Here is a 144,179-nt window from a genome sequence, read left to right as displayed (position 1 = left end):
TGCCTCTGGTCAGTAGTGTAGCATGTCTGTACCCTGCCAGTGGCTTAGCCTTTCTCTCTGGTGGTGCTGGGCAGCGTGTCTCCCTCTCTGGTGGTGCTTAGTAGCATGGCACTCTCTCTGGTGGTGCTGGGCACGTGGCTCACTCTCTGGTGGAGCTGGGCAGCATTGCTCTCTCTCTGGTGGAGCTGGGCGGTGTGGCTCTCTCTCTGATGGCACTGAACAGTCTGTCTCTCTGGTGGCACTGGGCAGTGTGACCCTCACTCTCTGGCTTCCGCCAAGCACACTCCTCATTCTTTGTCCTGTGGCACTCTCTCCCTCAGCTTTTTTCCAGACAATCTCTCAGTCGCTCTCTTGATCAAGCGGTAGCCTCCTCCCTGTGATAAATGGGGCCACAAATCTTGGGATTACATGTCCCATGATGCTGTCTTCTCCTCGTCTCCTTTGATTGGCTCTCAGTTATGGCAAATGGGGAAGGAACGGAGGGGGCAGGAAGCTGGGCGGGGAACCTAGTGAGAGCCACTGTCTCTTCTGCTTAACTGGAGAAAGGGGGGTGAGCAGGGGAAACCTCTGATAGCCTGCAGCTCGCCTTTCTCCAGTCACAGCACCACTGAGTTCTCTGCTGGACTGAGCAGGGAAAAGAACCTGCAGTCACACTACACTGATCGGGGGCTTGACAGCACCTTGATGGTGTCACCTGACTGGCAGGTGGCACCCGGGTGCGGGCTGCCCAGACCCATATAGAGACACCACTGTGCTGAATTTAGCAGTGCTGATCCGACCCCTGATTCCAGGGGGCAGAGTTGCCAACCCTGCAAGGCAAAATTTACTGGCAGGATGCCAAAAATTTACAAACGGCACCAATTTTTTACTGGCACTGCAAAAGGTACCTAAAATTACAGTTTTCAGTGCTAAACAGTGCAAATATCAATATTTAAACTATAAACATATATCTAGTTCTTTTAGCAATGTGTTTAAGTTTAAAGAGGAAGTAAACCCTGATGTTAGTAGAGCAGTGGACGGTGTCAGTAGAGCAGTAAATGGTGTTAGTAGAGCAGTGGACAGTGTCTGTAGAGCAGAAAATGGTGTCAGTAGGGCAGTGGACGGTGTCAGTAGAGCAGTAAATGGTGTCAGTAGAGCAGTGAATGGTGTCAGTAGAGCAGTAAATGGTGTCAGTAGAGCAGTAAATGGTGTCAGTAGAGCAGTGAATGGTGTCAGTAGAGCAGTGTACAGTGTCTGTAGAGCAGTAAATGGTGTCAGTAGGGCAGTGGACGGTGTCAGTAGAGCAGTGAATGGTGTCAGTAGAGCAGTGAATGGTGTCAGTAGAGCAGTGAATGGTGTCAGTAGAGCAGTAAATGGTGTCAGTAGGGCAGTAAATGATGTCAGTAGAGCAGTAAATGGTGTCAGTAGAGCAGTGTACAGTGTCAGTAGAGCAGTGTACAGTGTCAGTAGGGCAGTAAATGGTGTCAGTAGAGCAGTGGGCAGTGTCAGTAGAGCAGTAAATGGTGTCAGTAGAGCAGTGGACGTTGTCAGTAGAGCAGTAAATAGTGTCAGTAGAGCAGTGGACAGTGTCAGTAGGGCAGTGGACAGTGTCAGTAGGGCAGTGGACAGTGTCAGTAGGGCAGTGGACAGTGTCAGTAGGGCAGTAAATGGTGTCAGTAGAGCAGTGGACGGTGTCAGTAGGGCAGTGGACGGTGTCAGTAGGGCAGTGGACGGTGTCCGTAGGGCAGTGGACAGTGTCCGTAGGGCAGTGGACAGTGTCCGTAGGGCACTAAATGGTGTCAGTAGAGCAGTGGACGGTGTCAGTAGAGCAGTGGACACTGTCAGTAGAGCAGTAAATGGTGTCAGTAGAGCAGTGGGCAGTGTCAGTAGAGCAGTAAATGGTGTCAGTAGAGCAGTGGACGGTGTCAGTAGAGCAGTAAATGGTGTCAGTAGAGCAGTGGACGGTGTCAGTAGGACAGTAAATGGTGTCAGTAGAGCAGTAAATGGTGTTAGTAGGGCAGTGGATGGTGTCAGTAGAGCAGTGGACGGTGTCAGTAGAGCAGTGGACGGTGTCAGTAGAGCAGTAAATGGTGTCAGTAGGGCAGTGGACAGTGTCAGTAGGGCAGTGGACGGTGTCAGTAGGACAGTAAATGGTGTCAGTAGAGCAGTAAATGGTGTCAGTAGGGCAGTGGACGGTGGCAGTAGAGCAGTAAATGGTGTCAGTAGGGCAGCGGACGGTGTCAGTAGAGCAGCGGACGTTGTCAGTAGAGCAGTGGACAGTGTCCGTAGGGCAGTGGACAGTGTCCGTAGGGCACTAAATGGTGTCAGTAGAGCAGTAAATGGTGTCAGTAGACCAGAGGATGGTCAGTAGACCAGAGGACGGTGTCAGTAGAGCAGCGGACGGTGTCAGTAGAGCAGCGGACGGTGTCAGTAGGGCAGTAAATGGTGTCAGTAGACCAGAGGATGGTGTCAGTAGAGCAGTGGACGGTGTCAGTAGAGCAGTGGACGGTGTCAGTAGGGTAGTAAATGGTTTCAGTAGACCAGAGGACGGTGTCAGTAGAGCAGTGGACGGTGTCAGTAGGGCAGTAAATGGTGTCAATAGAGCAGTAATTGGTATCAGTAGAGCAGTGTACACTGTCAGTAGAGCAGTGGACAGTGTCAGTAGGGCAGTGGACAGTGTCAGTAGGGCAGTGGGCAGTGTCAGTAGAGCAGTAAATGGTGTCAGTAGAGCAGTAAATGGTGTCAGTAGGGCAGTGGACAGTGTCAGTAGGGCAGTGGACAGTGTCAGAAAGGGCAGTAAATGGTGTCAGTAGAGCAGAGGACGGTGGCAGTAGAGCAGTGTACAGTGTCAGTAGAGCAGTGTACAGTGTCAGTAGACCAGAGGATGGTCAGTAGACTAGAGGACGGTGTCAGTAGAGCAGCGGACGGTGTCAGTAGAGCAGTAAATGGTGTCAGTAGACCAGAGGATGGTGTCAGTAGAGCAGTGGACGGTGTCAGTAGAGCAGTGGACGGTGTCAGTAGGGCAGTAAATGGTGTCAGTAGACCAGAGGACGGTGTCAGTAGAGCAGTGGACGGTGTCAGTAGGGCAGTAAATGGTGTCAATAGAGCAGTAAATGGTATCAGTAGAGCAGTGTACACTGTCAGTAGGGCAGTGGACAGTGTCAGTAGGGCAGTGGACAGTGTCAGTAGGGCAGTGGACAGTGTCAGTAGGGCAGTGTCAGTAGAGCAGTAAATGGTGTCAGTAGAGCAGTAAATGGTGTCAGTAGGGCAGTGGACAGTGTCAGTAGGGCAGTGGACAGTGTCAGAAAGGGCAGTAAATGGTGTCAGTAGAGCAGAGGACGGTGGCAGTAGAGCAGTGTACAGTGTCAGTAGAGCAGTGTACAGTGTCAGTAGAGCAGTAAATGGTGTCAGTAGGGCAGTGGACAGTTTCAGTAAGGCAGTAAATGGTGTCAGTAGAGAAGTAAATGGTGTTAGTAGAGAAGTAAATGGTGTCAGTAGGGTAGTAAATGGTGTCAGTAGAGCAGTGGACGGTGTCAGGTGTCAGTAGAGCAGTAAATGGTGTCAGTAGAGCAGCGGACGGTGGGCAGTGGACGGTGTCAGTAAGGCAGTAAATGGTGTCGGTAAACCAGTGGACGGTGTCAGTAGGGCAGTAAATGGTGTCAGTAGGGCAGTGGACAGTGTCAGTAGAGCAGTGGACAGTGTCAGTAGGGCAGTAAATGGTGTCAGTAGGGCAGTGGACAGTGTCAGTAAGGCAGTGGACAGTGTCAGTAGGTTAGTAAATGGTGTCAGTAGGGCAGTAAATGGTGTCAGTAAAGCAGTAAATGGTGTCAGTAAAGCGTACAGTGTCAGTAGAGCAGTGTACTGTGTCAGTAGGACAGTAAATGGTGTCAGTAGGCCAGTGGACAGTGTCAGTAGAGAAGTAATTGGTGTCAGTAGAGCAGTGTACAGTGTCAGTAGGGCAGCGGACGGTGTCAGTAGGGCAGCGGATGGTGTCAGTAGAGCAGTGGACAGTGTCAGTAGAGCAGCGGACAGTGTCAGTAGAGCAGTAATTGGTGTCAGTAGAGCAGTGTACAGTGTCAGTAGGGCAGTGGACGGTGTCAGTAGGGCAGCGGATGGTGTCAGTAGAGCAGTGGACGGTGTCAGTAGAGCAGCGGACGGTGTCAGTAGGGCAGCGGATGGTGTCAGTAGAGCAGTGGACGGTGTCAGTAGAGCAGCGGACGGTGTCAGTAGAGCAGAGGACGGTGTCAGTAGAGCAGTGTACAGTGTCAGTAGGGCAGTAATTGGTGTCAGTAGAGCAGTAAATGGTGTCAGTAGAGTAGTAAATGGTGTCAGTAGGGCTGTAGACAGTGTCAGTAGGGCAGTAAATGGTGTCAGTAGAGCAGTGGACGGTGTCAGTAGAGCAGCAGACAGTGTCAGTAGAGCAGTAAATGGTGTCAGTAGAGCAGTGTACAGTGTCAGTAGAGCCGTGGACGGTGTCAGTAGAGCAGTGGATGGTGTCAGTAGAGCAGTGGACGGTGTCAGTAGAGCAGTAAATGGTGTCAGTAGAGCAGAGGACAGTGTCAGTAGAGCAGTAAATGGTGTCAGTAGAGCAGTGGATGGTGTCAGTAGAGCAGCGGACGGTGTCAGTAGAGCAGCGGACGGTGTCAGTAGGGCAGTATATGGTGTCAGTAGGGCAGTATATGGTGTCAGTAGACCAGAGGACGGTGTCAGTAGACCAGAGGACGGTGTCAGTAGACCAGAGGACGGTGTCATTAGGGCAGTAAATGGTGTCAGTAGAGCAGTAAATAGTGTCAGTAGAGCAGTAAATAGTGTCAGTTGGGCAGTAAATGGTGTCAGTATAGCAGTAAATAATGTCAGTAGAGAAGTAAATGGTGCCAGTAGGGCAGTAAATGGTGTCAGTAGACCAGAGGACAGTGTCAGTAGAGCAGTGGACGACGGTGTCAGTAGGGCAGTAAATGGTGTCAGTAGGGTAGTAAATGGTGTCAGTAGACCAGAGGACGGTGTCAGTAGACCAGAGGATGGTGTCAGTAGAGCAGTGGATGGTGTCAGTAGAGCAACGGACGGTGTCAGTAGGGCAGTAAATGGTGTCAGTAGGGTAGTAAATGGTGTCAGTAAGGCAGTGGACGGTGTCACCCAGTGAGAACTGTATATATGGATGGTGTCTGGGGGAGTGAAGAACTGTATTTATGGCGGGACTCTATATATGGATGGTGTATGGAGGGGGGTGTATGTGTAGTGTATGGGGGGGAGGGGGGTGTCTATAGTGTATGGTGGGGGGAGGGGGGTGTATGTATAGTGTATGGTGGGTGAGGGTGTGTATATAGTGTATGGTGGGGGAGGGGGGTGTATATAGTGTATGGGGGGTGTATGGTGGGGGAGGGGGTGCATATAGTGTATGGTGGGGGAGGGGGTGTATATAGTTTATGGTGGGGGAGGGGAGTATGTATAGTGTATGGTGGGGGGTGTATATAGCGTATGGTGGGGGAGGGGTGTGTATATAGTTTATGGTGGGGGAGGGGGGTGTATATAGTGTATGGTGGGGAGGGGGGTGTATGTATAGTGTATGAAGGGGGGTGTATATAGTGTATGTTGGAGGAGGGGGGTGTATATAGTGTATGGTGGGGAGGGGGTGTATGTATAGTGTATGGAGGGGGGTGTATATAGTGTGTGGTGGGGGAGGGGTGTGTATATAGTGTGTGGTGGGGGAGGGGTGTGTATATAGTCTATGGTGAGGGAGGGGTGTGTATATAGTGTATGGTGGGGGAGGGGGATGTATATAGTGTATGGTGGGGGAGGGGGATGTATATAGTGTATGGTGAGGGAGGGGTGTGTATATAGTGTATGGTGGGGGAGGGGTGTGTATATAGTGTATGGTGGGGGAGGGGTGTGTATATAGTGTATGGTGGGGGAGGGGGTTGTATATAGTGTATGGTGGGGGAGGGGTGTGTATATAGTGTATGGTGGGGGAGGGGGTTGTATATAGTGTATGGTGGGGGGAGGGGTGTGTATATAGTGTATGGTGAGGGAGGGGTGTGTATATAGTGTATGGTGGGGGAGGGGGGTCTATATAGTGTATGGTGGGGGGAGGGGTGTGTATATAGTGTGTGGTGGGGGAGGGGTGTGTATATAGTGTATGGTGGGGGAGGGGGTTGTATATAGTGTGTGGTGGGGGGAGGGGTGTGTATATAGTGTATGGTGGGGGAGGGGTGTGTATATAGTGTATGGTGGGGGAGGGGTGTGTATATAGTGTATGGTGGGGGAGGGGTGTGTATATAGTGTATGGTGGGGGAGGGGGTTGTATATAGTGTATGGTGGGGGAGGGGTGTGTATATAGTGTATGGTGGGGGAGGGGTGTGTATATAGTGTGTGGTGGGGGGAGGGGTGTGTATATAGTGTATGGTGGGGGAGGGGTGTGTATATAGTGTATGGTGGGGGAGGGGGTTGTATATAGTGTATGGTGGGGGAGGGGTGTGTATATAGTGTATGGTGGGGGAGGGGGATGTATATAGTGTATGGTGGGGGAGGGGGATGTATATAGTGTATGGTGGGGGAGGGGGTTGTATATAGTGTATGGTGGGGGAGGGGTGTGTATATAGTGTATGGTGGGGGAGGGGGATGTATATAGTGTATGGTGGGGGAGGGGTGTGTATATAGTGTATGGTGGGGGAGGGGTGTGTATATAGTGTATGGTGGGGGAGGGGTGTGTATATAGTGTATGGTGGGGGGAGGGGTGTGTATATAGTGTATGGTGGGGGAGGGGTGTGTATATAGTGTATGGTGGGGGAGGGGTGTGTATATAGTGTATGGTGGGGGAGGGGGATGTATATAGTGTATGGTGGGGGAGGGGTGTGTATATAGTGTATGGTGGGGGAGGGGGATGTATATAGTGTATGGTGGGGGAGGGGTGTGTATATAGTGTATGGTGGGGGAGGGGTGTGTATATAGTGTATGGTGGGGGAGGGGTGTGTATATAGTGTATGGTGGGGGAGGGGTGTGTATATAGTGTATGGTGGGGGAGGGGTGTGTATATAGTGTATGGTGGGGGAGGGGTGTGTATATAGTGTGTGGTGGGGGGAGGGGGGTGTATATAGTGTATGGTGGGGGAGGGGGGTGTATATAGTGTATGGTGGGGGGAGGGGGATGTATATAGTGTATGGTGGGGGAGGGGTGTGTATATAGTGTATGGTGGGGGGAGGGGTGTGTATATAGTGTATGGTGGGGGAGGGGTGTGTATATAGTGTATGGTGGGGGAGGGGTGTGTATATAGTGTATGGTGGGGGAGGGGTGTGTATATAGTGTATGGTGGGGAGGGGTGTGTATATAGTGTATGGTGGGGGAGGGGTGTGTATATAGTGTATGGTGGGGGAGGGGTGTGTATATAGTGTATGGTGGGGAGGGGTGTGTATATAGTGTATGGTGGGGGAGGGGTGTGTATATAGTGTATGGTGGGGGAGGGGTGTGTATATAGTGTATGGTGGGGAGGGGTGTGTATATAGTGTATGGTGGGGGAGGGGGATGTATATAGTGTATGGTGGGGGGAGGGGTGTGTATATAGTGTATGGTGGGGGGAGGGGAGGTGAGAGTACTATGAAATCCTGACATGGAAATAACTTACCTTACAAGCTTGGCTGCAGTCCCAGTGATCTCTGCACACATTCCAGAGCAGCAGGGAATGGGGAGGCTCCGCCCACCTCCTTGTCCCTTCTGTAGCCAGCCAGGGGATTGGAGAAGAGCACCTTGGAGGCTCCGCCTCTGCCTCTATGTCCGACTCCCGTCCTGCACTCAGACAGCTGAACAGGAGCTGAAATCAAGCAGTGCTACGCCACTGCGGATTCGAAATTGAGGAGACACGGCCGCGCAGGGAGCCACTGACGGGTCTGAAATGAATAATGTGCCCGGGTCTCAGGTGGTCAGAGACCCGGGCACATGTTTCAAAACCCGTACTGTCCGGTTGAATCCCAGACAGGTGGCAACCCTACTTACAGTGCAAGGGGGAGCTCAATCTGTGGACCCTGATGCAGTTGGGATCTCTGATGTAAAGGGAACACAGTGGACTCTGATATAAGGTGGTCTCTGGTCACCAGAGCCCCCCTCTACATCAGAGTTCCCCGTTAGATCATGATTTGCAGCGTTCCCCTTTACACAGGTTTCATGCAGACTCTGATATAGGGGGGAACTCTGTGCTAGCTGGGCTATAGTAACCCGACCTTCATGTCATTGCAGAAATATACATTTTTTTACTTTTGTTAAACTTAAACACATTGTAGTTTAAATATTGATATTTGCACTGTTTAGCACTGAAAACTGTCATTTTAGGTACCTTTTTGCAGTGCCAGTAAAAAATTGGTGCTGTTTGTAAATTTTTGGCATCCTGCCAGTAAATTTTGCCTCGCAGGGTTGGCAACTCTGCCCCCTGGAATCAGGGGTCGGATCAGCACTGCTAAATTCAGCACAGTGGTGTCTCTATATGGGTCTGGGCAGCCCGCACCCGGGTGCCACCTGCCAGTCAGGTGACACCATCAAGGTGCTGTCAAGCCCCCGATCAGTGTAGTGTGACTGCAGGTTCTTTTCCCTGCTCAGTCCAGCAGAGAACTCAGCGGTGCTGTGACTGGAGAAAGGCGAGCTGCAGGCTATCAGAGGTTTCCCCTGCTCACCCCCCTTTCTCCAGTTAAGGAGAAGAGACAGTGGCTCTCACTAGGTTCCCCGCCCAGCTTCCTGCCCCCTCCATTCCTTCCCCATTGGCCATAACTGAGGGCCAAAGGAGACGAGGAGAGGACAGCATCATGGGACATGTAATCCCAATTTTTATGGCCCCATTTATCACAGGGAGGAGGCTACCGCTTGATAAAGAGAGCGACTGAGAGATTGTCTGGAAAAAAGCTGAGGGAGAGAGTGCTACAGGACAAAGAATGAGGAGTGTGCTTGGCGGAAGCCATCAGAGAGAGAGCCACACCGCCCAGCTCCACCAGAGAGTGAGCCACGCTGCCCAGCACCACCAGAGAGAGTGCCATGCTACCAAGCACCACCAGAGAGAGTGCCATGCTACCAAACACCACCAGAGAGAGTGCCATGCTACCAAGCACCACCAGAGAGGGAGACACGCTGCCCAGCTACACCAGAGAGAAAGGCTAAGCCACTGGCAGGGTGCAGACATGCTACACTACTGACCAGAGGCACCCCAGGGAAACCCAGAGTGAGCGATCATCCAGCCAGAGGGATCACTGCTGTAGTCTCGCTGGGTCTGGTAAGAGAGCCTGTCGGCCATTATCCATTACTTATCCAGGGACTGTACTATGTCTGTAGACTCTGACCATGATAATGACACTGTCAAAAAGGGGCGGCTCATGGGTAACCCTAAGATGATGCCCCCCCTGAAAAACGTTCTGTGGACGCCCATGCTGGGGCGGAGGTTTACTTTCCAGTGTTCGCTTTGGAGACCTAACCATCAAACCTACACATAATGGCCAAAAGTATGTAAAGATCTGACACCTACACCCAGGGCTGGACTTACCATTGGGCTTGACTGGGCTCAAGCCCATGGGCCCCGCTCAATAGGGGGCCCCACCGAGATACATTGTTGAGTGTACTTGGCTCTGCTCCGCTCACAGTCACGCCCAGTCCCGCCCTATGACGGACATAACACAGGGACTGGGCGTGACTGTGAGCCAAGCTGAGTGCACTCGGCTACTCTCGGCTCCGCTTAGGACTGCGAGAGGACTGCAGAGCCGCCGAGAGGACCTGAGAGCCACCGAGAGCTGCCAAGAGGACCCGAGAGCTGCCGAGAGACATTTTTAAACTTAAAGACTGCAATAACAAGGCTACAAATGACACTGATAAGGCTGCAATGACACTGGACAAGGCTGCAGATGGACACTCATAAGGCTGCATTGATGGGCATTTAAATGTAAGTTTTTTCCTTAAACTTCCCTCCTAAAAGTTTTTTTCCTTAAAATTGCTTCCTAAACTTGGGGTGCGTGTTATATGCCAGCGTTTGTTATTTGCCAATAAATAGGGTAATGTATAGACGGTAGGGCTCAAAAGTGACTCAAGCCCAGGGGCCCCCACCACCCTAAGTCCTGCCCTGCCTACACCTTATGGCTATTGGCATGTGAAGAGCGGACCATCACCCCTACAGTATATGGCCCAAAGTATGTAAAACCTAACTTTCATATCTACACTCAACAGCCAAAAGTATGGAAAGTTCTGACCATTACATCTACACTATACGGCCAGAAGTATGTAAAAACCTTACTTTCATATTTATACTATACAGCCAAAAGTATGTAAAGATCTGACCAGCACACCTACACTATACTGCTATAAGCATTTGAAGACCGGACCATCCCCCCTACACTATATGGCCAAAAGTATGTAAAGATCTGCCCATAACACCTTCACTATATTGCTATAGGAATTTGAAGACTGGAGCATCACATCTCTATCTCTATCTGTGGTGCTGATCTATATACCTGATCTGTGGTGCTGATCTATATACTGTATCTGTGGTGCTGATCTATATACCGTATCTGTGGTGCTGATCTATATACCTGATCTATATACCGTATCTGTGGTGCTGATCTATATACTATATATATATTTGGGATGCTTGCAGGAATCAGCTTTTATTTATTAATGTAAAACCTTTATCCCAAAAGAAAAAAAAACTGCTGTAATGGCTTATAAAATATTAAAAATATAAGAATATATTATGAAATATTATCAAATACTAGCTAGAGTTTGGCTTCACAGACTGACAATGCTACTGCCTGCTGTGCCCCCTATGGTATATATATATATATATATATATATATATATATATATTTATTGATTTATTTTTTAAAGAGACCCTAGAGAATAATTTGGTGGCTGTTGTAATTGTTTTTCAAATTATTTTTTTTTAAATAATATATATTATATATATATATTATATATATTTTTTTTTAAAGAGACCCTAGAAAATAATTTGGTGGCTGTTGTAATTTTTCTATTAATGCAATTTTTTCCTGTTTTAAATTTTTTTAATATGTTTTCATAAGTTTAAACAACAGATATACAGTAATATCTTATGTGAAAATACAATATTTGAGGGGAATAGAAAGTAATAGAAATTAAGTTTCATTAGTAATAAACGAATAAGTAATAAATGAATAAGTAATACAATTTATATTAATAATTAATAATAATAAGTAATAATAATAAGCAATAAATGAATAAGTAATACAATTTATATTAATAATAAGCAATACATGAATAAGTAATACAATTTATGTTAATAATTAATAATAATTAATAAATTAAAATAAGTCTTTTGGAAAAAAATAAATAAATGGTCAACCGATCGACTAGTTTGGTCTGGTGTCATGGTGTCAGTTAGCTTGATCTGAGATCGACTAGTTTGGTCTGGCGTCAGTTAGCTTGGTCTGAAGCTATGACATCACAGTGAGGTGGCTGTTATAAAAGAACCATCCAGCTGGGAGATCAGTGTCAGTACAGCTTTTGAGGCGAGCAGTACAGTACTTGTGTGATTTGCTCTGCGATCACACTTCTCCAGATTATTATCTTTGCCACATTTTGCTTTTTTGTGAGCAAAGCGACTACAGGGATCTTTATTTAATATCTTTATCACATTTCATTAATATCTTTGTGATAAAATTGAAAATGAGCTTTTTCAAAGGATTGCTCATCTTTCTGTGCTGTCTGCACCTGGCAGCAGGTAAGTTTATATATTCATTTCTAATCTCAGCTCTTTTTTTGGGGAGGAAATGTCGAAATTGTTGGGTTGGTTCTGTTTTGATGTCTGTGGGGGAAGAATTCTATTTTTAGAAATACAACTTTATTTATTTTTTTAATCTTACTGGGCTAACTGTCAACTGTCGGTTGGTTTTAAAACAGCCACTCATGTCCTGGTGTGTTTGTTCTGTGAATTCACCTTACAGCACATAGTGACACAAAACCACATTTAAAAAAAACTTTCTCCTGGGTAGCAAGGTATATATGTGTGTATATATATATATATATATATATATATATATATATATATATATATATATATATATATATATATATATTATATATTTTTTTTTTAAAGAGACCCTAGAAAATAATTTGGTGGCTGTTGTAATTTTTCTATTAATGCAATTTTTTTCTGTTTTAAATGTTTTTAATATGTTTTCATAAGTTTAAACAACAGATGTACAGTAATATCTTATGTGGAAATACAATATTTGATGGGAATAGAAAATAGAAATTAAGTTTCATTAGTAATAAAAGAATAAGTAATAATAAGTAATAAATTAATAAGTAATACAATTTATATTATTAATTATTAATAAGTAATACATGAATAAGTAATACAATTTATATTAATAATTAATAAGTAATAATAAGTAATGAATGAATAAGAAATACAATTTATATTAATAATAAGTAATACATTTATATTAATAATTAATAATAAGCAATAAATTAAAATAAGCTATAAGGTAAAAATTAGTAGATAATACAAAGCTGACTAAAATGAAGATACTTCTTATTTCAGGAATGAGTATGGAGAATAGAAATAATTCAATAGAATATTGTACCTATGTTTTTGTAAATGCAATTTTTTTTTTAGTTATAATGCAAAAACAAAAAAAAACACAATACATAACCCACATTTTCTGCGTTGCGCCAAGTAAATAAATATCAAACATGCAACACTTTAAAATTGTGTACACCAGTGCAACAGTGACAAACGACATATGTTACTATCCATTGCCGCCTATTAACCCTTTTACTGCCAACCCATGTATGAGTGACCCCCCGCCCCAATGCTTCCTGGGCTCCGCTGTCTAACTAGAGATCCCAGGACCTGTATGGGGATAGTCGCTGAGTAGAGGGGGGGAGACCAGCAAATGTTCGCTCACCGATCCTCCCTCGCTGCAAAGAACCCGGAAACAACATGTATAACATAACTTCTCGTTATTGTCCCTTTCAGTGCAATCTGCCCTCCATTAGCTTCAATGGAGTGCAGTTGAGACATCGGGGGGGGGGGGTCTATTAAAATTACCAACAATTTATACTACAGGGGGTCTGCTTCCTGAAAATATATATATATATATATATATTTTTTTTTTATAGACCCTAGAAATTAATTTGGTGGCTGTGGTCATTTTTTTTTTAATGCAATTTTTTTCTGTTTTAAATGTTTTCATAAGTTTAAACAACAGATGTACAGTAATATCTTATGTGGAAATACAATATTTGATGGGAATAGAAATGAAGTTTCATTAGTAATAAATGAATAAGTAATACAATTTATATTATTAATAATAATAATAATAATAATAATAATAATAATTAATAATAAGTAATAAATGAATAAGTCATACAATTTATATTAATAATAAGTAATACATGAATAAGTAATACAATTTATATTAATAATTAATAATAAGTAATAAATTAAAATAAGCCTTTTGGAAAAAAATGAATAAATGGTCAACCGATCGGCTAGTTTGGTCTGGCGTCAGTTAGCTTGATCTGAGATCGACTAGTTTGGTCTGGCGTCAGTTAGCTTGGTCTGAAGCTATGACATCACAGTGAGATGGCTGTTATAAAAGAACCATCCAGCTGGGAGATCAGTGTCAGTACAGCTTTTTAGTCGAGCAGTACAGTACTCGTGTGATTTGCTCTGCGATTACACTTCTCTAGATTATTATCTTTGCCACATTTGGCTTTTTTGTGAGCAAAGCGACTTTTATCGTTATTTAATATCTTATTTATCACATTTCATTAATATCTTTGTGATAAAATTGAAAATGAGCTTTTTCAAAGGATTGCTCATCTTTCTGTGCTGTCTGCACCTGGCAGCAGGTAAGTTTATATATTCATTTCTAATCTCAGCTCTTTTTTGGGGAAATATCTAAATTGTTGGGTCGGTTCTGTTTTGATGTCTGGGGGGGGGGGAAATTCTATTTTTAGAAATACAACTATTTTTTTTTTTAAAATCTCGCTGGACTCACTGTCAAAATGGCAGTTGGTTTGAAAACAGCCACTGATGTCCTGGTGTGTTCATTCTGTGAATTCACCTTACAGCACATAGTGACACAAAAACACATAAAAAAAATATATATATATATATATATATTAATTTTCTTCACTTTCTCTTGGGTAGCAAGGTAAGTGTATATAACGATTGGCAATGGTTGTGCTGTGTATTGGTAGTAGTGGGGAGCCCAAGGTAGAGATCCTATTCCTGCAATGTTATCTGGAATTCTTGTTTACATGTAAAGACAGTTTGTGGGGGGGGGGTTGCTAGTAAATTAGTTAGAATACAATTGATATTAATAATTAATAATAAGTAATAAATTAAAATAAGCTATAAGGTGAAAATTAGTAGATGATACAAAGCTGACTAAAATAAAGATACTTATTTCAGGAATGAGTATGGAGAATAGAAATAATTCAATAGAATATTGTACCTATGTTTTTGTAAATGCAATTTTGGAAAAAAATACATTTAATTATTTTTTTTTAGTTATAATGCAAAAAAAAAAAAAAAAAACACAATACATAACCCATATTTTATGTGTTGCGCCGAGTAAATAAATACCAAACATGCCACGCTTTAAAATTGCGCACACCAGTGCAACAGTGACAAACCACATATGTTACTATCCATCGGCGACTATTAACCCTTTTACCGCCAACCCATGTATGAGTGACCCTCCTGGGCTCCGCTGTCCAACTAGAGATCCCAGGACCTGTATGGGGATAGTAGCTGAGTAGAGGGGGGGAGACCAGCAAATGTTCGCTTGCCAATCCCCCCTCGCTGCAAAGAACCCGGAAGCAACATGTATAACATAACTTCTCGTTATTGTCAATCTGCCCTCCATTAGCTTCAATGGAGTGCAGATGAGACATCGGGGGGGGGGGTCTATTAAAATTACCACCAATTCATACTACAGGGGGTCTGCTTCCAGAAAATATATTTTTGGAAGTTTTAAGTAATCTTCAGGCCTAAAATTATTTTTAAATGTGTGCAAAATCACAAAAATTGTTAAAGGATATCTAAACCCAAGAAGAATGTCATGCCCCCCCTGTGACCTCCAAAACCTTTTTGTTCATTGTATTTTGATGTAATAATATGTTTCCTTATTAAACACATTTTTCCTTCTTTCTGCAGCAATGCCTATTGCAAATCTGCCATATAGAATTGTAGAGGCTAAAGCCGGCTCCAAAATGGTCATTCCATGTGACCTCACCACGGAAGGAGTGACTGGCGATGAAAACGTCAACTTTAAATGGGGATTCACACCGGACGGAACCGATAGTTATAGGACTATCGTGCAGCGCAATGACATCAAGCTGCATCCTGGGATGCCCCACGACCCGAGAGTGCACCTACATCCCACCCATACCACTCAAGAGGACTGCTCTCTGGTGATCAGCCCTCTCCTTGTGGAGGACAGTGGGATATATGAGATCCACGTAACTGTGAACGGTGCACAAAGAGGACCAATTCCAAAAACCAAAGTTCTCGTGACAGGTAAGTGTTAGATCCAGTAGATCTATTGGTTATTTATATTGTTTTCTTCTATAGCCCAGGACTAGAGTAACATTGGGCAGGTACCCACTGGTTACATTCATTTGCTAATTCCATCTAGCTTTCTCTAGAATTTTTAACTTAATTTTATCTGTTACAAAGACATATAACGATCATGCTTATCATATGCATCTAGTGGCCATAATGCAGTATTTTACTATTACCCATAATAAAAGAATGTTTGTTCAGTAGCGGAAATAACTTTAAGACCCCTTTCACAACGGAGGTGTTTTTCAGGCGCTTTAGCGCTAAAAATAGCACCTGAAAAACTGCCTCATCTGCAATCCCAGTGTGAAAGCCCGAGTACTTTCACACTGGAGCGGTGCGCTGGCCGGGTGTGGAAAAAGGTACTGAAAGCCGCATCTTTGGGGCGCCGCAGCAGCTTTCATCCCTTTATTCGTCCGCTAGCGAGGGTTAAAAGCGCCCCACTAGCAGCTGAAAAGCGCCTCTAAAACAAGGTTAAACCGGCGATAAATCTATCGGCGCTTTACCAACGACAACCCCCCCCCCCGTGCTGTCTGTGAAAGGGCTCTAATACCCCGTACACGCGATCGGAAATTCGGCCAGCAAAAGACCGATGAGAGCTTTTGGTTGGAAAATGCGACCGTGCGTATGCTCCATCGGACATTTGCTGGCGGAATACCAGCCAGCAAAAGATTGAGAGCAGGTTCTCAATTTTTTGGTCTGAAAAAGTTCCGATCATAAATTCCGATCGTCTGTACCAATTCTGACGCGCAAAATTCCTACGCATGCTCGGAAACAATTCCACACATGCTCGGAAGTATTGAACTTAATTTTCTCGGCTCGTCGTAGTGTTGTACGTCACCGCGTTCTTGACTGTCGAAAGTTCAGAGAACTTTTGTGTGACCGTGTATATGCCAAAACCGGAGTGGAATTCCATCGGAAAAAGCATCCAAGATTTTTCAGACGGAAATTCCGCTTGTGTGTACGGGGCATAAGAATGTTAGTTTTTCCTGCGCAGAAGGAATGTACATGCATATAGCTAAACAACTGCCTATGAAATTTTTTAAGCCCTTATGTTTGATTGAAATGAGATGCAAACCAGGGCTGGACAAATCCCAGGGACCAAGTAGCCAGATGATACCCATTCTGACTTCCGAATTTCATATTAACCTCTTCAGCCCCGGAAGATTTTACCCCCCTCCTGACCAGAGCACTTTATGCGATTTGGCACTGCGTCGCTTTAACTGACAATTGTGCGGCCATGCAACGTGGCACCCAAACAAAATTAACGTCCTTTTTTTCACCACAAATAGAGCTTTCTTTTGGTGGTATTTGGTCACCTCTGTAGTTTTTATTTTTTGCGCTATAAACAAAACTGGGACTGTTCTATTTTTTTAAAAAAATGGGGATTTTTCCTTCTTCATTTATTTATATATATATTTTTTCACTGAGTGGATAGAGGTTTAAAAATGAATTTTTACACTTGTCACAAGGGTGATTTATTAGGCATAGCGCATGTTAGGTTTATGAATCAGTTCTTTGATATATGCTGACACATTGTATATAGAGAGGGCGTTTATGTTCTTGATTATTTTAATTTAGCGCCGCAATTTTTTTCACTATTTTATGGTTTAAATAGAGATTTAAATACTATTCACAGATTTATTATAAGTGGCAGCTGTGCACATCAGGGTTAGTTTGTCCTACAGCGCAGTAGTGGGAGTTCAATTGTGGGTACAGTTTATCTTGAAAACCAGAAGTTTATAAAAATGCACTGGTTACTGTGTAAATGACACTGGCAGGGAAGGGGTTAACCACTAGGGGGCGATGGAGAGGTTAAGTGTGTCCTAGGGAGAGATTCTAACTGTGGGGGGGTGGGCTTCAAGTCACATGACAGTGATCACCGCTCTCGATGACTGGGAGCGGTGATCTCTGTAATGACACAAGCCAGAACGGTGCCTCGTTTACATAGGCAGTTCCCCGTTCTGAGGCTCCGTGACACGATCGCTGGGAGACCGGTGGACATCGAGTCCTCTGGTCCCGTGGGCACAATATCTTAAAGGAGATGTACAGGTACGCCTATTTGCCCACCGCTGCCATTGTACCGACGTATAGGGGCGTGCAGCGGTCGGAATGTGGTTAATTTATCCACCCCGTTCTAAACTAAATAACCCCAATGCGTGTCTGAGCCATATTTCTTTTTACCCCTGAACATTGCCCATAAAAATGTGTTAAAATGCTTGCATAGGCACATTGACTAACATGCAGATGCATTCAGAGGTGTAATAAATGCAAAATGCCACGGAAAACTGATTTATTTTTCACATCTGTGTGCATGAGGCCTAAGAAAAGACACCGAGCGCAATACAAATCTGAAAGCGTTTTTGATCCTCCCACACTGAATGCACGCCCAAGCTAGAAAATGTTTGATCTGCTGCTTCACTGTACATTTGTATGACCTCTCCTTTCATTTGTTTTATGCAGATTCTCCACTAATGAGCTCTGGAAAGAAATTCAGTGCAAGGCGTGAGGCCATGTTCAAGCTTCCAGAGTCAATACCGAATGCGAGGTCTGGGGACGAAGGACAGACCACTGGAGAGGAATACAACTCAATGCATATAGCCACGGATCATAAAGAACAAACCGCGGTTGTGGAGGAAGGACAAGCAAGGCCTGTGAAGGAAGGACAAGCAAGGCCTGGGAAGGAAGGACAAGCAAGGCCTGGGAAGGAAGGACAAGCAAGGCCTGGGAAGGAAGGACAAGCAAGGCCTGGGAAGGAAGGACAAGCAAGGCCTGGGAAGGAAGGACAAGCAAGGCCTGGGAAGGAAAGACAAGCAAGGCCTGTGGACAAAGGACAGACCAGTGGCAAGAGATTAAAACCAAAGCGTAAGCCCGCGGTTCACCGTCCAGTCACTATCCAGACAGAAACCGAGGACGAGGACGAGTACGAGGAGGAGGACGAGGTCGAGTACGAGGACGAGTACGAGGACGAGTACGAGGACGAGGACGAGGAAGAAAAAACAACGGTTCACAAAAAACCAAGGAACCAAGGAAAGATCACTGGCAAGAAATTAAAAGCAAAGCATAAGCCCACGGTTACCCCTCCAGTCACTACCCCGGCCACCAAACAAACAGCAACTGTTGGCAAAGAATGGGTTCTGCTAAAATACGTTGTCATTCTCTGTTTTTTCATCATTGCCATAATCTCATTCATATTCATATTCCGCTTGGGAAGAGGAATCTACAAATAGTAAGTTGATTTTATATTTTCTATAGTATTTTATCAAAATACAAACCAAAAGTCAATTTTCTCTATTACCAGCAGTTTGCCCTCAATGTTCAGTCCCCAAATTTTAGCAGCAAAAGCTCCTCTTTGAGCATAGAGTTATCTTTCACACACCAACGATAGATCTATTTTGCTAGTAATAAGGGCATTTTATAGCTTTAGCATGTGTGACAGGTGGATGGCTATGAGGCTGCAGGTAATAATAGCAAATGAGTTCCTGATGTATACCTGTAATTACCTTTTTTTTCCAAATGCCACATACACACGATCGGAAATTTGGCCAGCAAAAGGCCGATGAGAACATTTGGTCGGAAAATGCGATCATGTGTATGCCCCATCGGACTTTTGATGGCTGAATTTCGGCCAGCAAAAGATTGAGAGCATGTTTTCAATTTTTCGGACATGCTCAGATTCAACTACGAGACGAAAGCTATTGGCTACTGGCTATTGAACTTCCTTTTTCTAGTCCCGTCAAACGTGTTGTACGTCACCGCGTTCTTGATGGTCGGAATTTGGTGTGACCGTGTGTATGCAAGACAGCATGAGCGAAATCCCGTCGGAATTCCGTTGGGAAAACCATCAGAGATTTTTCCGACCAAAATTCCAAGTGTATGCGGCATTACAGTTTAATTTGCTGCACAATGTCTGCATATAAAATGTAACAAGGTCTATGCCAGGACACATTGACAATGGCAGCAGTATACCGTTAAAGAGGAACTCTCCTAAAATTGGTATCTCAGGCTTATATAGTGGAAAGTCAAACCTACATTTAAATATGTCTAAACCAGTGGTGAGACATCCAATTCAGTGTTCCCAGTTCTTGCAGATGTCATAGCCAGCACAACATCAAATGATAATGGCAGAGCAAAGTAACTTAGAAATTTAACGGAAGGGGCACACTGGTTACGCCCCTGTAGAGGGCAGATTTTAGGTGGAGTCAGTCTTTATTTCTGCTTAGTTCTGTTACTTTGTAAAGATTGCTTATATCGTTCTTACACTCTTTTTTTTTTTTACATTTACAGTCGAAAGAGAAAATTAAGGAAACAGGAGGCGTCAAGAATGGAAGAAGGAGAATCGGAAGAGGATTATTACAGTGAAGATGAATTTTAGGATGTTTTAGGGGGGCATTGTGGTTCAAGGGAGACAGGAGGGGCTGCTGCCCCAGGCGTTGTGGTATAATATAAGGTGGGGGGCTGGAGGGACGCCCCAAGTGTTGTGGTTTAAGGGGGACAGGAGGGACGGCTGCCCCAGGCGTTGTGGTTTCATGTGAGGTGGGGGGCTGGATGTGCGGTTGCCCCGGGCGTTGTGGTATAATGTGAGCGGGGCTGAAGGGGCGAAAGCCCCAGGCGTTGTGGTTTAAGGGGGACAGGAGTAGCTGCTGCCTCAGGCATTGTGGTATAATGTGAGGTGAGGGAGACAGAAGGGGCTCCTGCCCCAGGTGTTGTGGTATAATGTGAAGTGGGGGGCTGCAGGGGCTATGAGGTGGGGGCTGGAGGGAAGCCCCAGGCTTTGTGGTGTGATGTGAGGTGAGGGAGCTGGAGGGGCGGATGCTCCAGGTGTTGTGGTTTAAGGGGGACAGGAGTAGCTGCTCCCTCAGGCATAGTGGTATAATGTGAGGTGAGGGAGACAGAAGGGGCTGCTGCCCCAGGTGTTGTGGTATAATGTGAGGTGGGGGGCTGAAGGGGGCTTCCCTAGGTGTTGTGGTATAATGTGAGGTGGGGGGCTGGAGGGGGGACTGCCCCAGGCATTGTGGTTTAAGGGGGACAGGAGGGGCGGCTGCCCCATGTGTTGTGGTATAATGTGAGGGGGCTGGAGGGGCGGCTGCCCCAGGCGTTGTGGTATAATGTGAGGGGGCTGGAGGGGCGGCTGCCCCAGGCAATGTGGTATGATGTGAGGGGGACAGGAGGGGCTACAGCCCCAGGCGTTGTGGTATAATGTGAGGGCGGGGACTGGAGGGGCGACTGCCCCAGACGTTGTGGTTTAAAGGGGATAGGAGGGGCGGCTGCCCAAGGCGTTGTGGCATCATGTGAGGTGGAGGGCTGGAGGTGCGGTTGCCCTAGGCATTGTGGTATATTGTGAGGTGGGAATACAATGTTCCAGCAGGGAAGGGGGAGGGGGGATTCCTTCATCCACCTTATTTGTCTGGATGGATGGAGGAATCTGTATGGTTTTTATTACATCTACAGTATGCCTAGCTTTAGTTAGCTGCCTAGTGCACACTTTTAACCACTTCAAAACCAGGCCAATTTTGACATCTCTCTCATACATGTAAAAAGCTGAATTATAAGAGGTGATTTCACCACCACAGTTAAAAAAAGAGCATATATGTGGAAGCATGGGGGCAACAGGGGTGGAGGAGCGATTTGCTCCTAACTTTTGCGGGAGGATGCCCCCATGCTTTGGCATATATAAATGGTGCACGTATGCCCATGATTAGAAGTGGGTGGATGAAGGGAGGTATTCTAATGGTGGGCATACCCACCGCTCAATCTCTTTTTTTCGTTCAGCCCACAGGCTGCATGAAAAAATAGGATTTTTTTGTACTTACCCTAAAATCCTTTTCTCTGCAATTCACCGACTGACACAGCTTCTCTCTTTAGACCATTGGGTTGTTATGCCACCTTCAGAAGTGGACTAGGCATTACATGTTAACATGTGATAATAAAACTACTGCAGGCTCAGTACATCAACAAGCAAAAAAAAAAAAAGAGCATATAAGCATGGGGGCAGCAGGGGTGGAGGAGTAACTTGCTCCTACTTTTTGGGGTGGATGCCCTCATGCTTCAGCATATATATATTTTAGGCACAGGATGCAAATGTTTTATTTTTTACTATTTTTTTTTTGTATTTGCTTTGCAGATATGGTAAGCCTTACTGTTATACTGTAATGTTACTTGTATTGTAATGCTATTGTTAACCATCATTTGATTAGCAGGTACGCCATTCGGCTGCAGCACGGATTTATTTATCTTGACAGCAACAGCGTTTGCTTCCACCATACATAAAGCCGTGACTCCAGCGCTGTTGGAGGTGATTTCACAACCACAGTTAAAAAAAAGCATATATGTGGAAGCATGGGGGCATGGGGTGGAGGAGCGATTTGCTCCTAACTTTAGCGGGAGGATGCCCCCATGCTTCCGCATATATAAATGGTGCACGTATGCCCATGATTAGAAGTGGGTGGATGAAGGGAGGTTTTCTAATGGTGGGCATACCCACCGATCAGTCTCTTTTTTTTCGTTCAGCCCATAGGCTGCATTAAAAATAGGATTTTTTGTACTCACCATAAAATCCTTTTCTCTGCAATTCGACTGACACAACTTCTCTCTTTAGACTATTGGGTTGTTATGCCACCTTCAGGCAAGGACTAGGTATTACATGTTAACATGTGATACTAAAACTAGAACTTTCTAGCTCCGCCCAAGGGGCGGTCCCTTAGGTAACAACCCCTCATCATGCTGCTGCAGCCTCAGTACGTCAACAAGCAGTATAACGTAAAGAAAAATATGAGGGGAAGGTGATACCTACTGTGATAGGTAGTGAGGAGTGAAATCAAAAATTTACGCCCTTAGAAATCCTGAAGGCGGTTCTTGGTTTTCGGTGCCCCGTACGCGGCTAAGCTCCAAAAAAGTCCCACATGTGGTATCCCCGTACTCAGGAGAAGCAGCAAAATGTATTTTGGGGTGCAATTCCACATATAACCATGGCACGTGTGAGCAATATATCATTTAGTGACAACTTTTTGTAAAAAAAAAAAAAATTTTTGTCATTATTCAATCACTTGGGACAAAAAAATTAAATATTCAATGGGCTCAACATGCCTCTTAGCAATTTGCTTAGGGTGTCTACTTTCCAAAATGGGATCATTTTGGGGGGGGGGGGGGGGGGGTTGTACTGCCCTGCCAATTTAGCACCTCAAGAAATAAGTCATAAACTAAAAGCTGCGTAAATTCCAGAAAATGTACCCTAGTTTGTAGACACTATAACTTTTGTGCAAACCAATAATTATACGCTTATTGACTTAAATGTATGACTAAAATTTCGTTTATTGGATTTTTCTTATAACAAAAAGTAGAAAATATCTTTTTTTTCAACATTTTTGGTATTTTTCTGTTTATATCGCAAAAAATAAAAATCGCAGAGGCAATCAAATACCTTTAAAAGAAAGCTCTATTTGTGGGAAAAAAAGGAAGAAAATTTTGTTTGGGTACAACATTGCATGACAGCACAATTACCAGTTAAAGCAGCGCAGTGCCAAATTGTAAAAAGTTCTTTGGTCTTTGACCAGCCAAATGGTGCGGGGCTTAAGCGGTTAACCAGTTGCCGCCCACCCTATAACACATTTACTGCTACAGGGCATCATATACACGCGATACGTGCTCACTGCACAATGCCAAGCCTGGGGCGCGAGCACCTGCTGGCCTGGCGGTGCCGTGATTCACTTCAGAACCAATCAATTTACGGGTCCATGCCAATGATTTTTGGCCTGGACTTGCTGATCGGTTCTGACGAATCAGCAGACAGCATGTGCCTCTGTTTACAAAACATAGGCACAGGAAGCGATGCAATCTTCGTTCCTGGAGCCCTCTTTGGTTCAAGCATGAGAAGAGATAGCATTAGACTGCGAATAAAAGGAGTACACTGACACCAGATCACATAGTTGGGCACATTTAACCCCCTGATCGCGCCCCCCCAGTTAACTCATTCACTTCCCTGTCACAATGTCAGGTACAGTGAACAGATTTTTTGCTGATCACTGTATTAGTGTCACTAGCGATGCTAGATAGCATTAGCAGAAGTTAGCATCTATCCTAGATAGCGCCAGTTTGACCGCCACATATTTCCTAATGAAGTTTATCCCCCTGATTGCCCCCCAATTAACCCTTTCACTGCCCTGTCATTAGTACAGTGTACAGATTTTTTTTTCTGATCACTGTATTCATTTCACAAGTGACGCTAGATAGCGCTAGGGTAAGCGCCAAACCCAGATAGCATCAATTTGCCAGCCACAAATTCACTAAGACCCCTTTCACACTAAGCCGCCCGTGACCTTGTCTGGGCGGTCGGCCCTTAGACTGATCACGATGCGCTTGCGCAGCAACGCAGGATCGCGTACCTGCGCAGTGTTTGGAAACTGACCCAGTGACGTCAGACGCCGCCCGCCGGCGGCGTGTCTCGATGTGCACGGGTTGGGGAGCATACTTAACGGGGCTTCCAGACCCATTTGGTGTGTGGTACAGTCCGGACCCAGGGGTGGTATACTGGTCGGTGTGGAGTTTGAGGTAAGATTTAGCCCCCCCCCTCTTTTTTTGCAACCTGCTGCTGTCTCAGACTACACTGTCTTATCTGACAGTATGGTTGGCTGTGTCTACTCCTTTCACCTTGACCTACTACCACCCCTGGTAACGTGTTGTTAATTTTACAACACTTATTGGTGAGTTTTTATACTATGCAATCCGTCTGTATATTCCAATCACTGTTACCCCCCCCAACCCTCCCCTCCCCTTTGCCCCCCTTTCCCTTTTTCTCACCCCCCCTTATTTTCCTTCCTTGTTCTTCTTTCTTACCCCTCCCTTTCCTACCCCCCACTTCCTTCCCCTCATCTTCCCCCCTCTCCCCATTCTTCTTTTCCTTTTCACCTTCCTCTCCCCTTTGTCTCTTTCACTCTTCCCCCCCCCCCCCCCTTACACGGTTCACCCCCCATTGCCTCAATTGTCCCCACTATCTTGTACAGCAACTGGTGTCTCTTCACTCCTTATGGGCCCTATTAATTGGATTGCAATTGGCTTGTCCATTTACCATTATCATATCTATCCTTAATTAGACGTGGCCTTGTACAATCCCCCACCTTTTGGCGGCCTGGTTACGTATCGATGTATGATCCTCTGGGTGAGCGGATCTTTTTATTACAATATTTGCTGTAATTATTGTATGTATTTTCTGACTTATAGATAGTCCCTCCTGAAGAAGCTGTTTCAATCCCCGAAACTGGTAGAGGACCAGATTGTCTATAACCACATCAACAGTCTCCACTGGGGTGATCCCGTTAGCAGTTGTCTGTGGTTGAATTGTATTAATTTGTTCTTTGTACATGTCTTTTTTATATTTAATAAAATTATATTTGTTATATAAAAAAAAAAAATGGTCATTTGTGTATCAGTACCAACATAGTCCAGTATAACCCGCTTGATGGGAATATATCCATGGTCAGCTACAGCAACTGTCCTGATAGATCCCTCTGGCCCTATTTTCTTAACCCTTTGATTGCCAGCAGGGCAGCCATATGAAATATTGGCGCTCCTGGCACAGCTTAATGCTTAGGCTCCCCTGGGCGTGATCATCAACATACATACTAGCTGTCCCATCTAATCTGCCCACTGGCCATCCCACTAGGTTCCACCCCATGTCCCCCTCCTCCAGTCCAATTTTCCCCATCCCATGTCCTCCTTTCCCAGTCTCATCTCCTCCTATCCCATGTCCTCATGCTACTCCATCTCATGCCCTCTTCCTACTCCAGTCCCATCTCCTTCATCCCATGTCCTCTTCCTCATTACAATATATACCCAATAAGGACCAACACCGTACTGGTACGTCACTGGATTCTGAGTGGTTATACCGGGATGATGCCTGCAGGTGTAGGCATCATGTTGGTATCGTTTTTTAGCCGGCAGTCAGCTTTCATGTAAAAGCAATCCTAGTGACTAATTAGCAGCTAGGTTGCTTTTACAAGCAGTGGGAGGGGATGAACCACCCCCCCTTCTCCCGCTGCCTTCCACGGTTTTCTCTGGCTCTCCAGTCCCGAGAACGCAGCCTGTGGTTCCGCAAGCTGACCATAGAGCTGATCCGAGACCAGAACAGCTCCAATCATCACTATGGCCTAAGAAACTGGAATCTGTGGCCATTTCATCACTTTCGGTGTCGCCAGATATTAACAGCACCATTTTTAAATTAGGAAAGCATCTGATCACACTGATCTTGGTGTGGTCAGATGCTTTAAGGAGGAAGAGGAGAGATCTAGAGTCTAATAAACCCCAAAGCTTTCTGAAAAGAGTACCTGTCACTGCCTTATTGCTATCACAGGGGATATTTACATTCCCTGTGAATACAATGAAAGCGATAAAAAAAAAATAAAAAAAAAAATATGAAAGGGACAGTATAAAAATAAAATGAAAAAAGCAAAATAAATAATAAAAAGAAAAATGAAAGCACCCCTGCGCTCTCATGCAAAGGTGTCTCGTGTCATATCTAAAAAGCAATTGCATGTGAGGTATCACAAACAGATTGAGGTCAGTAATTCTAGCACTGGACCTCCTGTGTAAATTTAAAGTGGTAACCTGTAAAGACTTTTAAAAATGTATGTAGTTTGTCTCCGTTGCACGGGCATGCGCAATTTTAGTGCATTTGTATCTTCTATCGTCAGGGAGGGCAGTCCACTATTCTGTAGGAAGTCACGTATAGTGTCCTGTTTTGTGCTCGTCAGGTGAGATGGTTTGTGTTGGGCCGGAATTTTATATAGTTTAGAATAGTAGGCATGGAACAATTCCGCTATTTCTTCTGAATTGTGTTTTAAAGTACCCCTTTTGTCTTTTAAGGCATAAATATGGTTCGACAACGTGGCCTCTTTTAGGGCTTTGGCCAGTTGCTTGCCACTCTTGTCTCCGTATTCGTAGAAAATGCTTTTCTTAAAGAAAAGAGAACGTTTAATCTTCATGTCTAGCAGAAGCCTCAGGGAGGTTCTGTGTTGTGTTAATTGGTTTTCTAGTCTGAGTGACTGGGATTGTTTATGTTGTAGTTCAAGGTTTGCTATTTGCTGGGAGAGTTTATTAATTTCATCTTCCCTTTCTTTTTTTTTCCGGGCACCCCATTTGATAAGTTCGCCTCTTATCACTGATTTGTGTGCCTCCCAATTGTTTAATGGGTTCGTGTCAGTGTCGCTGTTGTGGGAAAAATATGTGTTGATGGCGTTCAGGATGTCGTCTTTTATAATTGGGTCGGTGAGGAGGGTGGAATTCAATCTCCAATTAAATGCGGACTTGTGCGGTGTATTGAGATGTAATGTGACCGCCGTGGGTGCATGGTCGGAGAGGGCGATGATGCCTATCTCCGCTGAGAGCAGGTTACCAAGGTCCCTTTGTGAGATGAATATCATGTCGATTCTCGAGTACTTTTTATGGGGTGCCGAGAAGAAGGTGTAGTCCCTGCCTGTGGGGTGCATGGACCTCCATGTATCTACCAGTGGCAGGGACTGCAGTAGCGCTTTTATTCGTTTGAGGATGGCATGCGCAATTTTAAAGCATGTCATGTTTGGTATCTATTTACTCAGCACAAGATCACCTTTTATATTTTACCAAACAATTGGGCAATATATTGTGTTTTGTGCAGTAAAATGTTGTACATGAAAAAATTATAAAAAAAGTTTTTGGGCTTTTCAGAAACTTGTTACAAAAAAAATTAAATCTTCCATGGACTCAACAGGACTCTAATGCACCATATACACTGAGATTTTCTGATGATTTTTGTCTTCAGATTTACCAAAACCATATAATATGAGGTCAAACCTTAGGAGTTTCAATTTGTATGTAATCGGGCAGGCCCTTGTACTACATGGTTTTGGTAAATCTGAAGACAAAAATCATCAGAAAATCTCAGTGTGTATGGGGCTTAAGCCAATTCCTTTGGCTGTCCAAAAAGGGCTAAATTGGGGGAGTTTTGTACTGCCCTGGCACTTTAGCACCTCAAGAAATGCAATAGGCAGTAAAAGCTGCATAAATTCCATATATATATCTCCCATAGGTTGTAGACACTAACTTCTGTGCTTACCAATTAATAAACACTTATTGGGATTTTTTTTTTTTACCAAAGACATGTAGCTGAAAACATTTTGGCCTAAGATTTGGGATTTCAAAATTTTTGGTCTTTTAGCGTTTATATCGCAAATAAAAATCCCAGGGGTGATCAAATACAACCAAAAGAAAACTACTTCTGTGAAAAAAAAAGGACATACATTTTGTTTGGGTGCAGTGTTGCATGATTGCGCAATTACCACTTAAATTAGCGTAGTGCCAAATAGCAAAAAAAGGCATTCCGGAGGTCAAGTGGTTAAATAGCTAAGGGGTGTGGCCACCCGGCAACCTCACTGAGTGGCCCCGCCTTCTTGTGGCACCATCGACCTAGGAATGCTTGGCCGTTGATGTCACAAGGGGGCAGGGTCACCAGCTGACATCATCAGGTGACTCCGGCCCTTACTTATTTAAGTGTGAAACAATATGTGTAGCGCTTAAACATATAACTACATGCATGAAAACATATTGATAAAGTGAAAAATATACATATATGGGTGAAATATTAAAAAAAAATAATCCACAAAGTCTGGAGTCACCCAAAAGGAAACACAGTAGGTGCTAATACACTAAACCAAGTGTAGCAGTTCATAAATATGAACGTGAAAGAGTTCTTCGGAGTCTCCCTTCCAGAAAAACTTGATACAGATGTAAGTGTGTCAATCAGATCCTGACAACGGTGTGCACAAATGATGGACACACATACCATATGGCAGTGGATCAAATGCGCCTGTAATTCTGTTGGTGTCACCTGGAGCGTATGGATAGACTGCTCACAATTCCCGAACCGTGAAGGCACACAAAGGACCGTAGGACCGTCAGCCAGAGATGTCTCCGAAGTATCCACATGGGAATGGACGAACCAGGATCAAAGAAAGCAGGATGGGATCTGGTCTGTGTATCAGCCTTAGGCCTTCTTCCTTACTTATTTAACAAAATGTCAGACGGAGGAGGAGGCAGATGCTAGGAGCCTTCGATGAGACCGGAGGTTTTTTGCTTTGTTCGAGTCCTGCATAATGATGGATCTACATCCGGACATTGTTTTTTTATTGTTTAATGAAGGACTTGTCAAAAACTCATTTTGTGTCTTTATTCACTTTTTTGGGTGAATGGCTAGGCCATACTCATTCACATGGAGGGGGGTGGGATCTGGGGGCCCCTTTGGTAAAGGGGGCTACAAGATTCTGATAAGCCCCCACACCTGCCGACACCCACAACCACCGCCCAGGGACAAGGAGCATTGGGGTGGGAAAGAGCCCCCCCTGCCCTAAAGCACCCCCCCCCCCCCCCGAGTTGAGGGCATGTGGCCTGGTATGGTTCAGGAGGGGGGAGGGGCACTTTATTAACTTTATTTATGTCATACACCCCAGGAGTCTTCAGTTAAGCACACCCTCCTGCTTGCATGCCTCAGCTAAGAGCAGATAGATTCCAGGAAGTAAATGCTACATGAATCATCTGCCCTTACTCAATATGGTCACTGCCTGAAGTCCTAGTTTGTTTTTTTTCAGTGATTTCTCAGCAAAATAAAGCATGCAGTCTTGAACATAAACCACTTGCCAATTGCGCTTTAGCCAAATGACGGCTAGCACGGCTGGCTAGTTCTGGGAGGGCGTCATATGACAGGCTCCCACGATTGCGCCCTCCGGACACCGCTGATCACAGATTGAGGTAAACAGGCAATACAGACACTACTGATCACAGGTTGAGGTAAAGAGCCAATCAGGGGCTCTTTACCATGTGATCAGCTGTGTCCAATCACAGCTGATCACAGATGTAAACAGAAGGTGGTCATTGGCACTCCTTTCCTCACGCTGACAGCATAAGGAGAGAAGAGAGCTTATAACTACCTTGTGTAAAAGGGACAGGTACATCGATGATCAGGGCACTGATTATCAAAGAGTGTCCACCAGTGCTACCAATCAGTGCCCACCAGTGCCTCCTCATCAGCAATGAAAGAGAAAATGTACCGTTTGCAAAAGGTTTAAAAAATTATGAAAACGTTTTTTATTTTTGTCAAAATTTTTGGTATTTGTTTATTTTGTAAAAAAAAATTAAAAACCCAGTGGTGATTAAATACCACCAAAAGAAAGCTCTATTTGTGTGAAACAAAATGATAAACATTTCATATGGATGCAGTGTTGCATGACCGTGCAATTGTCATTCAAAGTTCAACAGCACTGAAAGCTGAATATTGGCCTAGGCAGGAAGGGGGTAAGAGTGCCCAGTAGGCAAGTGGTTAAAAATTAATTAGATAGTGTTCTTTAGTTTGTGGCGCTCAGATGCAGTATAGTTAAAAGATGGAACCCGATTGGCCCCGATGACTCGTTCAGATTTTGGAAATCACCCCGATAGTTGGCTGGTGTCTGCCTCCCGGGCACAGCTCCTTGCAATTTGATCTCCGCCGTGCCCGCAGTATATCAACACGCCTCATACTGAGAACCCATATAAATAAGCCACTTCGGTTTAACGCAAAATTCCATTTATTTCTACCTTTTCAATTGAACTAAAAATCCCCAAAAAGTTCAAAAGTATTCCAACAAGATTAACTTTAATACATAAGTGCTCATTGTTCTTATTTTAATAGCGGTAAATCAGTTTACAAAATTATTGGTGTTCTTTGGTCTGATGGTGAAAACTCCACTTAGATAACAAAGACCATCTTTCCGGTGGCTCCGCTGCTCTGTATGATGTCTTCATGAGCTTGGGGGGCTTTCTCCAGGGGGTATTCAGGTCCGATGAGGGGCTTCACCCAACCAGCCTCCATTCCTCCAAAGACTGCTGCACCAGCCTCCTTCCAGTCTTCCTAAATCCCCCCCAAAAATAAAGAAAAATAAAATAAAGGTTTGTGGAACCAGTTTGGAAGCCTTCTAGGAAATGACACTTTTGGTTAAGAAAAAATATTAATAATTAATACACAATCTAACTGGAGGGACTTCTACTTACAGGAGAACAATACACACCTTCGCTCCAGTGATGAGACATCCAATAATGACATTTTCTACCCACTTGACGGCTGGTCCATAGTAAAAATACGTCATTACTTTGACGTTAAATACTGGTGTTATGGCAGCAATCCCGGTATTTTTTTTACTATGGTTGATTCTTTCACATAAAAGTGGTCCTGTGGGTGGATTCGCTGTGGGATCACTTTTAGAAGGTTCCCGGTCATTCCGGGGCTTACCTGACCCGTGAAGCCCGGCAACAATCCAGTGTAGCTGTTAGCCGAGCATAGAGACAATTGAAAGCAAGATGGTCCTGACGTCACTTAGTCCCCGGACCATAGTAAATCATTTGTATTTTTTATTTTTTTTAAAGGAAAAGTTGAAAAAAAAATTTTTTTTTCTTTTAAAAGGTAAAAGAGATTTAGGGTCTTTTTGACCCCATATCGCTCAATAAAGAGGACCTGTCATCTTTATGTCTAATACAAGGGATGTTTGCATCGCTTTGCATAAATTATCACATGCAGTAAATAAAGTCAAATTCATTAAAAAAAAAAAAAAATAAAGATTTTGCAGTAAACTAAAAAATTGTCAGTACATTTTGAAAAAAAAATATCTCTTAAATCCAATTCACAAACAAAACAGGAACAAAAAAAAAACAAAGGTGCGGTATTTAACACTACCTTTTTGGTGGCCATAACCAGTGTGGTATCGGTACCAGTACCTATTCAAACCCTCAGAAAGGGGCCCAATTCCACCCACAAAATGCCCAAAAGAAGGGGGACTATTCCACCCACAGAAAGGGGTGCAACAATACCCTCAGAGAGGGGTCTAATTCCACTCAGAGAAAATTCAAAAACCCATGACGTGCAGTGCAAATTAAATGCAAACACCGGCTGCAATTTAACTTCAAGAACATAAAAAAAAAATTATGTATGTATATGTATGTATGTATGTATGTATGTATGTATGTATGTATGTATGTATATATATATATATATACCGTATATATGTATGTATGTATGTATATGTATATATATATTATATATTATATATATATAATTTTTTTTTTTTTTTTGGCTTACAAAAGTGCAGCAAAGGAGCAAAAATGCTTTTTTTTTTTACTCACTCTTTCCGCACTGTTGCTATGGGGTCCCATCTATTCTGCCACTTCCTCTCCACGGCGATTGATGTCATTTCCCTCAACGCTTGTGCTTCCCAGTGCCCCTGGAAGCGTGTCACCCTTTCCCAGGAGTCAGTGGGCAGCGCAGAAGGCTAGCGTCACTCTTTAGAAACTAGAAATGACACCATGAAACCATAACAACAGGGCGGGCACTTCCTCCTTCGCCGACCGTTGTTATAGTAACAAGATAATCCTTTCCTTGTGCCCCATGTAAACGGCGCAGGCGGGAGAAGGGTAGGTGCATGCTGGGTACCTAGCATACCCATATCCAGGAAGAGAATGCCAGTGGGCCTCACATGCCCACACTAGAGAGGGAAGTGCTCTGCATAGCACAAATAAAAAAGTAAGTACTATTAAAAAAATAAAAGACTGGAATTAAGTGGCAATTTCAGTAATAACATTGATTATTCGTTTTTAAATAGTTTCATTGAATGGAATCCATTAAAAAAATAAAATAAAAATCTGTGTGGATTTAACAGCTATTTTAGGCAACAGATCCACATGGAAGAGACACAGATTGGATCATCAAGCATCAGGAGACATAAATTTGATAAGGTAGTTTACATTTCAATGTCTCCAAATACAGATTACTGTAAAAAAAAAAAAAAAAAAAAAAAAAAAAAAAAAGAAGATTGAAAAATATTTTTTGCAAAAGAAAAATAAACATGTTAAAAACGTAAAATTTTATAAAGGAGATTACCTTAAGCAAACCTTAACCACCAACACATGCGATAAATTACCGCATGAGAAAATGCTGTAGTTACCGAACAATCATAAAAAATAGCGCATATGTTATTTAGCGCTAAATTCTGATTTAGCGCAACTGAAAGTTGCAAACAGGAAGGTTGGAAGGCAATTAAAACCTTCTTATTCACAAAAAAAAAAAAAAAAACACACAAGCTTTAGTTCCACTTTAATTCCTGTTATGTTTGCAGGACAGGAAGTGACACCAAATGTCCCCAATGGGACACAGACAACGAAAAAAAAACAACTCAGTTTTTTTAATTGTATTGTTTCCTTCTCTATGCAAAACTATAAAAGGGAAAATTTTGGGCTTTAGCTACACCTTAAAGTTATTGAAGATTGATAAAGATGGTTCCACATTTTGTAAAGTACACAGAGGACCTCCAGTGTTGTCATAGGTGCATTTTTAGTTGAGTCGCGGATATCATGTTTTTTGAACAAATGTTAAAGAAGTTTTTTTAGTCAGCCCAAGGACGTCATATGACGTCATTGACTTTAAGTGGAGATATGTGCATATATATGTATTTTTTTTTTTTTTTTTAAGCAGAGACCCTAAAGAATAAAATGGTCGGTGTTGCATATTTTTTACATCATATGATATTTGCGCAGCACGTTTATCAAATGCAAACTTTTTTGGGGAAAAAAAAATACACTTTAATGAATTGTAATGCATAAAAACACAATATAAAACTCAATTGTTTGGTATAAAAAAAATATAAAAGATGTTATGGCGAATAAATGAATACCAAACATGTCACACTTTAAAATTGCATCCACAGTGGATCTGCCTCTTCCCTTCAAATGTTGATCTTTTTAACTGTTTACCCCCCTTTTCGCCCCTCGCATCCACCCTGCTGCATTACTGGTGTGGCTACAACAGCGCCAGTTTTTTCCTCCTTACATTTGTGCATGACCTTTTTTATCGCCCATTGCTTGAACATACTTGCCATTACTGCAACCTGGCTTTAAGATTCTGATTCTGCTTCTCCTGCTGCCTTCCCCCATAGTAGACTCCACTGGATGGAAAGGAGGTGGAGTTGGATTTCTTTTATCCCCACTAAACATCTTACAAGTCCTTCCTATCCCTCCCTCTCTACATCTCTCATCTTTCAAGACCCCCTGTATTCCGCCGTTTTCTCTATTTTCTCGGTGGATTGCAGTTTTTATCGGTCTCCTGGACCAGTAGCGTGTTTTTCTGATGACTGCTCTACCTGGTTACCCTACTTTCTGTCCTCTAAAATACCCACTACCATTCTTAGCAACTTCAGCATCTCTGCTAATGTTAACCTGGCTACTTCTCAACTTAAAGCGGAGCCTAAAGTGGACCTTCCGCTCATCGGAACCCTCCCCCCCTCCGGCGCCACAATTGGCACCTTTCAGGGGGGAGGGGGGTGCAGGTACCTGTACAGTACAGGTATCTACACCCACTTTTGGGATAGCTCTCTGCGGAAAGGGGCGTAGATTACGCCCCTTTCCGAAAGTCCCCCGCTGCCTGCTGGGAAACACAGATCCCAGAGGCAGCGGGGACCGTCCTTATTGCGCAGCGCGACTCGCGCATGCGCAGTAGGGAACTGGGAAATGAAGCCGAAAGGCTCCACTTCCTGATTCCCATACCCAAGATGATGGCGGCAGCACCCGAGAGACGATCGGGAGATCGGCTTCGGGTGCCGGCATCGCGGGCGTGCTGGACAGGTAAGTGTCACTATTTTAAAAGTCAGCAGCTGCAGTATTTGGAAAAAAAAAAAAAAAAAACGCGGAGTCCCGGCGGACTCCCACTTTAACCTCATCTTTTGACCTAACAAAATGGACACATACTTCCACTCACTCCAATGATAATACCCTCAACCTTGTATTCTCCCATCACTGCACTCTTGGAAACCCCATCAACACCCCCTTTCCTCTCTTTGATCACAACCTCATCAGTTTCACGTCTTCAAACACCTATCCCACCAAGCAGAAAATGATTACTTGTGAAAACCTTTGCCATATTAACCCTTCACTTGCCTTATTGTGCTATTGACCAGCTCTATGACAAAGTTTCTCCTGTCCCCTGTCCTAACATGGCCACCTTTGCCTACAACAAATTCACTCCCATCCTCAATGGAAGAACTTGGTCCTCTATCTACAGGCAGAGTCGGTTCACATCTGTGCAGGGGGTGCTACTGCGGGACCTGCACTTGGTGGTCTTCAAACCTTGCTTTGAATATTAAAAATTAACAATAGAGTTTTTGTTCATTTAAAAAACAGTTATTAATTTTAGGCTCCAATGCCACCCCCCAGTACCCCTTCCAAGTCTCATAATTAGGTGTTCCCACGCAACTGAAATTTTTGTTGTGCGGCACGCTTAAATTTGACAATGTCTTCCTAAAAACTCTTCCAGCTAGGTTCCACCTTACAGTCTCCTTTCATCCCCATGGATGCTGCTGTGTTGGATCCATAGGAATGAATGGAGTTTGCTGTGTGCTCTACATTCCCTTTGGATATAGTTTGAATTATGACCATCATGTCCATTCTTAATCAGTTACCTTAGTGGAGCTGAAGAGTGACACTCCGATGATGCTGGACTCCTTGGCCATGGTGTCTCTGGGGTTTATTTCAATAGGTCCTCTGCAGCCGATAATCTGGTGTGAAAGAACATAGTAGAGCAGAAGTCTCATTTATGTATATATACACCGTATATTGTTTTATTATTCCATTCTATTACTCTAATATTAATATCAACACTCCTTGTATTGAAACTAAAGCCAGCCATAGATGGATCAAATCCCAGATAGTTCAGCAGGGACTGGGCAAGATTTGATCCATCTATGGGCAGGCTGGTTGTACTAAAAAGTCGATCCATTGATCGACTTAAGTACAACCAGCCTGTCAGATTTTTTTAAAATGTGATCACTGCGTTTTGCCTGCAGGGAAGGCTCCCCATCGGTAGAACACAATAGCGCTGCAGGAGGGATTCCCCCATCAACACTGACTTCTTTCATGGGGGAATTGAGCAAATCGCATCATTTATGGCTTGCCTTAGCTCACCACAATGGTTACAATCTGATTGCACAATTTCCTTTGGACCTACCAACAAAATTTGTAGTGCACGGGCCTACTTAATAGGAGAGACATTTGTTGGTTAGATTACATATTTTGTTAAATCTAAAGTTGACTCTACAAAGATTGTATGGGCAGATTGTAACATGTATGATGACCCTAAGCCCTTGTACACACGGTCAGAGATTCTGTCGGAATGTGTCCGATCGGGGCGTTTTGTCGGATATTCCGACTGTGTGTGGTATGCATCGGACTGTTTCCGTTGGACCAAATTTTCCAACTTGCCGGAAATATTTTCAACAAAATGCTCCGATCGGACATACTCCGATCATGTGTAGAGAATTCCGATCGGACAAAGTGCCACGCATGCTCAGATCAAATTCCTACATCAAAGCTATTGGCTACTAGCCTGAACATAGTCCCATCGTAACGAAATTACGTCATCACGTTCTGAAAGATCGGATTTTCCGACAACTTTGTCCGACCGTGTGTATGCAACAGTTTCGGACAAGATCCGTCAGACAAAATCCGACGGACAAAATCTGACAGATTTGGTTGTCGGAATCTCCGACTGTGTGTACAAGGGCTTAAACTTGTTGCCTTAAAGGAGAAGTATGGCCAAAGCTCTTTTGGGCATATTTTTGCTGTGGGCCACAGGAATGCACTTAGCTCTGCTCTCCCGTGACCCAGATTCAGCCGACAGCAGGCTAAAGTCTGCTGTTGGCTGACATCACAGAGCTGCTCCAGGCTCTGGGAGGAACCCCACCATATTGTCGGGATCCACCCAGATGCCTGAAGCGGCAGCTGGCTCAGCCTCTCAACACCGTTGACAGCCAAAGCCAGCTGCTCCAGCCCCCTCCAGAGACCGGTGTTCCAGTGAGCACCGGAGGGGCTGAGCAGAGAGCGGGCGTAGAGCTGGCAGGGCACAGATGAAGCAATGGATTGATGCTGCATCCACATAACTGATTACTATTGTTTGTTTATTTTTTTTTCTAATCCCAAACTTCTCTTTTAACCACTTGCCGACAAGCCACTGCGGCGGAATGGCACAGCTAGGCGAAACAATGCTACCTTAAGTTGCTTCGCACTGTGGCCACTAGGGGCACACGCACGCCGCCAGAAGCGCGACTGTTGCTTGCCCCCAGAGCAGATGCGAGTGCCCGGCAGTCACGATGACCATCAGGCTTCCGCGATCGCTGGTAAACACAGAGATCCCGGTTCTCTGAGGGGAGAAGAGACTGATTGTGTGCTCATAAAAAGTATGAACAGTGATCTATCGCTTCCCCTAGCAAATCCCATCCCCCTTCAATTAGAACATGTAGCAGGGAACACAGTTATCCCCTTCCCTGCCAGTGACATTTTTACAGTAATCAATGAATTTTTATAGCACTGATCACTGTATAAATACCAATGGTCCCAAAAATGTGTAAAAATTGTGAAATGTGTCCGCCATAACTTTGCAGTCCCATAACAAAAAAAAAAAAAAAAAAAAAAACGCATATCGCTGCCATTACAAGTAAAAAAAAAAAATTAATAAAAGTGCCATAAAACTATCCTCTATTTTGTAGACACTATAACTTTTGTGCAAACCAATCAATATACGCTTATTGCTATTTTTTGTAACAAAAATATGTAGAAGAATACATATCTGCCTAAATTGAAAAAAAAATGTTTTTTATATATTTTTGGGGGATTTATTATAGCAAAAAGTAAAAATGAAAAATATTGTGTTTTTTTCAAAATTTACGCACTTTTTTTGTTTATACAGAGACAGGTGTACAGGGACGGGTCCACAGCTCTGAATGTACACTGTCTGCATTCAGAGTCATATATAGTGATGTATACATTCAGAAAAGGCTCATCTGGAGGCAGGAATGTCCTGTAGTTGGGTACTCAGAAATTTTGGCGTTAAAGATCACACTTATCAGAGAAGCCCTGAAGTCTCAGTGTGGCTTAAAGTGGTTCTGCACCTTTAAAAAAAATATTAAAAGGCAGCAGCTACAAATATTGCAGCTGCTGACTTTTAATAAATGGACACTTACCTGTCCCGGGGTCCAGCGATGTCGGCGGCAGATGACGAGCGATCGCTCGTCTCTCTGCTGCCCCCGCCGCCATCCTCTGTCAGGGAATCGGCAAGTGAAGCATCGCGGCTTCACTGTCCGGTTCCCTACTGCGCATGCACGAGTCGCGCTGCACGTCTCTGCTGGTCCCCACTGTGTCCTGGGAACTGTGTGTTTCCCAGAACACAACTGGGGGGGCATCTGCGGCGGTCTTGTCCCGGAAGTGGGTGCAGATACCTGGATTATCGAGGTAACTGCACCCCCCCCCCCCCTGAAAGGTGCCGATTGTGGCACTGGAGGGGGGGGGAGGGATCAGATGAGCAGAACTTCCCCTTCAGGGTGGAGGTCCTCTTTAAGGCTCCCCATACACATTGCAATCAGACCATACTATTTATTTAGAATCCTCTTTGGATTTGATACTTTTTGTCTATGGATTAAATAGAAATAAAATAATTTCTGAATGACAGAATCAAAAAGTAGCAAAGGAAAGCCTTGTTTGTCCCAAGTAAAAAACAAAAAAAAAAAAACTGTTTATAGTTGGTTCAGATGGTGTTCAGCGTGGATCTCCAGGTAAGAAACATTGTAAGACAGGGGTGCCCAACCTTTTGAAGAGCCAGGGCCACTATAGTGACTTGGTAGCCGTTCAAGGGCCACAATGAGCGAAACGGGTGGATGACAGGTCTGTGTTCACTTTGCATATGCAGACCGGACACGGACACAGCCCGCTCTACACTATAAGCCCTCCGATTCACCCAGACGGATCTCCTTCTGTTGTTTATTTAGTGGATCAGATTGGAGGTGGGGGGGGGGTGTAAACGAACACAAGTCCACCATAGATGCGAATAGAGGATCCAGTTGGGTCCGCCTGACCCCATCGGACCGATCATGTGAAAGAGGCCTAAAGCTGCTTTCACACGGATGTGCTGCGGTTTACCCGCACCGCGGGTGCAGCTCATCCGTGAGACAGAGACTTTCCTGAGGGTTAGCTACACTTTGCCATAGACTTCTATTATATCCTGCAGGCTTGATGCACTTTCTGAAAGCGCACCAAGCCCACAGGTAGTAACAGAAGTCTATGGCTCTGTGCAGGTAACCCTCAGGGGCACTGCGCCTGCAGATCAGTTTGAAAGCAGCCCAGAGTAATCAATGCTATGTGTTTTTAATTAAAAAAAAACAAAAAAACAAAAAAAAAGACCTTTAAACATAATCTTCACTTCAGGAATCGCCCTGCAGGTATCACCAGCTCTTGCTGTCCCATTTGGTATGACTCCGCTTATGACAGGAGACGGCGCTATACAGGAAGCATCTGCTCTGCTCTCTACTGCAGCCGCTTGCTTCCTCTACCACTGGCTCCATTCTCAACACTGATGCTCTGGGATGGCTTGTTGGGAACCCGCAAACTGGGCCTACCGACGCACCATCCCAGATCAGGCAGGCACAGGCCACACCAGAGGGCTCCACGGGCCAGCGGTTGGGCACCCCTGTTGTAAGAGATTCACAAAAAATGATTTGCAGCAATGTTGTCAAAAATACTGAAAGAATTGATTTAAAGCCGAACTCCAGGTATGGATTTTATTGCATAGTTACATTGGGCCAGCTTGGATCATTATAAGTATGTATATGCCATACCCGTAGGACCATCATAGGTGGAAAATCACTGTAGTAGCTGTCACTGCTACAGTGATCACCACTGTCATGTGCCATTTACAGAACGCCTTGCATTCTTATCAATGAATACAAGGCCTTCTCAGGTTGGACAAGGTGGAGACGTGGGTTGGTGATGTCACAATCTCCACCTCGCCCAATCAGAGAATGCTTTGCATTCATTGAAAAAAAAATTCAAGGCGTTCTGTGAATGGTGTCAGTGCCAGACGAGCAACTCCTTGTGGTTACTATTCAGTATGACAGCTGCAGCAGCCATGACTGTATAACAACAACTACTGTAAGGATCCTCCACTTCCAAAACAGTCACATAGGGTTGCGTACCGCCCAACATTGAGATGGGAATAAGGGACACCTACTAGCAAATGTATGTAGGCACAGGACACGCCCCCCTGCCACACCCTGTTAAAAGGAGAATTAACCCCAATAAAAAGGTTAATTAAATCCACAAATGCTTTTTTTTTACCACTACTATTCCTTTATATTGGCTTTTAAAAACGTACAAATGCAGCAATTTAGAATTTGGATGAAATGTTTAGCGCTGGGAAACACTTTTTGTAAGATAAAAAGTGAATTTTATATACAAACGATAAGGATCAGACCAAAATGAGGGACAAATGAGGAGGAAAGAGGGACAGAGGGACTTAATTCCAAATCAGGGACAGTTGGGAGGTATGGGTTTGGCATACATATACTTATAGTGGTCCAAACTTACCTTAGAACAACCTTTATAATGAGTGTAGATGCTGGAAGGACGATTGTACTTACAATGACTCTGCCTCCAACAGACAGAAGCTTCAGGTCATTACTCAGGTTTACATTAGAGAGCATCTCCAGGATGACATTGATTCCTTCTCCTCCAGCTGCTTCCTATGTAACAAAACACAGAAAAAATAAAAGGCACCATCCATTAATGAATGTTTATTCCTTAGGTTATTGTAACTACATTCTGTTTTTTTTATTTTAGTGGACTCTGAAAATAAGACCAATGAACCAGTTTCTGATGCTTTCATATCAACTTGAGGAATTCTAAAGCTTTCTGATACCGAAATACAAATGAAGACATTTCCAGCTAGTTGCGGTCTGCCGGAGACTTCCCTCCAATTGAACCTGCCTGTAAATCAGTAGAGGGTTTGTCGGACTGCCCCAGGGAGATCCCCGCTCTCACAGAGTACAGCAGTCCTTTTGTAAAGCCTACAGCCTGGGGGAGGGGAGTTGCAACTGCCACTGGGGGAGAGGAGCTGCAACTGCCACTGGGGGGGGAGAGGAGCTGCAACTGCCACTGGGGGGGAGAGGAGCTGCAACTGCCACTGGGGGGGAGAGGAGCTGCAACTGCCACTGGGGGGGGGAGAGGAGCTGCAACTGCCACTGGGGGGGGGAGAGGAGCTGCAACTGCCACTGGGGGGGGGAGAGGAGCTGCAACTGCCACTGGGGGGGGGAGAGGAGCTGCAACTGCCACTGGGGGGGGAGAGGAGCTGCAACTGCCACTGGGGGGGGAGAGGAGCTGCAACTGCCACTGGGGGGGGAGAGGAGCTGCAACTGCCACTGGGGGGGGGAGAGGAGCTGCAACTGCCACTGGGGGGGGAGAGGAGCTGCAACTGCCACTGGGGGGGGAGAGGAGCTGCAACTGCCACTGGGGGGGGAGAGGAGCTGCAACTGCCACTGGGGGGGGGAGAGGAGCTGCAACTGCCACTGGGGGGGAGAGGAGCTGCAACTGCCACTGGGGGGGGAGAGGAGCTGCAACTGCCACTGGGGGGGAGAGGAGCTGCAACTGCCACTGGGGGGGAGAGGAGCTGCAACTGCCACTGGGGGGGAGAGGAGCTGCAACTGCCACTGGGGGGGAGAGGAGCTGCAACTGCCACTGGGGGGGAGAGGAGCTGCAACTGCCACTGGGGGGGAGAGGAGCTGCAACTGCCACTGGGGGGGAGAGGAGCTGCAACTGCCACTGGGGGGGAGAGGAGCTGCAACTGCCACTGGGGGGGGAGAGGAGCTGCAACTGCCACTGGGGGGGAGAGGAGCTGCAACTGCCACTGGGGGGGAGAGGAGCTGCAACTGCCACTGGGGGGGAGAGGAGCTGCAACTGCCACTGGGGGGGGAGAGGAGCTGCAACTGCCACTGGGGGGGGAGAGGAGCTGCAACTGCCACTGGGGGGGGAGAGGAGCTGCAACTGCCACTGGGGGGGAGAGGAGCTGCAACTGCCACTGGGGGGGAGAGGAGCTGCAACTGACACTGGGGGGGAGAGGAGCTGCAACTGACACTGGGGGGACAGGAGCTGCAACTGACACTGGGGGGACAGGAGCTGCAACTGACACTGGGGGGGGAGAGGGAGATTTGGGGGAAAATGTCGGTCATGCCTGAATACTCTTTTTTTTAAACTTTCCATCTATTAAATCTTCTTCCCTTGTTGGTTTAACTTTGGATAGTAAAACTTTTTCTGTCAGTAAATACCTTATACAGTCCACTACCTGTTTCTTGTCTAGTAAAAAAAGCCTAGGCTTATGACATCATGCACAGCTCTCTCACTCACTATTGTGAGAGTTTGCCAGGAAGGGAGGGGGGGGGGTGAGTCATAAAAGGGACAATGAAAGCTGCAGAGCTGGTAGGTGCCTCTGTGAGTCTGTGTAAATCCAGGAAGTGAACAGACAGCAGCTTCAGCTGCCCACAGTTCAAACGGTTGCAGCCAGACTCAGTGGAGGGAGATTTCTGCAACATATTTGGCAAGTACAGAATCACAGTATATATAAAATAATATGCAAAGTGGTTGGAGGGAAGCTTCAGAATGGCAAAGATGTTTTTATTACGAATTATGTGAGCAGACTGCAGTTCCTCTTTAACTTTGCTTTGGAATGCAGACATAATAGGCAGGAAGATCTTCAATTTTTTAAATGTCCAATTTGTATGACCATATTAATAAAAGTATTTCTCCATTCAAATGCTAAATAAGCTTAAACCCCCTCCCATCCCTGTTCTAAGCCTTATACTACCTACCTTGTAAAATGAAAGATGTTTATACAGTACTTACCCATTGTAAAGGCCACTTAGGGTCACCAGAGAGCCTCCCCTCCCCTTGGGGACCCCTGCAGAGACTCGGGGCTATGGGCCCCATATTCAGGGCTATAGCCCCAAAAGCCACCTCCTAGTGAGGCCACTGCCCACGCCTTTCCTTCAGAGCTGTGACCCGCGGCCGAAAAAATCCCATGGTGCATGCGTGGGAGTGACATCATGGCGGCAAGGGCCAGTCAAGTGGCCGCAGCAGATGAACTCAGGAGGAATACCGGGTGAAGATGGAAGCACCTACAGTGGTGACAGCGCGCCACTGGAGGGCTTCGTTTTCAGGTAACTCCTTCATAATGTGCTAGTATGTGATGAATGGTGAAGCATACTACCGCTTTAGGCTGGGTTCACACCATTGAGAATTGGATGAGGGATCCCCGCATCCAATTCGCAATAGCAGGAGATTTTGACTGGCTCTCTATGGAGGCGGCTCACATATCTCCGCAGCAGGTCCGGCGTGTTTTGCAGAAAAAACGCTGTGCGTCTTTTGCTCTGTTTCAGGTCTGAATTCAGGCAAACATTCAGGCTGAAGTCAGACCTAAAACTCTGAACTAGCACGCAACGGACCCCTGCTGGGAGCCGCATGAGGCTCATATGTGAACTCAGCCTACAGCTTAGATAGTACTTGACTGGGCTTCTACTGTAAACTGAATGGCTTTGGTGAGGCTGCACCCATGCAACCAGGAACACCCAAATGAAGGGGAAATGCTGAGAGATAAAATCTAGTAGCTAGCAGGGTACCCCACCAATGAGGATAGAGTCCAGAGTATTTTTATTTCTGAAAATCAACAAGATAAGTACAGTGGAACATTGGATTACGAGCATAATCTGTCCCAGGAGAATGCTTGTAATCCAAAGCACTCGTATATCAAAGCGAGTTTTCCCATAGAAGTCAATGGAAACTAAGATAATTCATCCCACATTGACTTCTATTGCATGCAATACCGCATGTGGCCAGAAAGCCTCGGAAATACTCGGGGACAGCTCGGCTGAACTCAGAAACCCTCAGAAAGGCTTGGAAACACAAGGGAACCGAGTATTTGCAAGCGATTCCGAGTATTTCTGAACGACTCCAAACCATTCCGAGTGTCACTGGCGCCCCCGCACCCGCACCTCTGGAAATGCGCACAAAATTATTTTTTTTTTTAAAAAGTGCTCGTCTTTCAAAACGCTCGTTAACCACGGTTCCACTGTATACCAATGCATTACTGGGGCTCACAAACACCCCCTTCATCCAGGTTTGTGTGTCATATCACATCAGGAATGCCTGGACTCAGAAAGGATGGAAAGAACCAGCAGGAAATGCAGTGTAAAGCTTCATGTTGCATTACCCGCTAATATTGGATGTGAAGTCTACAAACACTTTCAAACGTTTCCGAGCCCAGGTATTCCTCAAGTGACAAAAACATACAAGCCCTGATGAAGGAAGACTATGTGAACCCCCGAAACGCGTTGGTTTGAGCATCTTGTTGACACTTTCCTCAGTGAGGACATAAAGAGATTTTATATATATATATATATCCACATTGATATACAGAGTAAAGTGTAATTGGACCTTACTTGGATCTTCTCTATATAATCCTTGTCTCTGTGGTTGAAGACTTGGTGAGCACCGTTTTGTAGGACTAAATTTAATCCCTCAGGGCTGCCGGCTGTCCCAAACACCCGGAACCCGTAGGCTCTGGCAATCTGGCACGCAGCTATCCCCACCTGTCAGATGAAAAAAAAAAAAACACAAGATGAGTCCAATATTTTTCTAAAGTTCAAATGCTGACGGCACAAAATAAATTCAGCCATATTGTTAGCTGAAACATCATTGCTTAAATCAGGGCTTGACAGAATGTGCTTTGAATCTAGGAGTCAGCTAAAAAAAATTAGGAGACATTTTTTTTATTTTTTTTTTAACTAATAAAGCTTTTTTTGCCATACGGCGCTGCACTTATTTAACTGTCAATTATGCAGGGATGCAACACTACACACAATGAAATTGATATCTATTTTCCCCCACAAATAGAGCTTTGGTGGTATTTTGGTCACTATAAAAAGAAAATAGACCCAAAATATTGAAGAAAAAAAATAAATAAAAATGTTTTTTTCTTTTTGCTATAAAACATCTCATAAAAATGTCTTCATACAATTTGCCCAAAATGTATTCTGCCATGTGTCTTTTTTTTTTTACTAAAAAGTATATATATATATATATATATATATATATATATATATATATATATATATATATATATATTTCTGGCGATTCTGGCCAAAATGAGAATCACCAATTTTTTTTGCTTAGAATAAAAATATCACAATTCTTTCACATTATACTAAAAAATTGGGCTAACCTTTACTTAGGTTTTTTTTTTTTTTTTTTTTTTTATTCATTAACTAATATGGCCAGGTGGGAGCTCTCTACTTCTGAGAGGACGTTCAGGAATGTCCTTCAGAAGGAGGGGGGAATCGCCCGCGCAGCGGCGCGATCCCGATGTGCTCGTGTCACCCGGACATGGTGCATCTTGGATCGGCAGGAGGGCTCTGTGATTGGCCCTCCTGATCACATTACGGCCGTGTCCAATCACGGCTGTCATGTGATGTAAACAGCCGGTTGCTAGGCAATCGGCTTCTCCTCTCCTCACACGGAAGTCGTCGCTGAGGAGAGGAGAGCAGATCGCTGCAGCCGGCTGGTGATCAGTGAGTATGAGCTGTTTTTACAGCTTTCTACTAACTGATCACCAGTCTAGTGTAAACACACAACACACCACACAGTATAAACACACATGTCCCCAAATAATAAAAAGACATGTCCCCAAATAAAAAATAAAAAAACATGTCCCCCACATATGTCCCACTAAAATGTTCCAATGATTATCTGCACACATATGTACATGATCATTTGCGTACATATGTCCGTGATCACACAAACCAATTATTATACACTTAACAGAATTTTTTTTACCAAAAACATGTAGCAGAATACATTTTGGCTTAAATTTATGACAAAATTTGATTTTATTGGATTTCTTTTAAAATAGAAAAAATAAAATATTGTTTTTTTTTTCCAAATTTTTTTGCAAAAAATAAAAAACGGAGTCGTGAATAAATACCACCAAATACCACCAAAATAAAGTTCTATTTGTGCGAACAAAATGATAAAAATTTCATTTGGGTACAGTGTAGCATGACCGCGCAATTGTCACTGAAAGTGCGAGAGCGATGAAAGCTGAAAATTGGGCTGGGAAGGAAGGGGTGGCGAAAGTGCCCTGTATTGTAGTGGTTAAAGTGTAATTTTTCCCCAAAAAAATTGCATTTGAACGGCTGCTGCGCAAATACAGTGCGACATAAAATATTGCAACAATCACCATTTTATTCTCCAGGGTCTCTAAAAAAAATAAAAAAAAATTATTTTAACTTGAAATCAACAAATGTCAGAAAAAGGTTTAGCGTTTAAGTGGTTAAACTTCCCTCATTTACACACCAAAAAGTGTATTCCTTTGATCTAAAAGGGCAAATAGTTACAATGTTTATACTTAAGTTCCACTGCTAAGGAATGTTGTAAATCTTGGCAGACTGCCTGCTTTTTGTTTTTTTTTATCTTTATTTTTTTCTCCTTTCTTTTGATGCAGAGCAGAGAGAATTATTTGCATCAAAAGAAATCGGAAAATACTTTGTCAAGATCACAGTAGGAAAAACAATCATAACGATTCATCGCGCACCTCTCATGTATATGTATGTATATATATATATATATATATATATATATATATATATATATATATATATATATATATATATATATATATATATATATATATATATATATATATATATATATATATATATACATACACACACACACACACACACACACACACACACACACACACACACACACACATACAGGAATTTTTTTTTTTAATACTATTAATGGCGGTGATCAGCGACTTCTAGCAGGAGAGCACTCTGACATCACCAGTGACACTAATACAGTGATCAGTGTAATAAAATGCACTGTCACTGTACTAATGACACTGGGTAGGAAGGGTTTAACATCTGGGCCAAGCAAAGTTCCTTGCAAAGGGAGGCAAAAAAAAAAAAAAAAAGGCACATCCCTTCTGTCACTCACTCCGATGATCGGCGGGTCCCAGCGATGAATCATAGCCCAGTACCCAGCGATCGGCATGTGAGGGAGACAGTAAGACCACAGCCAGTGAGGTAGCGCCCCCTACCCAGAAATGCCCAACCACAAATTGCTTACAGTAAAAATGACTACAAAAGCCTAGGACACAATTTCTAGTCGCCATGGTGACCTGGCTCCTGGGATTTGTCAAGCCCTGGCTGAAAGCAAAAGGCAGATTTTTTTTTTGTTTAAAAATAACAAACATGTTATACTTATCTGCTTCAGCAGACCAGATCCTCCTCTTTTCGGGCCCCCCACAGGCTCTCCTGGCCCCTCCCTCTTGCCTAGTGCCCCCATAGCAAGCAGCTTGCAATGGCGGCACCCACATGCTCGCTCCTGAGGTGCTGCTCTAAGTGTCCAGTTGCACACAGAGCGTGGCTTGGCTCCACCCCTGCTCTATCCTCACTGGCTGTGATTGAGAGTAGTGGAGGCCAATGGCTACTGCTGCTGTCGTGGCCAGTGAGGGGGGGGGGGTCTTGTGCACATCCCCGGATCGAGTCGAGGCTCAGCTAAGTAGTGGGGGGGGGGCTGCAGCAGAAGTTTTTTACCTTCAAGGTAAAAAACCTTGAGCCTTTACAAGCACTTTAACAATGTATACATGCTCTTCAGCAATGAAGTGCATATTATATATCAGACCATACGGTCATACAGCCAAACTTTTATAAAGTAGAACCAGTGCTGAAGCGCAGGGACCTTGTGATAGACTTCCCTGTGTCCCATTAAAGCACCTGTTTTGGCTGTTCATGGGGCCCGACTTTTGCCAAAGTCAAGATTAATCCCACCCCCTTCCCAACATTAATCCTCACCCCTTTAATTCAACTGTAACATTCCAGATCATCGATAGGCAGGAAAAGTTCAGACTTTGGCAATTTAAAAGGAAGAGGCCAAGCTTAATCTTGATGCAGGCAGGAACCGGGGGGGGGGGGGGGTTCTTACAGAAAACTGGGAACAATTTGAATAATTACATTTGTTTTCAAAAACCACACGCTCCCTTTATCCATTACTGCCTTATAAACCTTTTTGCCCATGAAGGGTTTACTTCACCCAATCCAGGATGGGTGCCTTGATCTTATTGTGTATGACTGCCATGAGATATATATTTCACTACTTACCCCTCCACTTGCGCCATGTACTAAGACCAGCTCTCCAGATTTTCCATGTGCTCTACAGGGGAGAAAACACGACAAGACACAATGAACAGATGACTTTAGAAACTACTATAAAAGTCAAAAAGTGTGACAGGTGAGCTCATCAGTCCGAAGCTTCTCCTCCACTGTCCAGTCACAGGCTGGGAATGAATACAAGACCCAATTGTATTGCCTAACGGCAAAAGGTGAAAAGTCAAGTCAGAGGTGGGCTACTGTCTGGCAGTGCTGTGTAAATCTCAGGATTGTATTGACAGATAAAACAGCTCTTGTATGCGTGTTTCTTTAGTGTATTTAGCTTTAAAGCGGAGTTCCACCCAAAAGCGGAATTTCCACTCATTTGTCTCTCCCCCCCCTCTGGTGCCACAATTGCCACCTTTCGGGGAGGGGGACAGGATACTTGTCTTAGACAGGTCCTGTTCTTACTTCCAGGAATCCCGGCCACGGCCCCGTGACATCATTGCGGGGCTCTCTCTCCTCCTCCTCCTCTCCAGGTGGCCGGGCCAGTAGGAGAGAGAAGTGGGGCCTTGCGCATGCGCAGTAGGGCCTGAAGCTGTAAGGCTACACTGTCGGGTACCCTTACCTGCAATGGTGGTGGCAGCACCCGACAGCTGATGCAAACATCAGCTGCAGTGCCAACATCGCTGGACTCGAGGACAGGCAAGTGTCCGATTGTTAAAAGTCAGCAGCTGCAGTATGTGTAGCTGCTGGCTTTTAATTTTTTTTGTGCCGGAACATCGCTTTAAATTAAAAGGGTTAGTTCACCTTTCAGAAAAAAACTAAAAAAGAAACAAACGCCCTATGACCCTACCTACCTGCCTATTTGCCATCTTCGTTGGTGCTGTGAACGGAGCTGCGCATGCGCAGCACAGTTTGCGATGCCAGGCCAGTCTCTGAGTGCCAGGATTACCAGCTGCTGCGCATGCACAGGATTGAGGTCATCCTACCCCGGCCAATGAAGAGGCTTGAAGACTGGCACTCAGAAGAAGATGCCAGTGTCGGCAAGGGACAATTGGACCTTTGCACTGACCCTTTAGTTCAGCTTTTAATGGTAATTGTGCCATTATTTGATATTAATCTTAAGCAGGATCCATTATATAAAAGATCAGAGGAAAAAAGAAAACAAAGTTAAATAAATAAATAATAATAATGGAGTAAGGCCAGGCTCACACTGCTGCGGGGCGAATTTAGCGCGATTTTGATCCGATTGCGTTGTGAATTTGCATTGCAAATACTTTATGTGCTCTTGCGATTCTACTGCAGTCTATGGAGCTGAATTCGCATCGCACACGGATCAAACTCGCACAGGACCTTTTTTCCCCCCGCAGGTTATATTCACAACGCATTGATGTGAACGGCACTAATGTTAATCTTTTAATTTAAATAACTTGCGAATTTGAAAAATCGCAACGGTTCAAATTCGCGATAAAATTTGCAGTAGTGTGAACCTAGCTTATAGGGAATGGACAGCAGAGAAAAAGTAAGAGAACTCAAAGGAAATAAAAAAACAAGCCATTTAATTGCTGGTACTCAGTCAAAAGAATATTCTCTGTCACTGATGTAAGCACCTAGATAAGAAAAACACAGACCACATAGTAAGTGCCCAAAGGCCGAGTGCGGACAGGTTTAAAGGGACAGGTTTGACTATTTTTAATTCCTATGCTGCTGTCATTAGTAAATAGATAAACTTGGTTATCATATTTACTGGTTTTAAAACTTTTTTTTACATTTCTTATAATTTGCTTCCTGGTTTCTTGCCTAGGCAGAGGATGTCCTACATCCCAGGAGTCTTCAGGAGGGGAGAAGGAGCTTTCTCAGCTAAGCACACCCTGCTGCCTGCATGCCTGAGCTAAGGGCAGATGGATTCCAGGAAGTAAATGCTACATGAATCATCTGCCCTTGCTCAAATGGCCACAGCTAGAAATGCTAGGGAGGGTGTTTTTGAAAATGATTTCTCTGCTTTAAGCATCAGGGACTCAAACCCTTGCTGAATAAATTAGACTGTGCTTTTAATGTACTTACTTCTGCAAGAGTGCTCTGTAGGCAGTGAAGTAGGGGACAGATATGGCGGCTCCTTGTTTAAAGTTGAGGTTTTCCGGGAGGTGGTAAACGGTGTATTCAGAGGCCAATGTGTATTCCGCATAACCGCCTGTAATGGTCGCCCTGGTAAACACACGGTCACCTTTCTGAAATAAGTGATATAAGAATACATTTGTTTTAATATAAGAATGTCTCAGATTTGCCATTTTTACCACTAACACTAATTTCTCTCTCCAGATTTAATTTGTATTCTGGGTGCAATGAAAAAAAAAGTGGTTGGAATTGGAACCGTGAAAGCTGTGCCCCAAAAAAGGCAAGCAGATGGCAAAGGGCAGTCATCAGGGCAAAGGACTGGCTTGGGATCTGTACTGCAACTGTGTATGGAGGCAGCCATATTTGTAGAGGGGCAGGGCTTTGTTTCCCCATGTCAGAGCTGCAAGCACAGATCCACAGTTTAAAAAGAAGCATATGCAGGGGGATCCTAGCACTGTAGGTCCTCAGGTACAACTTCCTCTCCAGCAAGGAGAATAATAAGAACAGTAAGAAACACAGTTATGTCTCTTTGAGGAAATGACCACTGGTAGAGAAGTAGGGCTTTGCTTCCTCATGTTAGAGCTGCTCCCTCATGACTGGTACCTTAATGACTGGTGGGAGTGATCAAAAAGCCAAAAAGGAGAGGAAGAAAATGCACATTTCCACAAAATGTAAAAAAAAGCAGAAGCAAGGAGATCCTTGTGCTGCGGGTTCTCAGGTACAGTTACCTCTCCAGCAAGGAGAACGGTGAGCAGCACATTATTGTTTCTCTTTGAAGAAGTGGCCAAATTGGAAGAGAAGCAGGGCTTTGCTTCCTCATGTTGGAGCTGCTCCCTCATAATTAGTAATTTGATTATTTGTGGGGGAATAATCAAGATGCAGCAAGAGGTGGAGGAATCAATTGCACAGAAAGAATGCAGCCAGCAGTAGGGTGGGAGTAATGATCAAAAAGCCAAAAAGAGAGGAAATAAAAAAAATAGATAAAAAACATTTCCCCAAACGAAAAAACAAAACAAAAAAACAAAAACAAAGCAGAAGCAAGGAGATCTTTGCACTGCGGGCCCTTAGGTACAGCTTCCTCTCCAGCAAGGAGAACAGTGAGAATCACAACAGTGACATCACCAAATCTCACTCCAAAAGGTGAGTCTAGCAGTCAGAGGCAGCAATGCCTAGATCAGGGGTCAGCAACCTTTTTCCAGGGACGGATTCAATGTATGTGAATGCATGGAGGGCCGCATTAATCTGCTAATAAATTAAGATAATAATAATGGCACTGTGGGCACCGATGACACTGACGGCACTGTTTTGGTAAGGACAAAACACTCACTCTGCTCCAATATCGCTCTCCTTCCTCACGCGGTCTCTGTGTGAGGAAGGAGAGCTGTCAATGAGAGATGATCTCATATGTTTACGTTTGAGATTATCTCTCATTGGACGAGGTGATCACGTGGTAAATGGCCGCTGTGAATGGCCATTTACCACGATCTGTGATTGGACAGTCATCACAGATTTTTCCCGATGCACACCCGTGTCTTTCGGCTATAGCATGGGCGCAAGGTTGTTAAAATGTCCGCAGGCCGGGTGCACGTGCACTGATGTGCAGGTTGCCAACTCATGGCCTAGATCAGGGCTCGACAAACCCCGGGCGCCAGATCGCATTGGCGACTAGAATTTGTGATCTGGCGCCTGGGGCAGCACAGCGGGGGTATCCTGTCTCCTTCCACCCCCCCCCCTGGCGTGATCGTGTCGGGCCGCGCCGCCGCCGGCCGGTAATTGAGGCCGCGGCTTTGAGGCCTTCTGTGGTCCTATGTTTAGTTCTGTAATCTGGCGCCATCTAGTGGTGGCTGTTGGTATGACAGCCAGCGATGCTAATGAAGCTTTCACTGCCCACCCATCTCACCTTTACTTAGAATAAAAAAATAAAAAAAAATGTGTGTGTGTGTGTGTGTGTGTGTGTGTGTGTGTGTGTGTGTGTGTGTGTGTATATATGTATATATATATATATATATATATATATATATATATATATATATATATACACATATATATATATATATATATATATATATATATATATATATATATATATATATATATATATATATACATATATACATATATACACACACACATATATATATATATATATATATATATATATATATATATATATATATATATATATGTGTTTAGGAGTTCTAACAACCTAGAGAATAAAATGGTGGTCGTTGCAATACTGTCTGTCACACCGTATTTGTGCAGCGGACTTACAAGCGCATTTTCGGGGAAAAAGTCTTATTTTTTTAATTAAATATAACAGTAAAGTTGGCCCAATTTTTTTATATTGTGAAAAATAATGTTACACCGAATAAATTGATACCCAACATGTCACGCTTCAAAATTGCGTCCGCTCATGGAATGGCGACAAACTTTTAGCCTTTAAAATCTCCATAGGCGACGTTTAAAAAATTCTACAGGTTGCACGTTTTGGGTTACAGAGGAGGTCTAGGGCTAGAATTATTGCTCTCGCTCTACCGAACGCAGCGATACCTCATGTGTGGTTTGAACACCGCTTTCCTATGCGGGCGCTACTCACGTATGCGTTCGCTTCTGCACGCAAGCTTGGCAGGACAGGGCGCATTTAAAACATTTTTTTTTTCTTATTTTAACTTTTTATTTTTTCACGGTGCTTTTAAAAAAAAAAAATTGTCACTTTTATTCCTATTACAAGGAATGTAAAAATCCCTTGTAATTGAAAAAAACAGGACAGGTCCTCTTAAATATATGAGATCTGGGGTCAGAGAGACCTCAGATCTCAAATTTACACTAAAATGCAATAAAAAAAAAAAAAAAAATTGTCATTTGAAAAAAAAAAAATAAAAAAAAAAAATGTCCTTCTAAGAGCTATGGGCAATGACATTGAGACAGGTGGGGGGGCCGCACTATCCTCCCCTCACTCGTCTCCATGTCAGGCCAGGGACAGGTCTGGATTGCCGTTACCGACCTGGCTCCTAACTTTTTTAGCTGGCTCCTAGATTCCAAGCAAATTTGTCAAGCCCTGGCCTAGATAATCTCGCACTGCAAATATATAACTATACACCTGAAGGCACAGGAAGTACACTGATATATTTCAAAAGGAATTAGTGTAAGCAAACCCCCCTATCATTTTCAGACAAGCTATATAGTTATATAGTAGGTGAGGTTGAAAAAAGACACAAGTCCAACCTATGTGTGTATATATATTATATGTCAGTATTACATTGTATATCCCTGTATGTTGCGGTCGTTGCAGGTGCTTATCTAATAGTTTCTGCAAATGATCAATGCTCCCCGCTGAGGCCACCGCCTGTGGAAGGGAATTCCACCTCCTTTCTTCTAAGTTTAATGAGTGGCCATGAGTCTTGGTAAACTCCCTTCTGCGAAAAGGTTTTATCCCTATTGTGGGGTCACCAGTATGGTCTTTGTATATTGAAATCATATGCTCGCAACCTTTCCTCATAACAAATATCCTCCAGAACCTTTATTAGCTTAGTTGCCCTTCTTTGTACTCGCTCCATTTCCAGTACATCCTTCCTGAGGACTGGTGCCCAGAACTGGACAGCATACGCCAGGTGCAGCCAGACCAGAGTCTTGTAGAGCAGGAGAATTATTGCTTTATCTCTGAAGTCAAGCCCCTTTTAAATACATGCCATTATCCAGTTTGCTTTTTTAGCAGAAGCTTGGCATTGCATGCCATTGCTGAGCCTATCATCTACTAGGACCTCCAGGTTCTTTTCCATCCTAGATTCCCCCAGAGGTTCTCCCCCCAGTGTATAGATTGCATTTAATATATCATTTGTTCAGATCTTCTTGCAAGGTTTCTACATCCCTCTGAGAAGTTATTGCCCTGCTTAGCTTAGTATTGAACTGTTTACCCCATCCTCCATCCTACAGAACCTGGGGGTCCCCACTACCCACCTCTGACCATTCTGAGTACTCCCCCATTTATCACTACCCACTGAACTCGCCCTTGTAGCCAGTTTTCAATCCATGTTCTCACCCTATGGTCCATGCCAAGGAACCTTATTTTGTACAGTAAATGTTTATGGGGAACTGTGTCAAATGCTTTTGTAAAATCCAGATACACCACGTCTACGGGCCTTCCTTTATCTAGATGGCAGCTCACCTCCTCATAGAAGGTTAATAGATTGGTTTGGCACGAACGATTCTTCATGAATCCATGCTGATTACTGCTAATGATACCGTTCTCCTTACTAAAATCATGTATATAGTCCCTTATCATCCCCTCCAAGGGTTTACATACTATTGAGGTTACTTGTCTGTAATTCCCAGGGATGTATTTTGGGCCCCTTTTTAAATATTGGTGCTACATTGGCTTTTCTCCAATCAGCTGGTACCATTCCAGTCAGTAGACTGTCATTAAAAATTAGGAACAATGGTCTGGCAATTACTTGACTGAGTTCCATAAGTACCCTCGGGTGCAAGCCATCCGGTCCTGGTGATTTATTAATATTAAGTTTCCCAACTCTAATTTTAATTCTGTCCTCTGTTAACCATGGAGGTGCTTCCTGTGATGTGTCATGAGAATAAAGACTGCAGTTTTGGTTACTGAAGCCCTCTGATTCCCTTGAGAAGAATGAATTCAAAACTTTCGCCATCTCCCCATCCATATACTGCATTTTTTTTTTTTAAACAAGGTACATACTGCATTATTTTTTGATAAAGCACAGACACAGGGTCACTTTACAGTAATAAACAGAGGATGATGTGAAAAATAAACAAACAGTCATTTAAACAGCAGGACAGTAGGGGGCGGCGTGGACACGGAACTGACAGACAGAGAGGGGAGGGGGGAGAAGAGCACACAGGAGACAGAGAGCAGGGCTGTGGATGACGGAGGCACGTATGCTGACAATGGTGTTGGGGCTCAGCAGCCATGACATACCGTGGTCAGCTTACAAAAAAGGAGGGTAGAAACTGGCAGAATCAGGTATTTCAGGTGACACAGGGGCCCAAATGACACAGCACAAACACTGTGCTGTATAACATGCTTTAAAAGGGACAGGATAATTTTTTTTTTTTTGGTTAACAAACCCGTTATTATATTAAAAAGGAGACTTTTTTTAGGGCATAACTCTTACCTTAAATAACTTTACACTTGTTCCTACTTCTTCCACTATCCCAGAAACGTCTGAGCCTGGGGTGTACGGCAAATCTGGCTTCCGAGCGTAAGCACCAGCCCTGATATAAGTCTCCACTGGATTTATCCCACAGGCATGAACTCGGATTAGAATCTGCAAAGAATAGGCAACAACAGTAAAAATAAAAGAAAAATAAAAAATGTTTCAAGCATTAGCAAAAGAATTCCTGTTTTTTTTTTGAAAGCTGAAAATTTTTTTTACCTTTTTTGGTAACCTTTAGTTAGTTTATAGTTTAGTATAGATGCTTAGAATAAAGCAGAGCTTTAGCCCTTGTTCACACTTCCACGACCTTGAATCCAACGTCCCTGCGTTACTTCATCACGGCTTGCATACAACTTCTTTCACAGAAGTCAATGCAAATGGTGCTGAAGTTACACCAAAGTAGTGCAGGTAAAACTTTTTCCAAGTTGGAGCAACTTGAGTCGCACCGATTAGAACAGTTACATTGCCGTTAATGGGATGCGACTTAGAACTCTCAAGTCACATGACAATTTGTGGCAGTGTGAACTCCAACCAGCTAAATACACACAGGTGAGGCACACAAATGGTAGAAGTGCTTTACCTATAAATGATGTGTTATTCTGTCCAGACAGTCTTGTGATCCAGACAGCACTGGCAGATCCTTGACCTCCACTTCAGCAGCTTCACAACTTGGTCCACAACAGACACCAAGGCTGCTGATTGGACGACAAAGGAGCAGAAGCACACTCATAAGTTGTTTTTTCTACCATTTACACATGTGCTTTACACATGTGTTCTTCATACTGGCTCTCATGTTTCCAGACTGAGTGCTGCTGTACAGTGGATCATAAGAGGCCAATTCAAAACACTAGCTAAAATAAAAATAAAATAAAAAATAAAGTGTCCATGTTTATTGCTGGATGCACAGCAATAAAGGCTGGATGAGGGTTTTAAGCCCTTACACACACACACACAAAATATATAGAGAGTTTCACCCTGAGCTTAGTCATAGAATTTTGGCGAAATGCGTCAGTACCAGGGACGCAGGCAGGAAGTGCTTTCAAGCTGTATATCAACCACTCGAATCCCAAGGCCTTTGACACATTTATTTACATGTAATAATCAGTATTTTTTGCTAGAAAAAGGGGGAAAACAATGCAGCTTAAATCTGTGGCATAAAAACGGGGAAAAGCAGGATTACTTGTGGAGGAAAAAGCAAAGAACCCCCCCCCCCCCCCCCCGAACTGCTTATGGTAAGAAAACTAGGAGGATTGAACAATAAGCTGTATTGAGAACTGTGCAACGTGGAGTGATTTAATTGCAAATAATATACCAACAGCGGGTGCACAGTCAGGAACCTGAAGTTTGGACCCAGGAAGAAACAGTTTAAAGTGCTGGTGTTTTTATTTCATCCTTTCTGCGTTTTGTTGGCTGTCTCTCTCCTCGCCAGTGTTCTGCATGGACAACCAGTTTGGTTGATTAAAGGACATTAACACTCCACTAATAAGTAATGTTTAAAATGGCCGGCACGTAAAGTTATATATTCACTACACTTAAAAAAAGCGCTGTGCTGAGGATTGTGCAATGTAGAGTGATTTACTCGTTTGCAGACAATATATTAACAGCAGGCCGCATTGTAGCAGCGTTTAAGTGGATATAAAAGTGTAATAGCCCAGGACATAAAGGGTGGTGTATTGAGTACCGAGTAGTGACAGCAGGAGATATACCCCGAGAAAACAGTGGAATATCTATACGTATGAATATATGCTGGTGGAGAGGACTGTAGGAGTGGATCCCCAAAGTCTTTATTATACGTCTCCTTGGGAAGATATTTGGTAGGATTAGCTCCGCCACTTTCGCCCCGCCCTCTTTACTCCCAAAATCAAAAGGGGGAACCCTGGGGAAGAGAAAAATAAAAAAAGACACTATGAGGGGAAGAAACCCCATAATGAATGACCCGAAAGCCTCGAGGGAGAGTTTAAACACAAGCACAATTCAGAAATATCTGAAGGAAACAAGTCAAAAAAGCCCCGGCCTAGAGAGAAACCAAAAAAGGGATGAGAGAGAGGAAGAAAGATACGGGAAAACCTGACAGGGCACGGGGAGACACCTCCGGCGAGGAGACGGACTCAGACCTGGAGAGCAGAAGGAGGGAGTTAAGGGTTTCCTCTCAAATACCAACAAAATGTGAAATGCAAGACATGTTTTCGAAATTAGAAAACACTATTAAAGCCGAGATCTTAACAGTAAGGACGGACTTGGGGCATTTATTGAGGCGAGTAGAGGAAGTAGAGGAGCAAACAGGAAGACAGGCCAAGGAAATATCGGATTTAAAAATGCAAGCAAAGAAAATGCAGGAGGCACACAGGGAGATCATTTATAAGATGGAGGAACAGGAGAATCAAAACCGACGTCAAAACCTGAGGATCAGATCTTTACCAGAACAACAGGGAGAAGACTTAAGTGTGAAAATGGGAAAGATATTTAACCCCATATTGGGAAGAGAAGAAGGTGCAGAGTTAAAAATAGATCGGGTGCACAGAGTGAGGAAACCTCCAGGGTTAAATGAAGAGGTACCGAGAGATGTGATTATAAAATTCCATCTCTACGAAGATAAAGTTAAGATCTGGAGTAAACTCAGAGGACTACCATCAGTTCAACATGAAGGGGAAACGTTACAGGTTTTCATGGACCTATCTTCAGGAACTTTGGCGCGGAGAAAAAGATTCAAAACCTCTATTGGAACAAATGAGACGAGCAAATATAAGATATAGCTGGGGTTACCCGGCAGCACTCGTGGTTCAGAAGGAGGGAAGATCTATTAGGCTTAAGTTCTTAGATGAACTGGAGGACTTCTGCAATAAAATAGGAATTTCAACCTCCATGATTCCTTTAGATCCATGGGAAATGTAATTACACTGGTAAAGGAAAAGGGGGGAGTGTATGAAGCTTATTCTATGTTTTGGTGTCTTCTTCATTGAGGGAGGGGGGGAGTGGAGGGGGGAGGAGGGTGGAGGAGGGGATGGACTGATGAAGAGATTAGGGGGGATTGGGCTCTATCACTCTTTGTCTGCAGAGGGTATTCCTGCTCCCTGGGGGGGAAGGGGAGTGGGGGGCTCAGAAGGGGGACGCCGCAGTTAGGGTCAAACCCCGGGAGAAAGGGCTTGCAGAAGGAGTAGATCTCACAATGCAAAGCAAAGGCCAGGAATGGGCCGGAAGGTGGGAGAGGGAGAGGGGGGAATTAGGAAGAAAAAAGTGGAAAATGTATTCCTGGCAGTGGAAAAAAAAAAAAAAAGAGAAGAGGGGGTTCAGACGAGTTTTAAAAGGTGCAGATTAAACTTCCCTTCGAGTAGCCTCGGATGACAGAGATAAGGTTTGTGTCATATAACGTAAAGGGTTTAAATTCCCTCGATAAGAGATATAAACTCTTAAAGGAATTACAGCAATATAAAGCAGAAGTGGTGTTTCTTCAAGAGACCCACTTAACACAAGACACGAATGTTAAACTGTACTCCGATAACTACCCAAATTGGTTCTACGGAGACTCGCCAATAAGGAGGGCCAAGGGAGTGGCAATTGGGTTCGAGAAAGGTATAAAATTCAAGGTGATCCACAGGTTGACCGACCCGGAGGGTAGATACTTGTTCCTGAAAGGGAACCTTGGGAATAAGATGTTTACCTTAGCAAATGTGTATAGTCCAAATAAAAATCCAATAAGATACTTGAAACAAATTTTGAGGAGACTTAGGGATTTTAAAGCAGGAGATGTAATACTGGCAGGAGACCTTCATTTTTGTATGGATCCAGTATACGATAGTACGTCTCGTGCCAAGGAGACGAGGGGGAAGTGTCTGAAAACAATTAAACTCAGACTAAGACAAAGTCAATTGACAGATGTATGGAGGATACAACATGAAAAAATAAAAGATTACACTTTCTTCTCCCCAGTGCACGGGACGTACTCTAGATTGGACTATATGATGGTCGAACATAGATTGTTGGAGACCGTATTGGAAACAAAGATAGGAATAGTATTCCTGTCAGATCACTCCCCGGTGATAATGAAGATGAGGATACCTGGAATACAGAGGCACCCATTCACCTGGCGGCTAAATGAGGACCTTTTACAGGATAAAAAAATTGCGGAAATACAGAAAGAAATAGAATTTTATTTTTTGACGAACGACACAGGTGAGGTGACGGGCGTCTCCCTATGGGAGGGTCATAAAGCATATGTTAGAGGTATCCTCATCTCCATTGGGGCAAGAAAAAAAAAAGGGAAAAAGCAGAGGAAAGGGAGAAATTGGTGAGGGAGGTCTACAGGTTGGAGCAGGAGCATAAGAAACAAAGGGGCCGACAACAAGACCTCTTTCATCAATTGATCAACAAGAGGGAGGAGCCTAAAGACATCTACGACCGGGAAGTAAGAAGGACACTAGAGGGGAGAGCTAGAGAGAAACATTTTGGGGAAAATAAAATAGGAAAATATTTAGTGAGACAGGTGAAAAGTAAGAGAGAGGTCAATTTCATTGACAAAATCCAGGATAAGAATGGGAAAATGGTCCACACTTCCAGGGAAATAGCGGAAGTATTTAAACAATATTATGAAGTTCTGTATAACGTAGGACAGAAAGGGGAACAAGGTAAAGGGAAAAAGGAGAAAATTAAATAATTTTTGTACAAGGCTAAATTACCACGATTACCAGTCTGTGATGGGCAGAACATGGATAGACCCATCACAGAAGAGGAAATTTATAATGCTTTAAAAGAAACGGCCTCAGGTAAAAGCCCGGGCCCTGATGGGTTCATGATCTCCTATTATAAAAAATACAAGGAAATTTTAGTTCCTCAATTCTGTAAACATATAAATGGTCTAGGCACAAAATATGGAACGGGAGGAGATGCCCTGCAAGCCGCTATAACGTTGATTCCGAAGGAGGGCAAAGACCATACGCTCTGCTCTAATTATAGGCCGATAGCCTTATTGAACACAGATATAAAGTTATATGCCAAAGTATTGGCGGCTAGATTAAAAGAAAAAAATGACAGAACTGGTACATCCGGACCAAGTCGGATTTATACCCGAGAGAGAGAGTAGGGACAACGAGGTAGGGGCACTGCTCCTTATCCAGGCTTTAAAAAACAATGGGTCCCCAGGTCTATTCCTGTCAATGGATGCTGAGAAAGCCTTTGACAGGGTAGACTGGGGACTCACGTTAGAAACCCTAGAAGTGATGGGGGTGGGCCCGAGGATGATCCATTGGATTAAAGTTTTATATAATAGCCCACAGGCGGCGGTAAAGGTTAACGGAGAAACATCTACACAGCTTCAAATGGGAAATGGCACTAGGTAGGGGTGCCCACTATCGCCCCTGCTGTTTGCGATTTCTCTTGAACCCTTACTGGCCTCGATCCGAAACAATCCAGATATAAAAGGGATTAGGGTGGGAGAGGAGGAGCACAAACTCGCAGCATATGCAGACGATGTGCTCTTCTTCATCACAAACCCAAGAATAACGATTCCGAACTTGCTAAGGACACTAGAAACGTTTGGCAAAATATCAAATTTGAAGATTAACCTTGGTAAGTCCGAAGTCTTAAACATTAACATTAGTAATCAGTAAACAGAGAGACTACGAGCAGAATTTCATTTTCCCTGGCGCAAAGAGATTAAATACCTGGGAATTTTCCTCTCAAATACTACCAGGAGAATATATATGAAAAACTATATCCCATTATTAGAGGAAATAAAGAGAGAAATTAAAAAAAATCTCATTCAACCCTCTCTCGTGGTTAGGACGGATAAACGTGGTTAAAATGATTCTGGTCCCGAAGATCATATATAAGTTCCAAATGATGCCTATCCCACTCCCTGCGGCCTTCTTTGAAATATTAAGGAAACTAATTTCGAAGTTTATATGGCAACATAAAAAGCAGAGGATTGCATTTGTGATATTAAGGAGGGGGAAAAAACAAGGGGGACTTGCGGTCCCGGACTTGAAAAGATACTATAACGCAGTGGTTCTTTCACGGGTGGTAGAGTGGGCGAAAGAATTAAATGACAAGAGATGGGTCAGCCTAGAAAATACACTATGTCAAGCACAATTAGGGAGAGTAATATGGAACCCGCCACAATATAGGACAGTGGGACCTAACACACATGAAATAACACGACACGTATTCAAAATTTGGGATCGAACACATACACAAAATAAATGGGGGTATAATTCACCCTTGATTTTTTTTAAAGAAAATGAATATTTACCACCGGGAAAACAAGAAGTAGGGGGGAACTGGATTAAAAAAAATAATGCACAATTAAAAGATATACTTGTAAAAGATAAATTAAGCACCTTTCAAGCACTAAGGGAGGATATTGATGAGGACTGATGCTTGGCGGTTCCTCCAGCTACGTCAGTTTGTAGCAAAATTGCCCCAACCAATACGAGGCGAAGAAGCACTAAGGCCCTTTGAACGGCTCTGTCAGAGAGTAAAATCAAAAAATAATATAGGTATAATTTACAAAATACTTTCAGAGGGGGACGAGCTGGAGGACCCGGCATTTATCAAAAAATGGGAAAATGACCTGGGGGTCACAATGTAGCACTCAAATTAGAAAGAAAATATTTAAATTAGTACACTGGGGGGGGGGGAATAAATTGATAGAGACGAATTATAAGTGTTTAGCAAGGTGGTATGCCACCCCTGACAGACTGAGCAAGTTCGGAACTGAACAATCCTCGGAATGCTGGCGGGGCTGTAAGAAAATTGGTAATATGGGTCATATATGGTGGGACTGTCCTATTATTAAAGATTATTGGAGGAGGATTATTGACATAATAAAAGTAGTAACAAAAAAAAGTAGTAAGAGAAGATCCTTGGATCATCTTATTCCATGGGACAGATGAGTCAATAAAACAATATAGATCCACGGTAATCCCCATATTACTCGATACCGCAAAAAGCTTAATCCCGAAAAAATGGCGAGAGAAGGAGAGCCCCAAAATACAGGATTGGATCGCCCGAGTAAATCAAATACAACATTTGGAATGTTATGAGGAAGGGGGAGATGACTCAACAGCAAAAGAGGTGGGGTTGGGGAAATGGGAACCCTGGGAAAAATGTAAAAAATCATGGCGATATGTGGAAGAAATAACTCAATAGCACTAAGGATAAGTAACCCCTGAGCTACAAAGACGAAATAATTATGAACCCCTAGAGAAACAGGCCAGGAAGGGGAGGGGGGTGGGGTGGGAGAAGATGGAAGGGTATTTAAGGTTTAGATGGTATATGTATAAATTAAGAAAGTTTTAAGAAATGTCCATAAATGGATGGAATGTATTTTTGATTATTGTTATATTGATGGAAAAATAAAGATTATAAAAAAAAAAAAAAAGAACAGTTCCATTGCCGTTAATGGGATGCGATTTAGAACTCTCAAGTCACATGACAATTTGTGGCAGTGTGAACTCCAACCAGCTAAATACACACAGGTGAGGCACACAAATGGTAGAAGTGCTTTACCTATAAATGATGTGTTATTCTGTCCAGACAGTCTTGTGATCCAGACAGCACTGGCAGATCCTTGACCTCCACTTCAGCAGCTTCACAACTTGGTCCACAACAGACACCAAGGCTGCTGATTGGACAACAAAGGAGCAGAAGCACACTCATAAGTTGTTTTTTCTACCATTTACACATGTGCTTTACACATGTGTTCTTCATTCTGGCTCTCGTGTTTCCAGACTGAGTGCTGCTGTACAGTGGATCATAAGAGGCCAATTCAAAACACTAGCTAAAATAATAATAAAATAAAGAATAAAGTGTCCATGTTTATTGCTGGATGCACAGCAATAAAGGCTGGATGAGGGTTTTAAGCCCTTACACACACACAAAATATATAGAGAGTTTCACCCTGAGCTTAGTCATAGAATTTTGGCGAAATGCGTCAGTACCAGGGATGCAGGCAGGAAGTGCTTTCAAGCTGTATATTAACCACTCGAATCCCAAGGCCTTTGACACATTTATTTACATGTAATAATCAGTATTTTTTGCTAGAAAATTAGTTAGAACTCCCAAACATTAGATTTTTTTTTTATTTTTATTTTTTTTTAAGCAGAGGCCCTAGAGAATAAAATTGTGCATTTTACAACTTTTTATGTCACACGGTATTTGCACAATGTTTTTTGAAATAAAAATTTGCGGAAATACCACTTTAGATTTACAGAGGATGTCTGGTGCTAGAATTACTGCCCATGATCTGACATTCGTGGTGATACCTCACATGTGTGGGACGATCGCTGTTTGCGTACGTGTGTTCGCTTTTGTGTGTGACCACGGAAGGGGTGGGGGGGGGGCGCACTTCAATTTTTTTTTTATTTATTCATTTTTTCACTGTTGCTTTACTTTTTTTTTTTTTATCACTTTTATTGCTGTCACAAGGAATGTAAAAGTACCTTGTGACAGCAATAGGCAGTGACAGGTACTCTTTATAGAGTGATCAAATCCCTCCTCTGACCTTATAAGCATTCAAAACACCAAGATTGATAAAATCAAATGCTTCCAATTTTTAAAAATGGCGCCCGGACGTGATGTGACGTCATCATTGCACTGAGATTGTACAGACAAGGTGCGTGTACCTGATCCTCGCTTGGTGATGGTACAGCGACATCCGTTAGGAGTTTTAGTACTTCTGGCTTCCCGAATTCATGCACCCGAATAGCGCGCATTAGTCTCCCCACTGACGCCATGCTGGGCTCTCTCTGAAACACAAAAATAAAGAATGTAACACTTTAAGTAGTTATGAAACATTTTGTTTTTTTCCTTTCAGGATAAAGCTTTTACATAAATGAGTAAGCATTGACTATTGTAAGCACTCCGGTCAGTACCTGTCGCGTGGAGCGATCGGAGCTCCTCTCTATACCTGGCACGATCGGTGCTCCTCTCTATACCAGTCGTGAGGAACGATCGGTGCTCCTCTCTATACCTGGTTTGTAGATGGAGTTTTCGAAGCTACTCTCTATACCTGTCGTGAGGAACGATCGGAGATCCACTCTATACCCGTCGTGAGGAACGATCGGAGCTCCTCTCTATACCCGTCGTGAGGAACGATCGGTGCTCCTCTCTATACCCGTCGTGAGGAACGATCGGAGCCTCTCTCTCTACCCGTCGTGAGGAACGATCGGAGCCTCTCTCTCTACCCGTCGTGAGGAACGATCGGAGCCTCTCTCTCTCTCTACCCGTCGTGAGGAACGATCGGAGTCTCTCTCTACCCGTCGTGAGGAACGATCGGAGCCTCTCTCTACCCGTCGTGAGGAACGATCGGAGCCTCTCTCTACCCGTCGTGAGGAACGATCGGAGCCTCTCTCTCTACCCGTCGTGAGGAACGATCGGAGCTCCTCTCTATACCCGTCGTGAGGAACGATCGGAGCTCCTCTCTATACCCGTCGCGTGGAACGATCGGAGCTCCTCTCTATACCCGTCGCGTGGAACGATCGGAGCTCCTCTCTATACCTGGCGCGTGGAACGATCAGAGCTCCTCTCTATACCTGGCGCGTGGAACGATCAGAGCTCCTCTCTATACCTGGCGCGTGGAACGATCAGAGCTCCTCTCTATACCTGGCGCGTGGAACGATCGGAGCTCCTCTCTATACCTGGTTTGTAGATGGAATTTTCGTAGCTCCTCTAACCTGGTATGTGGAATGATCAGCATTTAGTACATATGACCTTTGTTCTGCCCCTGGGACGCCCACTTCTACCCACCTCCTCCATGAGTTGGGTAAACTCGCTGACCCGATACACTGAACACACCGCACTCACCTCCATGGTGTTAATAATTGCAGAAAAACCTCTAAAGCGGTAAAACGTCTCAATAAACACCAGAAATGTAGAACTGTAATGCACGCTTGTGGGGATTTAAATGCTTAATATAATTATAAAGTATAATAAATAATAATAAAACAGAACAGAATACATTTAGGAGTCAGGATCTGCAGTGACTCCACAACCTGCACAGGCTGGGCAGCCATGCTGAGACTTGTAGTTCTATAACAGCTGGAATGACAGCTGCCCTCTCCAGTAACGTCTGTAGAACATTCTGCTCAGAGATCTTCTATATACAGAGAACACACAGATCTCTTCTCTCTTACCTCCAGACTCAGCACTGATCGATCCCAGCAGAAGCACTCACTGGTCTGTTCACCTTTCAGCAGCAGTAGTACACTGGGGGAGAGGGGGTGTGTCAGTGCGTGGCGAGCACAGCAGCCGCCATCTTTATTATGGGCAAACGTAAGGGACTATTTTGTAGTTCAAATTTGTGTTAGGATACCGCAGCCGGGAGATAAAATATATTCTAGATCTAGAGCATACTGGCACTTGTAGTTACTCCTCAACTGTAAGGCCGCTTTAGGAGTATCACTGGGCTTGCCAGAAGTAAATATGGCGGCTGGTTAGTAAACTGAAGGGAGGATGTTTGTCCCTTTTCTTCCGCCGTAGAAAACATGGCGGTGTCCTGACAGCGTGCAGAGTAAATAGAGGAGTCTTCAGCCCGTACACGGGGGATAGTGAGGAGGGGAGTCAGAGGTGCCGTGTATAGCAAAGTGGCGGGGAGAAGAGCGTCCATTATGGATCATAGAGCAGCTGAAGGACACACCTCAGAAATATATTCTGTTTTTCCATATTAAACTCCTCTACAGGCTGGAGACTTAGAGATCCTCTAATCTGCTGATCTGTCAGACCCATAGAGATCCTACAACCTGAGGAACCTCCAGACCCTGACCATTACCTTACCCTGGTGACCTCCAGACCTAAAGACTCTTCTTCCGGTGACACCGCAGACCCACAGACCTCTCCACACCCCCCGGCGACCCCACAGACCTCTCCACACCCCCCGGCGACCCCACAGACCTCTCCACACCCCCCGGCGACCCCACAGACCTCTCCACACCCCCCGGCGACCCCACAGACCTCTCCACACCCCCTGGCGACCCCACAGACCTCTCCACACCCCCTGGCGACCCCACAGACCTCTCCACACCCCCCGGTGACCCCACAGACCTATCCACACCCCCCAGTGACCCCAGCAGATACAGAGATCCACTACTCTACTGATCTGCTATCTGCTAAATCAGGGGACCCTACAACCCAGGAAAGCTGAAACAAAGACCCAGAGATCCTACAACCTAAGGAACCCAAAAGCGGAGACCCCTTGACCTTTCTCTGGTGACCCAGGGATCCGCTACTCTACTGAGCTACAAGATCCAGAGATCCTACAACCTTGAAAAACCAAAACGGAGACCCCTTGACCTTATCCTGGTAACCTACAGACCCAGATATCCCCTGCTCTGCTTGACTGTCAGAGCCATAGAGATCCTACAACCTGTTGAACCTCCAGACTCAGATCCTTACCACACCCTGGTGACCTGCAGACCTAAAGACCCAGAGACCACCCCCATCTGGTGACCTGCAGACCCAGAGAGCTACTACTCTACTGATCTACCTGAACCAGGGATCCTACACCCTAAGGAACCCAACATTTGGGACCCCTCAACCCTTCTCTGGTGACCCGCAGACCCAGGAATCCACTACTCCACATATCTGCTAGATCCAGAGATCCTACAACCTAGTAAACCCAAAACAGAGACCCCCCCTCATCCTTGCGTTGGCGACCCAGAGATCCTCTACAATACTGATTTGCCAGCCCCAGGGTGCCTGCAACCTAAGGAATCCAAAACAGAGACCCTCCACCTTATTCTGGTCACCCAGGGATCCTTTCATTACTGATCTGCCAGACCTAGGAATACTACAATCTAAAGAACCAAAAACAGAGACCCCCCTCAACCTCACTTTGGTGGCACAGAGATCCACTACTCTACTGATCTGCTAGATCTAGGGATCCTGCAACCTAGGAAGTCCAATACAGAGACCCCTCAACCTTACCCTGGTTACTTGGAGACCCAGGGATCCCCCACTATACTGATCTGCCAGACTCAGGGTAGGATCCTAAGGAACCCAAAACAGAGACCCCTGAACCTTACCCTGGTGAACCTCAGACCTATTGACCCACTACTCTACTGGTCTGCTAGATCCAGGGATCCTACAAATTTTACCCTGGTGACACACAAACCACCCCTGTCTGATGACCCAGGGATTCCCTATAATACTGATCTGTCAAATCCAGAGATCCTACCTCTAACCCCAGACCATTTCCTTACACTAAAGACCCCCATTCTGTTGAGACTACGTACCCAGAGACCACCCCATATGGCAACCCACAGACTGAGGGAACCTCTCATCTGCTAAACCCAGAGATCTTCAAGTTTGCTGAATTATCTAGGAATCCTAGTCCTCTTGAGTGACTGTTCGACCTACAGATCCTCCCTAATCTGGTGATGTCTCAGACAGAGGCCCTCCTCTGCTAGCTGAACGTTGAGAACCAGAATCCCTCTTGGACCCCGAGGACATCTTCAGTCTTGTGATCCCTTGGACTTAGGTCTTTTTTAAGATGTGAGGAACACCTGACTCGGGTGCTTTATTTTGATGACCCTCCTGACCCAGTCTGGTGAACTACATTTTGCCAGGTGAGAGTCAAAGTCCTGAGAACCCCAACCCCAGGAGCTATCTTCAACTTGGGAAGTTTTAAACATGGAGGTCTATCATTAATTTGTTGAAACCCACTTTGGTTGCATCAACATGGAAATGGAATCTTCTACAAGCAGTCAACAGTGCCAGAACCAGAGTGGCCCCTGCAGTCTGGTGAGCCCAAAGGCTCCTTCCAATTCACACAAACCACAAACTCTGCCCTCTAGTGGGCCTTTCTCCCACTGGAAACTCCAAGCTTCCCTCAAAACGGACCTCAGTAAGAAAGGCAGTGTGGACAAAGACATTGAGGAGATTGTGCGGCATATTAACCTCCAGGACTGTTACTTCACCACCAGCTCCTGTTCTGGCAGAATTATCATCATTGATGAGGTGAGTGTTCAGCGGCACGGCCTTGAGGGATATCTGTGATGAATCAATTCCTGTTTATCATTAATACAATGCAGCAAAGTTACTGCAGCCTCCTAAATGTCTCGTAACAAGCGCCTCTATTATTGCTTGAATGTTGTTAGCATTATTTTAAGTTTACATATAAAACATAATTGAACAGTTATTGCTTTGCATTTTCTTTAAAGTGAACCTGTGCTTTACCTTTTGTAGAGCAAAGCAACACATTTAATTTAACTTGACTGTGGAAGTGTAAGCAGATGCTGAGGCTGGTATAAAGGTGAACTGTCCCATTGCCCTACATGGGAGCCACACAGTATCACTTTAGGTTTTATTGCAAAATATCAAGGCTATGATATTGGAATTAGAAGGTCTTTATTGACATTGTAAGAATAAACTTTGCAACAAAAATGTATCTCTTTGCGTATGGAGATCCTACAGGCTGAGGAACCTCTAGACTCAGACCGTTACCTTACCCTACAGACCTTCAGAACTAAAGATCCCAATTCTGGTGAGGCTATGGAACCAGAGACCACCTCTGTCTGGTGACCCATAGGTGCAGAAATCCAGTACTCTACTAATCTGCCAGACCCATAGATCCTACAACCTAATAAAACTCTAAACAGAGACCCTTTGACCTTAGCCTGGTGACACACAAACCCAATGAACACCCCTGTCTGGTGATCCTTAGACCCAGAAATCTTCAACTCTACTGATCTGCTAGATCCTTAGATTCAGAGATCCTACAGCCTGTAGAACCTTTAAACCCAGACCATCACCTTACTCAATGGACCTTCAGACCCAAAGATCCCTGTTCTGGTGAGGCTATGGACCCAGAAGTTACCTCTGTCTGGTGACTCATGAGCCCACAAATCGATTACTGATCTGGCAGGCCTAGGGATCCTACAACCTAAGAAACCAAAAACAAACAGACCCTTTGACCTTCCCCTGGTGACCCACAAACCCAATCGACACCCCTGTCTGGTAACATATAGACCCAGAAATCCTCAACTCTATTGGTCTGCTAGATCCTTAGGTTCAGAGATCCTACGGCCCAGGGAACCTCTGCAACCATACCCTTACCTTACCCTGGTGACCTGCATCTCTTTCAAATGATTTCTTTTGCAAACGCCAGCTCTGTATGCTCAGTAATATCCCATTTATTAAAAACAGTACTTTGCTATTTACATTTATTTAGACTCCGTTGTTGTTAATGCTTCACTATGTAGTCCTCAAGGACCACACCAACAGAAGACCAACTTGTGAGATGGTCTATCAATCGCATGACATTGATTTTTGCTATGAACCAAATGCAAAATATAGGAGCCGCTCAGGTGAGAGGTGCAGCCCAGGCTAAAGTGCTTTGAGTTCTGGCTAGGAAAGGGAGCTCGTCCAGGCTCCAAGCTGCAGGAGTGTCGGGAAGGGAATTTGTGAGCCGCATATCGGAAAGCAGACCTGTGTGGGGAAGTAAATGGCAGCCTCAGCCTGGGCGTCCGCCCAGGCCACACCCCAGCGCATTTTGTTCCATCCCTCGGAGCTTAATCGTGGGGAATATTGATTTTTGCTATCTGCTATTGGCATTAAAATGGTAGATGTACTCTAGGAAAAAAAAAAATGTCAGTAAGACTTTCATGGTGTTTTGGCAGTCTGCATATCCTGCATGTGCCTAAAATTTCTCTTTTCTGATAAAGTATTTTTACACATTATCTTCTCTTTTTCCTTTTCAGAATTCTGATCTCTCCATAGTGCAGAAGGAGAACTGCTTGTGGCTTTTTGTGACCCATGACCTCTGTAGCAGAGATGATGTGGTGAGTACATGTGAGGCACATCTATTTATTGCTGATCAGAAGAGAAAATGTGTTAACCACTTCAATACCGGGCACTTAAACACCTTCCTGCCCAGACCAATTTTGAGCTTTCAGCGCTGTCGCACTTTGAATGACAATTGCGCGGTCATGCTACAAATGAAATTTTTATCATTTTTTTTCCCACAAATAGAGCTTTCTTTTGGTGGTATTTGATCACCTCTACGTTTTTTATTTTTTGCGCTACAAATAAAAAAATACCGAAAATTTTGAAAAAAAAATTTTTTTTTGTTTCAGTTTCAAAACTTTGTAAATAAGTACGTTTTCTCCTTCACTGATGGGCACTGATGGGGCTACACTGATGGGCACTGATAAGGCGGCACTGATGGGCACCAATGAAGTGGCACTGATGAGGTGGCATTGATGGACACTGATATGTGGCACTGATAGGCGGCACTGATGGGCGACACGGATGGACACTGATAGGTGGCACAAATTGGCACTGATAGCTGGCACTGATTGGACATGGATGGGCGGCACAGATGGACATGGATGGGCGGCACAGATGGACATGGATGGGCGGCACAGATGGGCCTGGGTGGGCACTGATAGGCGGCACAGGTGGGCACTGATAGGCGGCACAGGTGGGCACTCATAGGCGGCATTGGTGTTATACTGTACTAATGGATGCCAATCAGTGCCAAACAATAATGCATGCCAATCAGTGATGCCCATTGTGGGCACTGATTGGCATCCATTGTGCTGACTGGCATCCCTGGTGGTCTAGGGAGGATTACCTTTTCCCTGGTGGTCTGGTGGTGTCCCTGGTGGTCCAGTGTGGGCATCCTCGGGGGGGGGGGGGGGGGCTGTGCTGATAATCGATCAGCACAGACCCCCCCTGTCAGAGGAGCAGCCGATCGGCTCTCCTCTACTCGTGTCTGACAGACGCGAGTGAGGAAAAGCCGATCACCGGCTTTTCCCATTTACACTGTGATCAGCCGTGATTGGACACGGCTGATCACGTGGTAAAGAGTCTCCGTCGGAGACTCTTTACCAAGATCGTAGTTGCCGGGTGTCACTGACACCCCGCAACAACGATCACCGCAATGCGTGCCCCCGGGGGCGCGCAGCGGCTCATAATCCTGATCACGTCATATGACGTCCGATCAGGATTATGAAACCACTTTGCCACCGTCAATTGCCTATAGGGTGGGCGGCAAGTGGTTAAATGCAGCAAATCGCCCAATTCCAGGAAATCTGGGTTAGCAGCTCATTTATTCTGGGGGAGAGTAAAAATACTTTAACTGACCCGATCCTCCACTCCCCTATGCTCAGACAGTGGACTGTTCCTCAGTGTCATTACGTCCAGTGGAGGGCTGTTGACCCTGCACTGGTCTTGATAATGTCAGGACTTTGGACCACCAGAGCATTCATTTCTATGTCTCCTACACCTAATTTTCAAGTTTAGCAGAGCTGAGCTCTTAAAAGGTAAATGTGCCCCAAACTGTTATCTTAGTCCTTGGTAGATCCTGAAGATCTTCTCAGGTTATCTGATATCTGCCACAGCTGAGGGTTTCCATACATTGCTAATGTTTCCCAGGTCCTGAAAGCAGTCCTAATTCCTGGTCGGACATGCCAATATGTGCGGGTTGTCCTCTTTCCCCGAGCTGGCAGCACTGCTCAGATTCAGGATTTGATTGGGCATCTCAGCTGTGCCAGATAACTGCCAGCCTGATGGATATCCTTAAAAGTTTTTTGTTAGTTGTATATATTGAGGAAGAATTTGATCCTCTGTCCTAATTATTCTGCTGTCTGTGCTCTTGTTGGGGAGGCTTCAGCTCACATTTTGTACCAGTGACCAACTGCCACTAGGATAGGAATTGAGGACATTTCTCAACAGACAACAATACAGAGCTGACAGAGGATCTAACCCAGCCTCTGATTTAGGGCTGTGGAAATAAAAGATTAATTCCTCGATTAATCGGTAATTTTTTTGATCAATCAAAATTCTTTTGATCGGTACTCACCTCTCCGCTGGCTTCCGGATCTTCAGGGAGTTCCGTCGGAGATCCGGTGACATCACGGACATCGACGTCACCGGACTCCTCCCCCCTTCAACAAGTGCCTCTGTCTGCTAACGAAGAGAAGGGGGGAGGAGTCCGGTGATGTCGAAGTTCTGATTGAACTTAACGTGTATGGGGAGGAGCTACGCATGACCTCACCCGCTGCTGCCCTACGGAACTAACACAATTGTTGGCTTTACATGCTGTGTTTTTATCATCTTCATGTGAGTAGTTTGTGTTTCAACACAAAAATGAAATCTTATACTTAAGCGGTGAGCACTTAGATCTTTTCTTTCTACCCATGACCTGGCGTCCTTGCTGAGATCTAAGGAGACTTGAGAGAAGTTTATGGTCCGTGTTCACCCTTTTGATACCCGTTTGCATGACCACCTGTTTGCACAGGGGTCCATGCCATAAGGTGAGAGTGATTAGTTAGATCGGAGGTGGAGGGATTGTGACGCTACTGTGGAAAAAAATGTACTTCCCTCAGTGTTACGGTTTGAGTTTAAAATGTATTTGTGTGAACTGTGAAGTTGAGTCATGGATTGTGGAAACTAACTAGTGTCAGGTGATTGTATATAGTGTATACCACATTTACCACTGACTAATGCAGAGTTGCAATGCAAAGAGATCAGCTAAAAGTAGTTGGATCTGTATGTGCGTTATAATCGAAATTAATCGATTTAAAAAAAAAAAATTGATTAATCGAACATGAAAATTTTAATCAGTAACAGCCCTACTTTTATTATATATAGTAGGCAAGGTTGAAAAAAAACTCAAGTCCAACCTATGTGATTATATACCAGTAATACATTGTATATCCCTGTATGTTGTGGTCGTTCATGTGCTTATCTAATAGTTTTTTGAAATTATTCATTCCCCCCTGCTGAGACCACCACCTGTGGAATAGAATTCCACATCCTAACTGCTCTTACAGTAAAGAACCTTCTACGCAGTCTAAGGTTAAACCGCTTTTCTTCTAATTTTAGTGAAATATTGTGGAGGAACCCTTGAAATAATTTTGTGTCTAGGAACCCTTGCTAAAACATAAATTTTTTTTAAGTGCCCAATATATTATGATGATCAGTAATTTGTGGATATAATATAAAGTGATAAGGAATGCAGCTTCCCTAGCATATTTGACACTCGGAGCAAATACGGTCATTTATAATACCCCCCCCCCCCCTTCACTACAATACAACTTTATTTTTTTAGAATGATTCATGAAATAAAATAAATGTTAATAATGGCCAGAAAGACCATGAAAACTGCAGTGTACACTGCCTTGGAAAAGTATTCATACCCCGTGAAATTCTCTACATTTTGTCATGTTATGACCAAAAAATCTAAATGTATTTTATTGGGATTTTATGTGATAGACCAACACAAAGTGGCACATAATTGTGAAGTGAAAGGAAAATGATAAATGGTTTTCATTTTTTTTTACAAATATGTGAAAAGTGTGGGGTACATTTGTATAGCGCCCCCCTGAGTCAATACTTTGTAGAACCGCCTTTCACTGCAATTACAGCTGCAAGTCTTTTTGTCTCTACCAGCTTTGCCCATCTAGAGAGTGACATTTTTGCCCATTCTTTTTGCAAAATAGCTCAAGTTCTATCAGATTGGATGGAGAGCATCCATCCGAACAGCAATTTTCAAGTCTTTCCACAGATTCTCAATTGGATTTAGGTCTGGACTTTGACTGGGCCATTCTAACACATGAGTATGCTTTGATCTAAACCAGAGGTATTCATGAAAGTCCAATCAAACATTTTCTGCTAGCAAGTTTGTGCAATGATTTGGGTCCTTCACATCACAACCCCCCTTTTCTTATATAACAATTCTCTTTTTACATCAGTATCCTCTGACCCCTTCAAGTCAACTTTTCAAGTTAACTACCAGGTGATTGGTTGCTGGGACTGTCCTGCATCCCAACAACGAATCACCAGCTGGTTAACTTCAAAAGTTAACTCTTTCAGCTTTTGCACCCATCCTCCATTCAAAGCAGTGCCTTCTGGTCATCTAGCCTGCCTCTCCGCTCTGCTGTGATACCCACAGCAGTGAGGGCGGCTGATTCCAAAAATTGGCTCCTAAATTGTGGAACCGCGACTGGCTGGATGGAACAGTGATGGGGGCTGGACCGCAGACCGCCATTTAGGGATGCCTGATCTAAACCATTCCATTGTAGCTCTGGCTGTATGTTTAGGGTCGTTGTCCTGCTGGAAGGTGAACCTCCGCCCCAGTCTCAAGTCTTTTGGGACTCTAATGCTACGGAATGTCCAACAGAAAGTCAGATGGAAGCTTTTCATCGTATATTCTGATCGTGTGTATGCCTCATCTGACTTTTTTTTTTTTTTTATGAAAATTCAGACGGACCTAGAAATAGAACATGTTTTAAATATTTCCGACGGAACCAATTCCTATCGGGAAAACTGCTTGTCTGTTTGGTGTTCCGACAGCAAAAACCATGCATGGTCTGAAGCAAGTACGAGACTGAAGCTACTGGCTATTGAACTTCCTTTTTCTAGTCCTGTTGTACGTGTTGTACGTCACCGCGTTCTTGACGATCTGACTTTGGTGTGATCGTGTGTACACAAGACAGTTTCAGCGGAACTCCGTTGGAAAAACCTTTGGAGTTTATTCCAACGGGAAAACAGGTCGTGTGTACGCAGCATTACAGGTTTTATTTTAAGATTGTCCTGTATTTGGCTCCAACCATCTTCCCATTAACTCTGACCAGCTTCCCTGTCCCTGCTGAAGAAAAGCATCCCCACAACATGATGCTGCCACCACCATGTTTCCCGGAGGGGATGGTGTGTTCAGGGTGATGTGCAAACCTAGTTTTCCACCACACATAGCATTTTGCTTTTCGGGCAAAAAGTTCGATTTTTGGTCTCATCTGACCAGAGCACCTTCTTCCACAAGTTTGCTGTGTCCTGCACGTGGCTTCTTCCAAACTGCAAATGGGACTTCTTATGGCTTTCTTTCAACAATGTCTTTCTTCTTGCCACTCTTCCATAAAGGGCAGATTTGTGGAGAGCACGACTAATAGTTGTCCTGTGGACAGATTCTCCCACCTGAGCTGTGGATCTCTGCAGCTCCTCCAGAGTTACCATGGGCCTCTCTGATTTAATGCTCTGTTGCCCAGCCTGGTCAGTTTAGGTGGACGGACATGTCTTGGACTCTTGGTAGGTTTGCAGTTGTGCCATACTCTTTCCATTTTCAGATGATGGATTGGGCAGTGCTCCATGGGAGGTTCAGAGCTTGGAATATTTTTTTTATAACCTAACCCTGCTTTAAACTTCTCCACAACTTTATCCCTGACCTGTCTGGTGTGTTCCTTGGCCTTCACGATGCTGATTGTTCACTGAGATTCTATAACAAACCTCTGAGGGCTTCACAGAACAGCTGTATTTTATACTGAAATTAAATTACACACAGGTGGACTCTATTTACTAATTAAGTGACTTCTGAAAGCAATTGGTTCCACGAGATTTTAGTTGGGGTATCAGAGTAAAGGGAGCTGAATACAAATGCACGCCACACTTTTCACATATTTATTTGTAAAAAAAATTGAAAACCATGTATCATTTTCCTTCCACTTCACAATTATGCACCACTTTGTGTTGGTCTATCACATAAAATCCCATTTACGTTTTTTGTTGTAACATGACAAAATGTGGAAAATTTCAAGGGGTGTGAATACTTTTTCAAGGAACTGTACCATTGAATTTTTGTTCAGTGGAGAAATGCTCCTTAACTTTGGTAGCATCATGGTGACCTCTTACATTGGAAATCAGGGGAATAGTTTTCCTTGTAAATGGTAAGACAGGTGCTTCCTTACATTGTTGGTCAGTGTGAGACTGTCACCATATGTTCATGGTCAGTGGGGGATGCTCTCCCATACAGTGGTGGTCAGTGAGAGATGTGCCTCCATACATTCTTGGAATATGTGTCTCCATACATGGTGTTCATTGAGAGATGTCACTCCATATATTGATGGTCAGTGGGAGATGTGCCTCCATACATTGATGGCCAATGAAAGACATCTCTATACATTGATGGCCAATGAAAGATGTCTCCATACATTGATGGTCAGTGGGAGATGTGTCTCTATACATTGGTGGTCGATGAAAGATGTGTCTGTATACATTGGTGGTCAAAGATATGTCTTCATACTTTGGTCAATGGGAGATGTGCCTCCATACATTGATGCTCATTGAGAGATGTGCCTCCATACGTTGATGCCCATTGAGAGACAAGCCTCCATACGTTGATGCCCATTGAGAGACGTGCCTCCATACGTTGATGCCCATTGAGAGACGTGCCTCCATACGTTGATGCCCATTGAGAGACAAGCCTCCATACGTTGATGCCCATTGAGAGACGTGCCTCCATACGTTGATGCCCATTGAGAGACGTGCCTCCATACGTTGATGCCCATTGAGAGACGTGCCTCCATACGTTGATACCCATTGAGAGACGTGCCTCCATATGTTGATGCCCATTGAGAGACATGCCTCCATACGTTGATGCCCATTGAGAGATGTGCCTCCATACGTTGATGCTCATTGAGAGACATGCCTCCATACGTTGATGCTCATTGAGAGACGTGCCTCCATACGTTGATGCTCATTGAGAGACGTGCCTCCATACGTTGATGCTCATTGAGAGACGTGCCTCCATACGTTGATGCCCATTGAGAGACGTGCCTCCATACGTTGATGCCCATTGAGAGACGTGCCTCCATACGTTGATGCCCATTGAGAGACGTGCCTCCATACGTTGATGCCCATTGAGAGACGTGCCTCCATACGTTGATGCCCATTGAGAGATGTGCCTCCAAAAGTTGATGCTCATTGAGAGATGTGCCTCCATACGTTGATGCTCATTGAGAGATGTGCCTCCATACGTTGATGCCCATTGAGAGATGTGCCTCCATACGTTGATGCCCATTGAGAGATGTGCCTCCATACGTTGATGCCCATTGAGAGATGTGCCCCCATACGTTGATGCCCATTGAGAGATGTGCCTCCATACGTTGATGCTCATTGAGAGATGTGCCTCCATACGTTGATGCTCATTGAGAGATGTGCCTCCATACGTTGATGCCCATTGAGAGATGTGCCTCCATACGTTGATGCCCATTGAGAGATGTGCCTCCATACGTTGATGCCCATTGAGAGATGTGCCTCCATACGTTGATGCCCATTGAGAGATGTGCCTCCATACGTTGATGCTCATTGAGATGTGCCTCCATACGTTGATGCTCATTGAGAGATGTGCCTCCATACGTTGATGCTCATTGAGAGATGTGCCTCCATACGTTGATGCTCATTGAGAGATGTGCCTCCATACGTTGATGCTCATTGAGAGATGTGCCTCCATACGTTGATGCTCATTGAGAGATGTGCCTCCATACGTTGATGCTCATTGAGAGATGTGCCTCCATACGTTGATGCTCATTGAGAGATGTGCCTCCATACGTTGATGCTCATTGAGAGATGTGCCTCCATACGTTGATGCTCATTGAGAGATGTACTTTCATACAATGATGGACAGTGGAAAATGTGACCTTTGCATTGGTGATTAGTGGTAGATGTGCCTCCATACATTTGGTAATCAGTCGAGGGTGTGCTCCGTGGTCTGTGAAAGGAATGCCATGTTACCTCAATTCCTGAGGAACCCCTAGCAATTTCTCGAGGAACCTCGTCTAAGAATGGCTGCCCTTTCCCACTCTTAAATTAAGAAGCATGTTTTAGTTTTGTTTGTATTGCTATTGTGTAGATTTCCTGCCCCAGTGACTACATGCCAGGATGTGAGAGAAAATCTAACCAGACACACAGACTGAATTAATCCAGACAGATATATCCCTTTTGACTTTGACCTTATCGTAGGAAAATCATTTTGAACTGAACTGAAACCCCCAAGATTAGTGCGGGCGGTACAGTGGTGTAGTGGATGGCACTCTCACCTAGCAGTAAGAAGGGTCGCTGGTTCAAATCCCAACCACAACGCTACCAGCCTGGAGTTTGCATGTTCTCCCTGTGGCTGTGTGGGTTTCCTCCGGGTGCTCCGGTTTCCTTCCACACTCCAAAGACATGCAGGTAGGTTAATTGGCTTCTGTCCAAAAAATTGGCCCTAGTATATGAATGGGGACCTTGGATTGTGGGCTCCTTGAGGGTAGGGGACCGATGTGAGTGTGCAATGTACAGGGAAAGGGACCATTGTAGACACTCACTCAGGTTGAACTGGATGGACTGGTGTCTTTATTCAACCTTACTAACTATGAAACTATCTAACTTGCCCAGTCACTCTTTCATATTTTGTTCTCATTGATGTCTCTCTCTAGGTTGCAGCCGTCCAGAAAGCTTCGGGAGACGCGGTCCTGAAATTTGAACCCTTTGTTATGCACGTCCAGTGCCGCACATTAGAGGACGCACAACTTCTGGTAAGATTTTTAGAGTCTGTTTAACTTATATTGACCATCAGATTCCTTGTTTTGTTTTCCAATGTGAGAAAGTTATTATACACACACAGAATATAATAAGTATATTGACCTCTTACTGCATATATGCGGCCTCTCAGTGGGTGGGGTTTAGCGCTGAGAGGCTGCGTATATGCGACCCTATGTGTACATGTTACTGTGCGCGCCCTGCACAGCAACCATCACATGATCGGAATGCCTGCCTCCCGGTATTTAGAACCTCTTAAAGGGTTGGGAGGTGGTGGTAAGAAGGGGTTAAAGTGGTTGTAAACCCTCACGTATACCCAGTGAAGTGATTGGCCTCAGGTGATATATAGAGGTGATGCAAAACCTCCTACATATAGTTGTACCTGTTTATTATTATTATTATTATTATTATTATAATACAGGATTTATATAGCGCCGACAATTTACGTAGCGCTTTACAACATTGAGGCAGACAGATCAATTACAATGCAATTCAATACAGAGGGGATCAGAGAGCCCTGCTTGTTAGAGCTTACACAGCCCTCTCTCCTAATGCTGGCCATACATTATACAATTTTCTTCTATAGATTTCCTTTAGAATTACCAAAACCATATAATATGAGGTCAAATCTAAACACTTTCAATTTGTGTGCAATCAGACAGGCCCTTGTACTACACAGTTGAAGGTAAATCTGAATAAGAAAATTGTATGGTGTATGGCCATCTTAACAGCCATTCTAACTACAGAATTTACGAGCTTCAGAAGGCAAGGAGCAAAGCATACAGCAGGGTAGGGTGCATAAAATCAATGTGTTTTTTATTTATTATTTATTTATTTTTAAATCAAAAAGGTTGTGGGCTCGCTGGACAGGTAAGGGCCCTTACTAAAATTTAGCAGCTACAGTGTTTTGTAGCTGCTGACTTTTGAAAAAAGAATGGAAAAAAAAAAAAAACGCCTGGACCTCCGCTGTAAGGGCACCTTCACACTGAGGCACGGGGACATTGGCAGTAAAGCGCCGCAAGTTTTAGAGGCACATTTTGGTCACTAGTGAACGAATAAAGGGTTAAAAACCCCTGCAAAGCGCTTTGGCGGTGCTGCCCATTGATTTCAATGGACAGGGTGCTTTAGGAGCTTTGTATACACCGCTCCTAAAGCGCCTCAAAGATGCTGCTTGCAGGACTTTTTGTAAAGTCCCGCAAGCGCACCGCTTTAGTGTGAAAGCACTCGGGGAGACAGGAGAGGCGATTTGCAGGCGTTATTTTTTAGCGCTATAGTGCTTGTAAAGCGCCTCAGTGTGAAAGCAGCCTAAGGTGCGTTCACCTGCCTTCTGACCTGTAGCAGACCTCTTTCTAAGCTGCTCTTTCATTGACTAGTTTAGTAGAGAAGAAATTAGGCCTCCGACAAAGCTGACGGGACATCTTGTGGTGTGTGCTCCTGGGCAGGACTTTTACTTTTAAACTTAAAAATGGCTGACAGGTTCACTTTAACACTTTGTTTCCCGTCTCCTTCAGCATAGTGTCGCCATAAACTCAGCATTCCGAAATTCTGGTATCACGGTAGGAAAGAAGGGGAAAATCATAATGGTGAGTATTTCTCCATGCTATGGAAATAAGTGCATATTTGTACGGAAAAATATGTTTGTCTTTGTTTGACCTGTCTGTACCCCGTATATAGGTGCTGCATGAGGAATTACAATGTTCATGTCATTAAAAAGACAATTGACCGTTGATAAACAAGAGAAATTATTAGACCCCTTTCACACTGAGGCGGTTTTCAGGCGTTTTAGTGCTAGAAACCCTCTAAATAACGCCTGAAAACCGCCTCCCATTAATTTCAGTGTGACTTTTTCACACTTGGGTGGTGCGCTTTCGGGGCATTGGAAAAGTCCTGCAAGCGGCATCTTTGGGGTGGTTTGGGAGCGTTGTATTTACCGCTCCCAAAACACCCTGCCCATTGCGATGAATGGGCAGCGCCTCCAATGTGCCTGAAAAGTGCTTGGGAAGCGCCGCAGCACGGGCGCTTTTATCCCTGAAAAGTACCACTAAGATGAGCGGCGCTTATGCGGCTGCGACCCCAGTGTGAAAGGGATCTTAAAGTAGTACTAAAGCCAAAATATTTTTTACATTTTAGTAGGAATGGAGAAGTATTAGAACCCCGTTCTGTTTTTTATTTCTGTCTGTGCCCCTTAGGGACTTTCACCCTCCCTGTATGTCCTGGTGACCATTAGTATCGAGAGTTAAAGCAAAATTTTGGGTTGTCCCCAGAACAGGAATAGAAGAGAAATCGTCTGATGGGGACACTAATTCTGGTGACTAAGGGAAATCACCCCCAGTGGGACACAGATGGCAAAAGTAAAACTGACAAAGATGGCAGAAAAAATGGACAGGGGCTATAAACCATACCTTATTCGGTTCAAAAGTAAGGCCTTAGTTTTACTTTAAGGTGCTCTTCATACCTGGTTGTTCCAGTACCAGGACACATAAAATTAAGACCTGTGGAAGGAAGGCTTCCCCCGTCGGCTCTGCGGAAGGGAAGGCTTCCCCGTCGGCTCTGCGGAAGGGAAGGCTTCCCCCGTCGGCTCTGCGGAAGGAAGGCTTCCCCGTCGGCTCTGCGGAAGGGAAGGCTTCCCCGACGGCTCTGCGGAAGGAAGGCTTCCCCGACGGCTCTGCGGAAGGAAGGCTTCCCCGACGGCTCTGCGGAAGGAAGGCTTCCCCGACGGCTCTGCGGAAGGAAGGCTTCCCCGACGGCTCTGCGGAAGGAAGGCTTCCCCGACGGCTCTGCGGAAGGAAGGCTTCCCCGACGGCTCTGCGGAAGGAAGGCTTCCCCGACGGCTCTGCGGAAGGAAGGCTTCCCCGACGGCTCTGCGGAAGGAAGGCTTCCCCGACGGCTCTGCGGAAGGAAGGCTTCCCCGACGGCTCTGCGGAAGGAAGGCTTCCCCGACGGCTCTGCGGAAGGAAGGCTTCCCCGACGGCTCTGCGGAAGGAAGGCTTCCCCGACGGCTCTGCGGAAGGAAGGCTTCCCCGACGGCTCTGCGGAAGGAAGGCTTCCCCGACGGCTCTGCGGAAGGAAGGCTTCCCCGACGGCTCTGCGGAAGGAAGGCTTCCCCGACGGCTCTGCGGAAGGAAGGCTTCCCCGACGGCTCTGCGGAAGGAAGGCTTCCCCGACGGCTCTGCGGAAGGAAGGCTTCCCCGACGGCTCTGCGGAAGGAAGGCTTCCCCGACGGCTCTGCGGAAGGAAGGCTTCCCCGACGGCTCTGCGGAAGGAAGGCTTCCCCGACAGCCTTATGAATACGCTAAATTCCAATGAACCTCAGACTGTGCGGTTTTTGTAGAGGCATCTATCATGAGAAAAAAGATTTATCTGTAGCAATGAGGACACTGGTCTGGCTTTTATTTACCAGACTGCCCAACTGATTCACAGCAGTAAAAAAAATGGCCTAACTCACTTAAGCCTACCATAAAAGAATTACCCCTAAAATCAAAAAAGTCCCTGTACCATGTATTCAAAGTATTGAAGCCAAAGGATTAACATACAAGTCAAGCAACTAGCATTTTCAGGAGTGGTGGCCTCTGTGTTTCTCTCTGGCTGCTCGGATATCACTATGTACAAGGCAGGACCATAGTGGCTGCTTCTCTATATTATGTGATGAGGTTAGAGACGTGTAGTCCTGAGGGGATGACAAGATCAGAACTGGCATTTGGGACCACAGAGTTTTACTCTTAGAACCTACTTGTGATTAAAGCAGAACTAAACCCATCGATTTAACAGTTTAAAATAAAAACGTTATATTTCAGGCATCCCGGGAATGTAACTGTCACATATGCTTGTGCACTCAAAAAAACTGTCGAACCATCCAATGGCTGGAGTCACAAATGATCACATGTGCAGCACCATGGCAGATACAGATCAAACAGAGGTTAAGATAGCTGCTTCCTTGGCTGAAAAGAATAGGAGGGTTTAGTTCTGCTTTAACTGTGGAGGATGGGGGGGGGTGCGCATTTGCACAAACGTTTTATATCTGTTTAGCTCTCTGGTGTTGGGGTTTTGCATTACAATTTAACTAAACACATTATATTTTAGTTGACTAAAATTATTTTATTCGACTAACATGTACTGGAGATTTTAGTCGACTAAAATATGAGTAAAACCACTGCAGGATGACTAAAATGGGACTAAAACTAAAATGGCATTTTAGTCAAACGACTAAGACTAAATTAAAATTTGATGCCAAAATAAACACTGATGGCATGTGGCATCGTTGGTTCCCGCTGCTGTCAATCAAATTGAGTGAGCCAATGAGGGGGCCAGGCTACGGATTAGTTTCTGAATGGACAGAGGGAGCTGTGACTCGGGTGCCCCCAGAGCAAGCTGCTGACTGTGGGGGCACTCAACAAGAGGGAGGGGCCAGGAGCACAGAAGAGGGACCTGAGAAGAGGAGGATTGGGGATGCTCTGTGCAAATTCACTAAAACACAGCAGGTAAGTATAACATGTTTGTTATTTTTAACAGAAAAAACCCCCGAGATTTTACAATCACTTTAAGTTGACATTGGATCTTGTGTTCCCTAGCCCAGTATTTCTCAACTCCAGTCCTTTAAGGTGCCCAACAGGTCAGGTTTTTCAGGCTTTCCATTATTTTGTACAGGTGATTTGATCAGTTTCACTGCCTTAGTAAATACCACAGCCGTTTTCATCTGAAGGAAATCCTGAAAACATGACCTGGTGGGGGCACCTTGAGGACTGGAGTTGAGAAATACTGGGCTAGCTACATAAAGTACATATTTTATTACTCCCTGTGATAATGACCAGACGGTGTGTTGCTGTATTTCTAGGCGGTACGGAGTACTCATTGTATGGAGGTGCCATTGAGTCACAAGGGGAAGTGTTTAGTGAGCAACGAATATATTGAATACTTGGTACAGACGGCAAACCGAAAAATGGAAGAGAACAAGACCAGAATCACCCGGTAGGTGAAATCCCCACACTTCAGGTTTTAGTAGGGCATTGCCATGATGGACAGGGAAATGCCAGTTTCTCCATTTTTTTTATTTTTTTTTTTAATTTGTTGTGTATCACAATTCGTGCTCAGCCAATGCTCTAATCACTTCTGGGATGTCTGGTAATCAAAAATACCCAATGAAGTTGTCCTGCACCAGCCTTTGTTCACCTGCAGGGGGCGGCACTGGCTCTTCATGTGCATGGATCGGGAGGACATATTGTATCCTAAGAGGAATATTCTGCCTTTTCTTTTGTAGATAACTCAAGTTCAGATCATCCTGGTTACTTCTCTGTCTTAAGTCTTGCAACTGTTAGAAGGAAGAATTATTGTATCTCCAGAATCTGTTAAGTGCTGATAAATTAATCATGAAAAACCTTTATGGAAAAACATGTTGCTGATAATCAGCATGAAAGCAATGTGTAATTTACCCCATAGACACTTTACTGTCCTTGTTGCTATCTAGAAAGATTTTAGCTTCAGCTGTTTGGATTTTCCACAGAATTCAGGTTAAAATCTAGTTACCCTTGCATTGTGCCTCTCTCTGCACTGCAAGAGTTAAATGCTGTTTTTGGCTGGGGCAGCGGTGTTCGATTTCTTGATATAGGGGGCCTCAAGTGCAGTTCCTAAAGAACTGTACATAATGAGTAATGTAGTGCTACTAAGAGCTGAGGGGCTGCAGCCCGCGCAGCAGGGGACGGTCGGGGGCTGCAGCCCACGCAGCAGGGGACGGTCGGGGGCTGCAGCCATGCTAGGTTGAGGACCTGTTGGAGACTGAACAGAAAACGGGGACATGCTTCAGGAAGTTGTCAGACTGGAGACGCATTACATGAGACTGCTAGAAATTACTGCTCTTACAAGAAAAACACAAATTAACATATGCAGGGTCCCTGAGAGCCACATAAAAAGTGTTAAATGGCCGCAGGTTGGGCACCGGGGGTTTAGGGTAAAATTTAGTAGCAGTTTTACTTGCCTAATCCCTGTCCACAGACTTCCTTCTCTCCACTTGCCTGATCTCCCAAAGACTCTTCTTATTGACGCCCCATCGGCTGCAGGCACTCTGGTATAATACAAGACCAGCAGTCTTGGATTGTAAATGAGGATGCCCCCCCACCCCCCCCCCCCCCAAAAAAAAAAACTGCTGTGATAGTATTATATTAATCCCCTGAGAGAGTTTTTGGCGAAACATGTTGGGATTAGACACTACATCTCTACCATACATGTAAAGTGAACACCTACTGTGACCTCTCTTTGGCTATGTGTAAACCAAAAATATAGATCGGTTTGATCTTGGTTTTTTGTTTATTGGCACCGTTATAATCCCATTAGTTGCTTTCTGTGCTATTTACCACTGCGATAGTCTTAGGTTATCTAATCTGGACATGTTGTAAATGTAGTCCCTATTATTTTTTTTATTATTATATAGTTATGAAATGTACTCACAGTAACCTCTGTAACAAGAATGCTTCCATCTTCACTGTGGGCATTTGAAGCCCACTCATGGCTTCTTCTGGGATATGTGCTGCTGGCTAACCAGCGTGCACCTCCCAATCTCGCGCATGCGCAGTGTGTACAAAGCGCAGCGCACTCATTGAAGTGGAGGATGCCCATTGACTCCTGGGATTGATGAAACTTGTAACCCAGGGGCCAATGGGCGTCTGGGTATTGTGTACCTCGCCGCAGTGAGGTACAGTGGAAGTGGAGCTATTTAGTGACCAAAAAAAAAAAAGTCATATGCTTTACAAAAAACATTCCGAACATGAATAGGACTGTGATCAGCAACGCTGGGGGCTAAACATCTAAAATGGAGCGGAACTCCACTTTAAGACCCCTTTCACACTGGGGCGTTTTTCAGGTGCTTCAGCGTTAAAAAAAAAAAAAAAAAAAAAAGCGCTTGTGAAGCTCTTGAAAGAAGCCTCATCTGCAATCCCAATGTGAAAGCCCGAATGCTTTAAGAGCCCTTTCACAATGTCAGTGCTCGAAAAAAACTAGCAGCGCTTTACCAGCGTTTTTTGAGCACTATTGGGGCGCTTTTAACCCCTGCTAGTGGCCAAATAAAGGGTTAAAAGCGCCCACAAAACGCTGCTGCCAATAGCGCTTTTCAGACGCTTCCCATTGATTTCAATGGGAAGGGGCGCTTTAGGAGTGGTGTATTCACCGCTCCAAAAGCGCTGCAAAGAAGCTGCTTGCAGGACTTTTTTTGACGCCCTGCCAGCGCAGCGCCTCAGTGTGAAAGCACTCGGGCTTTTACATTGGGATTGCAGTTGCAGCTTCTTTCAGGCGCTTTTTTTTTTTTAAAGCTAAAGCGCCTGAAAAACGCCCCAGTGTGAAAGAGATCTCAGTGTGAAAGCACTCAGGCTTTTACATTGGGATTGCAGTTGCGGCTTCTTTCATGCGCTTTTTTTAACGCTAAAGTGCATGAAAAATGCCCCAGTGTGAAAGGGGTCTAAGCGCCACATTTTTACTATGTCTTGTCTTTTTTTTTATTTCTGCAGATTCTTTAGCTGCCTCCATACGGCTCTACAGAAAAGAGACAGACAGAGTGAGAAGGACCACAAGGAAAGGACGGACAGCTCGGTGTACACTCGTCGGAGGAGAAGACCGGAGGTGACGGAGATGGCCGATGGCAGTCCTTGTGAATCCCCAGGTGACCCGGTGACCTGCATCTCCTTCCTCCATGATACAGACTAAGGCAATGGACAGGAGACACAACTACTGGATATCATTTCAGAATAAAGATTTCACCTATTCATCCAAACCACCTAATAAAGAAAAACACAGGAGGAGTACAAGCCATGGATATACAGTGAGCTCTGCTGGATCTCAGATACTTTATATGGACAAACCCATCTGCTTCAGCTGCTCCAACAGCCCGATCAAAGGATAGAAGTGCCTTTAAGTCTATGCAAACCCTCACCTTGTAAAACAACCCAATGAGATTAAAATTAAATTAAAGGCAAAACATTTTTTGTATAGATATAAGAAAGGGGGAAAACATTTATACAAAAAAAAATTATAAGTGTTATAATTGGTCTGAGCTAAATCAGGAGCTGGGGGAGGAGAAACGTTGCACTGATCTTCCCAGTGACTGGCTGTGCAGAGGAAAGCGTGTTAGCAAAACCCTGATCCTTGGATTAGTTCACGGTGCAGCCAGAAAACTGATCACGCTGTGCTCTCCTGCCTAGTGTGGTCAGTTTCTTTAGGAAAGCAGAGAGGGACTGGCAGGAACGCCAGGGATTTCACACAAAAGGAAGAAACGCAAAGAGAACAGGATATTTTTCCTACAAGTACATGGTACAGCATATTCTTTAATGCTTCAAACGCAGGTCAATGGTCATGTTTGATACAGAAGGTTTTGGCTCTGTACAGTGCCTTGAAAAAGTATTCACACCCCTTGAAATTTTCCACCTTTTGTCACGTTACAACCAAAAACGTAAATACATTTTATGTAATAGACCAACACAGAGTGGCAGGAAAATGATACATTTTTTTTTTATTTATTTTTTTACAAATAATTATGTGAAAAGTGTGGCGTGCATTTGCATTCAGTCCCCTTTAGTCTGATACCCCTAACTAAAATCTAGTGGAACCATTTGCCTTCAGAAGTCACCTGATTAGTAATTAGAGTCCACCTGTATGTAATTTAATCTCAGCATAAATATGGCTGTTCTGTGAAGCCCTCAGAGGTTTGTCAGAGAACCTTAGTGAACAAACAGCACCATGAAGGCCAAGCAGCACATCAGACAGGTCAGGGATAAAGTTGTGGAGAAGTTTAAAGCAGGGTTAGGTTATAAAAGAAAAAAAAAAATATCCCAAGCTTTGAACATCTCACAGAGCTCTGTTCAATCCATCATCTGAAAATGGAAAGAGTATGGCAACTGGAAACCTACCAAGACATGGCCGTCCACCTAAACTGACTGGCCGGGCAAGGAGAGCATTAATCGGAGAATCAGCCAAGAGGCCCATGGTAACTCTGGAGGAGCTGCAGAGATCCACAGCTCAGGTGGGAGAATCTGTCCACAGGACAACTATTAGTCGTGCTCTCCACAAATCTGGACTTTATGGAAGAGTGGCAAGAGGAAAGACCATTTGCAGTTTGTGAGAAGCCATGTGGGGGACACAGCAAACATGTGGAAGAAGGTGCTCTGGTCAGATGAGACCAAAATTTAACTTTTCCCCAATCGTCTTTCAGGACAGCCACCTTAGAGAGACACCGGCTCCTCCCCTCTGAGGAAACACCGCCTTCAATTTCATAATTTAAGCCTCCTCCTCCCTTCGTTCCTCAGTTATGGTGTTTCCTCCGGCGGGGAGACATCGCCAAGGAACCTTAGGCTAAATTCGGTTGGTGAAACTGAAGCCACCCGAGCGGAGCCCTGGCCCCGTTCGGCTATCCGACCGTTCATCGGTCGGTCCAGGACAGTCCTATCAGCGGGGAGCTGAAGTGTTCGTACTGTCCATATACCCTAAACTCCGCTTGGGGAAAGCGGGAAGTTTATGGGGTCGTCCGTTCGTTCACCCGCGGGGGTTTCAACGGAACAAACAGTCCAGTCGGCTGGGGAAGCTGAATACTCGACTGACCTTTACACGCACTCCAATCTTCGCTTGGGGAAAGCAGGAAGTCTTTGGAGAGGTTCATCCTTGCGTTTCGCCCAGTGGGGTGCTGAACGAAGGCGTCCAGGGCCCCCCTGTGTACGCAGCCGGCTGGGAGCTGGAAGCCGGACCGGTAGGCGGGCGACGTCAGTTCCGGTGGGGGCGGACCCCTTCGTTCGATCCGCGTCTTCCGGTTCCGGACGCGGCACGTGAAAGGGAACCTAGCGTTCGGCTGGTGCGGCCTCTCTTTTCACAGTTGCACAGGTAGCTGTTAGAGGCGCATTCGTACCACGCTTCCTCAACGGGAGAATGTCCGAGGCAGAGGCTTCAAAAACTCCTGGAGATAATAGCACCAGCCACTCGAAGGTAAGAGGAAACCTGGGGAGGTGTTCCCTTACTTGTATCCAGTAGCTCCACTGGTGTTCCTCCTTGGTGGTCGGGGGGAAGGGTAGTGTGTCTGGGATCCTGGTGATGGTTGATCCTAGGGGGGGCACTCCCGGTGGTCCTCTATGTAGCGCTGGTGTTGCTGTTTTTTAGGCTCATGCTGCCCCTTCCTGTATTTTGTGTCTTTCAGAAAGCCACGAGCAAGTCCCCCCATGGTTCTAAGAAGAAGTGCCCTTCGTGTAGAACGTCTATGGGAGACTCTTGGTCTAAAGCTATTTGCAAACAATGTATTGAGGATTTACTTAAGGAACAGGCAGTAGAGCAGGGTGCAGATCTGGTAGCTTCTATGAAGGAACTCTCTGGTACCTTTCAGTCCTTCCAAAACTTTTTTTCCAGTTTTCAGTGGCCCCAGCCTCCGAGCACTCCTACACCAGCGCAGCAGAGTGTACCATCCAGCCCTGTGGATGTTCCTCCTGCAAGGGGAGAGAGTTCAGAGGGTCCCAGGGAGGAAGCTGAGGAGGAAATTGACAGTGTCGTTTCAGACTCCCAGGGGGAGTCTGACGCAGAGATGCTGGATGGGGAATCCAGCAGAATCTCGCGGTATAAGCTTTCCCTGGAGGATGTGGATGAGCTCTTGGGAGCGATTCATACCACTTTAGGTATTCAAGAAGAAACTAAGACATTGTCACTCCATGATCGGATGTACAAGGGCATGGGGGAACAAAAGAAGCGGGTGTTCCCAGTGCATGACGTCTTGATCGATACCATCAAGAAGGAATGGCGGGATCCCGAAAGGAAACCTTTCTTTTCTGGGGCATTAAGACGTAGGTTTCCTTTTTCGGAGGAAGAGACTCTCGTCTGGAATAAATCTCCCAGACTAGACGCTGCTTTTTCCCAGGTGTCCAGACACACTGATCTATCTTTTGAGGATATGGGGGTACTGTCTAACCCTATGGATCGAAGGATGGATTACCTTCTTAAGAAGGCCTGGGATTCGTCACAGGGAAATCTTAAGCCAGCCATGGCATCCACGGTGGTGGCCCGTAACATGGAGTATTGGCTCACCCAGATTAGCGCACACATTGAAGCAGGGACAGCAAAGGAGACTATTCTATCCTCCTTTCCCATGCTTCTTAAAGGGATAGCCTACATAGCGGACGCTTCGGCGGAATCCGTGAGGATGTCGGCAAGGTCCTTGGCCCTGACCAACTCTGCCAGGAGAGCCTTATGGTTGAAGACCTGGCCTGGAGACAATGCATCCAAACTTAAACTTTGTGGAATCCCCTTTACAGGAGATCTACTGTTTGGACCAGGCCTTGAAGCGGTGCTAGATCGCACAGCAGACAAAAGAAAGGCCTTTCCTGTTAAAAGGAAAATTGGGGAACAAGCCAAAAGAAAGACTCGTCCCCAGAAAAGGGTTGTACCACCCCGTACGGTTCAGCAGAAGAAAAGTTGGGGACTCAAAAGCAAGGGACCCGGGGGAGCAATTTTTCGCCCTCCTGAACAGCCCAAAAAATCTCAGTGACAGGGTCACGGTGGGAGGAAGATTGGGGGCCTTCCTCCCACAGTGGGAAATGATTTCCTCCAATCAGTTTGTCTTGGGGATCGTCAGAGGAGGTTACCATTTGGAGTTTTCGGAACTCCCTCCTCTGAGGTTCCTTGTCACCGAGCTGCCAAAATGCGCAGAAAAATCATCTGCCCTTCTTTCTTCTCTTCAGGAGTTGGAAGAACAGGAGGTGGTAGTACGGGTTCCAGAAGGAGAGACAAGCAGAGGCTTCTACTCTCACGTCTTCGTGATTCGCAAGCCTTCGGGAAAGTTCAGGCTCATCCTGAACCTGAAGCCCCTGAATGTCTCAGTTACCTACAGAAGGTTTCGGATGGATTCGGTTTACTCAGTAAAAGCACTCCTACCTCCGAACTGCTTCATGGCATCAATAGATCTGAAAGATGCATACCTGCATATTCCAATCGCAGAGTCCCACCAGCGTTTTCTCAGACTGGCAGTGAGAACTCCAATGGAAGTACTACACCTTCAGTTCAGAGCGCTTCCTTTCGGACTATCCTCTTCCCCCCGAATCTTCACCAAAGTGATGGCAGAAGTTCTGGCATTTCTGCGTCTCAGGGGAATCTCGGTGATCGCATATCTCGACGATCTCCTTCTGTTTGCCCCTTCCCCAGCACAATTAATTCAGGATTTACAGGTCACAAGAAACCTGTTATTAAGCCTGGGTTGGCTCCTGAACCTGGAGAAATCCAACTTAATCCCTTCCCAGAGGGTCACTTTCCTAGGGTACGAGTTGGACTCAACAGTACAAAGGGTCTTTCTTCCTTTGGAAAAAATTCAAAAGATAGACAGGGCTCTGTTGTGTCTTCAGGGCAACCACCAGATCTCCATAAGGAAGATCATGTCAGCGCTAGGGTTGCTGACATCCGCTCTTCCAGCGGTTCAGTGGGCAGGGTTACATTACCGCCCTCTACAATTATTTGTGCTGAAGGTTTGGGATCACAGCCAGGAATCTTTGGATTCTCTGGTTTCGATTCCAGATCAGGTAAAGAGGTCCCTCTGGTGGTGGAGGAAGGGAGCAAATTTGTCCCAAGGTCTAGAGTGGGTCATGCCAACCTCCAGGGTGGTCACGACCGATGCAAGCAGCTCAGGTTGGGGGGCACACCTAGACTCCCAATTAATACAGGGTATTTGGGAAAAGAGGGACTCGAGGAGATCCTCGAATTGGAGGGAGCTGAGGGCAGTAGATCTAGCTCTCAGAACCTTTCAGAAGGAGCTTCGGGGGAATCACGTAAGGGTAAGGTCGGACAACTCCTCGGTGGTAGCTTACATCAACAGACAGGGGGGCACCAGGAGCAAGTCCTTATGGGCCCTAGCGGAAGCCATCCTCAGATGGGCCGAAGCAAATATCCTGTCCCTTTCAGCAGTCCACTTGAAGGGAGAACAAAATCAGGTGGCAGATTTTCTCAGCAGGAGAACTCTGAGAGAAGGCAATTGGGTTCTCAAGCAGGAAATATTCGAAATGATCACCCGGAGATGGGGGATTCCTGCAATAGATCTCTTTGCCGCAAGGGAAAATGCGAAGGTAGCAACGTTCTTCTCCATAAACAGGGGGGACGGGGCATTGGCGGTGGACGCACTAGCACAGAGTTGGGGTTTCTCCAGGTGCTATGCTTTCCCCCCTCCAGTGCTCATTCCAGCAGTATTAAGGAAATTTCAAGTGGAGAACACTACCCTAATTCTAATTGCACCTCACTGGCCCAGGAGGCCGTGGTTCTCGATCTTGAAGGGCCTGTCTGTAGAACCCCCCTGGATTCTCCCAGTGCAGGAGGATCTCCTGTCTCAAGGTCCGGTGTTCTGCCCTCAGGTAGGACGATGGAACCTGGCAGCGTGGCTTCTGAGGAAGAATTGCTAAAAGCCAAGGGCTTCTCAGACCGGTTGGTAGCCACTCTTCTAAACTGTAGGAAAAAGGAAACCCAGTCCATTTACTTAAAGGTATGGAAACGGTTTAACAGCTGGTGTTCAGAGGGTTCCTTCAACGTGCATAGCCCTATAGCCGTTCTAGAGTTCCTACAGGCAGGGGCGGATAAGGGGTTAGCGCTTGGAACACTAAAAGCTCAGGTTTCCGCTTTGAGCGTGTTTTTAGAGAAACATCTAGCGTCAGATCCTTGGGTCGTAAGGTTCTTCAGGGCCCTAGGTAGGCAAAGACCAGCTTCAAGCTCCCCCTTCCCGGTTTGGGATCTTTCTTTAGTTTTACAGGTTCTCACAGGGGAACCTTTTGAGCCGTTAGAATCTTGCTCGTTAAAGCTGATCACTCTCAAAACGGTGTTTTTGGTAGCGATCACTACAGCAAGAAGAGTAAGTGAACTCGAAGCCCTTTCTGTCAGGGCTCCCTTTTTTCAGGCTTTTCCGGATCGTCTGGTTTTGAAGATAGATCCGGCCTTTTTGCCTAAGGTAGCTTCTAGTTTCCACAGGATGCAGGAGATCGTGCTACCTACATTTTGTTCAAATCCAGTTAGAGAACAGGAACACATGTTTCACAGACTAGATGTTAGAAGATGTGTTCTTTATTATTTAGACTGCACAAGTCAGTTCAGAAAGACAGATTCACTTTTTGTTTTATTTTCAGGGGCCAGGAAGGGTTCCAAAGCCTCTAGACGTACCATAGCTAGATGGTTAAGGTTAGCCATTGGGCAGGCATACGTGGCAGGGGGATTAGATCCTCCAGCGGGCATTAGAGCACACTCAACCAGGGCCGTGGCAACTTCTCAGGCAGAGTGGGCTGGTGCGTCTCCGGAACAGATCTGTAGAGCTGCAACGTGGTCCAGTTTTTCTACGTTTGTGAGACACTATAGACTGGATCTTCTGTCAGCCAAAGACCAAGCCTTTGGTCGAAAGGTGCTACAGGCAGTAGTCCCACCCTAAGGTAATATACTCGCTTATCCTCTCTAAGGTGGCTGTCCTGAAAGACGATTGGGGAAAAATGGAATTACGTACCGGTAATGTCCTTTTCCAGGAGTCTTTCAGGACAGCACCGGTTCCCACCCAAATTGTTGCAGATCATCGGGAACTCATTGCATGAGATCGTCAGGTAAGACTTAAAAAGTTTATTTGTTTGACGTGTTCTTGTGTCTCCCCAGTTTGGCCGGAGGTACTCTGGAAGAACTGAGGAACGAAGGGAGGAGGAGGCTTAAATTATGAAATTGAAGGCGGTGTTTCCTCAGAGGGGAGGAGCCGGTGTCTCTCTAAGGTGGCTGTCCTGAAAGACTCCTGGAAAAGGACATTACCGGTACGTAATTCCATTTTTTAGCCTAAAAGCAAAACGCTGTGTGGTGTGGAAAACTAACACTGCACATCACCCTGAACACACCATCCCCACCGTGAAACATGGTGGTGGCAGCATCATGTTGTGGGGATGTTTTTCTTCAGCAGGGACAGGGAAGCTGGTCAGAGTTGATGGGAAGATGGATGGAGCCAAATACAGGGCAATCTTAAAAGAAAACCTGTTAAGCCATGTACACATGGTCGGACATTTCGACCACAAAATCCATCAGATTTTTTCCAAAACTGGTGTTGCATACACACGGTCGGACAAAGTTGTCGGAAAATCCGATCGTTTGGAACGTGATGACGTTCGTTGCATACGTAGAGGCTAGTAGCCAATAGCTTTGTTCTCGTAATTTGATCTGAGCATGCATGGCACTTTGTCGGAATTTTCTACAAACGATTGGAAAAAGTCCGATCTGATTTATTTTTTTTGTTGGAAAATTTTAGATCCTGCTCTAAAAAAATTTCCGTCTGAATATCTGGACAGCAAAAGTCCGATAGAGCCCACACACGATCAGATTTTCCGACAATATAATCCCATCGGAATTTCCGACAGTCTGTCCAGGGCATTAGAGTCTGCAAAAGACTTGAGACTGGGGCGGAGGTTCACCTTCCAGCAGGACAACAACCCTAAACATACAGCCAGAGCTACAATGGAATGGATTAGATCAAAGCATATTCATGTGTTAGAATGGCCCAGTTAAGTCCAGACCTAAATCCAATTGAGAATCTGTGGCAAGACTTAATTGTTGTTCACAGATGCTCTCCATCCAATCTGACAGAGCTTGAGATATTTTATAAAGAAGAAGAATGGGCAAAAATGTCCCTCTCTAGATGTGCAAAGCTGGTAGAGACATCCCCAAAAAGACTTGCAGCTGTAATTGCAGAGAAAGGCGGTTCTACAAAGTATTGACTTAGGGGGGCGCCATACAAATGTACCCCACACTTTTCATATATTTATTTGTAAAAAAGAATTTGAATATCATTTTCGTTTCACTTCACATTTCTGTGCCACTTTGTGTTGGTCTGTCACATAAAATCCCAATAAAATATTTACGTTTTTGGTTGTAACATGACAAATGTGGAAAATTTCAAGGGGGTATGAATACTTTTTCAAGGCTGTGTGTGTGTGTGTGTGTGTGTGTGTACACGTATATATCTCTTGAGACTAAAAATTATATTCTTACGTTTTCATCTTCTTTTTACATCTTTAGGATTGGTTCAGTAGTTTTGAAGGGCGTGTCTAAGATCTTCAAAATTTAGTTCCTAGTTTGTATTATGTTGAATCCCTACATCTGTTAGAAAAAGTTGTTCCGTCTGAGGACTGTTTATTGTGCCTTCTGTCTTCTTGGCCCAAATGTACTATTTAAAGTGCATTGAAACCTGAAATGCTGCTTTATAAAGTGTATTCCAGGCTAGATGTAACCATGCTTAAAATTGCCCCTCCCCCTCCTGATAACTCTTAAGGCCCATAGACACGACCACACTTTTTGACAACAAACATGCAATTTAGCTGTCTTGGAGCAATATCCGACTGTGTGTACGCTCCATCGGACTTTTGTTGGCTGTGCGAAACAGACAAACTTTTTGACAAAGTCCGATTGTGTTTACAGAAAAACCATCGGACTTTACAAACGGGCATGCTCAGAACCAATGCAAAAGATCAGACAACAATACAGAAGTTGGCCAAAGGTGGCGCTGGAGTAATTGAATGTCCTCTTTTGAAGTGTTGTCAGTACGTTCGTGTTTGTTGCCTAAAAAGTCTGATGGGTGTATGCAATACAAACTTACGGCCAACACCCTTTGTACAAAAGTCCACAGGAAAGTTTGTACAAAGTCCAATCGTGTGTATGAGGCTTTATACCAGGGATATGCAATTAGCGGACCACCAACTGTTGCAGAACTACAATTCCCATGAGGCATAGCAAGACTGACAGCCACAAGCATGACACCCAGAGGTATGATGGGACTTGTAGTTTTGCAACAGCTGGAGGTCCACTAATTGCATATCCCTGCTTTATACTAACTACCCTGTGGAAGGGAGATGCCTATACTTACCTATTCTCAGGGTTTTTTCCTCCAGCCTTGGTCAATTTTGATTGGCTGGCATTTGCCTCCTGAACACCCCCCATTGCAGTGTCATCTTGGTTGTAAACCATTCTTACTAAAATCCCAAATAAAAAAAAAAAAAAGATGGTTGACCATTTTAAAAAGGTATTTAATGTGCTTTTTTTTTTTTTTAAGAAGTGCTTGATTTTAATTTTTTTCATCAAAAATATCGAAATTTGCATTACTTTAGAGGTAAATTGGTTTATAAAATGATGATTGAAATGTATTGTTCTGAAGATGCAATAATTAAGTTCCACTTAGATGACGAGGACCATCTTTCCGGTGGCTCCGCTGCTCTGTATGAGGTCTTCATGAGCTTGGGGGGCTTTCTCCAGGGGGTATTCAGGTCCGATGAGGGGCTTTAACCAGCCGGCTTCCATCCCGCCAACAAGGGCTGCTCCAATCTCCTTCCACTCTTCCTAAATCCAAAAATAAAAAATCTTTGAATCATTCGCTATCAGTTGAAAAGGGATACTGTTGCAATCTGTGTGTTAGCTCAAAGTCAGACCTTACGTAGGGGGCAATCACCTCCTCGTGTGACAATGTTCAGGTCTGACAGGTGGTCGCTGTGGCCCGAGCAACGTATCCTGGGTGGAGGCGACATGCTCCCACATATCCAGGAGCACCGAGTATTATGTAAATGGCTCTGACAGGACACCAGAATGCAAAGAAGGGAGTTTGGTTGGGAAGGTGAGCTTTCAAGAGCCTCTGTCACTTTGTTCCAAACAGGAAAATTGACATTGTGGGGTTATTTACTAAAACTGGAAAGTGCAAAATCTGATACAGCTCTGCATAGAAACCAATCAGCTTCCAGGTTTGTTTGTTTGTTTTTTTTTTTTTGTTAGAACTTTAGGCTGGGTTCACACTAGAGCACAGAGCAGGAGTCCGGTGCGTTTCCATTTACCAGTTCAGGTCCGATTTCAGCCTGAATTTGGACCTGAAACAGATCAAAAAAAACGCACAGCACTCCTGTGCAAGTCACGCCGGAGATGTGTAAACTGACTCCATAGAGAGCCGGTCACAAGCTCCTGACATGTGAACTGGATGCAGAGAAATCCACATCCAATTCACAATAGTGTGAACCCAGCCTAAAGAGGATGAGTTCACTTGTTTATCCACTTCAGCCCTGGAAGATTTGGCTGGTCAATGACCGGGCAATTGCGTCGCTTTAACGGACAATTGCGCAGTCGTGCAACGCTGTACCCAAACAAAATTGACATCTTTTTTTTCATACAAATAGCTTTTTTTTGGTGGTATTTGATCACCTCTGTGGTTTTTATTTTTTGCACTATAAACAAAAAAGAGCGACAATTTTGAAAAAAAACAAAAATATCTTATTAAAAAAAAATTTGCAGTTTAGGTCGATATGTATTCTTCGACATTTTATTTATTTATTTTACCAAAAACAATGCAATGTGTATATTAATTGGTTCACCCAAAAGTTATAGCGTCTACAAAATAGGGAATAGATTTATGGCATTTTTATTATTTGTTTTTAGTAGTGGCAGGGATCTGCAATTTTTATCGGGGCTGCAATATTGCAGCGGACAAGGTGTTAACACTAGGGGTGTTTCCTATGTGTGTTCTAACTGTAGGGGGGATGGGACTGTCTAAGAGAGAGAATTTTCCTAGAAAGTCTGGTTTAAGCTCCTTCCTTGTTCTTAGTTACCTTGGATGAGTTAAAGACGTACACTCCGGTGATGCTGGACTCCTTGAACATGGTGTCTCTGGGGTTTATTTCAATAGGTCCTCTGCAGCCAATAACCTGTTGTGAAGGAGCAGCATACAATTAGAATACCCAGTACCTTTATATTACTCCCAGGCAAAATTATATATATATATATATTTTTTTTAAGGAAGTGTGGGAGATGCAGTTGTAGTACTTACTATAACTCTTCCTCCAACCGATAGAAGTTTAAGATCATTACTCAGGTTATTGTTGGAGAGCATTTCCAATATGATATTAATTCCTTCTCCTCCAGCTGCTTCCTGTGTAACAAGATAGAGAATAGGAAGAGGCTCTGTCTACCAGTCAACTTATATTATTAAATATTTGATTTTCTCGAATGCCATAGCCTGCTCCTAAAAATACCCCCCCCCCCCCCCCCCACAAAAAAAACAAAACACATAATTGAATCTCTATATCTATCTCCACACAAAACGGAACACAATAATACGATAAAATGATTTTATCAGAAATCTGATTTTTAGATGTAAATTTTGCATCCCAAAAATATAATTTTTTTTCGTTTTGACTCCATTTATATTTACTATCCACTTCATATTAGTGGAATCTGAAGGAAAAACACAGTAAATGGGTACAGACACCTTTTTGCCAGACTTTAGATTCCTTTACAAAAAAAAAAGGGGAAGGTAAAAGTGGGGTCTTTATAGGGACTTTAACTTCATATTCTTGTATGGAGGAAGTATTTATAAGTTTACTGTGAAATACCCTTTATTATTAACCTTCTAGGCCTGATGGAAGGGACACTTTATCCCTGAGATTGTTTGCTGAATGCTTGAATTGTACCTTTTCCTGGGATTCGGCTGTGAGTGGACCCATGCATTAAACAAGCAAGTTTCTTAGTACTTCCACCTAGCAGCACTAGGGGTCGCCAGTTTAAATCCCAGCCTTGGCACTACCTGCATGGAGTTTGCACGTTCTCCCTGTCCCTGCATGGGTTTCCTCCCACACTCCAAAGACATGCTGGTAGGTTAATTGGCTCCTGTCTAAAAATTGTGCCTAAGCCTAGGTTCACATTGAAGTGATGACATGTTAAATCGCATGTCAAATCAGCGGTTATTGCGGGCAATGGCACTGTCCGAATCGGTGGGACGTCACATTTGTGGCGCCGCACCGGTTCCCAAAAGTAGTTTCTGTACTGCTTTTGAGGCCTTTGGGGTGCGATTTGTATAGTAGACATCTGTGCAGGAACCCGCACTGATGTCTCTGGAATCCCCCCCCCCCCGAAGTCAGCCTGACATGCGGGAATGAAATCAGCTGAACTCACAGGATTTAAATCCCGCTGTCAGTGTGAACCTGGGCTGACTGTGAGTTGGGGGCCTTAGACTGTAAGCTCCTCGAGGGCAGGGACTGATGTGAATGTAGACTAAATATGTAAAGCACTGTGTAAATTGATGGCGCTATACCAGTACCTATTATGAAAATAAATTAATCTACCTATCCACTCCATTAATATCAGACTGATTTTTTTAAAAATACACAAACCAGAAAGGTTACCATATTCCCACCTGAATCTTCTCTATATAGTCATGTTCTTTATGGTTGAAAACTTGGTGAGCACCATTTTGTAGAACCAAGTTTAATCCCTCTGGGCTTCCGGCAGTCCCGAATACTCGAAATCCATAGGCTCTGGCAATTTGGCAACAAGCTATCCCTGTCTGTGAGATAATGAAATACAGAAGATGAGCCCAACACCTTCATTTGTTATGGGAACAGTCATTTTAGCAATTCTGTTAGTGACGCCTTACATTTGCGGGCGAAGTGACAGTGTCTTCTGGTAACCCGCCTCCCTAGCAAGGTGGACCCAACCCTCCACTATTCCTGCTCAAACAGAGCCGTCACCGCTTTGCTTTGATGGAGTGAGGCTCTGGGTATGAAGGAGCACGAGACCTTTCCCATATGACAGAGCTTGGGCTGGAGTGACCAATTGGCAGCCCCAAACATTATCACACGGGGGGGGGGGGGGGGAGCAGTGACATCATTCACCCAGAGAAACTCAGACTCGGGGATGTATTCTTCCAGCAGTTTGTGATCTCCAGTGACTAGCCTGCAGTGCAGTATGAAAAAAAAATAAAAATAAATAAAAAATCACCATTTATGACTTTTGTCACTGAAGACATTGAACACAACAAGTACCACTGAAGTGTATGCTACTGGAGCAATGAGATCAGTCAGGTAAACTCAGACACTGGAGTTTACGCCAAGTGCACTTCTACGGTTAAAAGATGGCAAAAGGAACGTGGATAGGCAAGCGTGCCTTGCTGTGAGGAGCTGGGTTATCAGCATACCTCCCGACTTTGAGATGGGAACAAGGGACACCTATTACCAAAAGTATGTATGCATAGGACATGCCCCCTGTTTAAAAGGGAAGAAGAAGAAACAAATGCTTTTTTTTTTTTTTAACCACTACTATTCTTATTCTGGTTTTTGAAATTTACAAATGCAGCAGTTTAGAAGTTGGATGAAAGGTTTAGCACTGAGAAACACTTTTTGAAAGGAAAGACTATACAACTATAGAGATCAGTCCAAAATGAGGGACAAATGGGGAGGAAAGAGGGACAGAGGGACATTGTTCCAAATCAGGGACAGTCTGGAGCTATGCTATCAGGAGACACTGGGGTTTATTTACTATAACTGGAAAGTGCAAAATCTGGTGCAGCTCTGCATGGTAGCCAATCAGTCTTTGAAAAATGGAAGCTGTTTGGTTTCTATGCTGAGCTGCACCAGATTTTGCACTCTCCAGTTTTAGTAAATCAACCCCAATGTCTCTTTGCCCTGAATGGAAAGGTGACCGTGGGGGAGGGGGGGGGGGGGGGGGTATTTACTAAAACTGGAGAGTGCAAAATCTGGTGCAGCTCAGCACAGAAACCAATCAGCTTCTAACTTCCGCTTGTTCAATTAAGCTTTGCCAATCAAACCTGGAAGCTGATTGGAGTCTATGCAGAGAAAAAGAAGGAGAAGGGGGCGCCTCTGGGTGTAGATTTTTTTAAAAGCAATTTATTCACAAGTCTAAAACAGAGATTTTGCACTCACATTTTCCAAAAAATAAAATGGCATGTAGGATAAGAGGGGTCATCTGATTTGTCCGTCACTTCAAATCCGGTCCGCAAGTGTCCTATTGTCCTCTCCTGGCGTTACCACTGGTTTGTTGTTTCGAAAAAGCCGGCTCGGTGGACGCAGAGGATGTTTATCCAAAGCAAGGCTTGGTTGACTGACACGCGGGTCGCAGAATTGTGACGTCACGGCGGGCGACGCGTTTCCTGAGCGTTCGGGTCGAGGTGGAGAGACGACCACGCTCTTTCATCAGGCCAATCCTCTGCGTCCACCGAGCCGGCTTTTTCGAAACAAACCAGTGGTAACGCCAGGAGAGGACAATAGGACACTTGCGGACCGGATTTGAAGTGACGGACAAATCAGATGACCCCTCTTATCCTACATGCCATTTTATTTTTTGGAAAATGTGAGTGCAAAATCTCTGTTTTAGACTTGTGAATAAATTGCTTTTAAAAAAATCTACACCCAGAGGCCCCCCCTTTTACTCTGTAACAGTCTAGGAGCCTGGTTTCAGCTCCCTGCGGTGGCAGCCCTGCATGTTGAATTCCCACCCAAGGAACGAAAGACACTTTCCTGGGACTTGATAACAAAAAGATCTCATATGCATTATCGTCTCATATAACTCTATACAGACAGCCTTTTTGAGTATATTATTATGTGATTTTTGCGTCTCTACTTGTTGTGTTCTATGCAGAGTTGCACCACATTGTGCACTCTCCAGTTTTAGTAAGTCAACCCCCATTGTCTCTTTGCCCTGAATGGACAGGTGACATTGGGGGGTTTATTTACTAAAGGCAAATCCACTTTACACTAAAAGTGCACTTGGAAGTAAAGTCGCTGTAGATCCAAAGGGGACACGCAAGGAAAATAAAAAACAGCATTTTAGCCTGCACATGATTGGATGATAAAATCAGCAGAGCTTCCCCTCATTTCAGATCTTCCGCTTAGAATACTCCACTTTCAAGTGCACTTATAGTGCAAAGTAGATTTGCCTTTAGTAAATAACCTCCAGTGTTTATTTAGCTCATGCAACAGTTCAATAATTAGAAAAAAATAAATAAAACTAAGTGTCCTATATAGTTGTTCATTCTAACAAAAATCTTATAGGTTGTATGTCCATGAGTTTGTCTAGACGTGAAATTGTAAGAGCACATTGCCAGTCAAAACTTTGTTTTAGAATGAATTGGAAAACTTCCAAAAGTTCCACTAGATTTTACTGGCTGTGGGTCGTTCCATTGGTCAGATTTCCCCTCACTTCAGGTCGCATAGATGCCCTGGGTGTCATGTGGACAGGACGTGAGGAGAAACCGTTCCTTTGGGGACATAGCAATAGAAATGCTTATTTTAGTTTTAATTAGTGGATGAAGGATTAAGGACAGGATTTTTTTATTTTATTTTTATTTATTTTTTAACATTGTTGGCATACTTACTGTTCTGGCGTATGAGGTATGGATAGCAATACAAAACTTGAGTCTAACCCTTCCCCATTATACCACAAAAGTTTTATCTGGAGCTCCACCTTAATGTGTATTCCTAGGTTTACAGTCATATTCAGTGCATGTGCTACTTACCCCTCCACTTGCGCCATGTACAAGGACCAGCTCTCCAGGTTTGCCATGTGCTCTATACAATAAAAAAAAACACAACAAAATAAATAATCACATACAAAAATTATCAGCAATTACAATTTTACTAAATCTAGGCAGATCCTAGCATCAAATAGGATAGGAGGAATGGGCAGGGTTTAGACAAAAACGTATACAGGAGCCATATTCTTCCAGCAGTTTGTGATCTCCAGTGACCACATGAGTGCAGCTCTGTATATATATATATATATATATATATATATATATATATATAAAAAAAAAAAAAAAAAAAAAGAAGAAGAGCATAATTTATGGCTTCTGTCACTGAAGACATTGAATAAAACAAGTAGCACTAAAGTTCCTGGCAGTCGACCCTTAGGACAAGTACAGGAGATTTAAAGCAGTAGTAAACTCCGATAATGATCTGCCATTTAAGCAACATATAAATCAAATTACAGTAAGGCCCCTTTCACACTGGGGCGGGAGTGACGTCGTTTAGCACCGCTTTACCGTTGTTTTAGCGGCGGTATTCGGCTGCTAGCGGGCGCTTTTAACCCCCACTAGCAGCCGAAGGGTTAAAACTGCTGCTGCAGCGGCGCTTTGCCGGCGGTATAGCCGTGCTGCCCCATTGCTTTCAATGGGTAGGAGCGGGGAATACACCGCTTCTTCACTGCTCCAAAGATGCTGCTAGCAGGACTTTTTTTTTTACTGTCCTGCTTGCGCACCGCTCCAGTGTGAAAGCCCTCCGGCATTCACACTGGAGTGAAAGGGGCCTTTTTTTTTTGTCAGTCGCTATTTTTAGCGCTGTAGCGCCTGAAAAACACCTCAGTGTGAAAGGGGCTTAAAACCTTGGGATTGCCAGCATATTTCGTTCCAGAAACATACTTGTAATCCAAAGCACTTATGCATCAAAGCAAATTTCCCCATAAGAAATAATGGAAACCCAAATGATTCGTTCCACAACCATTTATTCATCGGTCCTTCAGTTTATAGTCCATATAAAAAGATTATGGCAATGTGACCAGGTTGTGTAACCATAAAATGTCCATCTACAAAATGGAAGCCTCCACAAGGGGGGATTAGAAGAAAAAGTCAGTAGGAGCCACAGAGTATAAAAGAGAAGAGAGGCGCCTCTAAGTGTAGAAAATATGTTGCTATATGTTGTACTTTCATTAAATATAACCATATTGCTACACTTACTATGTATGGCTTTTTGATTGAAAACTACAGTAAAACCTTGGTTTAAGAATAACTTGGTTCGAGGGAGTTTTGCAAGACCAGCAACATTTTTTAAGAAATTTTGATTTGATATACAAGTAGCCGTCATGTAACTGAGTTACAAAGAGGGGCACCTCTCTTCCAAGTGTAGCAAATATGTTGCTAAATGTACTTTCAATAAATGTAACCATATTGGTACACTTAGAAGAGGAGGCGTCTCTCTCTTATACTCAGTTACATGACGCTAATTGTATATCAAGTCAAAATGTCTTAAAAAATGTTGCTTGTCTTGCAAAACACTCTCCAACCAAGTTACTCTTAAACCAAGGTTTTACTGTAGTTTTCAATCAAAAAGCCATAAATAGTATGCCCCAAAATATTTCTTACTGTCATAAAGAAAGTTTGTTAATGTTCCCCGCTTGTTCTTAGCCGCCGCCATTTCAACTCTGTTCTTCCGCATCTGTCCAGCGGTTAATTTCCGCCCTCCCCTGCGTTTCCTTGGCCATAATCCAGCGCATGCGCATGCCTCTCCGTATCCAAGCTTTGTTTTCCTTTCCAGTTACTGCGGAAACCTTGTGGAGCGAGTCGGAGACGACCCTGTTGCTGCCTTACTCCAGGAGTAGCAAGGAGTATGGCGGGATCTCGGGGCGGACGCCAACAGTAGGAAATGACGCAGCCCCAGCATAGACCCAGCATATTTCCGGCAGCATAAGCATGCCGGAAAGTTAGGGCTAACAGCGGCATGCGCTGGTGACATCACGTGAAAGAAAATTAAAGATTATGTCGAAAGCAAGCCGGTAAGAGAGGAAAGAAAATAATAATTTAAAAACAATACCATAGCCTGCAATATGTTAAGGAAGATGCTCAGGATGGGTATACAACCACTTTAAAGTGTGACTACACCTTTGGTTTTTAAAAACTGTCCCCTTCACCTTACTTCTGGAAGAGTGCTCTGTAGGCGGTGAAGTAGGGGATGGATAGGGCGGCTCCTTGCTTAAAGCTAAGCTTTTCGGAAAGGGGATAAACGGTATCTTCAGAGGCCAGTGTGTACTCCGCGTAACTCCCTGTAATGGTGGCCCTGGTAAACACACGATCGCCTTTCTGAAAAATAAAATAAAAGTGATAGAGATTATGTATGTATGTGTGTATGTGTGTATATATATATATATATATATATTTATTTTTTATTATTATTAATAATAATAATAAAGTGATACAAGCAATCTAAAAAGTTGTTTATTTGGAAGATAATAATTTTTCTATAAAATGTTTCAGATATAGAAAAAGACCTATAACAGGGATATGCAATTAGGGGACCTCCAGCTGTTGCAAAACTATAAGTCCCATCATGCCTCTGCCTCTGGGTGTCATGCTTGTGGCTGTCAAAGTCTTGTTATGCCTCATGGTAGTTGTAGTTCTGCAACAGCTGGAGGTCCACTAATTGCATATCCCTGACCTATAATTATGTGCATTTATATGCAAATTTTAAAGGATAAATTTACTTATAAAGGAAAGACAGCCCCCAAACACGACTCCTCCTAAGCAAACCATATTAGGGTGTTTATTCACTTTATTCTGCTCTGGTCTTAATTGATGATCCGTAAAGACTTAAAGAGCCCTCACTAATCCAAATTACACTCACATTCCCAGCAGCTCTGCTCCTAAGCAGTCCTGAACCCTGTGTAAGCTCTGAGTTGGATGGTGTTGAAGCTTACACAGGGTTGATGGAGGTCAGTGCCATCACATGCCAGTGTTCAAGCCTGGTGAATGGCGTCTCAGGCCCGACCACTGCATCAGAGAGATTGGTTTACTTAGGCCCCTTTCACACCGAGGCGGTTTTCAGGCGCTACAGCGCTAAAAATAGCACCTGTTAAGGAATCTAATGTACATAATGATAATCAGAAAATGTCTATTTGCTTATGTGTATACATGTTTCTATGCTCCTTACTTATTATGTAGCATACAGATTGGCTCTCTGTTCGGAGTTTAAAATGGCACCTGTACCCTACATCCCACGCATTCGAAGAATGCATTTGAGATAAGGGAACCAGCTTCAACCAAACTTCAAGCATCAAGTTTCTCCATTTCTCTTGTATTTTAACCAATAAGATGTACCAATTAGACTGACATAGCAATGACGTATCTTTCTGTATAAAATTTTAACACCGCCCACAAATAAATCAGAAGTTAGAAGTAACCGAGCTGAACGTATCTCAGAGAGTGTTTACTTCTAATGTGCATGCACATTTATACTTTTTAATTGGAAATAGCAGCAGATAACCTTGAACTAGTTTGTAGTTCTTATCCATTTCATCGTATCGCGCCTGAAAAAAACCCTTTCACTCCAGTGTGAAAGCCAGAGGGCTTTCACACTGGAGCGGTGCGCTAGCAGGACGGTGAAAAAAGTCCTGCTAGCCGCATCTTTGGAGTGGTGAAGGAGCGGTGTATTCACCGCTCCTACCCATTAAAATCAATGGGGCAGCGCGGCTATACCTACACTGCAGAGGCGCTTTGTAGGTGATTTTAAAATCCTTTTTGGCTGCTAGCGGGGGTTAAAACCGCCCCGCTAGCGGCCACATACCGCCGCTAAAATGACGGCAAAGCGACGCTAAAAATAGTGCCGCTTTACGGCCGACGCTGCTCCCGCCCCAGTGTGAAAGGGGCCTAAAGGCAATAAGGCTGTTTACTTTGCAACAGAGGTTACATTGTGCGAGGAAACTTTCTCCAGAGCTTAGGCCGCGTACACACGGGCGGACTGTTCGCCCCAACTTTGTCCGCTGAACAGTGTTTCAGCGGACAGTCCACTCGTGTGTGGGCTTCAGCGGACAGTCTGACGAACAAAGTTTTTCGGAAATCCCGTAAAACTGTCCGCTGAAACTTGGTTTGAGCGGACAGTCCGCTCGTGTGTAGGCTTGTTCGTTAAACTAAGTTCCGCGCATGCTCAGAAAGGATTTACACGCCGAAGGTTGCATTGCAGTGTATAGGACATCGTTTTTCTAGTCCTGTCGTACGTGCCGTTCACGTCATCGCGCACGGTTTCAGCGGACTGTTCGTTCGTCGTGTGTGGTCAAGTCCGCTCATGCTAATTTTGAGCGGACTGTTTGTCAAACTGTTTGACGAACAAGGTTGGGCGAACAGTCCGCCCGTGTGTACGCGGCCTTAGTGAATTAAGAGAAGTAACATTTTGCAAAGAGTACCCAACAACATGCAGGGAACATAAGGAACACATCGTTTTTGCTTGCATAGGATTGGAGGATGGAAGTCATCAGAGCTTCACCTAATTCACTAAACTCTGGGGAATATTCCTTTCCAACGTTAATTTTTGCAAAGCGAAGAGCCTAGTCACCTTTAATAAAGCAACTCCCATAGTATAGTATTGCCACAGCCCACATTTTGATCTCATAAATCAATGGATCACAAAATTGCAGAAACCACAGTGCAAGTGCAGCAGTTCTATGTTGTACAGATACTGCGAAGAGGAATTATGAGCAAGTCAGAAAATCTGTCAAGTTATGTTATAATATATATATTAGGGCTGTGAAAATTAAAGATTAATTCCCTCGATTAATCGTTAATTTTTTTGATCGATCAAAATTCTTTTGACCGGTACTCACCTCTCCGTCGACTTCCCAGGTCCCCCCTTCCCCAAGTGCCTCCGTCTGCTAACGAAGGGAAGGGGGAGGAGTCCGGTGAGGTTGAAGTTTCTGATTGAGCGTAACGTGTATGGGGAGGAGCTACGCATTACGTCACCTGCTGCTGCCCTACGGAACTAACACGATTGTCGGCTTTACATGCTGTGTTTTTATCATCTCTATGTGAGTAGTTTGTATTCGAACACAAAAATTTAATCTTATACTTAAGCGGCGAGCACTTCGATCTTTTCTTTCTACCCATGACCTGGGAATGTGAGAGAAGTTTATGGGCCATGTTAACCCTTTTGATACCCACATGCATGACCACCTGTTTGCACAGGGGTCCATGCCATAAGATGAGAGTGATTAGCTAGACCGGAGGTGGAGGGATTGTCGCGCTACTGTGGGAAAAAAAAAAAAAAAAAGACTTAAGTCAGTGCAACAGTTTGAATTTAAAACGTTTGTGTGAACTGTGAAGTTAAGTCATTGATTGTGGAAACGGACTAGTGTCGGGTGATTGTATACAGTGTATACCACATTTACCACTGATTAATGCAGAGTTGCAATGCAAGGAGATCAGCTAAAAGTAGTTGGATCTGTATGTGCGTTATAATTAATCGAAATTAGTCGATCAAAAAATAAAAAAATGGAAGGAAAAAAAATTGTCAAAGGATCTGTGGGAAAAAGATAGTTGAACTGTATAAAACAGGAAAGGGATATAAAAAGATATCCAAGGAATTGAGAAATCCAATCAGCAGTGTTCAAACTAATCAAGAAGTGGAAAATGAGGGGGTTCTGTTGAAACCAAACCACGGTCAGGTGGACCAACTAAAATTTCAGCCACAACTGCCAGGAAAATTGTTCGGGATGCAAAGAAAAACCCACAAATAAATTTCAGGTGAAATACAGGACACTCTGAAAACATGTGGTGTGGCTGTTTCAAGAGGCACAATAAGGAGGCACTTGAAGAAAGATGGGCTGCATGGTCGAGTCACCAGAAGAAAGCCATTACTACACAAATGCCACAAATTATCCCACTTACAATACGCCAAACAGCACAGAGACAAGCCTCAAACCTTCAAAGTCATTTGGAGTGATGAAGCCAAAATTTAGCTTTTTGGCTACAACCATAAACACTACATTCGGAGAGGAGTAAACAAGGCCTATGATGAAAGGTGCACCATTCCTACTGTGAAACACGGAGGTGGATCGCTGATGTTTTGGGGGGGGGGGGGGGATGTGCAAGCTACAAAAGGCACAGGAAATTGGATCAAAATTGATGGAAAGATGAATGCAGGATGTTATCAAAAAATACTGGAGGAACATTTGCATTCATCAGCCAGGAAGCTCCGCATGGGACTTACTTGGACATTTCAACATGACAATGATCCAAAACACAAGGCCAAGTCGACCTGTCATCGGCTACAGCAGAATAAAGTGAATGTTCTGGAGTGGCCATCTCAGTTTCCTGACCTCAATATCATTGAGCCACTCTGGGGAGATCTCAAATATGCAAGAGCCAGGCCTTCCGGTCCACATCAGTGCCTGACCTCACAAAGGCTCTTCTGGAAGAATGGTCAGACATCCCCATAGACACACTCCTAAACCTCGTGGTCAGCCTTCCCAGAAGAGTTGAAGCTGGTATAGTTGCAATGGGTGGGCCAACGCAATATTGAACTCTACAGACTAAGACTGGGATGCCATTAAAGTTAATGTGTGTGTGTGTAAAGGCAGGCGTCCCAATACTTTTGATAATATTAAATCTATCTGACACTTGTGAAATATGGAACAATTTCATGTTATATAAAATGATCCAAAATTTAGTGGCATATCCAAAAGTCTCATACCATATGTGCATATAGGTTTATATCTCGGTCAGGGATTTTTGTAGTCAATGCAAAGTTTATTAGAAAAAAGTGTATCAGTCACACTGCTATCCGAGGTAAATCGATCCCATAAATCCTATGGTGTGTGAGGTTTCCACATTGCCCCAGATTGATTTTATACTAAATGCCAGTTTGTTAATTCAGATAGTGCCAGATATGCTACTGTTCTTATTACCAGTAGGACAGCCTGGCACCTACACCCCAGGAAATCACAGCTCCTTCTGCTCTGATAACATGTTACAGGCTATGCAGATCTACAGATCACGAGAAGTGATATTCCTACATTTGTCTCCTATGTGTGAGAGTTCAATTCTGTTTTTTTTTGCAGAGGGAAGCCTGGAATATACATCATCGGATTGCAGATATCCACAGCCTCGTTTTTCATGGATCACTGCAGCCTTGGGGTCCAAACTCCAATCCACTACAATGCTGGGGATCCTCCCTTCTCCTAGGGGCCCAAGTTCACATACCATTCTATGCACACTAACACCACTTTAGCCCAACAGTCAGGCTTGTATAACACGCATGCTACATCCACTACATAATCCAATATTATGATGGCAGAGCTTCTCCCATGTTGAAAAAGTCACCCTTCAGTCAATACGGAAAAAAAATAAAAGAAAAAGCCAGCAGAGCAGTTCCCCAGGAATGAGTTAGGGTATGAGGTGGCCATCTTGGTAGAGGAGGGCATTGCTTCCTCATGTCAGAGTTCCCTCCCCGGTGACTGATGATCTGATGACTGATGGTGGCATAATCAAGCAGCAGAAAAGATGCAGAAAGCACAGATCCACAGAATGAATGAAGCAGGAGCAGGGAGGTCCTTGCTCTTCATGCTCTCAGGTACAACTTCCACTCCAGCAAGGAGAACAGTGAGCTGCACAGTAGCTACATCACCAAATCTCACTCCAAAACTGATGAGACTAGCAGTCAGAGGCAGCAGTGCCTTATGCGAGCTCACACTGCAAATAGCTATGTGGTTGAAGGTACAGGGAAGTTTGTTTTTCAGGAGGAATTTAAAACAATAAGGTAGGTCTTTCAACTTATGCCGCGTACACACAACCGGACTTTCCATCTGAATGAACTCTGACGGACTTTTCGATGGAGTTCTGCTGAAATGGACTTGCCTACACACCAGAGGCGTTGCTAGATGGCAAAAGGACCAAGGACTTCAGCCCGAAGTCCAATGCCGGAAACAGCAACGGGGGGGGGGGGGGGGGGGGGGGTGGTGTTGTACAAGACACAGGTTTTTTTGGCTGGGCCGTGACACAGACGGTAGTGACCTACATACACTGACCTACCTACACTAACCTTCCTGACCTACCTACCCTAACGATAGTGACCTACCTACACTCGCCTGCCTGATCTACCTACACTGACATTAACATACACTGACCTGTCTCAGCCGTGGTGTGCGGTGTCACAGCAGCCAGGCAGCCAGTCCTCAGAGGAGGAGCCAAGGAGGAGAGGAGAGCGGCTCACCCGAGCGCCGTGCGGGGATGTGGCGCGGCACCCGCTTTGTAATTCCCGCCTCCTGGAGCCAACAGCGCCCATGATGGACCTCCCGCGGTCCCGTCATTGGACCAGTGGGACGTCCATCATAGACGTGCAGGCTCCAGAAGGCGGGACCTGTTATAGCACTCAGCCATACTCGACGGTGCTCAGGATCAGATTGGTCCCAGCGCTCAGGGCTAACAATGGAGACCTTGCAGAGCTGAGACTCGGGGCTTTACAGGGGCACATTCGGGGGTTCATCCCCCCCCTAGCCACCCCCTCCTGACGCCCCTGCTACACACAATCACACCAAAGTCTGATTGTTTAACGTGATGATGTATGACGGGACTAGAAAAAGGAAGTTCAAAAGCCAGTAGCCAATAGCTGCCCTAGCGTCGTTGTTGGTCCGTCGGACCTGCATACAGAGGAGCGGTTTTCTCGATGGGAACTGGATCCGGAGGAAAGATTTGAAACATGTTCTATTTCTAAAGTCCATCAGATTTTTTGACAGAAAAGGTCAGATGAAGCCAACACACAATCGAATTGTCCGATGGATTCGTTCCGTCTGAACTTTGCTGTCAAAGTCCGGTCGTTTGTACACGGCATTAGGCAAAACTATCATTTTTAAATGTTCAGCAGTGGTGGCTGGTGGGTTCCTCTTTTGGGGTGGGGGGCAAACAAACAACACCCCCCCCCAGCACCACAGTGGCGTGGCACCGACAGCACCACCCTGCCAGGCGGTCCGGCACTTTCCCACTCGTGTGGCGGGGCTGTGTTGTCCTTTCCTACAGCGTGGGCAGCCGTGGCTCCTCCTCAAGCTTGTTTCTCCTCTTCCGCCAAGGCGATAGGCATCCAATAGGATCGCCTGACACTTTGGCCATTGGGAAAAACAGGCTTCATGACCTGCCTCCCAATTGGTGGCGAGGAACTTTAATGTGAAAATTAATTTGCCATCGTCTCACAACAGGGTGAGATTGGAGTGCAATGCTCTGCTCTCTCCGAGGCCACCCTTTTTTGAAGCCTATTAGAGCCTCTGGTTCTAATCAGGTGCTTACAAAAAATAAAATAAAAAAAATAAAAAAACACCCACCCTGCATTGGAATCCATGGTGTGGCGCGCTGATAAGTAAATCAGGAGGGCCGGACCCATGGATAGGGGAGACTGTGCCCGTGGGGCCCTCTATGGAGGGGCTGCCACTGATGTTTAGTCTAACATAGCAAACCTTCAATTTTGAGTTCTGGTCCACTTTAGGGAGAAAGCCCAAAGCACCCTCCTATGCCTTGCTCCTACAACAATAATTGAGAGCACATTTATGGACAGCATGGACAATACCAGTAAATCGTATTCTTCATGTCTGGAATCCCCTGCAGTCATGCCATCAGCCCATCAGCCCTTGCTAGTAAAGAATGCCTTGTTATCAGATCAGTCACTTACCTTAAAGGAGTCTACATTCTTCCCTACGTCTTCCACCACCCCAGCAGCATCAGTGCCCGGGGTGTACGGTAGCGGTGGTTTCAGGGAGTGAACGCCAGCTCGAATATAAGTCTCAATGGGATTAATTCCACACGCGTGAACACGGATCAAAATCTTTGAAAGATAAAAACAACAAACAACAACAACAACAACAACAACAACGATAACAGCGAAACAAAAACACAACAACCAATTCCAAAAAAGTTGTGACACTGTAAAATCGACATAAAAAAAAAACCAATGCAATGATTTTCTCATTGATGATCTCATACATCCATATTTTATTCACAAAAGATTATAGAAAACAGATCAAATGTTGAAATTATATATATAGATTTTTTTTTTTAAGAAAATAAATAAAATGGTACATTTTAAATTGATGACAACAACACGTTGGAATAGGGCAGCAAAAAGCTGACAAAGTAAGTGGTACTAACAAGGAACAGCTGGAAGAACATTTTGCAACTAATTGGGTTATTGGCAAAAGATCAGTAACATGATTGATTATAAAAAAAAAAAAAAAAAAAAAAGGAAGGAGCATCTTAGAGAGTCAGAGTGTCTTTGCAGTAAAGATGGGCAGAGGTTGACCAATCTGTTAAAAAAAAAAAAAAAATCACTGAACAATTCTAAAATAAAGTTGGGACAGGGCTAGGGTTGCCACCTCATCCCTTTAAACCCGAACGCATATAAATTCCACAGGTTCTGAGGCTAATTAAATGCAGATAAGGCCCCAAGTGAGTTTAATTACCACGTTAGTCAGCCACAGAACCTGTGTAAATCATATATGTGTTCAGGTTTAAAGGGATGAGGTGGCACTCTAGACAGGGTCATGTTTAGCACTGTGTAAAAACTGTTCAACGATTTGGTGTTCTTTTTTTTTTTTATACCCAATCATAATACTGGCCTGTTGCCAATGAACCTAATTAATTGCAAAATGTTCTTCCAGTTTGTTCTTGTTAGTACAACTTACTTTGGTAGCTTTTTGTTACCCTGTCCCAACTTTTTTGAGACATGTTGCTGCTAGCAATATCAAAATTACTTTTTTTTTTTTTTTATAAAAATTGTAAAATTTTCTCAGTTTACACAATTGATACATTTTCTATTTTCTACTGTGAATAAAATTTGGGTTTGAGATTTGCTAATCGTTGCATACTGTTTTTAAGTAGATTTTGCACAGCGTCAACTTTTTTTTTTGAATAAATTCTTTTAAACTTGAAGGAATTCAATAAATTCTCAAACTGTAAGCCCCAGATTGAGATTTTTTTTTTTTTAAGGGTTCACGCAGGTGGGCTCCATTCACATATATTCCGCCATGTTTTGAGCGCAGGAGTCTAGTGCGGTTCTGTTCACCAGTTCAGGTGCCAATTTTTACCTGAACCAGAGCAAAAAAAAAAAAAAAAAAAAGGCACTGGCCAGGACCTCCACATATGTGAAAGCAGGGGGTGTGCCTCACCCACACCCTAATCATTACGCTTGGTGCCAATTCCCCCTACTACCAGGGTCCCCCCCCCCATGTCTATCCCCCATGCCGTAGTGCCGCTGATGTCCCTCCTCTCCCCCCGTCCGCTGTGGCGGATGTTTCAGGATCGAGAGCAGGGGAAGGGCCTAGTAAATATGCAATTTACCAGCCCCTTCCCATTCATTCACTGTCCAGTGCAGCTGAGGCTGCAGAGAAAGTTATGTGTGTGAGCTTTGGGGTGCACACCTTAATGTAATAGGCTGCGCACGCCTATAGAACCGGGCCCAAGCCCATCCTACATGCAGAACTGCTGGCAGAAGCGTGTGCACTAGGGATGGGAATCAGATGTGTTTGGCTCCTGGTCCCAAACCACCTGAACAATCCCGCCAGGAAGCCGTCACTGCACCCCGCCAATCATGAGAAGCCTAGTCAGGGCGTGTGTATGCATACCTCCCAACTTTGTGAGACGGGAATGAGGGACACCTATTAGCAAAATGTATGCAGGAATAGGACACGCCCCCTGCCACACCCCCATTAAAGGGTACCCACAAGTGCTTTTTTTTTTTACCACTACTATTCCTTTATATTGGCTTTTAAAATTTACAAATGCAGCAATTTAGAAATCAGATGAAAGGTTTAGCGCTGGAAAACACTTTGTTAGATAAAAAGTCCATTTTCTATACAACTATATGGATCAGACCAAAATGAGGGACAATGAGGAGGAAAGAGGGACAGAGGGACATTGCTCCAAATCAGGGACAGTCCTTCGAAATCAGGGACAGTTGGGAAGTACAGTAGGTGGCGCCAATATTGTTTTTCCAGCACGATGGGATCGCACTGGAAATCACTGATGCGAGCTGTGCTTCTTGCGCTCGCCGCCCCCATGAGATGGCGCGCATCCATAGGGATGTATTGGGGGTGGCGAGCGGGGGGAGCAACATAGCTTGGCGCTGGCTCCCGTGTGTCAATGTTGCTGCTAACAGCTTGACACCATATCGGCGGCACCCACTGTATGTGTATGTGAGGGCCGGGAAATGACTCACTGTCTATTATGGGCGGTGTGCAGTGATGTATTCCTGGCAGGATTACACAGCTCCCAACTGTCCCTGATTTGGAGCAATGTCCCTCTGTCCCTCATTTTGGTCTGATCTATATATCTGTATATAACATGCACTTTTTATCTATCAAAAAATTGTTTTCCAACATTTCATCTGATTTCTAAATTGCTGCATTTGTAAATTCCAAAAGTCAATATAAAGGAATAGTAGTGGTAAAAAATTAATAAATACATAAAAAAAAAAAAAAAAGCACTTGTGGGTTTAACTAATCTCTTTTTTTGTACAATTCTCCTTTAAGGGGGCGTGGCAAGGGGGGCGTGTCCTATGCCTGCATACTTTTGCAGATAGGTGTCCCTCATTCCCATCTCAAAAAGTTGGGAGGTATGGGATTACTCAGGAGGGTTGGGACTAGGATCCGAACACGCCTGAGCCCATCCCTAGTGCGCACCCACCTCGCAGCTCTATGTGGGCAGCCCATAGAAGTGGACGCCCACACAGCGTTGTCACAGACACAAATCGCATGTCAAAGTCTGACAGCAGCGACCGCATGGATGGAAATGCATTGGTAAGATGTGTGTACCTGGTCCTTGCTTGGTGACGGCACAGGAACGTCCTTGAAAAGCTTCAGCACTTCCGGCTTCCCGAATTCCTGGACCCGAATGGCGCGCATTAATCTCCCCACCGACGCCATGCCAGGCGCCCTCTGAAACACAAAAATAAATGACGATCATTGGCTGACAGTAGATGTAGATCAGGATACAAGGAAAGGTGGAGTAGGGGGGGTAACATAGCTCCCAACTGTCCCGAATTTTGTGGGACTGTCCCTAAATTGGAGCAATGTCCCTCTGTCCCTCATTCCTCCTCATTTGTCCCTCATTTTGCTCTGATCTATATAGATGTATATAAAATGCACTTTTTATCTATCAAAAAGTACTAAACCTTTCATCCAAATTCTAAATTGCTGCATTTGTAAATACCAAAAGCCAATATAAAGGAATAGTAGTGGTAAAAAAAAAAAAAGGCACAATCATTTTTTTGTACAATTCTCCTTTAAGGGAGACGTGACAGGGGGCGTGTCCTATGCCTGCCTACTTTTGCAGATAGGTGTCCCTCATTCCCATTTCAGAAAGTTGGGAGGTATGGGGATAAGAGGACACAACTGGCTGTTATGTTGATCCTCCGGCTTCAGCACTGACATGCGCAGAGATAAGGACGGCTGACTCCCCTGGTCTCTATACTTCCAGGTGTAGGACTGGAAGAGTATGGAAGCCAGAGGATCAGCAATGGCAGCCCCCTTATACATCTCATGCTGCGAAGGTGAATAGCGCAATGCTGCCGCATGTTGAGCCACAAGGTGCAGGCTCTAGGAGGTCATGCTGGTTCTTGTTGTTCCACTAAAATCTACGACGAAATCCTCATCTAATCCCGGTGTGATCTGTACAGTGATCGGATACAAGGACGAGCCACACCACCTTCTTCTCCAGCAGACGGATTCCAGCTCTGTAATATTCCTTCTGCCTGTCATTACCATACTGAGGGGGGCGTGCCAGCATCACGTGACCGGCGAGCACAGGAACCACCATCTTTGATTTGGGCAAATCGACCTGAGGACTTTACTTGAATATTATGTTGAAAGAGCTGCAGCTGGTATTATACAGACAGACAGGGGATCATATCCACCACATCCCTTGTAATATCAACACTAATATGTCAGTGCCGAAAGATATTTACTACATGGCACATGTATAAAAATGCAATAGATGATTGTGGTGGCGGCTGGTGCTAAAAAATTTTTTTGGGGGGGGGGGGGCAAACTGAAAAAAATTGAAAAAAAAAACCCCATCAAACGCTGCCACCGTGCCATCAAATGCTGCGACTGTGCCCATCAAACGCTGCCACTGTGCCAAATGCTGCCAGTGTGCCAAATGCCAGTGTGCCGAATGCTGCCAGTGTGGCAGTGTGCCCAATGCTGCCAGTGTGCCGAATTCTGCCAGTGTGCCTAATGCTGCCAGTGTGCTGAATTCTGCCAGTATGCCAGTGTGCACAATGCTGCCAGTGTGACAGTGTGCTCAATGTTGCCAGAATGCCAAATGCTGCCAGTGAGTTTGCCCTATGCTACAATGTGTGCCCAATGCTGCCAGTGTGCCGAATTCTGCCAGTGTGACAGTGTGCCTAATGCTGCCAGTGTGCCCAATGCTGCCAGTGTGACAGTGTGAGTAATGCTGCCAGTGTGCCCAATGCTGCCAGTGTGACAGTGTGCCTAATCCTGCCAGTGTGCCCAATGCTGCCAGTGTAACAGTGTGCCCCCCCCCCCGCTCGCCTTCTGCCCGGCACTTACCCTGTCTTGTGGGGCAGCGAGTGATGGCGACGAGCAGGGTCCTTCATGCGTCTCCTGCACTTCTTCTCCCATCCTCTCCTCCCGTCAGGTGCCCAATAGCGGCACCTGTTGTTTCAGCCAATCAGGTGACAGCTAAGCAGACCTGAGCAACCTGATTGGCCGAGAGGCAGGGTCAGTGTTAGGGAAGCAATGTATTCGGTTCCCTAACACACCAATAAGTAATCAGCGAACGCACAGCAGTGCGCCTGCTGTTTACCCTTTTGGAAGCCTATTAGAGCCTATGGCTCTAATCAGGCACTTCAAAAGAACCCCCGACACTGTAATTCATATGTCCGGTGCCCGACAGTGGGCCAGGCACATGAATAGGGGGCGGCAGCGGCCACCATAGATAGATTCATGCAATGCGTGAATCTATGTCAGAGAGCAGGAGAGGTAGGGCGGCGCTCCTGCGCCCATTATGGACGTACCGCCACATGTTGATTGTTACATAAACTTTAAGGCTCGGTTTCCACTAGTGCGACTTTTCATGCGATTTCCATGATTTCCAATGAGTACCGTTCATATCTGTGCGACTTCAAGACGCAGCGACTTCAAAGTAGTCCCTGCACTACTTTGGTCCCACTTTGATGCGACTTGAGGTCCATAGACCTCAAGAATACACAGGCATTGCTTCAAGTCGCGGCAAAATCGTGCGACTTTGGGGACGCAATAGTGGAAACATAGCCTAAGGCCCGATTCTCACTGGTGCGGTGCGGAAACCACGCGCTATCTGAACAGGAATCGCACTGCATTCCTGTTCAGATCACATGCGATTCTGCAGCAGTGCGATTTGAGCCCTTCATTCTGTATGGCTCAAATCACACGGTGTGATGCAGTGTGATTTGAGCCATACAGAATGAAGGGCTCAAATCGCACTGCTGCAGAATCGCATGTGATTTTGAACAGGAATGCGGTGTGATTCCTGTTCAGATAGCATGTGGTTTCCGCACTGCACCAGTGAGAATCGGGCCTTAAAGTTTATCCGATTCTGCAAACTGCACTGCATTTTGCAAACTGATTTTGGGGTGTCGTTAACATACACTCTGCTGTTTGTGCGCATGAATGGGTTGCGATTTTGATGCACTGCATATACCGCAGCAAACATCTAGTGTGAACTGGGCCTAAGACTTGGTTCAGACCTATGCATTTTTTGGTGCTTTTTGCAAAAACGCACTACAGTTAATATCACATGGTTTCCTATGCCATGGTTGCCTATGACACTGAGATCTGTCTTTCTGCTGAGCAGGAAGATGGATCTGTGTGTTTCCTCAGTCACACCGTCCCTCTCTATACAGTTAGAACACACAAACAGGGAACACATTTAACCCCTTTGATCGCCCCTGATGTTAACCCCTTAGTACAATGTCAGTGCATATTTTTAGCACTGATCACAGTAATAATGTCACTGGTTCAAAAAAAAAGTGTCAAAAGTGTCAGTTAGTGTCCGATTGGACGCCACAATGTCGCAGTCCCGCTAAAGATCACTGATCACTGCCATTACTAGAAAATAAATAAATAAAAATGGCATAAATCTATCTCCTATTTTGTACACATGATAACTTTTGCGCAAACCAATCAATATACACTTATTGGGATTTTTTTTTTTACCAAAAACATGTAGAAGAATGCATATTGGCCTAAACTAATGAACACATTATATATATATATATATATATATATATATATATAATATTACTATTATTATTATTGTAATTTTTTTTTTTAGATATGTATTATAGCAGAAAGTAAAAAATATTTTTTCTTTTTTTTCAAAATTGGCGGTCTTTTTTTGTTTATAGCACCAAAAAAAAAAAAAACACTTCCAAAAAAAATCTCTATTTGTGGGAATAAAAGGACATCAATTTTGTTTGGGTACAACGTGGCACAACCACACAATTTTCAGTTACGTAAGTAACGCAGCGCCATATCACAAAAAACGGCCTGGTCATTAAGGGGGTAAATCCTTCGGGGGCTGAAGTGGCTAACCTACATCAAGCTCTGGTTTTTTATTCATTTATCTACAGATTTTCTTTCCCCGCAGATTTTTCAAAAGAAAAAAAAGATACAATGTTTGCTGTAATTTTCTCTAAAATTTTTCCATTCCAATAAATACTGTACTTTACTCCACAATCCAGTAGGGGGCCCCCTAGTTCTCTGGTTAACTTGCATTCTTGTAGTTTTCATCCTTTGCCTTCTGTCTGATTGAACTCAGACCTGTCATGGAAAATAACATTTATAGAGCCAGTATTTTTTTTTTTGTGATATAAAAAAAATCTGTAATACAATCAATTCTGTCTCCAGCTTTGGTTCTGAGTCAATGACCCAAAAAAAAAAAAAGTATTACAGGAAGTTGATATCAAAGCTCCTTATCTGCATTCTTGTTCCAGATCCAGACCCAAACCACCGAACAAAAGGGCTTGCAAAAAAAGCCAGGCAAGTAGCATTTTCTGGTGGGGGACAACAGCAATGGTAATTTCACAACAGGTCTACTTTAAAGCTGAACGCCATGGAAAGTAAAATGTTTCCCTTGCAGTGTGTTTCCTCCACTCCATCCCCCCCACACCACCACCACCATTGCAGGGATTAAATGTTTATTTAGGTCTAGGGTCCTGGAAAAGCAGCTTTACTTACACGCTCCCCCAGCAGATGGCGCTCTCCTCTTCTCCATCATGCACCATCAGTGGTCTGTTCCTTGGCGTCTTCTCATTTAATGCAGGGCTGTGGGCTCTGCATTGTACTTGATGGTGACAGAGGGCATCCGACCTCTACAGCATAGAGGGAAGAGGCTGCTAGGATTGATGGAGCAGTTTGGAGCAGGAGGGGAGGATCAGGTAGATAAAAGACCGAATCAAGCATTGCGGGCCATCCATACGGGGCGCAGGGGCACTGCCCCCCTAGTCTATGCCTCCAGTCCCTAATCTACATGCAGGGTGTCGGACGCAATTAATATTCACCATTGTCTTCCTGATTCTCCTCCCGGCCAATCAGGTAGAGGGTCCAGAGACCCATCACCCGATTGTCCGAGAGCAGAAGCGATCCTATTGGCCGTCAAGGAGAAGGAGGGAGGAGATGCAGTGGAAGCTGCCGTGAAGCCCAGGAGGAGGAGACGCAGGGTGAAGGCACCGCTGGATGCCTAGAGGAAGTGCTGCTTCCGACCTAGATGGGGTAAATGCGGGGCTGGCCGTCCGACCGACTGGGGGGAGGGTGCCTGTGACCCGACCGATTGGGGGTGGCAGCAGGTGGACTGTGACATTCCTCATCTGGTGGCAGGCAACGTGGAAAGTGACAAGCTGCATCTGGTGGCAGGCGACATGGTCAGTGGCACACTCGAGGCTCCCACTGATTCTGCATTATGGTGAGTTGAACTATTTCATTTATATTATAATGTATTATAAGAAATAATGCACTTCAATCATTCTGACACCCTACCAACCATGGTGCTGTGATGATTGAAGCGCCAACACCAGAACACCAGCTATTGCCCCGATAAATTGCCCACGAAAAAATCGCTTACCCCCCGCGCGTGTGTGCGCAGCCAGGCCATGGTGCCAGAAATATTGGGGACCACTGTGCTAGCGTACATAGTTATAAGTGTAGGTAAATTGGCCTGGCCGAGAGCCAGGTCTGGGCTGAATCTGGGTCAGGGCTGAGTGACTCAGGGAGGCTGGATGACTCATTAAGCAGCACCTCTGGTAACTCCCCCTGCTCTCTGGAACCTTGGAGAAGCTTCCAGAAGTAGAGGGTGGAGTCTAGGAGGAGCTTCTTGGAGGATTGAGGAGGGCCCCAGAAAAGTGAGCTGGCAGGGGGGGCACCTCTTAAATACTCTTGGGTCATGCCAGCAGAGGAAAAGGGTGGAAGATGGTGCTGAGGAGACCGTCGGTGGCCCTTGAGGGTGCCCCCTAGTCTGAGGGGGGGTGACCTTGGGCCTAGGGCTCAGGTACTGGAGGGACCCTCTACAACACACAGAAGAATCCTTGCCTGGATGCACGGGAACAGGTGCGAGGACAGCAGGAGAAAGAGTCAGCATGTCCGGGGTATCTCCTGAGAGTCAGTCTGGAGGACTGGGGAATGTCCGTCAGGAGGACTGTGGTGAAGTAGCTAGGAGAGATAGTGAAAAAGGCTAGTGCAGCCAGGGGGGCTGGCAGGGCGTGAATAGGTGGTGCGTGGACCAGCGACCACAGGAGGATATGCAGTAAATTTGTTATTGGTGTCATTCACTCTACATCCTACAATTATAGGGGCTGCAAGTTCCTGCCTGTAATGGGCCAGTGCTACAGATTTATACAAAGTGACACCACTGGTGATTCTGCAAGCAAGTGAAGTGCTGAAGGAATAAAAGGAGCTGTATATAGGATTGTATATACTACGTGTTGTCCCTGAAGATGTTTCAAAGTCGAGGGTGCCTGGTTGTGCCGAGTCGGGGATCCCAGTTCACCGGCAGCTCCTACGTGGGGTGCGCTACATAATGATGGAGCCTTGTGCCAGGTCATTTTCCACTACCGCTGGCCACAGTTTTGCCCCTCCCCCCATAAAGTCTGAACTGGCCCGTTGTTTAACCCCCTTGCTGATCAGCACACGACGACGTACGTCAGCACAATAGCACGGCTAGGCAAATGGGCGTACAGGTACGTCCCCTTTAAGATGCAGCATTGTGGGCACGTGCGTGACTCCCCACGTGCTCCGTGACAATGACCGCGGGTCCCGCAGACTCAATGTCCACCAGTGTCCCGCGATCGTCTCACGGAGTGGCTGAACGGAGAGATGCCTATGTAATCAAGGCATTTCCCCATTCTGCCTAGTGACATGACAGAGATCACTGCTCCCTGTCATCAGGTTCAGTGATCTCTGTCATGTCAGTGGTAGCTCACCCCCCCCCCCCCACAGTTAGAACCACTCCCTAGGACACACTTAACCCCTTGATCGCCCTCTAGTGTTTAACCCCTTCCCTGCCAGTGTCATTTACACGGTAATCAGTACATTTTTATAGCACTGATCCCTGTATAAATGCCAATGGTCCCAAAATAGTGTCAAAAGTGTCTGATGTGTCCGCAGTCACGATAAAAATTGCAGATCGCTGCCATTATTAATAAAAAATAATAATAATAAAAATGGCATAAAACTTTTCCCCATTTTGTAGAAGTTATAACTTTTGCGCAGACCAACTAATATACTCTAATGCCCCGTACACATGGTCGGACAGTCCGACAACAAAATCCATCTGATTTTTTTCAACGGATTTTGGCCCAAACTTGTCTTGCATACACACGGTCGCACAAAGTTGTCAGAAAATCCGATCGTTCAGAACGCGGTGACATAGAACACGTTCAACGGGACTATAAACGGGCCAGTAGCCAATAGCTTTTGCCTCGTGATTTATTCTGAGCATGTGTGGCACTTTGTCCGTTGGAATTGTCTACACACGATTAGAATTTAAACGATCGGTTTTTGTTGTCGTAAAATTTTAGATCCAGATGTCAAACTTTATGTGTCAGAAATTCAGACGGAAAAAGTCCGATGGAGCCCACACACAATCGAATTTTCCGACAATAAGATCCGATCGCACATTTTTTGTCGGAAAGTCCGACCGTGTGTACAGGGCATTATTACAATTTTATTTATTTTATTTTTTTTACCAAAAATATGTAGAAGAATACGTATCGGCCTAAACTGAGCAAAAAAAGACGTTTTTTTTTAAATATTTTTTGGGGGGATATTTATTATAGCAAAAAGTAAAAAATATTGCGTTTTTTTCAAGCTTTTCACTCTTTTTTATTTACAACGCAAAAAATAAAAACTGCAGAGCAGGGGCGGACTGACAACTCATGGGGCCCCCGGGCAATAGGAGATTATGGGGCCCCCAGGAAATCAGAGATTATGGGGCCACACAGTAGACACAAACACACACACACACAGTATACAATCACACAGTATACACAGACATGTTTCTATTGGCTGAGAAGGTACTGGAGAGGTGGGGCAGCTATAATCTTGGGATTTTTAGACCAAAAGGATGTCGGTAAGGGACATTTCAGAGACAGATGTAAAAAAAAAAACACACACATTTTTTACATACTGTCCCTGGCTTACTGAGGCTGACAACCCTGATGGGGCCCCCTAGTGGCATGGGGCCCTCGGGCAGTGCCCGAGTGGCCCAATGGTCAGTCCGCCCCTGCCGCAGAGGTGACCAAATACCACCAAAAGAAAGCTCTATTTGTGGGGAAAAAAAAGGACGCCAATTTTGTTTGGGTGCAACTTCGTGTGACCGTGCAATTGTCCGTTAAAGCAACGCAGTGCCGAATCGCAAAAAAAAAGTGCTCTGGTCAAGTAGGGGGTAAATCCTTCCGGGGCTGAAGTGGTTAAAAAGTTTATTATCCCCTTATCTAGTGTAATCCAAAAACTAAAAAAATAAAAAATAAAAAAAAAAGTCAGGTCCATCCATGCACTTTGAAACAATGTTTCATGTTTTCTCCAAGCCACTAGGTGGCCCCATTGCACACGTTTGTTTTTTTTTGTTTTTTTTGTCTGCTCCGCAGCCCCATTGCGTTAATTTGCTGTCCATAATAAATGTTTAATGGCAGTCTTGTTTGTATTACAGCCTATACTGATGAAATTAAAGATTTGGAATGCATATACAAGGCCGCGGTGTAGAGTTACAGAGGGAAAGTGTTTAAATATAGCCAGCCTGTTCCTTTGGATCCAGATGATAGCCGTGGAATGCGAGCGCCATATGTTTGTACGGACCTAATCATATACATCACGTGTGTTCCTACAGACATGACATGGGCCTACAGTGACCTCCTGAAGTTAGACTTATGAAATCTAATAACCGAACATTTGATTAACATGTTCAATTAGCGTTGGATGCGGTCTGCCGTCGGAAAGCAGAAGACCGCAGTTACTTTAAGACTTGACTATATAATCGGATTCATGTGTGTTTGGATGTGCATTCGATTGACTCCCCCCCCCCCCCCCAAAAAAAAAAATCATCCAAAACATTTCTGAATCTGGAAGCACTAAAAGCTACAAGTCTATAAAATGTATATATTTTTTTGTTTGACTGCGCTTTTGCACAATAAATTCCCCCAACGCTAACATTTATTTAGTGTTTGCAGATTAGTTTCGTGGTCTGCTCGAGATGTTTATTTTGTTTCTTTTCTCGCCGTTTAGTTTAAGGGCTCCCTGGTTAATGTAGGAGTTTGGCTTGGCCCTCGCCGCCTCCCCTCTTCGGGTAGCAAGGGGTAGACGCTGCCAGGTTTAGGAAAGCTTAGATAGGGGCCATTAAGTAAAAATAATACATAAAAAAATGTAACGAAGCAAAAAAAAAAGAGCGTTGGGACGGGAAAGAAAGGGGGGGGGGGGGCGCTGGAGGAGGAGAGGTGTTTTCATTCATTTTCCAAAGGAAACGGACACTGACAGGGTTGTCTGGGTGGTAATTTGTCAAATTTCCTCTCGCTGGAAAATAATTTGAGTTGGGAGTTTTTCGGGGGGACCGAAACACTTATTGCAATTTGTTTATGTGCTGTGTTGTCAATGAGTGGGGCAAACACCATGCTGTAACACATGTGCTAGTTTAAAGCTGAACGTCAGACCCTGTTGAAATACATATACTATATGCTAAAAGTATTGGGACGCCTGCCTTTACACGCGTATTAACTTTAATGGCATCCCAGTCTTAGTCCGTAGGGTTCAATATTGAGTTGGCCCACCCTTTGTTGCTATAACAGCTTCAACTCTTCTGGGAAGGCCGTCCACAAGGTTTAGGAGTGTTCTAGGGCAGTGATGGCGAACCTTGGCACCCCAGATGTTTTGGAACTGCATTTCCCATGATGCTCAACTACACTGCAGAGTGCGTGAGCATCATGGGAAATGTAGTTCCAAAACATCTGGTGTGCCAAGGTTCTTCATCACTGCCCATAGACACACTCCTAAACCTTGTTGACAGCACCGGTTTAGGGAATGTTTGACCATTCTTCCAGAAGCACATTTGTGAGGTCAGGCACTGATGTGGACAAGAAGGCCTGGTTTGCAGTCTGCGCTCTAATTCATCCCAAAGGTGTTCTATTGTGCAGGCCAGACAAGTTCCTTCACCCCAAACTCGCTCATCCATGTCTTTATGGACCTTCCTTTGTGCACTGGTCCAAATCATTTGGTGGAGGGGGGTTATGGTGTGGGGTTGTTTTTCAGAGGTTGGGCTTGGCCCCTTAGTTCCAGTGAAGGGAACTCTTAAGGTGTCAGCACACCAAGACATTTTGGACAATTTCTTGTTCCCAACTTTGTGGGAATAGTTTTGGGATGGTCCCTTCCTGTTCCAACATGACTTGCGCACCAGTACTCATGGTGCGCAAGTCATGTTTTAACAGGAAGGGACCATCCGGTATGCTGACGCCTTAAGAGTTCCCTTCGCTGGAACTAAGGGGCCAAGCCCAACCCTTGAAGAACAACCCCCACACCATAATCCCCCCTCCAACAAATGATATGGATCAGTGCACAAAGCAAGGTCCATAAAGACATGGACGAGTGCGCTTGGGGTGGAGGAACTTGACTGGCCTGCACAGTCATGACCTCAACCCGATAGAACACCTTTGGGGTGAATTAGAATGCACTAAATCTGGAAGAATGGTCAAATATTCCCATAGACACACTCCTAAACCTGTTGGACAGCCTTCCCAGAACAGTTGAAGCTGTTATAGCGGCAAAGGGTGGACCAACTCAATATTGAACCCTACGGACTAAGACTGGGGTGCCATTAAAGTTTGTGTAAAGGCAGATGTCCCAATACTTTTGGCAACATAGTGTATGGGACAGCAGCTTGCCTGTTAAAGGATTTCTATTTTTGTCACACAGGTGACCTAAATCTTATATGCAGCAATCAAGCAGCATAGCTAGGTCTTCTCTCTGCCCCAGCCTGTGATTGATAGGAAAGACTGTCCATTGATGATGCCATGCCTCTTGTTCTCTTCTCCTCCATAAATGTAGGATGCCTGATTGGCCCCAAGTCCGGACCCTCCTTTTTTTGGGTCCAAGTACTGCTGTACAGGAAATTATAAATGGCTGATGTCAGGTCAAAGTCAGGGGCTACACTGGTTACATAAAAGTAATTATAACGGAAAGAATTTAAAAAAATATCAAACATGTTATACTTACCTGCTCTGTGCAATGTGCTTTGTACAGAGCAGTTGCAATCCTCTTCCTTTCGGGTCCCCTGCTGGCGGTGCTGGCTCCTCCCCCCGTTGAGTGCCCCCAATAGCAAGCCTCTTGCAAGCCTTGCAAGCCTCTTGCTATGGGGGCACTCGAGAAGGGCACCGCTTGGCTCCACCCCCACTCTCTCTTCACTGGCTGCTGTGGGAGCCAATGAGGAGAGAGAACCCCGGGAAAGGGAGACCCCATGGGTGAGGGAGAACCTGATCAAAAGGCCATGTGCCCCCACCCCCCCAAGACTTTCAGGGCTTGTCTGAAGACCTACATCCTACTAGTCAGGGTGATTAAAGTGCAATCGTGCCGTGTCAAAAGTGCATAACACATACACACAACTAAAAAAGGGAAGAGGATAAGTGCTTCAGTGCCAGTGTATAAAACAATTGCAGGCCCTTCAGTCAGGTATAAAAATTCTCCTAGACCTAGCCAAAAGGCCTGGCGCAGGAGGAAGGTATGGAAAAAGCATGCAATGGGTATAAAATAAGTGTAACGTTAGCTAAAATGTTTTCTTTTTTAGATTTGGATAGAATGGAAAGGGTTAAACCCTCTGTCAAGGTTTTTATTGTCAACTGTGCCCCCATTAGGGAGATTCACCCTTCTACAGTATTTGTACTGGTGACCATTGTCACTAAGAAAGTTTTCTTGATGACAAGCATGTGGTGTCAGCCCTGCCTACTTCATTTCTGATGGATTACTCTTTCCTCCTCATCTCCATAACCCCTCCTTCTGCACAGGCAGAGCACAGGAAGTTACCAGCTCACAAAGGTATAGATCCCCATCTTAAAATACAATACAGTGAAATGTATATACTCAGAAATACAGAGAGGTCAATGGTCTACGCATTTCGCAGAACGACTCGCTTCTTCAGGACCTTATACCAACATTCAGAATTGGGACTTTAATAATGCTTCCAAGGGTGGAAAATCCAAATCAACAAACAACTTTATTTAAAAAAAAACTTTCATATTATTTTATTACAAAAACTATATGAAATCACCCAAAGGTATCCCCATTTAAAAAATACAATACAGTGCAAAGTATATTTTTAGGAAAGGTCAATAGGAACAACCTGCTTTATCAGGACCTTTTCAGCCTCAAGGATGTTTTAGATGCTGAATATTCTATGCCCCCATGGCATGAGCATGATCCGAAGGGGGGGAAGGAGCAAAGAGTGAACTTCAGCTGCCCTATGGGGGCCCCTAAAGGTGTCACAAAGACTCGATGATCAGACTGGAAATATAGAAACAAAATACCCACATCCTAGTAGCCCAAAAATAGGATATCAGTCTGGTCATAGCAGTAAGCACGTGCGCACACTACTCCTATAATGGCTCGCCTTTGGATAATGCTCATGCCATGGGGGAGTAGAATGTTCACCATCCAAAATATCCTCAAGGCTGAAAAGTCACCGATGAAGCAGGTCTTTCTGCGAAAATGTGTAAACTATTGACCCCTTTGTATTTCCAGAGAATATACTTGGCACAGTATTGTATTTTAAGATGAGGATATATGCCTTTGTGCAATTTTATATATGAGTTGTTGTAGTAAAATAATGTAGCACCCTCTAGGTTTTTATAGTATGTATATAGGTTTTTGAGTAGGTAAATTTAGGCAGGCCTGGCTAGCAGTCAGGCCTGTTTGTTCTGATCTGGGCTGGGAGTGTCTCAGGGTAGTGCTGGGTGACTCACGGACAGCATCACCAGGACCTCCTACTTCTTCCCAGAACATTCTGGTGTTTTCTGGAGAGAGAGGTGGAGAGGGGAGGTGGAGGTGCCTGGGGTATTTTGAGAAGCCATGACCAATCCCCAATCTGGATTGGCAGGGGGCAGGCCTCCTTAAATACCCGGGGTCAGCCCATCTGGGGAGGAGTTGTTTGGGTGGAAGTTGGAGATGGAGTCCTAGGCTGTTGGTGGCCTAGGAGGGGATGACCTTGGGCCTGGGCTTGGGTGTGGACGGGGCCCTCCTACGATACACAGTGGTGTCCTAGCCAAGAGGAGAAATGAGAGGACAGCAGGAGAGAGCATTGCCAGGCAAGGCTCCAAGGAGGAACAACAGGTCGCAGCCAGGAAGGCTGGTGAGTGAAGCACAGTTAAGAGGACTGGGGAGATACGTCTGAGAGAAATGATAGAGAGCAGTCTGAGATGGGTGTAGAACCAGAAGAGAGGACTGGGAAGCACGTCTGAGATGACTGATAGAGAGCCGTCTGAGATGGGTGTAGAACCAGAAGAGAGGACTGGGGAGGCACGTCTGAGAGGACTGATAGAGAGCAGTCTGAGATGGGTGTAGACCCAGAAGAGAGGAATGGGGAGGCACACCTGAGATGACTGATAGAGAGCCGTCTGAGATGGGTGTAGAACCAGAAGAGAGGACTGGGGAGACACGTCTGAGAGAAATGATAGAGAGCCATCTGAGATGGGTGTAGACCCAGAAGAGAGGAATGGGGAGACACGTCTGAGAGAAATGATAGAGAGCAGTCTGAGATGGGTGTAGACCCAGAAGAGAGGAATGGGGAGGCACACCTGAGATGACTGATAGAGAGCCGTCTGAGATGGGTGCAGAGAACTGTGGAAACATGGGCAGTGGAAAGAGGCAGCTGCAGCCATGAGGGCTGGCATGGCCTGAAGATGTGGTACTGGGCTCATTTGCCACGTGAACAGCTAGCACTAAAGAACTAGCTTATTTTTGTCGCTACACCAGAAAGGGGCCTGTGGTCTTTGCCTGCAAAGGTCATCTACCTTAGGCTTGGTCGAGTCAGTTCCGGCCTCCAAATCATTGCTAGCTGATCCTGGAAATACAAGCAAGTGAAGTTCTGGAGGTGTTGAGGTGTAATAATCTGCAAGCAAGTGTTGTGCTGGAGTGAAGACTGGAGTGTATATACAGTGTATAATTTGTCTCATGTAAACTTTCTTCAATCAACTGGACATCCCATATACCCTTAACCTATCCAAGTTATTTCCCCTCAATAAAAATACAAAAAAAAGTGCATGGACTGTTTTCTGTCTAAAGAGTGACTGGAAATTGTGTGCCTGGCTGGACTGGTTGACAGGTGGGCTACAATACTGAGCAGCTCTCATGAGGGTACCGCTACAATAATATGAACATTTTTTTTTGTTTATTTAAATTAAAAAAAATTTAGAGATTCTTTAAACTTTGGGAGCCATTTAAAGCCAATTTCACCCTTAAAACCACCATATACAACCTTCCTTCAACTTCCTTATTGAGCCCAAGGAATTTTGCCAAAATGGGAAAATTTGTACAATTTTTTTTTTCAAAACTATAATAAAACTCTCCTATTTGCTCATCACTATTCATGGACACTGAACAAATTGTAGGCCACTACATGACAGATCTTTCTCCTATGAGAATGGATGCCAAGGAAATTGGTTTGTCAATCGCGGCCTTCAATGTTGAGGTACTGCTAGGTGCTTATATAACACGCGACTGGACTTTCCGGCAGACTAGGTTCGACGGTCTTCCCTACGGACTTTCGGCGGACTTTCCGAACCAACAGACTTGGACACACAAGAACAGACTAAGTCCGTTTGAAAGTCTGTTGATTTTGATTGTGATGACGTAAACGGGACTAAACAAGGAAGTTCAATAGCCAGTAGCCAATAGCTTCCCCTGCGTCGTATTTGGTCCGTCGGACCAGCATACTGATGAACGGTTTTCCCGATTTTAGTCCGTCGGCATTGAGTCCATCGGATAGATTTGAAACATGTTCTATTTCTAGATCCATCTGATTCTTTTTTTTCTAAAAACGATCGGACTGTCCGACGGACTAATCCCATCGGACCTAGTCTGCCCGTAAGTCCGGTCGTGTGTACGCTGCATTAGATGACTTGTGCTCGTTATTTGTACACTGAATGAAGCACAAAGTCTAATTAAAAAGCAAAATCTAATTTCAGAAAAATGTGTTGGAGAATTTACTAAATTCAACACTTTTACGGTTATGGAAAAGCCCCCAACCCAAAATCCTCACAATTGGGATATTGCAGCTAAAATTCATATTCCTAGATAGGTTCCTGGAAGGATGTTCAATATTATTATTTTTTTTTAAACTTAGGCCTAAATTTCACTTTCGGTTGGGGCACCGACTGTAAAAAAAAAGTTTATCTATGCATACTATGAAAAAAAATTGCTGTGAGACGCTGAAGTGTTTTGACTTGAAGAAAAGGTGGCAACCCTGGCCGTGCGGTTTAACCACTTGCTGACCAGCCGCCGTCATTATGCGGCAGGTCTGCAAGATCCCGCACTCAGGATAGCAGGCGCGCGCACGTGCCCGCTGCACTGCAGGGGTGCCGATGCTTGTGGCCGACGGTCGCGATGACCGCCGGCCATGATCGATTGCGGGCATGAGAGACAGAACAGGGACGTGTGTGTGTAAACACACAAATTCCAGTTCTAGTCTGTGAGGAATGACAGATCGTGTGTTCCTAATAGCTAGCAATAACGATCAGTCATTTCCTGTAGTCACTCCTCTCCCCCTACAGTTAGAACACACACTAGGGAACACAGTTAACCCCCTGATCGCCCCCTAGTGTTAACCGCTTCCCTGTCAGTGACATTTTTACAGTAATCAGTGCATTTTTATGGCACTGATCGCTGTATAAATGCCAATGGTCCCAAAATAGTGTCAAAGGTGTCCGATGTGTTCCCCATAATATCACAGTCCCGATAAAAATTGCAGATTGCCACCATTACTAGGAAAAAAAAACTAATAATAAAAATGCCAAATATCAATCCCCTATTTTGTAGACGCTATAACTTTTGTGCAAATCAATCAATATACGCTTATTGCGATTTTTTTACCAAAAATATGTAGAATACGTATCGGCCTAAACTGTGGAAAAAATGTGTTTTTTTATATATTTTTCGGGGATATTTATTATAGCAAAATGTTAAAAATATTGCTTTTTTTTTCAAACTTGTTGCTCTTTTTTTGTTTATAGCGCAAAAAATAAAAAACGCAGAGGTGATCAAGTACCACCAAAAGGAAGCTCTATTTGTGGGGAAAAAAGTACGTCAATTGTTTGGGAGCCACATCGCACGACCGCGCAATTGTTAGTTGAAGAGCTGCAGTACAGAATCGCAATAAATGCTCTGGTCAGGAAGGGGGTAAATCCTTCAGGGGCTGAAGTGGTTAAAAAATTGCACATAATGTCTGTTCACTGTATTATTGATTTTATAGTCTGCTTAGTTATTGGTGGAAAATAGTGGAAATATCGCTGGGACATGAAAATTTAGAAATAAAACAGCTGAGCAATTTACCAATTTTGGATAGTCCTTCCACGTTGTGGCTTCAGAGGAGCACAGACTTCAGTGATGTTAGGTGTTGTAGCCACCAGACAAATTCTAAGACAAAAGTGGTTGAGTTACTGCACTTTGCGCGTTGCTAATTTGCCCTATTGGATATATAAATATGGCAAACACTTGCACATTTACATTTTGGCGTGTTCACATTTCAAACATTTAAAAAAATCTGTTTAGATTGTTATTTATTTAAATCCCCTAACAGATATAGTTCATGCAAATGTCTTAAGCAAAATGACTTATATCTATATTTCTATATTTTAGCAGTGTACTGCGCAAGCTTCAGACTTTTTGCTATTTTTTATTTTTCCTTTTTCAATCAGTGCATTGTGTAAAATGGGGCTAATATTTATACATAAGGAAACATTAAAAAAAAACACGGATTTCCTTTATTATTTTTTTTAAATAATTCTCGTATTTGTAAAAAAAAAAAAAGTAATCACTCAAATTGAAGATGTAAAAAAAAAAAAAAAATCGAAATATTTTAGGTGTTCAGATAAATTGCAATCCTCTACTTTGAGATCTTAAAAAAAAGTCTACACATTTAGAGAAATACTGAACTATAGAGAATATTTAAATCATGATCCACAAATATGAGACGTGAAATCAAGTTTTCTCTTGAGTTGCCATCCAGCTGTGCTGTGCGATTTTAAGCAGGTCCTTCACTGCTTTGAGATGAGACATATTTCATATATATATATATATATATATATATATATATATATATATAAAGAGAAGTTGAAAAATTTAGTTTGATCCCCGATATGGCAGAAACAGTTTAACACCACAGTCCAGACAATGGAGCTACTATGTTCAAGAATGGGAAAGATGCTGATTTTATTTCCTGTTTTAAATTAATAATGTCTTTTTTAACTTATTTTCTTTAAATGTTACATACATATCTTTGATTTTACCAGCTATTTTTTTTAACATTTTTAGTTTTTTAAATTTTTAATTACATTTTTAAAGCCCCAAGGCTTTATCTAAGACTTGAGATCTATATTCTGTTTTTTTTTTTTTTTCTTTGGATTGGGTGGCATGTCAGGTAGGTGGAATATTTTTCTTCTAATCAAACTGTTAAGTGCTATTTCGCCGAAGAAAAAAATTACCATAAATTGCATCTGTAAAAACACACGCTTTGATTTAATCCGTGACTCAAATACGCTGTAACGCACCTAGATGTATGTAAATGAGTAGAACTAATCCCCGTGTGATTTGTTGCACACTTTTCCTGTATCTGATTTTCTCCTTTGGTAACTGATATAAGTGTTGTTCATGCAGAAGAAAAATAACAGTTGCTAGAAGACAAATAGCTGTGAAACGGTATACAAATAATGGGATTTATCGTGCTTGAAAATTCAGTGTTTGTTCCAAAGATTTGATTAATTCTTCATTTTTTTTCCTTTGAAATGTTATTATTAACAGTACAAGCAGAAAAAATATTATTTAACACATTACATAGGGTTTTATTATTTATTTAATTTAATGTAATTTTACATCACAATCCTGGATATTATATATTTTTTTTTATAATCATTATTTGAACTTTTTTAATTTGATCATTCAATTGTGTTACAGCTGTAGGACCATTGTTTTGTGTTGTATATCTAAAATAAAAACTCAAAGATTATTTAAACCCCCTGGTGGCATCTTTAAACATCACGGAACATTAAAGTGTTCTGTAAAAAAATAAAATAAATAGGCACCCCACGTTTTTATAAATGCTTTATTTTCAATTATGAAACCTTAACTTCTGTTTGCAAATGTTAACTTAGAATTAATAATATATAATTCAAAGCTAAAATAACAATTTTTTACTGTATTTTAATATGCCCAGAGGATTTATTTTAAAAATGGTAATTACGGAACTGCAAAAGTTGTAGGAGTTTATTGAATTTTTTACACAGCAGTGAAGTGCTTTTTTTATAAAAATCTGCTTTTGTTTCTCGTCACATTTCTATTAGAGTATATACCATAGATTTTGAAAATGTCCTGTCCTCACAAAGGCTTTAGGTGGAACTCTAGTTTCCACATTTATTTTAATAATAATTTGCTCTATTGACTATTTAAAAAAAAAAAAAATAATAATAATTTTACACTAAAAAAAAAAAACACCTAGCTTCAGTTGCCCAGAAGGCCCAGTTGTGGGGATTTACTCTGGTGCAGCACTGCATAGAAACCAATCAGCTTCCAGATTTTATGGTCAAAGCTTAGAGAGGAAGTAAACCCTGATGGGTTTACTTCCTCTTTGATTCCCTGCAAAGGTAAAGCATAATGGACTACTATGCATCACATAGTAGTCCATTATTTGTCACTTACCTGACACAGGAGCCAGCGAAGTCACCGCTGTCCCCTGTAGTTCAGAGCCTCCATCTTCTTGGTGGGTCTCGCTGCTCTGCTGCTGTCATTCGGCGAAGCCGCGATGACGTCACTCCCGCGCATGCGCACGGGAGCCGCCACTCGCGGCATATCGCCGTTGACAGCGGTGCGCTCAGTGCGTCTGCGCGCCGCTGTCAACGGCGCATGCGCCGTAGACAGCAGTGCCTGTCTTTTGGCAAATATCTCCTAAACCGTGTAGGTTTAGGAGATATTTCTTGGACCTACAGGTAAGCCTTAATCTAGGCTTACCTGTAGGTCAAAGTGGTTTGTCAGGGTTTACAACCACTTTAACTGAAAAAGCCGACGTCGGAAGCTGATTGGGTGCCATGCACAGCTGCACCAGATTCTGAGTGCTCCAGATTTAGTAAATCTCCCCCATCATGTCCTTCAACTGCCACTGAACTTCTGGGTTGAATTGCAGCCAGCATCACAGCAACCATTTCCTGTGAGCCCAGGCTGTTAGACCCCTTTCACACTGGGGCATTTTCAGGCATTTTTCAGGTGCTTTAGCGTTTAAAAAAGCGCCTTTAAAGCGCTTGAAAAAGCCTCACCTGCAATCCCAATGTGAAAGCCCGAGTGCTTTAAGAGCACTTTCACACTGCCAGTGCCCGAAAAATGCTGGTAAAGCGCTGCTTAAACTAGTGGCGCTACCAGCGTTTTTCGAGCACTAGTGGTGCTGTCACGGTCGCCCCCAGAACCCAGTGACTCGTGGAAGGCCTGCCCACGTTGTCTCTTCGTTTAGAGCCAATAGGTACCCATGGGCGCACGAACGGCTGCACGGTCTTGCACGGGCACGCTCAGACACGCCGTGCGACCGTTCTTGGCGCCCAAAGGGCTATTTAAGGAACCTGTTGCAGTCTCCCGGTGCTGTCCAGTCTACAGCGTTCCTGTGAGTTATCTCTGCTTAAACCTGATTGTTCCTGCCTCTGATCTACCCGGCTTGTTCCTGTTTACTCCTGCTTGCTGCCAGCCCTGACCCTCGGACTTCCTGACCACGCTTCTGCCTTCTCCTTCGGTACTTCTGCTGCCTGCCTGTTGACGACCCGGCTTGTGTTTGACCCTTCTGTTTGCCTGCTGATCCAGTTGTTTCCTGTGACCACCGCTGCCTGTTGTCAGCCGTTCCTGTACTCCCTCCTGCACCTGCTGCCAGCCGCTGACCGCTCTCCAGCTGTTCCAGGATCATCCGCCTGCATCCGCTGTTGTCTGACGCCAGCTCCAGGGCCTACCTACCATCACGGACTTGGCACTTGTGCCCTCTGACCTCTAGAGTCCCTGTTCCCACTCTCAGGGGATCTCGAGCCAGAGGCTTACGAGAGGCCGCTCCCTGCACTTCGGGCTCCTTCCACCAGGTACGTGACAGTACTGGACAGCCATGTCCGAGCCCACGCAGGGAGCCTCTCCTATGGACGAGCTCTGCCACCATCTTGCGGGACTTACTCAGGCGGTGAAGAGCCTACAAGAGGGCTACAGCCAGTTGGAAGAACGCGTCCAGGCCCTGTCTACCTCCACACCAGTCGTCTCCGGGACTCCCGCTGCACCTTCTGTGGTGATGTTGCCACCAGAACCCAGGGTACCTACTCCCGAGAGATTCTCCGGCCATCGGGGAAGTTTCAGGGCTTTCCGTAACTCCTGTGAGCTTTTCTTTGCTCTTCAACCAAGGACCTTCTCCCTCGAATCCACCAAGGTGGGATTTGTTATCTCCTTGTTGTCTGGCGAACCCCAATCCTGGGCTCATCGTTTATTGGAGAAGAAGGATCCATCTCTTAACACTCTGAGCACCTTTTTCCTGGCCATGTCCCAACTTTATGAGGATCCACAATTATCTGCCACCGCAGAAGCAGCTCTACATTCGCTGCAACAAGGCCGTAGGCCTGTGGAGGACTATGTAACAGAGTTCAGGCGTTGGAGTGCTGACACGGACTGGAATAATGCAGCACTCCGCTACCAGTTCCGTATGGGACTTTCAGAACCCCTAAAGGACGAGTTAGCCCGAGTAGGCACCCCCGAGACCTTGGAAGCGCTTGTGGACTTGTCTATCCAAATTGACAGACGCATCAGAGAGCGTCGTTTGGAACGCTCCACTACCTCCTCTCGTCCAGTGTGGATGCTACCCCGGGTATCCAACCCCTCTCACCCAGCTTCTTCCAGTCCTACCACAGTGCACCAGGATCCTCCTGAACCTATGCAGCTGGGCCTACTCAGACCCTCCTTAACACCTGAGGAACGCCAGCGCCGTCGGGCAGGAAATCTCTGCTTATACTGCGGAGAACCAGGACACTTCGTGCGCACTTGCCCTGCTAAACTCCGTAAGTGCCTCTCCATGTACCCTGTCCCCACCGTTGATTTTCCAAGTAGTTCTTCTCATCTGACTGTACCCATTCTTTTGCAGCTCCCAGGAGGGAATATCCGAGCCAACGCAATTATTGATTCGGGAGCCTGCAGTGGCTTCATAGACCTGACCTTTACCACAAGACATAACATCCCTCTTCGGCCCAGGGCAAAGGGTCTTTCTGTACATCTGGCCGATGGTTCGACTCTCAAGTCCGGCCCAGTAGTTCAAGAAACTTTGCCGTTACTTACCACCATTGCCGGGATCCACCAAGAGTTACTGAGCTTGGATGTCATCACATCCCCTTTATTTCCTATCATATTAGGCATGCCCTGGCTAAAGGCCCATAACCCCCAGATTGACTGGTCTACCGGAAAGGTAGATTTCCTCTCTCCCTACTGCCTCCAACATTGTTTGCCGGAAACCAACCAAGCTTCTTCTTCCTCCTTGCTCTGTCTAGAGATAGACGCAGAAGCCCGTCAAGCTGTGCCCCCAGCCTACCACAGTTTTCTGGATGTTTTCAGCAAGAAGGGTGCTGAGGCCTTACCCCCTCACAGGCCATACGATTGCCCAATTGAACTGCTCCCAGGTGCAGAGATTCCTTTTGGAAGAATTTTTCCCTTATCGGAAACAGAGTTGGTAGCCTTGAAGACCTATCTGGATGATAGTCTGAGAAAGGGATTTATTCGTCCCTCTACCTCCCCGGCTGGCGCAGGAATCTTCTTCGTGGAGAAAAAGGACCGATCTTTACGCCCCTGTGTGGACTATCGGGCTCTTAATAAAATCACCATAAAGAACCGTTACCCCCTGCCACTCGTGCCTGAACTATTCCAAAAGCTGGGGTCTGCAGCCATTTTTTCCAAGTTGGATCTTAGAGGGGCCTACAACCTTGTTCGTATTCGGAGTGGAGATGAATGGAAGACCGCTTTCCGTACACGCTTCGGCCACTTCGAGTACTTGGTCATGCCTTTTGGCCTTTGTAACGCCCCCGCCACGTTTCAACACTTTATAAACGATATTCTGAGAGACTATCTGGACCTATTTGTTATCGTATATTTGGATGACATCCTGATCTTTTCTCCCTCCCTGGCGGAACATCGGGAACACGTCAAAAATGTGCTATCCCGTCTTCGTCTTCATGGACTATATGCCAAGCCGGAAAAATGCATCTTTGAACAACGCAGTATTCAATTCCTTGGTATGATCATTTCGGTAGACGGCATCGAGATGGATCCCCAGAAGATCGCAGCCATTCGAGATTGGCCGGCGCCCACGGACAAAAAGGGGGTGCAACGGTTTATTGGTTTTGCAAACTTTTACAGAAAATTTATTAGAGGATTCTCCACCATCATTTCACCCATTACAAGACTAACCAAACAGGGCTTGAAATTCCAATGGTCTCCCGAAGCCCAAAGGGCTTTTTCCACACTGAAGGATCTGTTCGTTTCTGCCTCCATTCTTAAGCATCCCGATCCAACCTTGCCATACATCCTGGAGGTTGATGCCTCCGAGATAGCGGTCGGGGCGGTGCTTTCCCAAAGACATGTACCAAGATCTCTTCTGCATCCGGTGGCATTCTTTTCCCGTAAACTTTCCGAGGCAGAAAGCAACTACGACGTTGGAGATCGGGAATTATTAGCCATCAAGGTGGCCCTTGAGGAATGGCGTTACCTGCTGGAAGGAGCAGTTCATCCAATTCTTATTTTCACAGACCATAAGAATCTGGAGTACTTGAAGTCTGCCAAGAGATTAAAACCCCGTCAGGCCAGATGGGCACTCTTTTTTTCCAGATTCTTTTTCCATATAACCTACCGGCCAGGATCAAAGAATACGAAGCCGGATGCCTTGTCCCGTATGTTTAACGAACCCGAAGCCTCCCCACATCCGGACACCATCCTGTCGTCAGGGAACTTTCTCTTGCTTCAAGGGAGCTTGTTGTCCCAGATCAAGCAGGCGTCTGCTAGCACCATTCTGCCACCTGGCATCACCCTCCTGGCCAAGGACGAACTTTTCTGGTACAAAGACAAGATCTTTGTCCCTCAGGAAGTGCGGGTCCCGGTCCTCAGTTCTTGTCATGACCACTCGTTGGCAGGCCATTTCGGAGTTCATAAGACCTCGGAGCTACTCCAACGGACATTCTGGTGGCCGCAATTAAAGCCGGACTGTAAAAAGTATGTGGAGGCATGTATCACCTGCATTCAGAATAAGGGGAGCAAGTCCAGGGCGTGGGGTTTGCTAAAGCCACTACCTGTCCCTGATAGACCTTGGCAGATGTTATCAATGGACTTCATTGTTGAACTTCCTCTCTCTGAAGGCTTTTCCACAATCTTTGTGGTTGTGGATAGATTATCGAAAATGGCCCACTTCCTTCCAATGAAGGGTACCCCTTCCGCCTCGGAAACAGCCGGGATTTTTATTAAGGAAGTTGTGAGACTGCATGGTATTCCTGCAAATATCACTTTGGACCGGGGAGTGCAGTTCACATCTAAATTTTGGAGAGCTCTTTGTGGGGTCCTGAAGATCGATCTGTGCTTTTCTTCCGCCTACCATCCTCAAACCAATGGACAAACTGAGCGAACTAACCAAACCTTGGAACAGTACTTGCGCTGTTTCTCTTCATTCTCTCAGGATGATTGGGCCCCCTTACTACCCTTAGCCGAGTTTGCCTATAACAACTCCGTTCACTCGGCTACAAAACAATCTCCGTTCTTCGCGAACTACGGTTTCCATCCCTTGTTCTTGTCTAACGAGTTTCCGGAATGCCCGGTACCTGCAGTTCAGAAGAACCTTGACTTCTTTAGGTCCAACAATAAGCTCCTGCAGGAAACCATGACTAAGACTCAGAAGTACAACAAGGAGGTGTTTGACAAGAGAAGAAGGGGAGAGCTTAACCTCAAAGTCGGGGATCAGGTCTGGCTATCCACTCTAAACCTGAAGATGGCATGCCCTTCCAAGAAGTTGGGTCCAAAATTTGTGGGCCCTTTTCCTGTAGTTAAGAAGGTGAATGACGTGGCGTTTGAGCTAAGGTTGCCAGAAACTTTCCGGATTCATCCTGTCTTCCACGTAGCTCTACTCAAGCCGGCCGTCCCTGATCCCTTTGTCAGTCGGAAGGTGGCTCCACCAGAACCCGTGATCATTGATGGGGAAGTCGAGTATGAGGTAGAATCTATCTTGGATTGCAGGCGAAGACGCAACCAAATTCAATTTCTGGTGAAATGGAAGGGGTACGGGCCTGAAGAAAACTCGTGGGAGCCTGAGTCCAATATCCATGCCAGGAGGCTGATACTTTCCTTTAAGAGATCTCATCCGGAGAAGATGGCACAATTGGGCATCCGGAGGCTGCCCCTTGGGGGGGGGGCAATGTCACGGTCGTCCCCAGAACCCAGTGACTCGTGGAAGGCCTGCCCACGTTGTCTCTTCGTTTAGAGCCAATAGGTACCCATGGGCGCACGAACGGCTGCACGGTCTTGCACGGGCACGCTCAGACACGCCGTGCGACCGTTCTTGGCGCCCAAAGGGCTATTTAAGGAACCTGTTGCAGTCTCCCGGTGCTGTCCAGTCTACAGCGTTCCTGTGAGTTATCTCTGCTTAAACCTGATTGTTCCTGCCTCTGATCTACCCGGCTTGTTCCTGTTTACTCCTGCTTGCTGCCAGCCCTGACCCTCGGACTTCCTGACCACGCTTCTGCCTTCTCCTTCGGTACTTCTGCTGCCTGCCTGTTGACGACCCGGCTTGTGTTTGACCCTTCTGTTTGCCTGCTGATCCAGTTGTTTCCTGTGACCACCGCTGCCTGTTGTCAGCCGTTCCTGTACTCCCTCCTGCACCTGCTGCCAGCCGCTGACCGCTCTCCAGCTGTTCCAGGATCATCCGCCTGCATCCGCTGTTGTCTGACGCTAGCTCCAGGGCCTACCTACCATCACGGACTTGGCACTTGTGCCCTCTGACCTCTAGAGTCCCTGTTCCCACTCTCAGGGGATCTCGAGCCAGAGGCTTACGAGAGGCCGCTCCCTGCACTTCGGGCTCCTTCCACCAGGTACGTGACAGGTGCGCTTTTAACCCCGTTAGTGGCCGAATAAAGGGTTAAAAGCGCCACAAAGCACCGCTGCCAAAAGCGCTTTGCAGGCGTTTTGCAGACGCTTCCCATTGATTTCAATGGGAAGGGCTAGTAGCTGTGTATTCACCGGTCCAAAAGCGCTGCAAAGAAGCTGCTTGCAGGACTTTTTTTGATGCCCTGCCAGTACAGCACCTCAGTGTAAAAGCACTCGGGCTTTCACATTGGGATTGCAGATGAGGCTTCTTTCACGCGCTTTACAAGCATTTTTTTTAACGCTAAAGCGCCTGAAAAACACCTGAAAAACGCCCCAGTGTGAAAGGGGTTCTTATGGACACACCCCCTGGGGGCATGTCTATCATGCAGTCCTGGGTTGAAAATCGCTCACACATCTTTGCAGTGGTGCCCATCAGTCCCTCCCACCACCACAATTGGTGGAGAAGGACTCTGCAAACTTCTAGAGCAAATGAGAAATGGAAGGCATTCCTTATAATGCTGTAATCAAGCTCCTGGTTTATAATATCCAAATGGTGCCCCCTTCTATAAAGAAAACTTGTCACCTGCCCTCTTGACATCATTTATACTGGGGAGTAAAGGTTGCTTGCTATCTATCTATCTATCTATCTATCTATCTACCTATCTATGTTTGTGGACATCTGACTATCACACCTTGACTATAGGGCCAAAAGTATACAGGTGGTCCTTCAAATTGTTGAATTCAGGTGTTTACAGTGAAAAGTTCAGTTAGTGCTGCAATTGTACACTTCCAACCTCTTGGCTGCAGTTTAGGGAAGGCCCTTTTCCGTTCCAGCATGGCTTTTCCCCTGTGCACAAAGCCATCTCCATAAAGACATGGTTTGACCGTTTGGTGTGAAGGAACTTGAGATGTTGAACAGAGGCCTGACCTCAACCCTACTCAACACCTGTAGGATAGGGTGACCAGACATCCGCGGTTTCCGGGGACAGTCCCCAGATTGAGGACACTGTCCCCAGACCAAGTCTGTCCCCGGTTTTGTCCCCGGATTGGATTTGAACAGTGGCTGGGGCAATTTCAAAGATAGTCACTGCAGAATTAAAAGAAAAAATCTGAATTACACCCCCCATTCTCCTACTAGCTTAGGGGGTGGGGGTGTATTTTTTTAATTATCTGTGCCCCTTTCTGATGATCATGTGCTGGTCGGAACGGAGAGAATATTTCTTCGGTTTCGGGTGCATGCCCGTTCCGCTCCTGCTTGCATGTTCTTCTGTCTTGGCTCAAGTCCCGGCCAGCCACCTGCCCATCTCCTTGCCTTCCCTGGGGGAGTGATCTTCCTCCGCTTCCCACCTAGTAGTAGCCGGGACCCGGAGAATAAGACTTGACAGGCTGTGAGGCGGGTGGCGGCAGCGAGAGGCAGAGAGTCGCTAATTGCCGCCATTACTAGTAAAAAAAATATGTCCCCGGATTTCATTTTAAAAATCTGGTCACCTTACTGTAGGATGAATTGGATAGCTAATTGTTAGCTGGGTCTTCTCTTGCAATGTTAGTAGCTGACCAACAAATGTTCTTTCAACACCATATTCATGCTCATGGTTTTGGAATGGAATGTCCAACAAGCCCATATAGGTAGAATTGTCAGGTGTCTATAAATGTTTGACAATCTAGTCTACAGTGCCTTGAAAAAGTATTTATACCCCTTGAAATTTTCCACATTTTGTCATGTTATGACCAAAAACGTAAATGTATTTTATTGGGATTTTATGTGATAGACCAACACAAAGTGGCACATAATTGTGAAGTGGAAGGAAAATAATAAATGGTTTTAATTTTTTTTGCAAATAAATATCTGAAAAGTGTGGGGTGCATTTGTATTCAGCTCCCCTGAGTCAATTCTTTGTAGAACCGCCTTTTGTTGCAATTACACCTGCAAGTCTTTTTGGGGATGTCTCTACCAGCTTTGCACATCTAGAGAGGGACATTTTTTCCCATTCTTTTTTGCAAAATAGCTCAAGCTCTGTCAGATTGGATGGAGAGCGTCTGTGAACAGCAATTTCCTTTTCTTTTTCAAGGATTTTATTAGGTTTTTATATTGAAATACAACGAGGTAAAGCAGCATGGTCATGTATAATAGGGTATAACATTTCCAAAATGAACATATTCATTGCAAAAAAACAAAAAACATAACAATAAAACTTATGACAATGAACTTGTTTCAATATCACCCACCAATGGGCGGGATGATTGACTGCCTGTCTAGTCTTAGCCCTTGTACACACGGTCGGAGATTCTGACGGAATGTTTCCTATTGGACCATTTTGTCGGATATTCCGACTGTGTGTGGTCTCCATCGGACTGTTTCCAGTGGAATATCCGACGGACCAAGTTTTCCAACTTGCCGGTAAAATTTTCCGACAAAATGTTCCTATCAGACATACTTCGATCATGTGTAGCCTACTCCGACGGACAAAGTGCCACGCATGCTCAGATCAAATTCCTAGACCAAAGCTATTGGCTACTAGCCTGAACGTAGTCCCGTCGTAACGAAATAACGTCATCACGTTATGTACAATCGGATTTTCCGACAACTTAGTCCGACCGTGTGTATGCAACATCACTTCCGGACCTCTTCCGGAATTAATCCGTCGGAATTACTCCGACGGATTTGGTTGTCGGAATCTCCGACCGTGTGTACAAGGGCTAACAGTATAAAAGGACCTAGTGAGTATTGCATATGAAGTCTACCAACTGTTTCTACAAGTGATTTGATAATACATCTCATGTACTTACATCTCATTGGGTTAGTGGTGCTGCCAGGGTAATGTATTATGCAGCAATTCTTAGGCCGAATTAATTTATATGGAGATATGCACCATTACATTTATAAGATAAGTGGGTGAAGAAAGTCAAAGGGAAGACACGGAAGCGGGGAAACTACAAAGGGTGCGAGGGAAAAGCCCACGATTAGTCTGCATAGTCTGAGGAGATTATGGTATATCATTTGCACCCGAATATATGTCCAGAGTGGGAAATGGGTTGGTAGGGTGCCAAACCTATCTATTTGTAGTGCATAAAAGATAGATTATCAATGGGATTGGGTGCCAGCCAGTTAGACATTTTGTGTTTTCACTGTGTTCAGCGTTTCTTTAAAATGGAACCAACATGCTCACGTGCGGGTGAACTTAGAGGGGTCATCGTGTGCGACACTGGTCAGCTCCTCCATTTCAGCCATATGGTAATTTTGGGCAGGACCACAAGATATATAACAAGGATCCAGGTGTGCATCCACATCTCCAACACAGAGGGGAGGTTAGGGAAGAAAATTTGTGGAGGATCTCAGGGTTTCTGTACCACCCTGAGATATATTTACATCTTTTCGTCCATCCTAATTCAGTAAGTAGTTCGTTTCTGGCATCTAGGAGTTCATTAAAAGTTTGATCAGCACGTGATTTTTTTTATGTGAAGCTTCCAGCCCACAGATGTGGTCCATTAAAGCATCTAGATGTGCCTGTCTCACTTTCCGCCTCTGTGCAGCCATAGCAATTAGTTCTCCCCTAATAACACATTTGTGAGCTTCCCAGGTAGAGATAGGGGAGATTGTTGGGTCTGAGTTTTCCTTAAAGTATAAGCTTAGATTAGTGTGAAGTTGTGACACTGGTGTTTGGTCTGTGAAACAAGAGGCACCAATGCGCCATTGTTTGATTCGCTGAACAGATTCTGGGAATGTTAAGGTCATTGTGATTGGGTTATTATCAGAAATGATCATGGGTTCGATGGTGGCCTTCGACAAGACACAAAGCTCTGTTTGGTAAAGAAAAAGATAATCTAGCCAGGAGTGGTGATTGTGAGGTGGAGAGAAATATGTATAATCACGGGTGTGGGGGTTAAGAGTGCGCCAGGTATCGTGGATAAGAAGGTCTTGTAGGATGAGGTTGATCTTCCGTAGAGCCCCATATGGCAGGGAAGATGTACCTGTAGAGGTATCGAGGATGGGTTGCAGAGGTATATTAAGATCTCTGCCTAATATGAGGATACCGAGGAGAGAAAAGAAAAGAAGAGAGAAAAAAAAGGGGGGGGGGGGGGTAGGCCCGGGAGGCTTTAAGAGGGTGGGGGAGAACGTCAGGGCAAGAAATTCCGGGGACAACCTGCTGTCTGAAGGAGACTCAAAGGGATTCTGGATAAAGTCAGCGGTTAAGGGTATAACTACTTACAAGGTATTAGTGTGGTATTGCTATCCACTGCGGGAGTGCGTGGTCCATATATAGAAATCCAAGATAGCTGTGGCCGTCAAGGGGGCAGCATGAGTTTGGAAGGAGACTGTGTAGCCGGAGCAAAGTAAGATCAAGATTTAGTGGTAATTGGGTGTTAGTCTATATCTGTAGGTAAAGGGAGTAATGAGACTCTGATTGGGGTCCATATCTATAACGTCAGAAGATTAAACATTTACGCTCTACCGGTTAGAGGTGAGGGTGGAATGTAGTAAGCATGGTATTCAAAAAGCAACTCAACTCTTCAAGTAGTATCGAACCAGTATCAGCCTAACTGGCTGAGGCAAAATTATGTGTAATAATGATATGCCTCTAGAAGGAACCAGGAACAGTGGCAAGTACCTTAGAATTGCAAAAGAACCATGTCCTGAGACAGATGGGTCAGTTTGACATGTGTGACACGCCATGTACCTTACAGCGGAGTCTGAAATGCTGAGGGTGGCCTCTTGCACGGTTCTAGTCCCAACACCCCTGGTAGTGAGGACAGGGAGTGCTGGGGCAACAAAAAGGGTGCAGGTGCCTGCAGGCTGAAGGCTGGAGCTTGGAGATACAGGATCCTCTCGGAGGAAGGCGTGAAGCCTGATCA

At 44.7% G+C, this 144,179-nt stretch overlaps 4 protein-coding genes across 9 annotated transcripts; 2 read left to right on the top strand and 2 right to left on the bottom strand.

Moving 5' to 3' along the window:
• Positions 1 to 17,747: 17,747 nt before the first annotated feature.
• On the top strand, positions 17,748 to 20,273 carry LOC143926578 (uncharacterized). The gene is made up of 2 exons (XM_077450449.1): positions 17,748 to 18,779; positions 19,838 to 20,273. The coding sequence occupies exons 1-2, from the start codon at positions 17,932 to 17,934 to the stop codon at positions 19,923 to 19,925; spliced, it is 936 nt and encodes a 311-aa protein (XP_077306575.1). The 5' UTR covers positions 17,748 to 17,931; the 3' UTR covers positions 19,926 to 20,273.
• A 9,844-nt stretch (positions 20,274 to 30,117) lies between these two features.
• On the bottom strand, positions 30,118 to 65,174 carry CRYZ (crystallin zeta). 3 transcript variants are annotated; one of them, XM_077450441.1, is made up of 9 exons: positions 65,039 to 65,174; positions 63,530 to 63,652; positions 54,870 to 55,022; positions 49,678 to 49,841; positions 47,623 to 47,674; positions 43,897 to 44,046; positions 40,051 to 40,152; positions 35,047 to 35,142; positions 30,118 to 30,458 (listed from the first exon to the last, which is right to left on the bottom strand). In XM_077450441.1, exons 2-9 carry the CDS (start codon positions 63,638 to 63,640, stop codon positions 30,297 to 30,299), a joined length of 990 nt encoding a protein of 329 aa, XP_077306567.1. In that variant the 5' UTR covers positions 63,641 to 63,652; positions 65,039 to 65,174; the 3' UTR covers positions 30,118 to 30,296. The 3 variants fall into 3 exon arrangements, with proteins under 3 accessions (XP_077306567.1, XP_077306568.1, XP_077306569.1); XM_077450442.1 differs by lacking the exon at positions 65,039 to 65,174 and adding an exon at positions 64,509 to 64,585; XM_077450443.1 differs by lacking the exon at positions 65,039 to 65,174 and adding an exon at positions 64,544 to 64,560.
• A 1,721-nt stretch (positions 65,175 to 66,895) lies between these two features.
• Positions 66,896 to 86,156, top strand: TYW3 (tRNA-yW synthesizing protein 3 homolog). Its single transcript, XM_077450448.1, has 6 exons — positions 66,896 to 67,859; positions 69,602 to 69,682; positions 78,095 to 78,193; positions 79,709 to 79,780; positions 83,029 to 83,162; positions 85,688 to 86,156. The coding sequence occupies exons 1-6, from the start codon at positions 67,581 to 67,583 to the stop codon at positions 85,881 to 85,883; spliced, it is 861 nt and encodes a 286-aa protein (XP_077306574.1). The 5' UTR covers positions 66,896 to 67,580; the 3' UTR covers positions 85,884 to 86,156.
• A 9,045-nt stretch (positions 86,157 to 95,201) lies between these two features.
• LOC143926576 (quinone oxidoreductase-like) lies at positions 95,202 to 115,242 on the bottom strand. Of its 4 annotated transcripts, none has more exons than XM_077450444.1 (9): positions 115,180 to 115,242; positions 114,288 to 114,410; positions 111,152 to 111,304; positions 103,646 to 103,809; positions 101,476 to 101,527; positions 98,359 to 98,508; positions 96,994 to 97,095; positions 96,776 to 96,871; positions 95,202 to 95,525 (listed from the first exon to the last, which is right to left on the bottom strand). In XM_077450444.1, the coding sequence occupies exons 2-9, from the start codon at positions 114,396 to 114,398 to the stop codon at positions 95,364 to 95,366; spliced, it is 990 nt and encodes a 329-aa protein (XP_077306570.1). In that variant the 5' UTR covers positions 114,399 to 114,410; positions 115,180 to 115,242; the 3' UTR covers positions 95,202 to 95,363. The 4 variants fall into 4 exon arrangements, with proteins under 4 accessions (XP_077306570.1, XP_077306571.1, XP_077306572.1 ...); XM_077450445.1 differs by lacking the exon at positions 115,180 to 115,242 and adding an exon at positions 114,792 to 115,166; XM_077450446.1 differs by lacking the exon at positions 111,152 to 111,304.
• Positions 115,243 to 144,179: the final 28,937 nt, after the last annotated feature.

This window comes from Lithobates pipiens, unplaced genomic scaffold (assembly GCF_037356315.1).
Source record: "Lithobates pipiens isolate NorthernLeopardFrog02 unplaced genomic scaffold, aLitPip1_a1.2 Scaffold_23, whole genome shotgun sequence".
Classification (NCBI taxonomy): Eukaryota; Metazoa; Chordata; class Amphibia; order Anura; family Ranidae; genus Lithobates; species Lithobates pipiens.
The sequence above is the reverse complement of the archived record's forward strand: the minus strand, read 5'-3'. Positions and strand labels throughout refer to the sequence as shown.

Bases quoted from the DNA above. Each gene is read 5' to 3' on its own strand.
- LOC143926578 (XM_077450449.1), top strand. From the start codon at position 17,932: ATGCACGCCCAAGCTAGAAAATGTTTGATCTGCTGCTTCACTGTACAT. The intron at 18,780-19,837 runs GTAAGTTGATTT...TTACATTTACAG, and splicing joins GGAAGAGGAATCTACAAATA to TCGAAAGAGAAAATTAAGGA.
- CRYZ (XM_077450441.1), bottom strand. From the start codon at position 63,640: ATGGCGTCAGTGGGGAGACTAATGCGCGCTATTCGGGTGCATGAATTC. The intron at 55,023-63,529 runs GTACACGCACCT...TATTCTTTGCAG, and splicing joins CATCACCAAGCGAGGATCAG to ATTCTAATCCGAGTTCATGC. The intron at 40,153-43,896 runs GTAAGGTCCAAT...TTTGTTACATAG, and splicing joins ATTATATAGAGAAGATCCAA to GAAGCAGCTGGAGGAGAAGG.
- TYW3 (XM_077450448.1), top strand. From the start codon at position 67,581: ATGGAAATGGAATCTTCTACAAGCAGTCAACAGTGCCAGAACCAGAGT. The intron at 79,781-83,028 runs GTGAGTATTTCT...CTGTATTTCTAG, and splicing joins AGAAGGGGAAAATCATAATG to GCGGTACGGAGTACTCATTG. The intron at 83,163-85,687 runs GTAGGTGAAATC...TTATTTCTGCAG, and splicing joins AACAAGACCAGAATCACCCG to ATTCTTTAGCTGCCTCCATA.
- LOC143926576 (XM_077450444.1), bottom strand. From the start codon at position 114,398: ATGGCGTCGGTGGGGAGATTAATGCGCGCCATTCGGGTCCAGGAATTC. The intron at 103,810-111,151 runs GTAAGTGACTGA...TTTATTTTTCAG, and splicing joins AGAATGTAGACTCCTTTAAG to AAAGGCGATCGTGTGTTTAC. The intron at 95,526-96,775 runs GTAACTAAGAAC...TTTTGGATTTAG, and splicing joins ACGTCTTTAACTCATCCAAG to GAAGAGTGGAAGGAGATTGG.